The sequence below is a fragment of the Phoca vitulina genome, unplaced genomic scaffold (assembly GCF_004348235.1).
Source record: "Phoca vitulina isolate PV1807 unplaced genomic scaffold, GSC_HSeal_1.0 scaffold54, whole genome shotgun sequence".
NCBI lineage: Eukaryota > Metazoa > Chordata > Mammalia > Carnivora > Phocidae > Phoca > Phoca vitulina.
The window spans coordinates 7,358,293-7,497,483 of NW_022589757.1; the positions used below are offsets into that span (position 1 = coordinate 7,358,293).

Consider the following 139,191-nt stretch of genomic DNA (forward strand, 5'->3'; position numbering starts at 1 on the left):
GGCTGCTTCCCCGGGCCCTTCCCGCAGGTCCCGCCCAGGCCTGGCCCAGCCTGATGCCCGCTCGGCCCCGAGGCACGGCCACCAGCCCGGACGGCAGCACTCCCGGCCCTGGATGCACCTGTGCCCACCTGCCTGGCCCAAGGAACCATCGTGGCCTCTGGGAGTCAGCGGTTTCGGCCCATGGCAAGGGCACCAGATGGGTCGCCCCAGACCGAATCACCATTACCTGCCGGACTGCCGAAACAAAGCTCGCAGTAAAGCCTGTTTCACCAAAGCGTTTATTATGCAGAAAAGTAAGTAAGGCTTTAGCAAACCAGTATAAATTAAAACCAAGTGGGGCAGAGAGGGTCACACATGACACCTTACAGTACAGCACTGTTCCCGGAAGCCGGCTGAGGCGACCCCGCCACAGCCCTCGGGTGTCTGCAGGTCTGCGAGGGGCCGTGCCTCCTGGGGAGGCCTTCCCAGGGACGCTGTCTTTCACTCGGAGTGTGAGGTGAGCAAGTGCCTGGGAAGAGTGTGCTCTTGCCCCCTTCCCTCGCCCCCACTGTTCGCACTCTGCAACAGCCCTTACTACGTGCTTGAGGCCGGCCTGTTCACAACTCGCGTCCCTGGTGAGAGTGTGAGCTCCGTGAGGACAAGCACAGGCTTGTTCGTCGTCCGCTCCCCAGAGCGCCCAGCCCACAAACGCTAAGTTCTGTGAAGGAGAGCCCCTTCCTGTCTGCCCCGCACCCCCGCCCCGTGCTCTAGCTGAGCCTCCATCACCGCTCGCCTGCTCCCCTGCTTCAGCCGCCCGGGCCGGGGCTGTCACAGACCTGCACGGCTCTCCCCACCCCCACCCGCCCAGACCTTGCACGGGGAGGCACAACAGCCCCTTTGCCCCAGTGACAAGTGACCTTGAAATGAGGGCACAGGTTGACAACAGAAGCCAAATTTACAGCAGGAGCAAAGACACTGAAATACTGATGGAACAATGAAGACTAGTGGGATATGTGCTAACATTTGGGATTTCTCTGGGGACTTGACAAAACACGGACAGAACACGGCTGTGAGAGGAGGATGTACCCGTCTCCCAGGTAAGAGCCCGGGGCCTCCAGGAGAGGGGCCCGTCCACAGTCTCCAAGGAACCACAAGACCCCCAGAAGCCCCGAGAACGGGTGGCACTCACAAAGCACTCCTCGAGGACAGGGCCATAACCCTCCCCTCCAGAGTCCAGGGATGATGGTTTGGAGTTGGATATGACCAAATGTTAAAATGCAAAGCATCCAATTCATAAGAGGGAATACTTTGGTGGTGGAGAAATAGGAGTGAACTGGGTTATAAATGCTTTATCCTGAGTCTTTAACCATCTGGGCAGGTCTGGCCTGTGAAATGGTTGGTGAAGTGCCTGGGGCTGTTAGCGAGGAGGCAGGGTCTGCATGTGGAGGGCATCATAGGTGTCCTTGGTGGCAGTGCTGAGCCCCTGGGAAAGCAAATCAGAAAAGAAAAGTGGGTCAGGAACTCCGTGTGAGCCTACCCAGAGGTGACCAAGTGGAACGAGCCCCTCACGCCGCGGGTGCGGGCCTGGACCCAAGAGGGCTGCAGGAGAGATGCACTCTCTGCCCTGCTGGAGACGGCCCTGGAGCAATTCCTTTCCAGCTAAATTCTCCCCACATACTGAGCCCTACTGTGCGTGGGCCTAGAAGGCCTTCCGGTTGGACGCAAGAGGAAGGGGAGCACCCTCATCCCTGAACACTGAGCTGGGATCAGGTTTGCTCCAGAGAGTTTGCTGTCCTTGATACCTGGGCCTCCAGGAAGCCAGGACTTGTCACAGGGAGACGGTGGCTCCCTGACCTCAGCCCTCCTTCCCAGGTCACCCTACTACAGTTGTGTTCTTTGTCGGGGAGCAGACAAGCTGGTCTCAGTCCCACTGGAACATCTCTCCCTGGTCCAGAAGGCAGATCAAAGCAGCCACACACAGGAACATTCTGGGGGCCCTTTTGACATCATCCTGAACTCGGGCAAGCTGGGCAGCCTGACACGTTGGAGTCAGTCAAGCAAGCTGTGAAGAGCCCAGGGGAGCCAGAAGTAGCCAAATAAGAACCCACTGGAGATTATATTTTAGAGAAGTAGGCTGGGTATCCTTGGTTTGCATAATTTTTCACACTTATTTGCATACACCAGGCACCTGACTATAACAACATATCCTTTTTAAAGTTACTGTTTCTCTTGATTTTTTTGCCCTTCAATTTTCCCACCCATCCACCCATCTTATTAGGTCTGAGGATACAGGGCAGAGCAAGGCTTCTTGCAAGGGCCCCGAGCTGTGGAGGAAGAGGCAGGAAATTGCTTGTGCGGTGTCCTTTGCCTACATCAGCCCTCTGGGCAGTGGCTGCTGAGCTGTGGCCAGTGCCGGGGGCTCCCATGGTCTCCTGGTTGGAGCCAAGTCACGGTGCTTGGATGGCTGAATCCCAGGCATGCCCCAAGGCCTTCCTGGCAGAGGTGGCGCTGGGACCTGATTTGAGGCCTGGGGTTTTGGCCCTGCCCAGCTGATGGCAAGAGCTGGGTGCCACCAAGCAAGCAAAATGGGGGAGTCTAGACTTGCTCCTGATTAGCTGGCACCACGCAGGGAGGGAAGGCCCTCAGCACAGACCAGAGGCACCGCCTCAGCTCTCACCTGGTAAAGGCCATCGTGCCCCTTCCCTCGCCGACGCTGGTTCTGTGGGAAGGAGACAAAGGGGCAGAGAGTCAGACATTCGGCAGCGGCTCCTGCTCAAGGCCCCTACTCTCGAGGCCCCCAGAGAGTCGGAGGTGACCATCTCCCAGCCCGCACCCTCGCCCCTGGGAAAGAAGGGTCCTCAGGCCACTGGTCAGACCTCACTCCGCAGAGAAGGTGAGGACTGGCTTCGATGCGGCCCAGGATTGCTCTGCCCCACTCATATGCTCAGAGACCCCAGAGTCCTAGAATCCGGGCCGCATGGGAGCTGGCCATGTTGCCTGCCGCTTGGAATAAATGGGCCTCCCTGTCGCTCCTGGACTTCCTAGCTACTCCTCAATGCTCACCGGGAATGGCAACCACATAGTGGTAGCAGCTCTGGCTACAGAGTCCACGCACATCTGGGCTCCCCTATTTACTAGCTGAGCGACCTTGGGCAAGTCACTTCACCTCCTGTGCCTTGCAGGGCACACATTTCTCACTGGGTTATTGTGGGGATGACGTGAGACCACCTACCCAGCAAAGCACGGACCAGGCCTGCTTTGGGGACACGTGACCTACGCGGCCCCTGCCCAGGAGGGGTCAACGCTCTGCTCTCACCATTTGGAAATTCTTAATCTCTTAGAAACAAGGGGCCCTGCATTTCCATTTTGCCCCGGAGTCCTAACACAGCATGGCACACGGTAAGCACTCAGTAATTACTGATGGTGACAGATTCGACTGGGTTTTTACAAAGCTTAGTGCATCTTAGAATCTAGACTTGGTTCCTGAAAGAACATCACCTTTCCTCACTGCCTTAGGTGCTGTCAAGTGGGAAAGAGCTGGGTTACCCTTTGCCCCTGGCAGCTACCACAGGGCCTTCTGTCAGTGATACAAGGAACGACTGCAAATGGACGGGACGGAGGCCTATACAGCGGGCACATCTAGAAGGTGAGGAGGGCCTCCCTGGGAGCATCCCCACCCTGACCCAATCCTTGGGAATCAGCACTCACCTCGCCTTTTATCCCAATCTCACTGTAGGCCTCCGCCATCTTGTCTTTCTGCAGCGCCTGGAAAAGCAGAGGGCGTGGGACACAGAGTTTACTAACTAATGCAGAAAACAGTGGGCTTCCACACAAGAGGAAGCCTCTCGACTTCCTAGCTGGCAGGGAGCTCCCACAGTCAAAGCTCCAGTCCTTATTTCACAGAAGCATCTCTGCCCACAACCAGCTCCAGCCTTACCCTTCTCCTCCTCAGCCCTTTGGAACATTCTCTGAGCTGCCAGCCCTGTGCACTGAGCTGAGAAGCTCAAGTTAGGTTGGAAGATAAAATGTGGAATTCTAGCCGAAGCACATGAATGTGGACAATGCAAGGGCTCACCCGGAGTCCCCAGAACCACATATTTGAGCAACTTGTCTCTTTATAGGGCCAACGCCATGGGCTGTGGATCGGCCAATTGCAGGAAGGAAGAAGAGGTGGCTCTCCTCACAGGAGGTTACCACCTGCAACGGTCCCCTTCAGAGCAGCCCCAGATCAACAGTCTGAAAACCACAATCAGATCCGCACCCAGGTGGTGAGGCTGACCTCCCAGGGGCTTGCCACCCGACTCTCGCCCAGCCTGACCTTGCTGTCCGCCAGCGCCATCTACAGGGAACGCCGACAGCGGACCCGGGGACCGAGGAGGGGGAAGGCAAGCGAAGGGGCTGTCCTCGGAACAGCCGGCCAGCAGCCCACCGCTGCACGCAGCAAGCCCGCGAGCCAAGTGGTGCAGGAAGGTGAAGGTCAAGTCAGGCAAAGACTCGGGGCACGGAGCAATGCCTTCACCCCAAGCCCAGCTCCAGCTTCCCAAGGGACCACGTGCCCCCTCCCGTACTCACGTTGTACACGACTTCCGGAGGATTCCTCTTCCTCTGCTGGGAAAGACGAGGGGCAGGTGAGAGGTGGAGAAACGGGGCTCCAGGCCAGGAGGGTTGTAGCACCCTCCCCCCCGCCCCCCCCCCCCCCCCCCGGGCCCCCCCCCTGCCCCCCCCCCCCCCCCCCGCCCTCACAGCTCTACTGCGGCTCCTACTCCTTAGTGCACACGGGCACACTCCCTGGCACACTGGTCTCAGCCCCGCAGGGCCTCCTCAGCCCAGCCTTGCCCGGGGCAGGCCTCGGGGTAGCCGGTCGTGTCCCCTGGCAGATACAGGGCCACATGGAAAGCTTACCAATGGCGTTTCTGGCTGAAAATGAAAGGTACCGAGTACCTGCACTTAGAGCAGGGCCAGCCACTGCCCAGCAGGCCCTAGTGACCCCTCCGTCCCCACCCCTCTTCACCCCTCCTAGTCCAAGTAAGAAGAGGAGAGCAGAGCTGAGGCTGGAGGGCGGGGGGCCAAGGAAACATGCCCAGCACAGGGCTCAGTGTGGAGGGGGGCTGGGGGCAGGTGTGCCCAGAAACATCAAGGGCCACTGGGCACTGCCAGGCAGCACTGCCCTAAAACCTGGGCAGCCTGGGCCTTTGGGCTGGACCCTGCCCTTTTTTTTTTTTTTTTTTTAAGATTTTATTTATTTATTTGAGAGAGATGGAAAGAGCACGAGCGGGGCGGGGGGGAGGAGCAGAGGGAGAGGGACAAGCAGACTTCCTGCTGACTGGGAGCCCAAAGAGGGGCTCCATCCCGGCACCCTGAGATCATGACCTGAACCAAAGTCAGACGCTTAACTGCCTGAGCCAGCCAGGCGCCCCTGAACCCTGTTTATGAGAGGACCCTGCCCTGGCCTCCTCCAGCCTCCTCTCCCCCCAGGCTGTGGAGTTTACAGCCAAGAGAACAGAGCCACTAGGAGCCCGGAGCCGGACCATGCTCCAAGGGGTACCTGGGACCCAGAATTCCCTGTCCAAGGGCCTTGGGCCCTTCCTGTATGGACCTCTTCACCAGATATGTCCTTTGGGGGAGCAGACAGCCCCACTGCATGTGCATCTCAGGGTGGCCAAGCAGTTTAAGGGGAGATGGGTAGAGCTTGGTCGCAAGGGCCAGAGTGCCACATTCATGTGTGGGAGGTCCCTTGCGATGCAGAATGGAGCCCAGGGGGAAGGAAGAGAAGGGGATGGAAGCAATGGGGGCTCCGACTGTCCTCAGGCCCCAGGTCCCTTGCGTGTCAGGACGGAGTGTGCTGGTGGAGTGCGCGTGAGCTAGCTCTGAGGAGCTGTCTCCTGGCTGTCCTGCTGAGCACACCCACACTCACACACACATCACCCACACTCACACACACAGGCAGAGACGGATACCCTACCTGTTTTCCTCCCATCTCAGGGTCCAGGCCTCGTCTCTTATCCAAAACCTCATACTCCTCTCTTCCTCTTAGATTGAGCTCCTAAAACAGGACAGCGTCAGAGAGGGCTGGGAGGACAGGAGGACTGGGCCAGCTGGACTGGGAGCCCCCTCTGGGTGGTGGCTCTCAAGGAAAGGAGCAGGGACTGGGGTTAGAGTGAAAACTGGTCCATGTTGGTAGAGCATCCCAGAGAACATGCATTACCATGACTGTGTGTGTGTGTGTGTGTGTGTGTGTGTGTAAATAGATCCGGCCCAAGTCCCATTGCACAGGGAGAGTGAAATCTCTTCCCTGCTGCCCTGCAGGCCGACTGAAACCCCTCCCACCCGCAGCGGGGCCCCTGCCAAGTGCGGGCTGGCGGGGCTCACCGGCCAGGGCACGCTCGCAGCGCCCCCGCGCGGCCGGGACAATCACGGGCCCCGTGTGCGCGCCAGAAAACGAAGCCCTGGGAACGTCCCGTTCGACAACGGGCGGCGGGGTGCCTGCAGCCGGGACCCTGCCGCCGGCCCCTCGGCGGGCTGCGGGAGGGCAGACTTACGTTGTAGAGCTGGTTGGCGCCCTGCCGGTCCTGCGGGGCGGCCGCGCTCCTGCCGAACTGGAAGAGAGGGTGGCGCGGTGAGAGCCCCGCTCCCCCGCCTGTGCGCTGGGCCCGTGCGGTCCCCCCGCGCCGACCCCCCACCCCGGGCGGCCACTCCGAAGGGGACGGTGGCTGCACAAGGTCCCAGCTCCTGTCGTGACCTCGCGCGTCACTGCGTCGCACTAGCTTAGTGTCCTGCAGGACCTGCCCGAGGCGCACACAGCCTCGCTCTTGGCGCTCTTCTCTCCGCGGGAGCCGAGAGAAACGGCAGGATCTTACAGGTGCACAGCATTGGAAACCACCTGAGAGATCATCTAGGACAGCTCTGTTCAAACTTTTAAAAAGGAAATCAGTAAATAAGACAGTTTCACACATGAAATCTTTTGCCTAAGTCTACCATCCAAAAGAGCAATAGGTGGGAGGACTGAAGTGATAACAAGGACGGAGCCTCCTTCCACCCTCTGCTGGCACCGCCGCCACCCCCGGCCCCAGCCCTTGCAAGAAATCCAGACTCCGTGAGGCACCAGCTGAAAACCCATGCTCTGGGCCCACCCTCACGTGCACTGATAGGGACCCTGAAGTTTCCGGAGACAGGCTGGTTCCATCTCAGTCAGCAGCGGGACAGCAGAGCCTGGGAAGACACCACAGGTCCCCCGCCTCCCGCTCTTAGTTGCCTGCAGCTTAAGCTCCTTTCCGGCCAGCGGTAGCCCTGCCCTGGGATGCTGTGATGTTTGCTCATCTGTATGGCTCCTCCGGAGGACACCCAGCATCACAATCTCCCTCCCACTCTGCAGGGCTCCGTCAGACACCACCCCGCTGCCCAAGGTGCGTGCTTGGCTGGCCCCTGCTCTGCCAGGGACACCAGGCTCCAGGCACCACCCATGCTTGAGACTTTCCAAGACTAAGGCCCTTCTGAACATCCACCAAGTAGGGGAGCCCGTGCCTTCTCCCCAAGGCCCATGGCACCCACCTTTGCTCTCAGGAACAGGGCAGTGATAACGACGCCATAGAGGAAGAGGATCCCGTCCAGCAGGTAGCACAGTTTGGGATCCAGCAGGCCAAAGCTCTGTGCCCCTGTGCCAAGAGATGACACCAATCAGCCAGGCCCAGGGTGACAGAACATGGCCCCCCCATCCCAGGGTGGCCGCATGACTGACTGGTCCAGGAGATCATGACAAGGGGGGCTGGATCCATTCCCCACACCCCATCTGACCACAACTTCCCTCCCATACCCTTGGACCAGCTCTGGGGAAAACCTGCCCTCCCCCAGCAGCCTGACATGACACTTGGTGGAGCCACAGATCCTAGGAAGACCGGAAGGAAGCAGAAACTAGGTGGGAAGGTGAAGCTGTCCAGTGGACACAGGACTGCTGCCTCAGGCCCACTGAGCCCAGCTGTGTGTGAACTCCCATATGAACCACGCATTCTGGAAGTCTCTGTAATAAAATACCTGTGTCTGGATGAATGGCACCACCTGAATTAGGGCATGTAGCTCCCTAAGGCCTCCTCGCAGGGAGAGAACAGGATTGAGGTTTGAATGAGATCAGTAATTGGGACTGTGAGAATTTGGGTTAACTCTCCCTTCCTGACTCCCAGTTTCTGCAGTGCCAGGCGCTGAGCAGCGTCTCCCACTCAGGGCAGCGGGGCGTGGGGCTGGGCTTCCCTCCCCGGGGCCCCAAGGGGTCTCATGAGCAATAGACAAAGGTACAGTTGGGAAGCCCCCTCCCAGCTGGAAACTGGCAATCTCCCTGCTCACCGGTCCCAGCTCCGTGGCCGCAGCTTCATCTGTCCTTGTCCCCCTCCCTCCCCTCCCCCCCCCCCCACTTACAATTCCCGGGACACACCTTGCTCTTCCAGACTCTGCCTCTGTGCCTTTGCATGCACTGTTCCCTCTACATATTCTCTCCCTGCAACCCTGCCATCTGGTAAAGTCTGATGCATCCTACAAAATGTAGCTCAGAACTCTGTCTAGCCTGTTCCACCCCAAATTGCAGGTGAACCCCTAGTCCTCATGCCATATTACCCCTTGTCAAACTAGCAATGCACATTTAGCCGGCACTGGCATTTTCGAACAACGGGATTGGGGAAGGAGGTATGGTAAATATTCTGGTTAAATAAAAACATTTTTATATGAAAGCTCACTGCACTGCGAGGGAGAAGACATGGATATTAGACTGTACTCCCTACTAGGTATGTGTGCAGCAACTCAGCCTGTATAACAGGCCTAGCACCTGCCTCCACCCCTGCGCAGGAATGCCGCGCCGCCCACAGTGCTTCTCCCGAGGCCAGAGTGCCCCCTGGTGGCCACCTGCAGCCCCCTATGGGGCTGTGGGAGTGGATGCCAGGCGCTTGCGCCCTGTCTTAACCTTACCAGTGGGTTGACCTGGGGCAGGGTATTCACCCTCTTTCAGCTGCCTCTTCCATTCAACAGGGTGAGAAATAACATTTCTTCGGTGTTTACTATGTGCCAGACACCCCTTTAATGCAATAACTTATCCGATCCTCCCAACAGCCCCGCATAGAAACACAGAGAACTTCAGCTTAGCCAGCAGCAAGCGAGAGGTTGCCCCAGGACGGTGCCAGGCAGTGAGCCCCCCCCGCTTCACTCTCCTGCCCTGGGCCAGGCTCTGCCCACCCTTGGCCAGGAGCAGCGTTTGGGCGTCTCCCCCGCGCTATGCGAGCAGGTGATTCCAAGCTATCCTGGGGTTCCGATTCTAACACCCCTGAATCCCAATCTCAAACCTTTGACTCCCACCCTGATTCAGGACCCCTTAGGCCCGGGGCGGCTGATCTCTTTGTAAGCTTCCCACAGGCCCTGCTCAGAAACTGCTGATGACCCCGTCACTTGGAGCAAATCCAAACTCATCAAGCTGGGCTCCGGCCCGACCCACCAGCCCAGACCCAGCTCCCCCACGCCTTCCCGGCACCTCCTCTCCTGCTCCTCCTTGAGCGCCCTGGAACTTTCCTACCCACCTTGAGCTCGCTCCTCTCCCAGCCTGCCATTGCTAGCACATTCCCTCCACTCAGCAGGAGACTCCTATCCCCCCACCTTCGCCCCTGGGGATTCAATGGCTGATTTGCCCCCCACAAAGCACCACACACACATAATTCATCAGGTTCTCAGGGTCCCCTCCTCCTAGGCTGTAAGCGCTAGAGACCAATGGCTGCATTTTTTGCCTTTTCCCTTCACGTTCAACAGCAGGGCACGGGGGTGCAGGGGAGACGTTCATTAGATATTGTGTGGTTTTCAGGGAGGATGCTGGGGCCAAAGTTGGCCTGCACTGACCACAGGTAAGGGTCTGAAGCCCTCTAGGAGGTAAGCCATCCCCCAGCAAAGGCCACCAACGCTGGGGTGATTTTTTTCTTTTAGGACTGGAGAGGAGGTGTCAGCGGCGATTTATTGGGGTGGTTGAGATTCAGGAAAGGGGCTGGGAGAAAATCGCTCAGCTGCCTGTCACATAAAATGAGGACAGAAAAATTACTGGACAGTAAATTTAGAACAAATGAGAAGAAATATTTCTTCCCGTTGTGCAGAGCCAGCACGGGGGGGAGGGGAATTGGTCGCCTCCCCCAGAGATAAGTAACAGGGACAGGTTTTCTTTCTTTCTTTTTAAAGAGCAGCATGATTTTATGGCCCATGACAAGTATGCTGTGTGTGGTTTGGCCAAGGAGAGGATATTAACCGCAACATGTTTCCCGGGGTAGGGAATCCTCCCTCCACCTGGTCCAGCTGGGCTTGTGCTGGGAGCGAGGGGCCTGAGGAAGGCGGTGATAGCACGGAAAGTTCCACGAGAGGACCCAGGGCCTAATTCAATTAGGTAACTGATTAACTATTTCTTGGGCATCTGCTCAATGCCAGGGAAGGCTGAAATAGAAGGAGCCCTGGATCGGGTGTCAGGTGGATTCTAGCCCTTCCCTTGCCACTAAGTAGCTGTGTGGTCTTGGACAAGTCACCTCACCTCTCTGGGCCTGTTTCTTCATCTGTAAAATGGTTGGTAATCAGATCTACTTTAAGGATGTAGTGAAAATAAAGTGAAAAAAATGTATTGGTAGATGTTTTTGTAAATTTCTTCCATAAGAACAGCGATGTCGAACAGGTGGGTAAGGTCTTCTGAGTCCCTGCCCTCATGGGGCTAAGGCCACAGCTTACACTGGGTCCAGAGGCTTCCCTCGAACAGCAGATACTTTTCCAGGATGCCAACTCAAAGGCATGAGGCAGAGACACTCGCTCCCTGGTTCCAGCTTCTTCCTTGCACCCTCGTCCCCAAGGCAGAGACCTGTTTGCGTCCTTCCCCGAGCCACTTGCACACCTTCTCGTATCCCCATCAGCTTCAGTCCCGAAGGGAGGTGGGTATTTCACACGCTGGATGGTGGCTGTTTTCTCTCAGAGTTCCCGTCCTCAGCCCCAGTCCACAGCACCCAAGAGAACCCAGGATCTGAGCAAGTGTCCAGAAACTGACTGAGGGTCTCCCTCAGACTCTCAGTCCCGGCTGCCCAGCCCCGTCTGCCCCCCGGCTTCTCACTGACGAGGTCTGGGCTGGAGCCTGGGCCAGGGCATGGCCGGGGTGGAGACAGCGTGAGCACACAGGGGCAGCCTCGCACACACGTCCCCTACAACTAAGACAAATCTCACAGCCAGACGGACGTGCAGAACGAAAGTAAGTGTCAGTCCTCAGACACTGTAATTTCTGTGAACTTCCCAACTCAACTGCCTTAAGCCTCGGTTCCCTCATCTGTAAACTGGACACACTACTCTGTGTCTCACTAGGTGGCAGTGAGGATTATCTATTGCAGGTGCCCAACCAGGCGTGTCATAAGTGCTCCAGGTCAGCTGTTGTCGCCATAATTGTTTTTTCCCCCCAAATCACCACCAACACTTTTTTTGAGGAAGAAAAGGTCAAATTGTGTCAAGACCTTTTCAACTGGGTAGGACGAGAGACACTGATGTGTGTAACTTCTGGGTATTCACAGCTGCACAGCTAACCAGATCCTGCCCTCCCCATTAAACCAACGGGCATTTGATGAGGGGGATGCATTCTGAGCAGTCACATGATTTCCCATTTAGAAAATGCTGCCTTCATATCAGAGAAGTTGTGCTGAGGAGAACAAAGCAACCTAACAATAGCTTCCCAGCGCAGGCCTAGATGTGACGGTCGCCAGGCGGAAGGGGACAGGTCCTGTTCGTAAAGCAGGAGCGCTGGGGTAGGATCTGACCCCCTGAGCCTTTTTTCATCCAACCTGGACCTCCACTGGCCATTCTCTGGGCCCCTGCCCAAGGCACACTCAGCAAATCTGGAAAATAAGGGGATTCGGCCCCAATTTCCATCCCCACCCCACCCCACCTCACCCAGGTCTAACAGGGGACCCATCGTCGCACCACACCCTTGCGTCTGGACGGACGTCTGGCAAATATGGAAACTGAAGTCCAGGTGGGCTGGAGCACAGAGAGGTATTACGTCAGGCAAGCTCCCAGACGATCAGCCTTACGCATGGGGGCCAGTCTGATGGTGGACAGCGGTATTTTAGGTGATTCCAGTTATCCCAGGGCAAAACACCACCCCGAAGACACCTGACAGAAAAGCAAGCTAAAGCCTCGGAAGAGCTGGCCTTGCTCACTCACGTACTCCCAGTCCTGGATACAAGATTAGAACACTGGGGAACAAACGGGGGAGCCTGGCCTGCAGCCTGGCCTTGTCCACAGCCATGAGGACACTGCCCGGCATGCTTATGGCAAGCCCCATCACAAACACGATATAGCTCAGGACGGCCAGGGCCCGGTTGAAGTGGGAACCTGGGCTCTGGTCCCTTCCCGGGCCCTGCATCACACTGGGAGGTGCCAGGCAGGCATTGATCAAATGGGCCAGTGGGCTACCATCCCAGAAGAAAGCCGCATCTCCCGGCAAGGGAGGGAGAAGGCAGAGAATCCCAGCGGCCCCTCCTCCTCGAAAATCTTCTCAGTGGAGCTCAGCACACGGCTGGACTTGGCCTCCCGTCCCACAAACAAGACCCTGGGACTCATGGAGAGGACCTGTGGTGGGCGGCCAACATGTGGGGCAGTGTCGGTCATCATCCACGGGAGTTCTCCTCTTCAGAGGGGCCTTCGTTTCATCCTCGTCAGAAACCTGCTTGATCTCACCTGGAAGGAAAACCTTCTTTATGCTGCCCCTGGTCACAGTGGCCAGGGCGTTGGCCGTCACGGAGTCCTGAGTCCTGGCAGGGTGAGGAAGCTCAGCAGACCCCTCGGTCCCAGCGGATCATGATCCACCTGGATGAACAGCCTTCCGTAGGGTGGCGTCTAGTGCTCACGCCCAGTGTGACGAAAAGCACCTCCCCGACAAGCGCCCGCGAGCCACGTGCAGTGAGTGGATGATGTATCCTGAGCCCTGGCCCCAAGCCCCCACCCCTCCGGCCTCCCACTGCTTCACTGGGAGCTCAGGGAGCAGCTTCCTGCTCTAAAGCCCCCACCCCACCCCGTGGTGCCACCCTGGTTTTTCCGTGACGCATAATAAGCCGGAGCCTGCCTGCCTGCCAAGTAGCGGGGTACCTGGAACAGGCCATGTGAGACGCCCAGAGGAGACTCCATGGCAACCGGAGATGGATCAGAGTCTCTACCCCTACAGCTCACTGCATCGAAAAATGTTACAAGTCTCATTAGTGAGAGTAAGCCCAGTCGTCTCTATACACCCTGTTGTCTCTACAAAAGCCCTGAGTTCAGGAAGTTTCCTGGCACTGACCATTCACAGGAATATTCGGCGGGGGGGGCCCAGAGGGCAGCCTGGGGGAAGCACTTGTTTACAGAGTCTAATTTCTTTGAATGAGGTGTGTTTGAATTGTACTGTTTGTCTCCTGGCCAGACCACAAGCTTCTGAGAACAGGGAAAGCAGGTCTCATCCACCTGGTCTGGCCACGAGGAAGCTGCGTACACCGGGGGCCGGCCAACCTCGAGCCAGCCCCCACCCCCCGAATCAGCCCCCGCCCCCCGCACACGATCCTTACCAACTGGTAAGGATCCCTTGCACTTGAACCCCATTTGTACTTTTAAAATTACTTCCTGTGCCTGATCGAGCTCGATTCTGTGAGAGTCCAGAAGGTAGGCAAGGCTCTATTATTGGGTCCAACACAACTCAGGTATAAACCGAGACCAGAGGAGAAAAGTAACTGGCTTGAGGACAGCTGTAGGCTAGGGGCAGCACTGGGGGGCATTCCTGGGCCTCCTGACTCCGGGGACTATTCTTGCCTCTCTGCCTCGGGGGCCCCTCACCTGTGGGTGCAGGACACAGAGTGTTCACCTAGCCCTGAACTCACAGCCCTCACTGTTTGCCGGGTTTTAACAGGTAGTCCCGGCAGCTTATGGGCTTTTCATGTCTGGTGTCCTCTCCGGAGGAAGCCCTGGAAAGCACAATGATACATTTTGGTTTCACTTGCTTATTTCTGTTCCTCACGAGGCCACGTGAGAAGAGAAAGACATAGGCCTTAGAGCCAAAAAGACTAAGATTCGAGTTCTGAATCTGCCTCCTCCTGGCTCTGTGTTTAGGGACTGCTTTCTTAACCTCTCTGAATTTCAGTTCCCCCATCTGCAAAAGGGCTTTAATGAGACTGACTCCAGCGGGTAGTTATGCAGATGCCTGCAGATAACGGGGCGCGGGGGGGTGCCCTGCCCAGTGGCAGGCCCTGAGCTGAGGTCGCAGGTGGCCTTCTCTGCCACCACAATGGCCTTGTTAGGTCCAAGCAGCAGCAGGAGTGGACCAGGGCTCCCCGCCCCTCACTCTTGCCAAGGTGGGGGGACGGAACCTGGTCGGCTCCCCAGCTCAACATGGAGATGCCCACCTTTCAGGTGTATGAGGATAAAATCAGTTAATGAAGATTCATGAAGTACCTCTTGACTTCAGGAAAGGGTAACAACGTAACTCACATCTGACCCAGTGTACAGAGTAGAGAACTCTTCGCCCTTGCATTATCTGATTAAATCCTCAAAACAACTTTTTTTTTTTAAGATTTTATTTATTTATTTGACAGAGAGAGAGAGAGAGAGATCACAAGTAGGCAGGCGGGGAGGCAGAGGGAGAGGGAGAAGCAGGCTCCCTGCTGAGCACGGAGCCCGATGCGGGGCTCGATCCCAGGACCCTGGGATCATGAGCTGAGCTGAAGGCAGACGCTTAACCGACTGAGCCACCCAGGCGCCCCCTCAAAACAACTGTTTATGACATGGGCAGAATTACTACCGATTCTATTTTGCAGACAAGGGAACTGAAGCTCAGAAGGGTCACTCAGCAGGAAAGTTCCCAAGCGCATCTGACGCTAATCCCCTTGTCTTTCCACTTTATCCTGGTGCTTCTGGAGTTCATGTTCTCCAGAGAGCCTCCCACCTTCTGTAGGCATTTCTTCTCTGATACCTTCAGCCTCTGCTTGAATACCCTGGGTGACAGGGAACTCACCACTCATCAATCACTGGTGGAGAGTTCTCATTTTCAGCGTTGTTAAAAAAACAGCTATGGGGGGCGCCTGGGTGGCTCAGTTGGTTAAGCGACTGCCTTCGGCTCAGGTCATGATCCTGGAGTCCTAGGATCGAGTCCCACATCAGGCTCCCAGCTCAGCGGGGAGCCTGCTTCTCCCTCTGACCTTCTCCCCTCTCATGCTGTTTCGCTCTCTCTCGCTCTCTAATACATAAATAAATAAAATCTTAAAAAAAAAAAAAATAGCTATGGGGGCACCTGGGTGGCTCAGCGGTTCAGTGTCTGCCTTTGGCTCAGGTCGTGATCCCAGGGTCCTGGGATCGAGCCCCGCATCAGGCTCCCTGCTCAGTGGAGAGCCCGCTTCTCCCTCTCCCTCTGCTGTTCCCCCTGCTTGTGCTCTCTCTGTGTCTGTCTCTCTCTCTGTCAAATAAATAAATAAAATCTTAAAAAAAAAAACCCCAAAAACAAAACAGCTTTGGTCCTAGTTCTGCCTTCAGAAGCACAAAGAACACAGATTCTCCCACTCCTATAAGGCAGCCTTTAAAAATCTCACCTGTATCCAGCTGGTCTCCCCCTTAATAGGAAACAGGCATCACAGCAAGAGCCAATCCTTCGGAGGTAGAGGACTTGAGTAGGAGCCTTGGCTCTGGCACTTAACCCTCTGTGGAAGCGTTCCATAGCTCCCTCACAGGGTAAGCTCTCAGTACACAGGCGCTCACGACATCCATATTCATCACAAAGACCACAGTTCAGGTAGGACCAGCCGGACTCCGAGCCGCCTGACCACCCTTTGCAGCCCTAACCTTGAGCCCCCGGGGCTCCGGCGGCCCCGCCCCACCCCCAGGCTCAGACCGAAATGAGGATGACAGTGCAGGCTGAGAGTTTAGAAAACAGGAAGTCCTGTGTGTTCAGGAAGGCAGTGGTAACAGTTTTGGGGTGCCTGTGCTGGGGCTGATGCCCAGCTCATGGACCACAGCACCGGGGCACCCAGACCTCCCCTGCGAGGGGGTTTGCTCCCTCGCATGAAACAACTAGCTTTCACTGCAGCAGGAAAGACAGACACACCGGGTAATGATGATAACCACCAACTGAAGCAGATGTGAGTTTTCTCATTCAGTCCTTACAGGGACAGTGACTTTGCAGCTGGGGAAACTGAGGCTCAGAGAGGTTCACAACATGCCAAAGGTCTAGAGCCAGGGTTGAGCTCAGGCCTGTATAGAGCTGTAGTCCAGACACCATCTGGTCCAGAATCCTAGCCACCATTTGGACCACTTACGGACCTTGAGCCACCTCCTGGTCCTCAGGGCTGGGGCAGAGGGGTTCCTTCCAAGGCTGCGAATGGAGTCCTTCCTTCTCTGAGGGTCACACCCCATTAGCAGGTGTGTCTCTGACCCCACACTTGGCCTTCTTTCTTTGAGGGGGCAGGACGCTGAGAGGCCTACAGGATTAACAGGGACAGATGGCCCGTCACCATATGTGAGATCACGCGGGCCAATCCTGTGGAGGGTGACCCACCTGGAGACAGCCTTGACCTGCAGAATGGGTTTACATAACATGTTGGTACCACGTAATTTCTTGCTACTCACTTTAATCTGGCACAGTCTCCTCAGCGCCCCCCGCCGCCTCAAATGTTGGATTTCAAGTGCTCATGTTTCACTGTGAAGTAAATATCCAGTCCTAACTACCTACAGATTTTATAATCCCATAGACAAGGATTCCAAGGCAAAGGGGAATAAAGGGAGTTGTTGGATTTCTTAGAAGTAACAGGATTCTGGGAGAATATTTCCCTGCTCGTATTACTACTTCCATGGCATTTGTTATGATTCGTGCAATAGTTTTTAAAATTTACCTACGATCACTTTTCTTTTTATTTTCAAGTAAATCAACTCATTGTGAAAGTGCAAGAAAGTACAAGATAATCAGAATCACCCATAATACCACATTCAAACACAGCCACTCTTCACCTGATGGCAGATTGCCTTCCAAGGTGTTCGTTATTTATAAATTATAATTATTCTACATAAAAATTTTTTCCCTGAAAAAAACTCTATTTTTTCCTGTTAGTATTATATTATAATTTAACATTATATTTTCATGTTATTGCACATATTTATATTTCACGTTTCCTGCTATTTCATAGGTTTACTGAATTTCCTTTTTAACTGTTGCATAACAATTCTTCCACTACTTATTTACCATTTCTGCATTGAAGGCTGTTTCCAATTTTTCACCATTGTAAATAACTCTGTGATGAACAGTTTCACTCCTAAAGCTTTCTACAGGTTTAGAATTCAATCAATAAAATTTTGAAAAATGAAAGCTAAGATAACTAATCCAAGAGAAAATTCAGCAAAAGATATAAACAGGCAATCCTTAGAGGCAGAAAAACAAACTGCTGAGAGCATATAAAAAGACCCTCAGTCTCACTGCTGGTTACTCACTCCTAAAAGTACACAAGGACAGAGAGATGGACCCCATTGTTCACGGAGAGTCAGAAAGCCTCAGCTGTGAAGATATGTGAAGGAAGCCCCCCACCCCCGGCAGAGGAAGAGAAGGTGCAAAGGTCCTGTGGTGGATCCAGGCCTGGTGTCTCTGAACAGCAAGGAGGTAGATGTGGCCAGGGTGGCACAAAAGAGGGAGAGTGCTAGCAGATGAGGTCAGAGGGTAAGAGGGTGGGGGCATTAGTTAGAACCTTCTCAGCCAGTGGATTTTACTCCGAATGAGATGGGGAGGAATTGCAGGGTTTTCTCTTTTTACAACAAATACACATTATTTTTGTAGTTTCGAGAATGTGAATAAAATTTAAAAGAAAAATTTAGCCAATTGGAATAAATCCGGTTCATGGTTGCCTTTGCCCAGGCACGCCTGCAGGACAGGCCTAAAATCCAGGCTCTGCCACCAGGATGCCAACTGCCCTGTAAAAACCATCCACAGTCTGCGTTCACCTGAATATAGCAACCTTTATCTCTTCCTGCCCTTGCCCCATAAACCGAGCTATGGTTTGCACACAGAACGTGGTTTATTTCTACCGAACGGATGCAAATCCCTTCATCCTTGTGCTCTTTCATCATTCAGTAACACATATTCATCACCAGGCTCTTTGAGATGGGCTGAATTGTGCCCCCCCCCCCCGCCAAATTCATATGTTGAAGTCCTAACCTTCAATGCCTCAGGATGTGACCGTATTTGGAGAGAGGCCTTCACAGAGGTAATTCAGTTAAAATGATGACCTAGGGTGGGCCCTGAGCCAATGTGACTGGTTGATCTGGGCAGATCTTATTTATTCCACTTTGCAGATAAAGATACTGAAGGTCAGGGAGGTCCTGAGGCGCATATGTAGCAGAGCCTGGATGAGAGGCCAGGTCTTGCCAGGCCTTTGTTCTTCCTCACACAGCACACAGACCCCACATTATGCTCTTGAACATTAGCACTACTTAAAAGAAATCCACTCTATCAAACCCCCTCATGTCAAAATTCCAGGCATGATTTTGCCATTTCTCTGAGACTTTAATTTATTCTGCAGATAAACCTTCATAATATGCACATGTAAACACACACACACACACACACACACGGATGTTTATTACATAATTATCTGCGGGAGCAAAAAAGAAAAAAAGGAAACAACATAAACATCCACCAGCTATGCACCTAATTAGTAAATGTTGGTATATTCATGTTTAGCAGTTTAAAAAACCAAAAACAAAGGGGCGCCTGGGTGGCTCAGTCGTTAAGCATCTGCCTTCAGCTCAGGTCATGATCCCAGGGTCCTGGGATCGAGCCCCACGTCGGGCTCTCTGCTCCGCGGGAAGCCTTCTTCTCCCTCTCCCACTCCCCCTGCTTGTGTTCCCTCTCTCGCTGTCTCTGTCAGATAAATAAATATAACCTTTAAAAAAAAATAAAAATAAAAAAACAAAAAAAACCCAAAAACACAACAGATAGTTCTGTATGTGCTACTATGGAAAGATCTCCAAGATAATTAGGTGAAAAAAGCAAGCTCTAGAATGGTATGCATAATATTTATGTATGAAAAAAAAAAGATATAGGGCACCTGGGTGGCTCAGTTGTTAAGCGTCTGCCTTCGGCTCAGGTCATGATCCCAGGGTGCTGGGATCGAGCCCCGCATTGACTCCCTGCTCAGCAAGGAATCTACTTCTCCCCTACCCCCTCTGCTGCTCCTCCTGCTTGTGCTCTCTCTCTGAAATTAATAAATAAAATATTTTAAAAAAGGAAAAGAAAAAAAGATATATAGACTGAGTACATATAATAATACAGAAATCTCTATCTGGTCAGAGATTTTGTTTGGGATGATGAAAAAGTTCTGGAAGTGGATAGTGGTAATACTGATTGCACAACAACTTTATGCCACTGAACTGTACACTTAAAAATGGTTAAAATGGTAAAATTATATTTTTGTACACTTGAGGCACAAGGATTCATCCACCCAGCAAGGCACCTTCAACTAGGCTGTGGCTCAGTGCATTTCTGGTGATGACTTACTGGGGTTTGGAAGTATCTCCAATATATAGAAATTGTTACTATAACGGTGTTGGGGGAATATGGTTCCATTTCTGTCTGAACACGGAAACAATTACTGCTGGCAAACAGCATGATTATTCCTGATGCTATTATTACCCAGAGTTGCAGGAATGAGAGGCGAAGTCCCTTCCTTCCTCATCACCCACACGAGCTCCAGCCCAGTCTGGCAGGTCAAGTGAGATGAAAATAGCTCTGGCCGTGGCCTTGCCCAGCCAGGGCCAAGGCCTTCGGGGAGCCGGGCCCCCCAGAGACCAAGCCGGTTTCTGGACAACTGCAGCTGAGCTGCCTGGCCAACTGAAGGAAGGCCATGGGGTGGAAGGGAGCTCGGAGGGGGGGGGGGGGGGGGGGGAGGGTGGTCGTACTTGCAGCCTCACCAGTCCCCTGGGAGCTGTCCTGCAGGCCCCAGGCCCCTGAAGGCCGGTCCTCAGGGCTCCCCCAGCACCCGGAGCAGAAACCCGCTTGCCTGATGCCGCCTTCAGCCAGGGGCTTCCTGAGCCCGGGCCGTACCTTGTCCCCCTCTGTGGGCCCTGCTCCCCTCATTCCGCAAGACCCTGTGGCAGGCTGGGCGCCGGCGCAGGAGGCGCCCCGGGGAGCAGCTTCCCACTGTACCAAGCGTCTCAGAGGTCGGGGTGGGGAGGAAATGCTACTTTGATTCTAAACCAGACACCGATACCTCATGGGACAGAGTAAACAACTCACTGGGATTTTAAAGAGGCGAGCCTGGCCCTCCCAGGCGGTGCTCGCTGCCCTGCGGTGGGTGCTGGACTCCCTCGTGGAAAGGGGAAGGAAAAGAACGAGGGGCTCCGGAGGCTTCCCCAGAGGTGGCCGCGCTCACACTCGCTGCCCAGGCCCAGCAGCCGCGGTCTGAGCTGGGGCCACTCCTGCTCGGGCCCGTCAAAGGCCCCCCCAGGCGCGCTCAGGTGCTTCCCTGCAGCCACACCCAAAGCCCGGAAGTCACCGACCAAATTCCTCAATGACAGCTTTGGCCAAGAGGGGGAGAAAACCTGGGACCAGGGAAGGGGCGCGGGGGGCCCTTGCTCCGCACGCGGCCAGGGCGGGCTCCCCGGCGGCGCGTCCCCCCCAGGCTCTGGTGCGGTTACAGGGAGCAGCCCCGCCCCTCCTGCCCGCAGCCGGCTCCTCCTCGAGGTTTCCTGTTGAGCTGCCATCCAGGGCCTGGGTTATCGCCCATGATCTCCCATCTAAGCTGCTCACACACTCAGGCGCCCGCCCCCACTCGCGGTCCCTTTCCCCCGAACCGCACCGCCCCAGCCCTCTGCGCTGAGAAGTCGCCCCGGCCCCGGGAGCTCTCGGGCGGCGGGGGCGGGGGTCGGAGGGCTGGTTCCCAGGCGTCAGAGAGAGCGCTGCGGGGGTCTCCCCTGGGGAGCGGGCACGGCGACTGGGAGAAGGCCCAGCTCGGGCTCACCCAGCAAATGCTCGCACGTGCCCGCCGCTGTGCCCGATGTGAAGGCGCGAGACGCGCGCGGCAACGGGCCAAGGCTGGGCCTCCGCCCGCAACAGCCTCCCCCGGCTCAGAACGGCGAGGAAGCCCGGGGGTCTCTCTGCTCTCATACGGGGGGGACTCCAGATGTCGTCAAGCTGCCACGCTCAGAATCGACAGCGGTTTTCCTTCAGGAGCCCTGCGAGCATTCAGTTTCCGGGCTTTCGGGGCACGCCGGCCCAGCAGGTGCCGAGCCGGGGATGGGATCGCCCCCCCCCCCCCCCACGACGGGCCGCTGCTCGGCGGAGCTCCGAGAACACTCGAGAATACTCGAGAATACTCGAGAATACTTGCGGGGGCTGCCCGCGTGCTGGGCGCTGTTGTCTCCCGTGCCACGGCTGCGGTGAGGAGCCACGCTGGGGTGACCCCGGCCGAGCAGTTAGTGAATGCTGGCTTTTTCCGCTTTTCTCTGACTTGAGCTGCCCAGGTCCCGTGACAAGGTATTTATGAAAGATACAGATGCAGAGAATTTTGACTTAGGAAGACAGGAAAAGTCCGTTGAGCTAGTTCCTGGGCAAAGAAGGGTTTCTTTACTCCTCTTGGCTTGTAGCAGAGTCCTCCGCCGTGCTCCCCACTTTGGTCTGGGGCCTGCGTCAGAATCACCCTGAAGCCGCTGAATCAGAGTCTCTGGGATCTGTGTTTTAATGCGCTCCCCCGTGTTTTCATTACGCCATGCTTTGGGGACCCCTGCTCTCTGGGTTGGCTGGCTGTGGAAGATTCTGTGAATGTATCCGCCCCACAGGCTGCTCTGCGAGGGAGGGCAGCCCGAGACCTCTCTGTGGTAGACACCGAACCGCCGACCGACACTCACACGCTCCCTCTCTCATCAGAGGGACCCCTGAGGGAACCACGGCTTTCACATGGCCGATCCATCTTGTGTTCATCCCCCATATTTACTGGCGTCCACGTGTAATCTCGTGTGGACATCACGTCGTACCTGAGAGTGTTTAAAATACACTAAGGAGGACAGTCCTGGGATTTCTTTTTCTCCTTCTGCCCTGCCTTCTTCACATCCCGGCGTTTGCTGAGGACCAGCTTGCTGGGGGCCTGCCAGGAAGAGCTCGCGGCCACCTGGGTGTTGGGAGACCGCGGTGGGCTGGTGTGCGATGCTGGCTGGGGCAGGCCCGGGAGCTGGGCTGGGCTGGGTGGCTCCCGCGGCATCAGCACCGTCTCAGACGTGTTCTGTGCTCCTGGCTGGGAGCCATAAGCTGCTCAGGGTCATTCAGGGCCTCTGAGTTTCCCTCAGGGCTGTGTAAATGGGATGGGGGTGACTGGGCACCCCACTGCATGCTTGAGCCCCCTCGCAGGGCTAGTTGGTCACAGAGAACAAGTCCAATTTCCAAACAGACCAGAATAACCAGCAAAGAAGGAAAGAACAAAAGAAATGTTGCAGCCAAAATGGAGCCGGCATCTGGCCCCTGTACATCCTTCACTGATTTATCCTGGATGGAGAAGGGACAAAATCAGCCACCAAGCCCGGACGGTGAGAAGTGCTGGAGCGTAGGCGCGAGCACAGCCTGACCTGCAAACGAGCACGCTTGAGTTTTCCCAAATGTTGCCCACGGCGCTCCATCCCGGGGCTGCCTTTCTCTGCCCCTCCGGTAAGCCCCTCCAAGCCTTTCTCAGCCGTCACCTTCCCCCCCTGGCTTCCTTCCACCAGAGCTCCAGCCCACACCAACTTTGGCTGTAACAATTATTTTTAGTGCAAAGCGCACTTTATCTGTTACTCTCATTGCGTCTAAAGGGTTCTTTCCTACTCAGCTAGATTGCAGGTTGCTCAAGGTCAAAGACCATGGCTTCTAGTTCTTTTGTTTCTGCTGCTGTGGGAAGCCCAGTGGTAGGCATCACCGGACTCAGTAATTATGGAATTGTTTGGGTAAATGAGACGCTGATTGGTTGACTGATTGAGTAGTGGTCGTCAATGCAGTAAAGTGAATGAATTTTGCTCCCTACACATCAAAGAACCTGTGAGTTGGAAGAGGCCCGAGAGCCCATTTTTCTGGGCACCTTGGCTAATGCTATCACCCAATGTGTGTGTGTCCTTAGGGAAGTTACTTCCCTCTGGTTTCCTTGCCTCCAAAATGAGGGTGTTAATTTAACGATCTCTGTGGTTCCTTGCAGCTATGATCAGTGCTCAAGCTAGTCATCAGGAAGACAACTACTTAAGATTTCATAATGAGGAGCCATGACAAAGTGTCAGGTTCCCAAACATGCTCTCTACCTTCCCCGCTGTCTGTCTGCGAGCGAGTGAGATGGAGATGTTGCAGCTCCTGAGCCCTGAGCCCTGGAGGGAGGAAGGTGGGAGGGCCTTTTCTCGTGGGTGGACCCCAGGTGAACAAGCCCCCTGCCATGCCGGGCAGCATCCCGCTGACACCTGAACACAGAGCAGGCCAAGGATCACCTGGAGAGGGGCTGCCAGCCTTCTGGAAGAGCCGGTCCCCCGCTTCCAGGTCACCTGTGCTTCACTCATCCTTCCACTGGACTCTCCAGCTCCGCAAACTTTTACTCATCGTTCAAGGCCCAGCTCAGATGTTACCTCCCCTGGGAAAACTTCTGTGCTTGCTTCGGGCAGAACTGATCTCCCTTCAGTGGGTACCTGCTTCTATTCTATTAGTCATGGGTTAAATTTACTGTTAAACAGAGTATTAGTTACATTTTCAAATAATACATTCAATATGTTTTCCTTCAACCTTCAGATACCTGTTTGGATGAAGTCCCTCTAAATTAAGGAAAGGGATCCAAAATTGTTAACCTTGTTTAAAAAAAAAAGTACAAGAAATACAGAACTTTCTCTGTATTTCCAGGTGGTAGTGTATTTCTTGTCCTTTTTCACATTAACAACTGGACTCATTGCTTTAAATTTAAAAGAACTTCCTGATAAGGTGTCTAGGGGGTTGAAGAAAACCATACTGAGCATAATTGCTTGAAGATGTAGTTAATGTTCTGTTTAAAGATAAGTACTATTTAATATGGCAATAGTTCTGACTTTCAGACACTGTATGTAGCTCTTGACACATGTTTCACTAATTATTCAATGACAGGTCTGTCCCCATTAAAAATTAAACTCCACAACATCTGGAATAGATTTCATTCTTCTTTGACTCTCCAATCCCTCGCTTGGGCCAGCATGAGGTAGGTAATCGTAAGGGTTTGATGAATGAATAAATGATAAAGTCTGGTAGGTTTTACTCGAACCCTTACTCTGAGGTTGAGCCCGGAGTGGGCTGCCTCCCTCATCCCTGTGTTTTCAGCTCTCTCTCCCTAATCCCTCCAAAAGTTTGGCAAGAAGAAATAAGATTAAGACTAAGAGCTTTCTGTCTTCGATGTTGAGGACTCTGCCCCTGTGTGCAGCCAGATGCCGGAGCAAGACCACTTTCTCACGCAGCCAGGCTGCTGACAGGTCTTGCAGCCTGGGGCAAGCTGTTTCTGAGCTCCTCTGAGTCCGAGCTGAGGGGCCCACCTGGAGAAGGGCCGCCTGCTTTTCCAAGTCTCCCCTGCAGGTCTTTTGTGAGACGGCGGGGCTGCTGGCTGAACGACGGAAGCCCTGCGAGAGTGGGAAGGCTTTCCTGGAGTGTGTTTGTCAGTTTGGCAACCCTCGGTGTGCCCAGCAGCCCACGCCCCGCTAGCACCCGCCTGTGACGTACTTCGTTTGCATGGATCAAAGGCCCCACAAAGGCTGCCGCCCCTGCAGCTGGGGAGGTGCTGGGGGCGTGGGCGACGGTGGGCTGACAGCCGGCTGGGCTGCCACCTCTCTCCCTGGGGCCTCCAAACCCAGCCCGGGCCTTCCACCCCCCCCCCCCGCTCTCTCAGTTACCCCATAGTTTGATCCTTAGGGCGTCTCCCCGGGCCCACCAGAGAGCAGGGCTGACGGCGGCACCTGCAGCCCCCTGTAGTCATTCCTGCGTGACCCCACATCTAGACGTAGAAGTACAGGCAGAGAGTCCCACATGCCTGTAGAAAAGCGACTGGAAGGAAATACAGCAGAAGCGTTAACCGGTTTCATCTCTGGTTTGGGAAATTGTGGGTGATTTAAATCTTTTTTATGCCTTTGCCTGTTGTCCAAGTCCTCCAATACATTTAAGAATATAAAATTTTGAAATAAGAGAAAATAGTCAAAGTCCATTTTTGATGCCTATCTTAACCACCCCTCTCCTCATCCTTAGCCACAATTTAGGTCAATGAACATCTAAATTACTGGGCAATAAATAAATAAATAAATAAATAAAATTACTGGGCATTCTTCACTTAAACACCAGCGGGAGCCAGGTAGCGGGACACTTAGCGTAAGCCCCCTGGGACTCAGCCGCGTGGCCAGCCGAGCAGGGCTGAGCCAGTGGGGAGCCCAGGAAGCCAATGGGAGCACATCTGCCTCCTGGTCCCACTCAGGGCCTGACAGTCCCCGCTCACGTCCCAGGGCGAGGACCAAGCTGGGGTTTGGGTTTGCTCTGGCCACACGGGCCAGTGTTCCCGGGACCCATCCCAAACCGGACGGAGGAAGAGGCCCTTGTGTGCAACTCCGCTCTGGGCCCACTGAGCAGGAGGCGCTATTTAGCATCAAGGTTACACTGTCCACTCGAGTAGAGGGAATTGCAGTCCAGTCTGGACAGGACCTATGACCCGGGCCAGCAGTCCAGTCTGGACAGGACCTATGACCCGGGCCAGCGAGCCTTTCTTACTCCCCAGACAAGCCAGGTACAGACAGCGAACTCGGAAACCCGCCGTGACATGGGCCACCCTTTATAGTAGCGCGCCGGGATGCATCCAATTAGTAGTGCTCACTCCTGCCTCCCACCTGACTTCAAATACCCGAAGCCCTCCCTGTCTGGAAGCAGAGACCTGAAAAAGTCATCATTTCTTGTTTTCAAAGGAGAAGGGCAAAAGGGAGGGTAACACACATGCACTAATTCACACGCACAAAAATGAAAGTCGTTTTCATGGAGGGAGACTGCTGGGATATGTCGAATCTGGGTTTCTAACTTGCATCTCTTTCCTCTTGATCCTGCACATCAGCCTCCAATTTAGTGGGGACTGGAACTAAATTTGTGCTAATTTATTAGTTGAACAGCAAATTCAAAGAGTCATAATTTTTTTTAACAAAATCGAACTTTTAAACTTAAAAAAATAGACCCCATGGAAATGAATCGTTGGAATTTGATCCGAATCTACATCAGTTTATTTCCTAAGATTATTAAATTAAGGAGAATGCCAACCTTTTGCCTGAATTAACACCAGCAATTCATTTCAGCTAAATTAAGTTTTCTTTTTCTGGAAATACTAGGTCCTACAACTGTAAAGGGGGGTGGTCAGGGAAATGGTGAAGAAAAGCTTTGTCTTTAACATTTTGTTTGCTGGCTTAAGAGGCACACAACCCCGGGCGATGGCCTCCTTGTTCCGTGAGTCAACAAAACACCCCAGAAATCCTGACTCTGGCTAACAAGACACAGTTTAATAACTGCCTCAAAAAGAGACTTGAGTGTCATGTGTTTGCCTGAACACTGTTTTTCTCCAGAATGTGCCGATCGTGGAAGGCAGCAATTGCCTTCTCTTTGGGCGATAATAAAACTGTTTTTAAGTTCCCTTCCTTTGATAAGCTTAAATTACAAACAGAAATAATACGCTTATAATTTCCCCCCAAGCAGATGCTACCCTTCTGGAACAAAATCACTCGGGGTTTGCAGTGAAGCCCAGCATGGAGCCCCAGTTTCTGCATCCCAGTTTGTGATGTATTGAAGGCAGCTGATTGGTTTCCCCAGCCTGCATTTCTGACTGGCTTTTTATAAACACTTAGCTCCAAATACAGAGGATGCCTCCCTGCTGGGAGTTGTGTGTTGGGTTCCTAAACACCCCTGTTTTTCTTCTGGGGAGGAGGAATGGGGTTTCGGTTCTGAACATCTCTAGGGGTCGCATCCCCCAGGAGTGGCTCCAAAATTGTCCCCTTAGCAAACTCCCTGAGGCTCCCTCCTGCTCTGGGCTCAGGTGCAGCTCCTGAAGCAGGGAGGGGGCCCCAGGACCTGGAGCTCGTTTTCTCAGCCCCCTACCCCCTTTCTGAAAGCAGAAAGCTGCACAAGCCAGATGAGTGCAGGAAGGTGGGGGAACGGGGAGAATTCTGCCTGTGGTCGTTCTAGCTCCGAAACACCTGGAAACAGTGACAGGGCTAACCTGAAACTTTAGTCGTCTCTGTTTTAAAGGCAAAAATTGTCAAGTTAATGTACAAAAAGCAAAGAGAAAGAGCAAGAGAAGCGCAGTTACTGAAAAGGCTTCAAGACTGCAATGTTTATCTGCAGTGTGTGTTCTGTAAAAAAAAAAAAAAAGGTGCCCGTTACTCTAAGCTTCCTAGCAGTCATCTCTCTACTCCTTCCCTCTCTCCCCCTGTCCCTCTCCCTCTCTCCCCATCTTTTGTTTATCTCCTTTTTTACTGATTTCACTGTCTCCTGCCTTTCTCTTCTCTTCTCCCATCCTCAGTCTCCCACTCCCTCTATCCCCTTCCTCCCTCCCTCCCTCCCTGTTCCTCCTTCCTTTCCTGTCTCCTTCCTTCCCTTCCACAGACCTGTTTACAAGCCTCACGTTCAGAGTTCTGGAAGATCCCACGCGGCCGCCCCACCTGGCCAACCTCCCTGGGGTCGCCAGCCGCGCCCCACGCGGAGGGCAGGGAGCCCGAAAGCAGCAGGTAGGTTCCCCACCTGTCTTTGCTCCTCACCTGTGCTGTTTCCTCAGCTCCTTGTGGCCCAGAGACCGAGCGTCAAAGCACTGGTTTCCCTGAAATATTTCAGGGACTTTATTTATTTCACAGCAGGAATTACTTATCTAGCCCAGGCTGCCAGAAAATTCTGAGCGTCTCGTCATCTGGAGGTCCCTGATGACTGGCCGTGCCCCCTCCCGTGTTTCTCGGGCTACAGTTAAAGCATTTTGGAGCGGTCAGCCGGGTGGTATGAACTCACTAGCTTCCTTCTTGGCTCACGTGAGCGCTCAGACGGTGCGTGGCCAGGCACAGACACTCCCAATAGCAACTGCCGGGGAATATTGCCTTTTTGGACTTTGACACCAGCTCCAACTTTGAGAGGAATTTCAGTGAGATTTACCGCATAGAGATTGCTCGCTGGAGCTCTGCTCGCCTGGCTTTGCTGCGGACAACACGTTGGCTGTATTCTGGCGTCACGTAGCCTGAGACTCAAACGTAATTACCTTCACAGGGGGGTTTGGTTGCTGCTTGGAGTTGGCTGCTCGGGGCAGACCTCGTGATGGGTACCAATCCCCATGCTTAGGAGTAGCTCACGTCAGACAAATTAACAGCGAGAAGCACCCTCCCCCTTGCACACCTGTCTGGCCATCTGCCAGGGTAACTCTGACCTCCTTAAGGGGGAAAAAAAATCAGTTTGTCCTTGGACTACTGGTGCCCGATGGTTTTGCGTATTACATTTGAGTCCATCTTTATATGGTACCACGTTGGTTGGGGTTTTTAAAAATATTATAATTGGGGAATAATGTTTTACACTTTGGGGGAAATATTATAACTGGGGACTAATGTTTTTGGGGAAGTTACACTAGTGTTTTTTGGGGAAACTGACACTTAATCTAAAGAATAATTATTTCCCCGCCCTGACCTTTTAACCCCAAATTTTCCCCTCAGTTTTAAGAGTCACTCAAATGTCGAAACTAAATTCTGATTCAATTTCATGTATGAGGAAAAGAGTGTGTTTAGATGTGCATATGTACACATAGGTACATATGGACAGGTATACACATCCATGTACATATATATGCGTATCTCTATATGCATCTGAGAATGTATATAATGTATGCCAGGCATCAGTTTCAGTGTTCAGAGGTAGGGACTGTTAAGAAGCCAGGTGAGTGATAACCAGGGAGCACGAGCCCGACAGGTTGGAGCACCCTGATTAGCTAGTTAATGGGAAAAGGCATTGAAAGTCCGGTCTCTTGTTCCAAAAGGACTTCATTCTTTTTAGCTTCCAGGCCAGAACCCGGAGGCATCCAAAGATTTATTATGAATGCTCACTGTGGTGTACTCTCACTTTTAAACATTTATTGTGGACTCCAGGCTTGTTAACGAAGATTCACTATTTGCTCCTAGCTAATTCCTAGGTGAAAATAATCTGATTTTCAGCGGCCCTTCGTACAAACAAAGAGTCACAAAGTCCCCAGTGGAGGGCCCAGGGCATGAATTGTGCCTGGCTATTTTCCACCTTTTTTTTTTTTTTAAGTGCCTGAAAACTCCCCTCTCCCATTTGGAATGTTCAGAGACTCGAATTCTAGAGGGGAATTTTCTGTTCGAGAAATAATTCTGTTGTATTGGGTTATTACAGGCATCCAGCCTGCTTCTCTGCCTCGGTGACTCAGAACACGGCACTTTGCGGATAAATAGGAAACGCAGTAAAGGTTTATGCTCCCTCCCGGGGGAACCCTGGACGGGGTTGGTGCTTTGCTCTAATTGTTGCTAGGGGTGGAGAGCACAGACCTCAGTGCCGGGGGCTGCTTGTTGTGACTCGTTCTCCTTGGGCTTGCTTAGTTTTCACTCATTGTTCCGGCCAGTCCTGGGGTTCTGCTTTGTTCTCAGATTTATGTAGCTGCCCGTCCATCCCCCAGCACCATCTGCCCCCACCCCTAACCCACTCAGATGAGCGCCAGTCGACTCGCTCACACGCCGGTGACCTAGGGCCTCTGTCTGGTTGGTTTAATACCCGTATGGTACGTCTGTGGGCTATTTCCCACCCTGGACACTTCCTCATTCCAGACATTTGGGAACAAATCGAAATTGCCTAGCCATATTACACGCCACAGTTCTCCAATCCCCGTAGCCAATTCATAATTGACTTTTAAATCATTTAGGTGCAAAAGCAAATAATAATAACCCCACTGTTCAGTAGCTAATAAATTCTAGCTCATGAAAACTGAGGCAGAAGGCTTAGACCATAAAAATTAAATATTTATATAGATACTATATCCACATAGACATATAAATGCACATTCTCACACATTTTAGACATCACTGTTCATTTTTAATTTCTTATGTGATATTCAATAAGAGATTTCTAGTGGGAAAAAAAAAGAAAGGAAGATTTATTGCTTCCAAATTAACATAAGAAAACACCCCTGTAATAGCAGCCTCCTCCCCCAGTAAAAGTAAAAAAAAAGATACACAAATATTGAATTGACAAAATTATCTTTTCTCTATTGTGAGAAAGGTGAGTTAATATCCATAAAGAACTTAGAGCTCCCTCGGTTGAAGGATGCTCTATAAAATACAAAGCATCATTATAATTTATTATTGAACAGAGTCAATTTTTCTATCCGAGCCATTTTTCAAACCTCTCATAGCACAGACCTGTCTGATGGGGGCTCTGACACGGAGCCAAAACACCTCCTAGACACGGAGAGGACATCAATCAGTTTAATGTGAAGGCTTCTCCAAGTCCGCCTCTGGGGGCCTGACGGGACTGCGTGGGCCACCTGCCTGCAGTTCAGCGCCGCGACTTACACCCTGAGCCCACATCCCCCGGCCCAGTCCTGGGGAGGGACCGGTCTTTCCACCCTGGCCACCTTACTCCCAAGATTGGAAACCGAGCTGAGGGAACCTCATTTTTCTCTTCCCACTGCCACTGTCAGACCTGCCTTCTGCTAAATTGTAACCAACCCATCTACAGGGGCCAACACCTCTGTTACCGGTGAACCGGCCACTCCTAGACAGAAGTCCTCCAGCTAGCTGATGGGTTGTGGACGAAGGGGATAGGGAAATATAATGTTGTCTTTCCTTCCAAGCAGTGGAAGCAAGAAGCTACACTCCCAAGTGTAGAGAATAAGCAAACTTCACTCAAAAACAGAAGTTCCTAAAACAGAAAAATTTGATCTGGTTTCACAATAAATCTTGTGAAAACTTTGGCAAGTGAGATTTACTCCTATGTGAGACTGAGTCCATTTAACGTGCTGGACCCAAAGCAGAGGCCCCCAGGACTGATGTGTTCACCTGGAGGCTGGAGCCCCATGTGGTTTTCAGCTGTAAGATCCAACTGCACTTTGGATTATGGGATTCACTGGAGAAGGGTCCCCACCACCCTCCAGTACTGATTACCTCCCAGTACATGGAAGTGCTTACTGTTGATTTGGATACACTGATATGCTAAGACGGTCACAAACACTGAATCAGCATTTTTAAAGATTTTATTTATTTTTTTAAGTAGACTCTACACCCAACATGGGGCTCAAACTCGCAACCCCAAGATCAGATGTCCCATGTTCTACGGACTGAGCCAGCCAGGTGCCCCAGAATCAGCATTTTTTAATCTGACAGTTTTGTTATCTAGCCATAATTTTATTCTCAAGAACATTGCATGCCCCCTCCCCCCTTTTTTTTTCGAGAACCGGGTCTGAAAGGAGAAAGAGACATAAAGGAAAATGTGCAGGCAAATGATGTGAGGTTTGAGAAGAAATCTGTCCCATGAGTTCGTTTCGCTTGTTCCTTTAGTCATTGCAGACCTGTGACTAAGCACCGAAGACAGGTCCCTGGGCCCGTCTCCCCTGCTAATTAATGCCTCTCTATCTCATGCCTGCCTCTCTGTCTCTCCCAGATGTCTTGGAGGGACTCTAGGGTCAGGCTTTGGATCTCTTTTCTGATCTTAAACTCTGTTTTTGTGACTTCATCCATTCATTCCTGGGACTTCGAAATACCTGCCTATGCTGTTGACCCCAAGAGTTAGCCCTGCAGCTCTATCGCTCCCCTGAAATCCAGACTTGGACATGCGTCTGACATCTGGTGGACGACGTAGCTTTGCTCGTCCTACTCCTCCCACAACAAGTCTGCTCTTTCGGGGTCACTGGGTAACATGAGGATGAATTTGATTTCTCAATTCAAAACTGGGGGAAATAATTTTATATTCTCTATTACCTTCCTGATTACAGGAGTAAAAATGTTAATTATGGAAATATTGGAAATTATAGAAAAGCATGAATAAGAAAGTTAAAATTACCCACAACCCCCACACTCAAACATAATCTCTGCTAACATTTTGCTGTATTTTCTTCCTATGTTTATTCTGATATTTTTTTTCCAAGACTGGGGTTATATCCGTAGGGTTTTTGTTGTTTGTTTTTTACTTAGGACTACCTAGTTTTTGACTGTTTTTAGGTATTGTTATGTATAATTACTTTGCAACCTCCCATATTGTGAGAAGTATGGGTTCTTATTGATTTTTGAGTATTATAGTGTTGCAATAAATATCCTTGAACATAGATACTTTTATCCCTCTGATTATTTCTTAAGAAATAAATGAAGACACATGGAAATGCATAACCGAAAGGAATAAATATTTTTGAGACTCTTTCAGCTTAGGGCTGAATTATTTTCCAGGAAGACAGTGCCAGCTTACACTCAGCAATTTTTGAGAGACTCTAATTCATTTGTACTTGTCAATGCTGTGTATTATCATTAAATAAAAACCGAAATGACCTACCCAGTAAACATAAAACAGAATCTAATTAAAAAATCTGCATTTCTCTGATTATTAGTGATGTTGAACATTTTTTGTGTGCATTTTCTTCACCATGTCTGCTTCTTGTTTTATGAATTGTGTGGTGGTTACTATTTTTTTGGATGTGCCTTCTTAAGAAGTGATTTCTAAAATCGTGTTACTAGAGATATTCACCCTTTTCATATCATATGTATTGTGAGTATTTTCCCACTTTGTCATCTACCTTTCACCTGGTGTCTTTGACACATAGAAATTGAAATTTAAGTAGTCACATATTTTGCTGTTACTTATATGCTTAGAAAATATTTCCTCGAGAGGCTATGGACTCTGAAAAACAAACTGAGGGTTCTAGAGGGGAGGGGGTTGGGAAAATGGGTTAGCCTGGTGATGGGTATTAAAGAGGGCACGTTCTGCATGGAGCACTGGGTGTTATACGCAAACAATGAATCATGGAACAGTACATCAAAAACTAATGATGTAATGTATGGTGATTAACATAACAATAAAAAATAAAAGAAAAGAAAATATTTCCTCATTTTGAGATCAAATGCATATTCACTTATATTTTTGAAGGTACTGTTTCCAATGATGTTCCGAAAAGCATTCACAATAAAAAATTAAGCAGTGTCTTTGGCGGCAGCCAGGTTGGCGAATTATATCTATTGTTAAATGTGTTTGTCCACACTCACACACAGTGTGTGCCCAAGGGGAAAGCAAGCCCAGCAAAAGTGACTTTTTCTATTTAAAAGCAGCAAAATTAAGAAGGCACGGTTGTGGGTTTTTCAAGGGGACAATGACAGCAGAGGTGTGCTCACTTTCTTACAGCCAAGCTAGGGATGGTGTCATGATACTTCTGTTAGGATTTTGCCAACACTAAACTCGGGTCCCTCTGCAGCTTATTTAACTTATCACAGTTTCTTTAAAGAAATAAAACTCAAAGGGACAGCGGCCTCTGTAGGAAATGCTGTATGCATCGTGCGGCTGCCTATCTCATGTTTGATCAAGCCCCCATGTTTGCCTGGCTTGGTGGTCCCGTGGGCTAGTGACCTCATGTCCCGGAGAGGGAGCATTTTTGCCTGGTCTATACCCTGGGCCTCCTGTGTCTGTGAGTATCTGTGTTTTATCTCAATTTATCTTGTGCTTTCATCAGCAAGACGCACCCTAAGGTATCAGAAAGACCAAAGAGAGGTTAGTTTTTGAATCCGAGAATGCCCAAAAATGTTTCCGCACACGTTAATGGTAATTGCTTTTTTGGCTCACGAAAGTGTTCGTGGAAGGTTTTGAGATAGCAGGGAAAACCTGTGTTGGAGTGCTCGGGCCTGGAAGGATGTCAGGTGTCAACTCCTCAGGCTGCCACCATTGGCTTTGTCTAAGTTTTACACACACACACACACACACACACACACACACACACACACCTGTAGTCTTAGAGAGACCTAGTCTAAGGCCTTTCCTTGAAAAGCAGTAGATCCCTATTCAGCCTCACTATTAGGGCCTCTGGGTGATTCTAGATCCTGACATGACCAGCTGTCCCCAAAGTCTGCATCCACTGCGCAGAGGCCATCTTGGCTTTTCCCTCTCCCAAGATGCTCGCCATCTCCCTCTGGGCCTTTCCAGCATCCAACGTCCATCCGAGGGCTGCTTCAGCCTGGACGCTGTTTTGAAAACAGGTGTGGTTGTTTCTTACCTGGGTGCAGAGTGCCCATGCTCACAGGGTCAGGGAAGAGGAGTGAGGCTCACTTAGTCGTACTCACACCCAGTGATTCACGGGCCTTCCCAGCTCACCGACTCCCTCACCCTCCACAGCAGCCTTGAGGATGAGGTGTGATTATGATCCCATGGTGAGAAAAAAATAATAAGGAAGGAACTGAGCAGACCAAGTTCACACAGCTGGTGCGTCCAACTGTGAGCCCTGGGCCTCTTCTCGGCCACGTGCAAATTCCTGCTCTCTCTGTGAGCCTGTGCCCAGTGGCCACGGTGGAAGCCCCTCCCCAAACATTCCTGTCTGGAGATCTCCCAGTCCACTGTGAAGGGGGACTCCCTGCTTTGTGTAGCGGCCCCTCGCTCCATTACTGGGTGGTTTTCCTTCGCGCCAGCCTCCTCGTCACGCTGCCGCACAGAGTCTAGCTGTGTCCTTGGAAGCTAACCAATATGCTCTTTCTCCGGCTTGCTGGAGCCTCACGGAGCTGATGCCTTTGGTCTTCTGTGCCCTTTCTGTCTTATACTTGTCTCAGCGGGGGGGGGGGGGGGGGGGGGCTCTGCCTACTGTGCAAACCCCTCTACCCCCACCCCCCAGCAAATGAAATAAAGCTACACGAACCCAAAGTACCCCCTACCTCCTCCTTGAATGTTTCTCTCTGATTTTGCTTGCAAGATAAATCTGCCTAAATATAGATAGATGGAGATAGCGAATATTCTCACTGCCCTCCTTTCCTTCTCCCTGGTTCTGAGTCTGGGGGTGGAGCTGCTCTGGGGAGGGGGAGCCAGCCTCAAGCAAGTTACTGCCTGAGCCTTTAAAGTCAGATTTTAATCTCCTTTCCCCTCCACCCACCTCCCATCACCGTCAACGTCTTGAGACACCTGCTTGGGTGGGGGTGGGAGGGTAGCGGTAGAGGGGAGTAGAGGGTGACAGAGGCACACTTGCTTGGCGTGTGGGGAGGAAAATTCTGCTCCTGGCTCTAGAGTCTAACTGGAGCCTCAAAGAGATCTTTTTGGGTAACAGCGCCCAGGCACAAGAAAGACCCTTAGCGAAAGACAGCATCCCTACCTTGGAAAAATGTCCCAGGTCCGCGAGGGAAACGTACGACACACATAGGACTCTTGTCATATTGTAAGCAAGGACGCTATCAAAGACCACTGGACCGATGTCAAAAGGAACTTAGAGGAGCCAACTTGAAGACGGTTCCATTAGCCAATGACAGAATCAGTTAAATGTCAATAAGAGGACAACTGCAATGGATCAAAACTCTTAAGTAGGTTGAAGTACGTGCGGACATCATGACGCTAAAACCAGCCAACACATTTATTGCTCACCTTTGGAGGATGCCAGGGAACTCAACCATTACTTACTTTTTTACTGAAAAAAAAAAAAAAAAACCCTCATTTTTGTTATAAACTGTACCAAACATGCGTAAAAGTAGAATAGTAGAAGGAACCTCTGTGCACCTGTTACTCTCAGCTCAACAGGAATCAGCCCACAGCTCTTCTTCCAGATGCCTACCCTCCCCCTTCCCAGGATTATGTGGAATCAAACCACAAGCATTGTATCTGTCATTGCATCTAACAATAACAAATCATTGTAAATAAGGGGAAGGAATCAAGCATTTATCCTGGGTATTTATCAGGATCGCCAAATAGTTGACAAAGGGAAGTTAGTCTTTATGGAAATATTCCACCAAATAAATGAAAGAAGAGCTAACCCCTGCTGGAATAGCCACTCTGGGCAGTGATCATCCATGGTTCTAGCATCCCCCAAAGAAAGACCTCGGGACATCCTGAGCTTCCCGATGAAAACACACCAAACTGCCTTGAACTACTCTCACTCCATCATCAGACTGGAATCTGACCAGGCCTCTAGATCCAGCTTCCAGTTTATAAATGTACCACAGGCTGAGGAACACGGCGCGGGACGCCACGGGGATGCAACCAGGGCAGTTCAGATTGTGGGAAATTCTCTGGGACGAACAACCTGGCTTCCTCAACAAGTACAGCTCAAGGAAATAAAAGGGTGGCGGTGGGGGAGGGGAGGAAACTCGAACTACAAAAGAGACTAACCAACATGTAAGCCAGTGGGCTCCTAATTCAAACAAACGGAAAAGTTTTTTTAAAAAGGAGATAGCAGGAGAAGCTTAAACACAGAGTAGATGTTTGATGATATTAAGGAATCATCATACATTGTGTAAGTAGGATGATGGCATGGCGGTTATGTTAAAAAAATAAAAGACCCACCTTTTAGAGATACATACTGAAATATGTATGTGCTATTCATTTTATTATTTTCTCTGCTTATATACGTATTTAAAAAGGAAAGAGCCACCCCGTTCCCCTTCAGAAGTCAGAGTTGCTTAGAAGTGAAGCTTCACTGGTCACTGCAACAGTCCCAAGCTGCCAACACTTTCTCGGAGGTTCTGGTGAGCCTGCCAAGGGTGGGCTGCGTGGCCTGGGCTTCTCCTGTGCCCCCAGGGCCCCAGGCCCCACCGGTCCCTCCCCTGCAGGCTCTCCCTACGCCCCTGCCCTGCCAAGCAAAGGGCCCAATCCTCTCAGAGAACAATCACTTGTTCTCTCAATCCCCTTCCTTTATCTATGGAATGGGAGCAATAACACGGAATTCACAGGGTTGTCGAGGATAAAATGGCATAGTGTATGGGAACCGGCTCTCCAACCAGAAATAAAATTCACAGGGCCAACAAGGGCCCCCCAGTACTCAGGGCTGACTGCGCTCTGGTTGGAATCTAAGGGCTTCAGAGGCATCAGCTCACGTAGTTCATTCTCGTAAGCCCCTGGGAGGTGTGCCCGTCACTGGCCTCATCTCCCCGGTGGGGACGACCAGGCAGGATGGAAAAGGTGCCCCGTCGGTTGCAGTCTTTGCCCATTGTGCCGAGACGGAGGAGATCGTCGGCCACCCTGTTGGCCTGTTGGAAGTGGAGGGACAACAGGGAACTCCCCCTCTGGAAATAGCTTTAGACGGAGGCATATGGATATCTAAGAGGTCTCTGTTAAAATAGAAATCACCCTGAGAGGGTGACGCAGGGAGCACCACGAGTGCCGTAATACGACACTGTTTACCGGATTCCTCTCCCTCCTGTATCAGGACCCTGAGAAATAGGACCGGTCAGGCCAGGTATTGGGGATAAAAGCCCGTGACCTTGGCAATCTTACCTGGAGCCTGCCCTGACCCCAACCTCGAGTGATCAGTGCCGGGGATGGGCAAACAAAGCTGGACCCAGGGGACGGAGAGGCCCCCAGTGGATGTGCTCTCTGTGTGGTTCCAGCAATTCCCCTGAAGGTCTTCCTTACTGGCCGGTCCCACCCACTCAGACTCGTCCAGATTGGCTCTTGTGACTGCTGATGACTTCTTGGTTAAAAGACCAGGTGCAAAACTTGGAAGCCATCTGGAGAACAGCCAGATTCTGGGTCTCCCCTCCTGCCTGAATGGCCCAGGCAGGCAAGATGCTGCCATTTTAATCCCCAACAAGCTGTCATGAAAGTTCTCCACGCGAAGGCCCCTGGAAACTCTTACCTTCCCTTCTTCTGGACCGTGCTCTGTAGAACCAGGCAAAGCATCAAAAGGCTGGACGAGCCAGGCCATGGAGCCATGAGGGAGCAAGGGACTTGGGAAAAGCACTCTTTGCTTGTGGCAGTTCAGCTGTTATTTGTAAAAGCCAACACACTTCTGGCTACACTGATGGAATCTAGTGTCCAGCACACACAGGTGGAGAGGCTGGTTGCAACCTTCCTTGGGCAAGAATCCCCACAGCTGTGCTTTTGTTTCTAGCTGCCCCATGAAAGGAACACGGAAGACCCAGGCCTGCTGAGTGAAGGCCAGCCAGGAGAAGGGCCTCCCAGCCATGCACAACGGCTGAGATGAGGCTGGTGAGCCTGGAAGAGGCAAGACTCGGGCCTCAGAGATGCTTCCAGTATTTGAAAGCCTGTCTCATGAAGAAAGCTGAGTGTGTGCCCGTGTGCATGTGTGTGCGTTCGTGTGTAAACTGGAGATCAGGAGAAGCTTCATGAAGAACCGGCTGGGGAGTATGGTAGATAGCAAAGCAGGCTCTGGGGTTCGAATGTCTAGCTTCAAATTGCACCTTCTGTGCCTTAGTCATCTTGTCTATGAAGTGGGAATAAAAAAATAGTACTTCTCACCAAGGGCTGTTGGAACATGAGTTGATGTATGTGAAATGCTTCAAATGGCCCGACTCGTACTAAGTAACGAGTGCTAGGTTAGTATAATGTCCACAGCTGTCAGAAAATGGAAGCTTCTATTGAAGGATAAATGAAGACAGCATGATCCAAAGTGTATGTGGTATGATTCCAGTTTTGTTTTGTTTTCTCTTTTTAAAGATTTTATTTATTTATTTGTCTGAGAGAGAGAGCACAAGCAAGGAGAGCAGCCGAGGGAGAGGGAGAAGCAGGCTTCCTGCTGAGCAGTGAGCCCCCGATGCAGGGCTCAATCCCAGGACCCTGGGATCATGACCTGAGCCGAAGGCAGATGCTTAACGACTGAGCCACCCAGGCGCCCTTCCAGTTTTGTTTTTAAAGTACACAGTGTTTTGGAAGAATATTAGAAGAAAGTACCACAAAATATTAGGTGATTTCTGGACAAGAGGGTTATGAATGATTTAAGTTTTTATATTTTTGAGTATTGCCTACCTTCTAGGTAACCACATCCTACTTCACAAATGAAAAAAGCCCCATTTTTAGTGCTCTATTTTAGAAAAGGATAATAATATGCTTCAAAAGGTAATAAGATCCTGGTCACTAAACTACCCCGTCACTAAAAATATTCAAGCCCATATGGCTCAGGGACAGTTGGGTGACTTAGTTTACTCCCAACCCCGTAAAGAGGCCAGTGCATAAGCATAAAGACTGGAAGGGGACAGGCGACCCCAGCAGCTGCTCGGCAGAGACGGATGGTGGGAATGGCTTGTTGGTGTCTTTCCTCTTTTCTGTACTCCTAAAATTTTCTAAATTAAATGTGCATGACTTTGAAAACAGAGGGGGGCATTAACTGGACTAAAAACTGAACAGAAATCCAGAGAAAAGTCAGTCTGCATTAGCTCAAGGGCCCCCAGAGGCCTGCTGATCTAGTTAGCATGACCATGCTTCTGTGACCACAAGATGGTGGCAATGACATCACATGACACGTCCTCCTCCAGCCATCGCACACTGCAGCCTGACGGTGGCCGTGGCCCCCACCTTCAAACAAACTGCCTGGCAGTTCTGGTTTGTTTTTGCGTCACATGGCAAACCCTCGCTCACTGTGCGGCTTCAGCCCCTCACACTCTGGTCGCACAACTTTCCACTTACGTTCCCTGTCCACGTCTCTCCCGCTTGGCCAGGTCTGCCTCCGGGGGGCCTCTCTCACATCTGCCCGGCCCGTGCCTCGACTGCCCCCGGTGCCCCATCTGGGGCCCCCCTCCCTCCTGTGCATCCAGGCTCCACTCAACAGCCAAGGTCACTGCTTCCCCGCCAGGTGCACGGAGCATCTCCTTTCCTACGCCAAACTCTCACGGCCGTGTTCTTTACTGCTTCCTGAACCTGAGTCTTGCCTCTCCCATTTGGGGGTGAGCTTCTTGACTGTGGAGCCACATTTTCTACTTCTCTTTTGTCTCCCATGCCCCAACCAAAACATCCAGCTCCAGAATCCAAAATCCCCTTGTTACTCAATGGCCACTGCCCCCGGGCCTGACGCCCCAGTCTCAGCAGAGGCCAGGACCCAGTCGGGCAGACCCAGATCTGAAAAGGCAGTGGGCCTGCAGGCTAAATGGTAGCTCTGCCGTTAAGACACAGTCCTGCCCCTGAGTCCTGCTCTTCTCTGACCAGGGTAGAGTTCCTCAACGCGTGCCCAATGGAGAGGGACCAGAAGTTCCCAGTGGGCTCATGAAAAAGGGAAGCGCTTGGGAAGTGGGGTACAAAGTCAACAGGATAGTACTCATCTAGCCGGAGAAAGAGGGGACACTAGCGTCTAACATGCAGAGAAAAGTATGACAGCCGTACGTGCTCCTGGCACCACCTCCCCTCCCAGAGGTCACCCCTCTCCCCCGCGGGCTCGTCCTGCTCAACCAGCCAAGGAACCACCGTGAGATCTCTCCCCGCTCCCAGAGTTCGGTGGAGAGCCTCCTCCACCTCAGACTGTAGGTTCTGGGGCAGGTAAACAAGGGTGATTCTGGGTACCCTTTTAGGTGATTTTAAAGAAAATAGGGATCTATTTTAAAGGATGGCTTAAATAGGACCTTTTTAGACCTTTTACCTCTTTGAGCCACCCTGCTTTAAATCAAACGGGAAGGGGCGCCTGGGTGGCTCAGTTGGTTAAGCGACTGCCTTCAGCTCAGGTCATGATCCTGGAGTTCCTGGATCGAGTCCCGCATCGGGCTCCCTGCTCGGCAGGGAGTCTGCTTCTCCCTCTGACCCTCCCCCCTCTCATGTGCTCTCTCTCATTCTCTCTCAAATAAATAAATAAAATCTTTAAAATAAATAAATAAATAAATCAAACGGGAAGGTGCATGCACCTTCCACATAAAATATATAGCTTTTTTACTATAAAAAGATATATTTTTACAGTCTTGATTTAGACATTATTTGGTTATAAATAATTCGTTTAATTTGTCATTGGCTATGATTTCTTGGCTTTTGTCACGCCTCCTTGGGAATTCTCGCCATGTGACTCTAACAGCTTGTTTTCACATGTAAGATCCATGTGACTTTTTAAGGCAACAGGTCAGGCTGACATAGAGCACAATCACAGTCTCGCCTGAGACTCAGGGCCTTGTGTCTCGGTTCTCAAGCACATCCCAATAGGAAGTATTGCAAGAAAATTATTTATAATAGAATACAAAAACTTGAAAATAACTTACTCTATTAAACAATTTAAAATGGAGTCAAAGCTATACCTATACTAAAATTCTGTTCCCTCATTTGCTTCCCAAAAGCTTTCTTTTTTTTCTTTTTAAGATTTTATTTATTTATTCATGAGAGACACAGAGAGAGAGAGGCAGAGGGAGAAGCAGGCTCCCCAAGGAGCAGGGAGCCCGATGCGGGACTCGATCCCAGGATCCCGGGATCATGACCCAAGCCGAAGGCAGACGCTTAACCATCTGAGCCACCCAGGTGCCCCCAAAAGCTTTCTTGATGGGGGAGAAATTTGGAAGTAGGGTAAGGGTGGAATTTCATAAGCACATGGGGAACACACATTTTGGTGCCATCCATGTGGGGCGGAGCTTGAAGGAACGATTCCGAATTACCGCTCTGATCCTTTTGGGTAGATGTCTTATTTCTTTTCGAAGCCAGAAGTTTCTTGAGGATAGATGCGCTAAGTTCTTGATGCGATCTAGTGCGGAGCCCCAGAGGCTTAAGAAATAGCTTGTTGAGTTGATTGATATGTAATTTCCAGGTGGAGCCATGTTCCAAATGGGGCCCAACTGTCTCCTGGAAAAGCAGTGGGGATCACAGGACCCTCGCTTTATTTAGTCCCATGAGACGGTCAGGAATTCCTGCTGGCCCATGTCACCGGGGACCAGGGCAGGTGTGGCTGGAGCTGAGAAGGACCCCAGGCCTCCGGGGAGGTTGGTTTCGGGCCTTCTGCAGAGGTGCCTATCTGTACCGTTGGCTGGGTGTGATCCCTGTCTAAGCAACCGGCCCCCTCCCTTCCCTGCCACCTAACCAAGACTTCCTGGGGACCTGCTCATCACCTACTGAACAACTCTTTGAAGGAGACTCCACCCTCTGAACTCTCTCAGCAGGAATCCCTCAGTCTGGTGGAAAGTCCCACAGCAGCTTCAGCCCCCTCCCTGCCCAGCTAGGGACAGCCCTGTCCCCCACCATTCTGGGATGAAGGGGTCAAAAGGACATGTCCTTCTCACCTTTGGGTCCTTTCAGAACCCGTACATTCTCCCCAGTGCTCATAGAATGTTTGAATTCCTGCAGATACTAATGATAAAGAAAGAAGGTGGGTGGAACCTGCCCACTGACAGCCAAGAGGCCGCACGATAGTCAAGGTTGGACTTTGCGGTCCCGGAGGGTTTGTTTTGAATCTCATCTTGCCTCGGAGGGGCTGGGGTTGAGTGAGCCTTCCTCCTCTCCCAGTGTCTCTCAAGAACAACCCCCTTCCTTACCTCTGCCTACATCCCTCTCCCATCTCTCACCCTTCTACCAGCCGGGCCAGGTGCTGACCTTGAAGAGCACGTGGCTGGCACCAGATGATGCAGGAAACCCAGCTGCCAGGGAGGCCTGGGCCTCGGGTCTCTGAGCACTGCGGCGGGCTGCAGCGACTCTCAGAAATCCTTCTGGACTCATGTCCCCAGGGCCTCGTGTCTCTTCCCTTGGAAGAGAGCCTTGAGCTGCCCCACCCTGAGTGGGGGCGTGGAGGGGGGAGAGTTTATCCTGAACATGCTGCCACAGTCCATTAGGATGGAGCCCAAGTTTGCTTCAAGGGGGATGAGGAACTAAAATGGAGGGAGTGAGAGGTCTGGGCGAGCCCTTGTTCAGCTCCTGGTTTGGCCCCTTCCTGAGCCGCCTAATCTGATCCAGGAGCCCCACAGCTGTGCCCACAGAGCAGCTAAACTTCTAATACCTTTAGCTTATAAATTATAGTGCCCAGTGGAGAAAATCAAGCCCCTCTCAGGGATTTGGTGCTTAGACCCTAAAAACAGCCACCCTCTGGCTCCCACTCTGCTTTTTCACCAACCTTGGGTATCCTCGTGCTCTTTAAAACATTCATGCTCATTTTTCCCCACCAGGGAAATGTGTTCCCATCACTGGTTATAGATATTTATCTCCTTTAATCCTCAGAGACTGCTCAGGGCGATGGGTCATAGTCTCCCCCTCGTACAGATACGAGGCAGGGGCTCAGAGAGGTTAAGTTACCTGCCCAAGGTCACACAGTGAGTAGGTAAAGGACTGTTCTGGGACGAAGGCCCCCATCACCCGCAGTAGAGCAGTGGCTTCTGGAGGCCAGCTTGGGGGCGGGGCATGATGCGCCCCGTCACGACGGCGACAGTGACAGTGATAACGTAAGTATGTCACATCTGCACCGCACTTCACAGCAGTGCCCCTCGGCTCTGAATTCGGGGGTGAACCAAGTCCAAGAAGAAGAGCTGTTCCCCCTCTCTCCTCCCGTACCGAAATCACCTCGGCCTCAGCCTCTTCCCGAGGGACTCAAGCACGGTTCGCCCCCTGGGCTGGTTCCAGGGACAGCAGGGGGGCTCCCGGAGCGGAGGCCCCCCAGCGCACCCCCAGCACACGGCCCGCGGTCCTGCCACATGTATGAGGCGGGGCCCGGGCGGAGGACCTTCGGTACCGGCTCTGCGAGCGGCGGCCGGCCATCGGGGCAGAGTTTGGGACGTCCGAGGTGGGGCTACCCTGGGCCCCCCCTCCAGCGGCCGTGGCTCTGCTCGGTGTCCTTCCTTCTGCTCCAGCTCAGAGGCCAGTGGCCCCCTTTTGTCTTCTCCTTATTTCTCTGGGACACGGATTGCTCTACCTCCGATCGCCAGACCAATGCTCCCGCCCACCGCCTGCCTGTTTTCTCCCCTTGCTCACGGGCTGCCGTGGGTCACGGAGGGTCCTGCGGCTCCACCTCAGTCACAGGGACAGCCGGCCGGCCTCTTGGCTCCCCACAGCCCCCCCTTCCTTGCTCCTTCCCCTCCAGGGGCCCAGCGGCTCTGGTGGAGGTCCCAGGGGGCGGGGGGCGGTCTGGAGCCCTCTGGCCCGAGCATCCTGAGCGCTGGTCCTACAGGGAGCCCCCGCCTTTGCGGCTGGGGGAACACGAGGCCGGCTGGGGGCCGGGTGGGGCCGGGACACCGCTCACCTGGGCAGACCCGCGGCCAGCGGCACTGTGAGGGTGGGCCCCCCGCACCTGACCTTGCAGGGTGGCAGCCTGCAGCCAGCAGGACGATCCACAGTGCAGGTGCTGCTGAGCCGCAGTCCAGGCGAGCACTCTGGAGGCTCAAGGAAGGGATCTGTGTGCACACCCACCTTTCCCGCATCCCCACGGGGCCCCCTGGGACCTGCGCCCCCGCCGGCCGGCTCTTGGAACAGGGAAGGAGCGGCCTCCCAGGCAGGGTTTCCTTGGCAGGTGACCCTGGGGCAGGGGCGGGGGAAACCCTGCTTTCAGGGCCTTCTCCAGCCCCAAGTCCCCAACACCCTTTAGGTGGGTTTGGCTCATCTGAACTATTCTCCATTGAGAACAATATGGATTTTGCTCTCTGCTTCCCTCTGGACCAGAATGGCCATAGGGTGGGGGTGGGGAAAGAAGCTGTGGTGCTGGCCGGAAGATCAAACAACCAGGTCATTAACCAAAAAGAAAGTGACCTGGGGGCTGGGGCGGGGAGGGGTACAATTTGTTGTTGGCCACCTTCCAGAAAACTCCCTCCCTGTCCACACTGCCCCTTGGACCCCTTCAAGGACACACCCTCCAGCTCAGAGCTCTGCTCTCCTAAGAGGCGGCGGGAGAAGAGGTATTGTCAGGCCAAAGAAACGAGCAACGTGGAAAAGTCAGTGGAAAGAAAACATGTTTTCATCACAGCAAAATCAAGAAACTGGTTTGGTTCTTGCACCAACCCCCTCATTTTTCATACGAGAAATCAAATTCGGAAGGGACGCAGGACACCGCGGCTGGTGAGAGACAGCTCAGGGAGGTGGCAGGGACCCTAGCCTTGGAGGCAGAAGAGCTGTGGACCCACAGGCAAGTCCCTGACCCTCTCTGAGCGTCGGAGCACGACAAGGAGGCACCAACCCCGGGGGCCGCCGGCGGGAACAACAGAGATCGTGCTGTGAAAATACCTCGTAAACTGAAAAATCGGAGTGGAAGGCAAGGGGTCAGCGGCAGACCTGGGACGAGGGCCCGGACCCCCACAGCCCCCCGCCCCACCCCGAACCCCACTCCACTCGCGGCAGAGCACGCAGCCCGGCAGTCTCGCCGCCGAGGGCATGCAACTGTTCCCACGCTCCGGAGGCCAGTCTCTGCTACCACATCCTCTCTCTCTGGCTTGTGGGACCTGCTGCCTGCCAAGAGGGTCAGCGCAGACTCGCCCCCTCCTACCCTGTGAAAGACTCTGACCACTAATGCAGGGCCTACACCTCTGTGTGAAGTAGAAACAGGTATCTCTGCGGAGGGCAGGCCCAGGCACGGCCAAGCCGCTCCTCCAGGTGGGTTCTCTTGGGCCCGCACTGCGGCGAGGGGGGGAGGGCGGGGACTGCCAGGACCCACTGGCAGCCTCAGCCTCGTGCCTTTGTCCGGCGCTCAGACTGATACCCATACTCCCGTACTGACCGAACTGGTCCCCGATCTCCCTGGTGAGGGTCCGACCCACCATTCTCCCAACAACGCCGGATCGAGTGTCTCTTTTGTGACAAGGCAGCGTGTTTTTTGTGACTAGAGTGAGCACTGGGCTGGGAGTTAGAAGATGGGGGTCCTGGTCCCACAGTATCCCACAGTATTACTTTCTAGCTGTGTTCCCTTGAGGAACTCACTCAGCCTCCCCAAACCTCAGTTTCCCCATCTGCCAGATGGGAATGACAATCATTCTTTCAAAGGGTTTAGGATTAGGCACAAAGGAGAGGAGACGATGAGAAAGCTTTGTAAAGTGGAAACCAGAATATGGCCACGTTATTATATATTCCAACAAAATCTGAAAAATAGTTTTATTGCTAAGGTGACATAAAATTAAGACTTTCTTAAAATTAGGGGGGAAAACCCCTATCTGATGGAACAAATAAATATTTCCCTTTCTGCCTGTGCATGCATGTTTTTATGCCACATTCATGAAGTTCAAGGGGCTCTCAATAAAAACTCAGGAAAGTGAGAAGACAGTGGGTCCTGAGTGTCTCCCGCAGGAACGGCCGCCTTTGGGCCAAGGGCAGCTGCTTCCCCCCCCCCCCACCTTAGGGAGAGGCAACTGGAAAGGCAGGGCGGAGGAGCACATAATGGATTCGGGAGGTTTTAATACCCGGCAGCCTACAAAGACTAATAAAAATCCAGGGCAGGATTTTCCCAAGAAGGATGTGTCACTGAGGAATACAAATGGAAGACCTGAAGGAAGTTCCTAGAAGGATTGTCCCCCGATACTCTGTGTTTATAGGGACGGGTCTTGTGTTGCTGGAAGCCAGTTTCAGATATCCACGATGTTAAATTAGCTCGCCAGTAACAAAAAGAAAAGCGCTCCCACTTCACCTCCTTTGAAAATACGTATTCAAATTGGCTGCCATGTTATCACGGGCTTCTGTGTCTGGAAAGAGGGTTAATGACACCTTTCCTGCCTGCCTGCAAGTAGGTGACATTCCCACTGCTACTGGCGGGAGATGGCCTGTCGACTCCGTTCACTTTCCTTCTGTTCATTTGGTTCGGTCGTGGGAATCCACGGAAGTGTGAGCCTGCGCAGGGAAGGGAAGCAAACCGCGGCTGTTCCCCCAGAGGCCGTGTTTGCCAGAACGACACCGCAGAGATGCAGAACGACAGGGGACAGGGGACAGGGACTCGGGCCCTCTCTCCTGAGACCTGTGAAACGTGCCCTGAGTGGCCCCCGGGGAGGGAGGCCTCGGGGTTCCTGCCCGTTGCTTTTCAAAGGGCCCGAGGCCAGCAGTGCAGGAGCCCGGCTTTGTTTGCTGGAAGCCCGGGGCGGCCCCTCCTGGCCCCCAGCTCCCCCCCCCCCAGAAAAAAACCGGGATGCACTTGTTCCTTCGAAGTGCACGAAACACGAGACTGAATGCCCAGCTCGCCCTGCAACTGTGCCAAGGTATTGGAGGTTTCGGGCAGCCAGGCCCAGGGAGGAGGCAGAGCTGGGTCAGCTACCAGGTCAGCCGGACCTCCGGGCCCAGGTAAGGAAAGTGGCTTGCCCATTTCTGTGTCCCTCCCAGCGCAGAGATACACTGTAGGAAGCCATCAACGTCCCTCCAGCAAATACACACACACACAGGACCTGCGGGGGGAGGGGGAGGGTTGGCGAGCATCAGAGGGCTGGTGGCCTCAAAATTCCTGATGCCCCCCTCAGAGCCTCTTCCTCTCAGCTTTTCCTTCCACTCTTCCTATCGCCCCCTCTCCTTCTACCTTTCCTCCTTTCGACATCTCTGAAGGAACTGACGGGAGCCGTTATTATATTCTGATGTGTGTGTTAAAAGCATTACTTTGTGAAATTCCTTTGTCACATCTAAAATAGTGTATGTTGGGGCGCCTGGGTGGCTCAATCGTTAAGTGTCTGCCTTCGGCTCAGGTCATGATCCCAGGGTCCTGGGATCGAGCCCAGCATCTGGCTCCCTGCTCAGTGGGAAGCCTGCTTCTCCCTCTCCCACTCCCCCTCCTTGTGTTCCTGCTGTCGCTATCTCTCTCTCTGTCAAATAAATAAATAAAATCTTTTAAAAAAAATAAAATAGTGTATGTTATTCTCTATAACTTCTGAGATCCTAAGGTGGCCGTTTCCTCCTTTTGAGCGGAATTTCTCCACCACTTCCCCTCCATCACAGTGGTTATTATCAAGAAACAGACAAGGCCAGGCATTGGAGAGGACGTGGAGAAAGTGGAGCCCAGGCGCACTGTTGGCGGGAAACCGGGACGCAGCATGGGGCTCCCCCGGGGGTTTAAAAATAGACCGCCATGGGATCCAGCAATGCCACCTCCGGGGACACACCCGGGAGCATCGGAAGCAGAGTCGAGAACAGATCATTGCACACCCATGTTTCCAATAGCATGATTCATGCTAGCACCAAAGACATGGCTGAGCACACAGGGGCCCCCCACGCAGGGGCACATGGCTCAGCCACAAAGGGAAGGAATTGTGACCCAGGCAACAGCGTGGATGATCCCGGAGGACATTCCGCCAAGTGAAATCACCCAGATACAAAAGGACCCGTATTTTATATTTCCACTCGCAGAGGTACCAGGAGGAGTTAAATTCATCGAGACAGAAAGTGGAACGGTGGTCGCCAGGGGCCGGGGGAGTTTTACGAGGCCAGAGTTTCAGTTTTGCAAGATGAAAAGAGCTCTGTAGCAGGATGGTGGCGGCGTTTGCACAATATAAATGTGCTTAATGCCACGAAGCATACACTTGAACCTGATCAAGGTGGTAAATTCTATGTGCTTTTTTACCACAATAAAAACACTGGGGGGGGGGGGGGACATTAAAATGATAGTTTGCTATTACAATTGTGTTAGGCACGAAGTCGGTCTTGTCAGGATTCCGCCAAGCTCACGATCTGCATTTGCCAGGGAAGAGGACAGACCACAGGTGAGCAAGGTTAGGAGTTGAGGCAGGCTGCTTGTGGAGGGAAAGGTTTAACCCTTGCAGCACCAGGTAAAGCGGAAACCTTACCTCTGTCTGTGACTTTATTATTCCCCAGTTGGCCATCACTGACCTTTGTGGGTCCCACACTTTCCACTGCTTTCAGAGATAAAAGATAAAAGTAAGCAATAGCTTATAAAATTTAGAAGCTTATGGGTGCATAAAGAGAAAAAAGAGAGAGAAAACAACATGTTGGTGAGGTCTGTGAAGCCTCTTACCTAGCAAGGAGGGGAATTTTCCTCTCCAGCGTAGGCTGTTGTCTTCAGTTTCAAATCATAAACAACCTCCCCAGCCAGGGTTAGCCCCAGGTGGGGGACACCCTGCTCCCCCAAAGCTCTTTCTTGAACAACAGATTCCCCTAGTAGGAGGTGAGAAACCACTCAGATCCATGTCAAAGGGACCCCTCCGGTGGGTGGGACGCCCAGGAGGGTGTCAGCCTGGAGGAGCGTGCCCCACAGTTATAAAAGGCTTCATTCCCGGGGTGCCCGAGGGTCTGCCGGGGGCACAGAGGAAGGCACTGGGGGGATGTTCGGGAGTCCATACATATCATTCCACTCCTGGGCGGGTGAAAATGATTCCACTGTCACCCTCGAACCTTTCCTACCTCCTCCCCCACCCTCCCTGTTCATACTTTGTCTTTTCTCCTTTCTGTCCGTCTCTCCCCACAGAGCAAGCCTGGGCATACACGAAACAGCTGTGACTTAGTTGAGCCCTCTCTCAGGGTCAAGGGCACCGTGAGTTGTATGACAGCACCAATTCGAGATAGGTGTTCTTGTGCCCACTTTACAGATGGAGATGCTAAGGCTTAGAGAGTTTAGGTAAGTTGTCCAAGGTCACACAGCTAGAGTGTGGCAGAGCGGAGAGTTGAACGGGACGGTCTGCCTTCAGAGCTCAGACTCGTCATCGTGTTGCTGTACTTTTTGCAAATTCTCTTCCCTCCTTTTCTTATTCTCTTCCACGGATTCTTTTTCCCATTTTTTCCCTTAAGGCAGTAAGTCTGATGATAATGGTGTCAGCAGGGAATGGGGGAGAAGTTTGATGGATAAGGACAGAAGGCAGCCAGGCTCAAGCTAGGTCATGACAGGAATGTAGCTTTATTTCCTGCCTGCCTTTTCCAGAGTAGCCGAATTCTGGTGCTACAAGGAAACTCACTAATTACCTCTGTCCAAAGCTTCCATAGCATGCAGAAGAAAATAGGATCAGAGACATCAAGTGAAAGGCTTAAGGTCGCACAGCTGGGCAGTGGCAGAGCCCAGACTCGGAAGCTGGCCGCCTAATGCCAAGACTCTGTTCTAGAGGCCTTCTCCATAGATGGCTGTCTGCTGGGTTTACTTGTCTGGAATCATTAACTCATCCAGGATGCATTTCCTAAGCATTTATCCCGGCCCGGCCTAGAATCAGTAAACCCTACCACAGACCTAGAACACCTGTTGTGCTCTTACTTCTGCTGGATCTGTGTCTGCAGGTACAGCCTCAGGGACCCTGGACATTCTTTCTGGGGCTCAGCTCTGGGAGCCTGTAGGGGCTGCAAAATGAGGATGCGGTTTAGGGCTATCCTAGGGTGAGCTGGGCTGAGTCTCCCCAGAGTTATTAGGGGAGCAGGAGAAGCAGGGAGATATCACTGGGTCAGGGGCAACTTGTGGTGGGGGTGCTGAGTACAACATGCTTTCTGAAGAACCATTTGCTGACTGTGTTTCTTGTGTATGCCAGCCATCCAGCTGGAATCTCTGCAGTCCCATGCAGCAAAGCCTGTGCCAGAAAGTTAGGGCTTGGTTTCATCTTTTCCGAAAGGGTCAGGTGTTCTCCTTCTACGTGTGCAATGGCCAGGTACTGGGAATATTCTAGAGACTGTTGGATTGGCTGAAGGAGAAATACAGTGGAGAAACCATGCAGCGCACTGGGCTGCAGTTCGCCCACCTGTGACATGGGAACTCTTTCCTCACCTGTTCACTTCTCAGGTCTGCTGTGAGGGTCAGAGGAGCAAAGAGGTGGGAGGCAGAGCTGGGAAAAGCACTCTTCACAGGTGTGGTGGTCTCGTTGTTGTGTTGCCCTAGTTTTATCTTGCACTGTGGCTCTATCTAATCTGTCACTGGATTGTTACAAGGGCCAGATAAGATCATGAATCATGTGCTCCTCGGAGGACAGGAGATTTGCCCTGCATTTTATATACCCTAGGAGGCCAAGTACGGAGAAATGTTTATTAAAGCAATGGGTGTTGAGTGTGACGGTCTCATCAAAAATCAAATGTGTGAGGCAAGGCAATGATCACATCAGATCTTCTAGTTATCAGATTCTAGAGCTAGAAGGAGAATTAGAGACCTATTCCAAGGCCTTATCCTAGAGCAAAGAAGTCTGGGGTCCAGAGAGGGCGAACAGCTTGCCCCAGTGGGGCTGGAACTCTGTTCTCACCCACTTAGTTCTTGGGTCCCTGAATAGTGTGCGGTATCCTCCAGTCAGACACAGGAGGAGAGAAGGACTGGGGCCCAGGCAGCCACCTGAAGGATCTCAGTGGACTTCTCATGCTGTTTTAGAGAGACTTGCCAAGTCCAGTGTGAGAAAAAGTTTCCAACCATGCCATAGGGGTTAGGATTGCAGGCTTGGAGTGGGATAGTCCCTGGTTAGATCCAGGTTGGCTAGTTGCTAGCTGTGTGGGCTCTCTGAGCCTAAGTTTCTCCATCTGTAAAATGGGGAGATCAGGGACTTTTACTTCACAGGTTTTTGAGAGGAATGGGGTGTGCCCAGCCTGGATCTCAACAATGGCTAAGGGCTCATTCAATGACCGAAGTGGGGACAGTTGTGATACGGACCTATGGGAGAGAGGGGAGTTTGCTCCCTGGTGTATCCTCAGCACCTAGCTCTATGTTTGGCATACAGGAGCTCAATAAGTATTTGTTGAACAAATAACCCTGTTTAAGTGAGACTTCTGTCCTCATTCCCCCTTAGTAAATTCCAGCCCAGCTGCTACAGGGAAGGTGCTAAAACATAAGATTGCGCTAATGGTGGGTTTTGCTTTTGTCTTGCATGGCAAGAGTTATGGAATAAGGCAGAAAGTAGGTAGGTAGTGAGTTGTTCATCACATAAGTGTTCCCGACCATCTGGATTCCCACCCACCCAAGGCTCTGTGAGTGATAGCTCTGTTGGGAAAAGAGCTTGGACTTGTTGGCCTCGAAGTCACCTCCCACTCTCCGAGCGCTGCGCCTCGCTGGGTCTGCATGTGCTGCAGCAGGACCATGGGAGCCCTGTGCGCCACCCCAAACCCCACCCTGAGCCCTCGTCTTGTGGTCAGCACGGGTGTCTGCTTGGCTAAGAAGCTGCTCAAAAGCAATAGCTCACCACAGAGTCCCGAAGCCTGCTCCATCCTGGGCAGGGTCTGCCTCTCTCCATGGAGTAAGGCAGGGGTAGGAAGAAGGGGTCTGGGAGGAGGCAGCTGGAGTTCGGGGGTGCTGGGCTAAGAGAGAAATTAACCAGACCAGTGACATGCAGGGCTTCCTGAGTGGGGCTGAGAGGTGGACACAGCGTGGCAGGAAGAGAAAGCACAACCGGAGATACTCTTGGGCAAGAGAAGAGTCTAAACAGGGACCAAGCTGGTTGGAAGGTTGAGATATGGGGGACTGTTTCTAAAGAACCTCTCTGCATTTCCTGAGAGATGTCTTTGCACGAGAGCACTGTGTCCACAGCGGTCCTCAGCCACCATCATAAATGCCTGGGAGGGATGACACAATTCTTGGTCTTGACCACCATGACCACAAATGGTCATCACCTCCATACTTTGGGAGCAGCCAGGAGGGGTATGGTATGTACCATGTCTCATGTGAGACCTCCATCAGATGGAATTCAGGAAGCTTCCCGAAGAAGATGGGGCATGTAAAGTTTGGGCCACGAAGGCACCGGAGGTGGGCCCCAGGGAGCAGGGGCACTGGCAGTGAGAGAAGACCTAACACTTCCACTGCCAAGATAACCCCAACCGTGGACACCAATAAATGCACGGGAGTGTCCACAGCGGCACTGCTCATAATGTGTCAAAATGGGAAGCCATCTAAATGTCCGACAATAGGCAGAGGCAGAATAAAATGTGACACTCTGTAGGCACTAACAGACATTGATGGAGAGAAATATTTAATAGCAGCAAAAGATGGCCATGATTTATTGCTCAGTGAGAAACACAGTTACAAAACTAAGCGCACATATTCAAACCTCAAAGGATAGTCACCAACATACTCATGAGTCTTGGTGCCAAATTTGTAAAAAATGATTTTTGTTTTTTCTTTGTCCTTTTCCATATTTTCTAAGCTTTCCACAGTAAGTGTGCTTTGACCTTGTAAACATTGAACTACAAAAAATATTTTCTTTTAAAGTGCATGTGTTTTAGGTTCTAAAAGCAAAAATTAAATCCATCCAATTTTAAATAAGAATAAGCAGTGGCATGGCTGACTTCCAGGTCATGTTTTGCTTATTTCTCATTTTCTTTCGGCTTCTAGGGCAGGGGAAACCTTCTTAGTGATTAATTGCTCCTTTTAGGAGCAGCATGAAATAAATAAGGACAAGAAGATTGTAAGTGTTGCTGGTATTTGTTTTGGAAACAATCCTGATCTCTTTGAATACCTGTTATCTTGGAATTTAGAATTAATAAGACATGGGGCTGAGCGAGGGAGCCTGGCATAGCGGGAGCACTGGGCTGAGGGCCAGTCCTGGGTTGCAGATCTAGAATCACAAACTCTCAACACACTCAGAAATCCCAGTTTAAGGGGTGCCCACCTCCATCCATGACCTGACTTCACCTGCAGCATCTTGCTGGCTCAGCCCCCGGCTTCAGGACGGCCACCTCCTTTCTCAGCGAGATACTGATTGGGACCTAGGAGATCCTTTACCAAGCAGAGGTTCTATGATGCAGAAGGGGAAGAGAGATGGTGCCAGAAAAGCCTTCTTCACCATTTTACCCAGGGCTGTCCTGGCCAATAATCTACTGAAGACTTGGTCCTTTCTGCCTGGTGCCTAGTAGAGACCCCGCTGCAGATGGGTGACAGGTGCCAGCCCCTTAGCCTTGGGTGTCCTGGCCTGTGCGGCTCTCTGCCATCCCTCCTGTCCTCTAGTCTCTCCTCCAGCCCTTGCCAAAGAGCTGCCTTCCCATCCACCCATCTGTTCACACTTTGATCACTCTGTGGCTCCTAACCTTGGTTGGTTACACCCCAAGACCAATTAGCTGCTAAGCTAACAATGCTTTGGCATCTTCCGTGTCTTCCCAATCCTCCATTTTGGAATGCTCAGGTCCTGCAAGAGTCAGAGGAGCAGGGACATTGGGGTGAGGCCAGGTGCAGAGGGCCTTGAGGGGCTGGGGAGAGCACACGCTTCGGGGTCATCGGGAGACCCGAGAGGTCACCCGCAGATACCCATGGCCTCTGGCATTCCCACGGACGTGCCTCAGGAACTCTATTCAGCACTTGTACTTTTCTGTTCAGGCCTTCTTTTTTTTTAATTTATAGTAACAGAAAACATTTATTACACTGCTCCTACGTGCCTAGCTCAATCTGGGCCCTTTACACACATTATCTCCAATTCTCTCAGTGACTCTCCAAGGTAGGTAGAGTTATCTTCATTTTATAAAAGACAAGATAGTTTAGAGAGGTTGAGTCACTCGCCTAAAGTCACATAGCTAGGTAGCGCTAAAGCCAGAATTTCAGTTTGGGGCTGGTTGCCTCGTAAATCTCTCCTCTTCCCACTTCCTACTGAAACTGACCTCCCTCGATCCCACCATCTAGATGGAAACGCAGGTGGAAGATGAAGGAGTCACTTACCAACTGTGGACACCCAATGTCAAGTGACTGCTTTCCATGCTTTACAGCTATCCCCCTATGTCCATTCCAAAAGCCATGCTCACAGGGCATCCCTGAAGCCATCATTTCAACTAATGGTGGGAAAGTGATTAGCAATGGATTAATTGCTAACCTCCTATGCTGGTCAATTTAATGGCCAAAACTAAGTCAGATTGGATTGTCCATCATAGCCTAACCCATCACTGAGTGATTATAAATAAAAATTATGACTTCAGTCACTGGGTCTCAACCAGGGGGAGATTTTGCCCCCTGGGATATTGGCAATGTCTGAAGACATTTTGGGTTGTCACAACTTGGAGGTGCTATGGGGATCTAGTGGGTAGAGATCTGGGATTCTCTTAAACATCCTACCATGCACGGGACAGCCCCCCCACAGCAAAGACTCATCTGACCCCAAATGTCATAGCGCAGAAGTTGAGAAACCCTGCTGCAAGCACTCAGTCCAAAGGGATTTATGCAACTGGAGATTAATTCAATATCAGAAAGAGCAGCTATTTTATTCCTGGGAATTTGTCGGTGGGGTTAGCTGTGATCAAGGGTGTCCATATCCTGTTAGACTAGTCAGTGGGCATTGTGTATTTTAGGCAGTTTGTCTTATTCAAGAGTGGTCCATCTTACTTAGTGTTTCTTTGGGTTAAAATCAAGAATGGAAAATTTAACCTCTAGGAGGAAAAGAAACAGAAAATGAAAAATATGTGTAATAATGGAAGTTCGTGTGCAAATTTTAGTAGCGTGTGTTCTTCTCTATAAGGTTACTCGCCCCCCTGCACACCACCCCTCTGAGCCACAGGTATGTACATCGCCCACCCACGTGCAACTCGTAGGAGGAGAGCTTGGGTTTGGATCCAGAAGAATGGATTTCAGATTCCTAATCTACCAATAACTGATCTTGAACAAACCACCTTCTTTAAGCTTTAGCTTCTCTACCAGTAGGAGGGGGCTCTGCTTGCACATCCCAGAGAGCTGTGGATTTTTCACAAAGTAATTTACATAAAAGCACTTGACAAAACTACAAAGTATGATTTAATCGTTTGCATGATGATGATCACGCACACACAGAAGGATCTCCTTCATGGGGCGGGTGGATTCTCTGTATCCGATTTTCTCACATGATCGCTGCCTATGTTAGTTTCTCTGGGTGATTCTCCTATTTCTTATGCTACACTGAGAGATACTCTGTATAGCATGAAATGAAACATTGAATTCAACTTATTTTAATCGTGTCCCAAAGGGGATTACTGCATCTGAGAGGACAGTACCTCCTATTACAACAAGAAGACTAGGATGATCAGGCAGACAAGATTTATGACACAGCTTTCTGGTTTCCAAGTGATAAAGTCTTTTTTTTTTTCCTTTTTATTAACATATAATGTATTATTTGTTTCAGGGGTACAGGTTTGTGATTCATCAGTCTTACATAATTCACAGCGCTCAGCATAGCACATACCCTCCCCAGTGTCTATCACCCAGCCACCCCATCCCTCCCACCCCCCTCCACTCCAGCAACCCTCCGTTTGTCTCCTGAGATTAAGAGTCTCTTATGGTTTGTCTCCCTCCCTGGTTTCGTCTTGTTTCATTTTTCCCTCCCTTCCCCTATGATCCTCTGCCTTGTTTCTCAAATCCCACATATCAGTGAGATCATATGATACTTGTCTTTCTCTGATTGACTTATTCCAAGTGACGAAGTCTTGGCATCACCCTATGCTTTCTTGTCCTACAGTAAGTCTTCCCACTTTGAGCCAAGCTCTTTAATTTTTGTCTGCTTTTGTCTTTCCTTAACTGACAGGATGCTGGATTTTCACTTTCAAAATCAACACAATTTCAAGGGTTATAAAAAAAAGTTTAAAAAAGCACATGTCACCCTTTCCTTACAACCCAGCTTCTGCTGTGAATTAGAGAAGTGGCCAGTACGTGGTCGTAATGAACTTTCATCTGATGATCTCGAAGCACTTGTAGTGATTCTGACACACATGGTTTCTCATAATTGCTCCCCTTTCTTGCCTGTAAAGTCTTGTTATGCAGAGGAGAATTATTTTGAGAACGAATGAGCTATCATTCGCGATGTGCTGTGAGTTCCTGAGAATAGAAACTCCTATGACTAAACTATCCGTGAACAGAGCAAATCAGAGAAGAGTAACAATCGCTTTTATCTCTCGGGGCCGGCCGAATCACTCCGGGTTTTCCATTTCACCTCAGTCAGAGGGCATCGGCCTTGAAGACGGGTGCCATTTTTGTTTTAAGCTTGGCATCTGTGCTTGCTGCTCCCTGAAGCCAGCCACCCACTCCAGCTGTGTGGCTGCCCGAGGAGGCCCCCTCACGTGTCCCCCTGGTGCTAGGGGAGGGGCACATGCAGAGGTGGGCACACCCTTCTTGATGGGGTCTCCTTTCGAACCCAGAGGTGGAAAACTGGGCATAAGAAATAGTGAAGGTAGGTTTGCACCCAAGCATCCGACTTCTGATCATTGCTCTTTTTTTTTTTTTTTTTTTAAGATTTTATTTATTTGCGAGAGAGACAATGAGAGACAGAGAGCATGAGAGGGAGGAGGGTCAGAGGGAGAAGCAGACTCCCTGCTGAGCAGGGAGCCTGATGTGGGACTCGATCCCGGGACTCCAGGATCATGACCTGAGCCGAAGGCAGTCGCTTAACCAACTGAGCCACCCAGGCGCCCCTGATCATTGCTCTTAACAAGGATTGGCGAAGTATGGCCCGTGGCCAGATCTGAGTGGCTGCATGTTTTGTGAATAGTTTTCTTAGAACATCACCATGCTCCTTGGTTTACAGACGTGCTACACGAGCAGAGTGGAGTATTTGTGGAAAAGACCATACGGCCTATAAAGCCTAAAATGTTTACTATCTGGTCCTCTGGAGAAAAAGTTTGCTAACCACCGCCTAACCACTGGGTTTCATCTGAGGGAGCCCAATGGTAAATACTTTAGGCATATAGGGAACACAGAGAAACAAACGTCAGAATCCCTGCCTCAAGAATCTTTCCGTTGGAAAAGCAAAGCGTAACTACATGAGAAGTTAATAATACAAGAGTCAGATGATGACATGAGTCAGCAATCAAGGATAGCACAGTGCGATGATCTTATAAGCCGGCGTATATCAAGCACTTAGGTCCTGGGCACCAAGCTCAGCACTTCTCATGCATCACAGGGTTTGTTCCTCACAAAACCCCTCTGAGGTAAATATTATTACCCACGTCACACAGATGACGAGTGCCAGATCCAGAGAGCCTTTAGGTGTCCCAAAGACATACTGCTAAAAATCACTGAAGGTAGAGTTTGAACCCAGCAATGTGAAGTCAGAACCCATGCTCCTCACCATCCGTGGAGTAGGCAGACAGTGAGCGCCTCAGGAGGCTGAGGAAGGACGGGGTGACTGCGGGCTGGGGTGGGCTGCAAAGGCTTCAGAGCAGAGGTGGGTCTAAGCAACGCCAAGAAGCAGGGAGAAGAGTCTGAGAAACAGTCCCCCCCACATGAGGGAAGACCAGGTTACACATTGTAACAAAACGAGAAATGGTTGCTAACCAAAAGAGGAAAGGAATCATGAGAGTATTTTTTTCTCATGAATATCCTTTTACTACATCTTCCTGTACCTTCCCTGACTCCTAACTCCCCACTTCTGATCCCCTCTTTCTCTCACACGTGCACACACACACACTCACTCACTCACTCACTCTTCTTGCAACAGCAGAGAAAATCAAGGTCATCCCCAGTCCTGGCCTATACACCTGTGTTGTAAACAAACAGGTCTCACTAGAATGAAAACTTATTCTTAACTAAAACACATTCACATAGCCTTTCCTTGCAAGTCAGGGCTGACCTTCACCCAGTTTCTCAAATGCTCATTGACTGAAGAAAGCTACAGAGAGAAATGGCCAATTCCTAGGGACTCTTCCCAAGGAGAAGAGGTTCGAAGCATTTCTTGACTCAGAACAAAACCAGGACCACCCTGCCTCACAGCGGAGGCCCCTGGCAGGTGTGACCTGGAAACACAACTGTTTGTTCTTGCCGCATCCCCCCTGCTACCAGCAGGTCCCTCGGCTAGTTGAGACCCCCGCGGCCGTGGCCCTGACACATCAGAGCAAGGAAGAGGAGGTCTGGGAGCAGGCAGAACTGTCTAATATCCAGAACAAACCCCGATGCTCGAATTACCAGTCAGATTCATTTCGAGATTGCAGAATGTGCTGGCGATGTTTTTCTAAAGGGTAACCCCGGAGCTCCCAAGATGGGAGGCACCCTCCCTTCTGACATACTTATTCCATTTTCCGGAGGTGGGGAGGGGACAGAGCTGGCTCAGCAACCCCATAATCTGCATCTGTGCCACCCATTTCGGCAGGGGCTTGATAGCCACCCCACTTGGAAATGAATGTTTATGTCTAAAGCTGGGAGTGTCCTTCCCTTAATGATGCTGATGGCGAAGCCCCTGTGCCTTTCTTGGGTGTTCACATGCCTCTCTTTCCTCACTGAGCCACATCATGATGAATGGCAATCAGTGTGCAAAGCAAGTAAATTGAGCCATCATAGAAAGAACTTGGGAGACCACGCAGACTCTCCGCCCCAGGACCCACCCCGAGGGTGCGGAGTGAGGGTCCCAGGATTGCAGTGAGGGGCTACTGAGAGCACTCACTGGTGAGTTTGCTGGTTTCCTCAGGTGGGGACATGGTGTTCCATCCACCTGATCTGTCCTTTGCAACTCCCTTCTCCACATGGCAAACAAACCTCGGGTCCCCCCACCCCCACCTTTGAAGTTCATGAGAAATGTCAGGTTTATCCCCCACCCAGAAGCAACATGGTTGGTGGCAGGGGCAGGCTGCCTGGGGCCAAAGCACAGCTCGTGTATGTGCTAGCCACACACCGCTGCCTCAGTTCCCCACCTTCCAAATGAGGACACCAGTAAAAGGGCCACAAGATTAGATGACCTAACACATGTGAACGACACATGAAGCCAGTTCCTCTCCACAAGGGTTAGCTGTCCCTGCAGCTTGTGTCACTTTACTAAACCAGTCAGACCCATCCATCAGCCCCTGAAATGTGTGACTTCTAGGAGCGCGGCATCTGGGACTTATCACCTGCAGCATCTGACATGCCGTCGTGCTGCTCAGATACATTCAGGATGAATTAAGGCATGGCTATGCTCTGAATTTTCTCTCTATCGCTGATAATGTCTCTGACAATGAAATATATTGTTAAAACACACTCTCTTCACTAATAGGAAAATTACTTGAGTTTCTCTCTTTCGCTTTAATCTTCTCTCCCCAACTAGATGCACCTAATAGATGCCCTATCACTATCAGAGGCAAGTTCCGCTGCCAGAGTCTTCGATCAGCGGGTCCCTGTCCCTGTGGTCACCATGGTCCTAGACAATCTCAGTAGAGAAGCTAGAGATGCCATTGATTACCCACACGAAGGCATTTGCCTTTCCCTCCTGAATGGGGTGACAGGCAGGAGGCTGCAGATCCCAGGTGAGATGGCATCACAGAAAACCCTGGAAGGGAAATCCTTCCAAGTCCTAGGAATCACTCCTGCCCACGCTAGGGAGGTGACCAACTGAAAGGAAAATCTGGGCATGTCTCTCTTGAAGAAAATTAAACATGTATGTTCATTCTATGCAAATTCAATAAGTGAAAATTTACACAAATGAAAATGGCTAAATTAGAAAAGAAATCCTGGGGCGCCTGGGTGGCTCAGTTGGTTAAGCGTCTGCCTTCGGCTCAGGTCATGATCTTGGGGTCTTGGGGTCGAGCTCCGCGTTGGGCTCTCTGCTCAGCCGGGAGCCTGCTTCTCCCTCTTCTCCCTGCTCATGCTCTCTCTGTCGCTATCTCTGTCTCTCTCTCAAATAAATAAATAAAATCTTAAAAATAATAAAAATAAAATTAAAAAATAGAAAATAAATCCTTACATTACTAAACAATTCAACCAACACTCTCCCAAGTATATTTTCGGCTCACGGAGGCGGCCAGTTTGCCATCCATCATCGTGGCCTCACGGGCAGACTGAGCTAACAGCACCCAGCCACCTGAGCTCTCTTGTGGTTGCTATTCCAACGTGCCGTGCCTATTTCTAGGCCCCTAAGACCCAAGTGGCCAGCTCAGGAAGCACCATTTCCTTACAGCAACCTGCTGGCCCAGAGGACTGAAAGCCCGAGCAAGAATCCAAAAGTCCTTGGTTCAAGTACTGACCCTGTCACTTGCTGCCTATGTGACATTCAGCTGGTTTATTGGTTTCTTGGGCAAGCATTCCTTCCTGGTAAAATCTGGAAGTGGATCTTGAAGATACCTATCCTCCCCAGCTCGAATACCCTGTGATTCGGCCACATCAGGCCACGCCCACTTTGATCATAGAAAATCTTCCCAGAGAGACTCCATGTCCTCTTCCTGTCACTGAAGGTAAAATTCACTGGCAGCATCCCGACTCCCACCCTGACCTAATCATGATATGACCACAAGCCACTTCTGATAACAAGGGAGTTCCACAAAGTGAGAGGTGCATTCCCGGCGACTTTGCAAAATTAATTTCTCATAGGAATAATTGTAAAATTAGAGTCACATTATTTTTAATAGCGCACGTAAATGGAAACATTAATTTTTTGTATTGCATTATTTTGAACTTGCATAATTCAAAATCCTATTACATGTGACTTGTGTATTCTCTCTGATTTTTCAAACCTTCGAGAGAGGGAATGGAGGTGGTAGGAGAGACAGATGACGACACAGGGTCAGACTTGACGGAGAAGGACTGGGGGCTTGAAGGAACCCTGCGGGAGGAGGAGCATCCAGGACCATAGAGAGGATGCCCTACAGCACAGTCTGGCTTCCTTGGGTGATCACTCTGTACTGAATTTGAGATGACTACCAATTTGGAAGTTAGATTTCTTCTTCTTTTTAAATTGAAATCACTCCCGGCTTAAATGCTGCTAGAAAATGTTCAAACCCCAAATGAAAAATGCCTAAATAGTCAAACCCCCTCTTTATCCTTTGGCCCAGAGGAGCCATTTTGTGCTCTTCAAAAGGGCTGACAGGAATTTTCTGAGGAAGCTACGGTCTGCAAACAAACCAGGGATTAGATCAGCTCCAAGTCAGAGACCTTGTGTTTAGAGCCATAGCTAGAAGCTAACGGACGTGTTTTTTCCAAACCAGTGAAATCAAGAAATAGCCATGAAGATAAAAAACTGTTCTCTAACTCTCCCCTTCCACATCCTCCTGCTGGTCCCTTTAGATTGCAGGAGTTTGTGATTATAACTTTATTCACAACCCATTTCTGGTTTTCAAGTAGCTCCCTCCCCAAGATGAGATTACAAAGCTTTGAAAATTAGAGGCACTCCTCCCCTCACCCCAAAGAGCTATCCTTGACGAGGTGCTCTGTTGAAACGGAAGGAATTTGCTTTATAGCAGCCTCCCTTGTGGAATTATGTATGGGGACATTTAACAATACAGCATTTGCCGTGGGCAGGTGAGAGCTGGCCAAGTTTTTAAAGGGGATTTCACAGACCAGGTCAGCAGGGAGATGGATGGGTGAGCTGCAGCCGATACAATTATTTGACTTTCTGAGCTGTTCTTTTGAAGCCTCTACACTTAATAGAAAGAAAAAGAATAATCCTCTTTGCCAACCTTTTGTAGCTCAATCTTTATTGTTCCCACTAAAATCCAAAGAAAACGGACAAGATTCATTTTGTCCAGAAAGCATTTGTGTATTTTATATAGGTCTGAGCTTTGAAGCGTTGATAGTTAAGTGGGAGAAAAGACAAAGATTTCTCTCTAATCTGAGGAAATCAAAGGGGGAATTTCTGAAGCTCTCTGGCCTAACTCAAAACAGTCCTGGGTGGTAGCTCCAGATACACACCTCCTTTGCTACTAAACTCAGCATGGAAATTAGCACAGGCTCACAAAATGATGAAAATTAGGCCAGACCATAAAGAAACAAGCCTGTAGACAAATTAAGACTTTTTCATAAAACCTGAGAACATGACCTACAGGACCAGGGAAGCTTTCTTTTACTCACAGGCTCTCAATCACTCAACATGCATCTTCAAGATACTGGCCTGGTCAACGGGCCACTTGGCCAACTGTCTGCAGGATTTTTGTTTGACTAGGGGTGCATGAGAGGTGCTTGGTTAATATTTACTCACTGATATGTCCAGTAGCTGACCAGATGGTTTGAACAGTTGGATATTAAAAATAACTATCGGTCTGGCAAAACCAACTCTCGATGGCCAAAGTAGGTCACTAGAAACCACCTTACTGGATTGCTTGCCATTCTGTTCTCAGGGCAGAAACAAAGAAAAGCGTCACATGCATTTTGACTGTTTTCATCAGAACTCATAAGATGGCCACTGTGGAAAGAATTGGTGAGAATTTGGGGAAGCTGGCAACATTTTCTGCGGATGGGTAAGTGTTCCTGAAACTATTTGTGTGCTGGGCTTCCACTATGAGAAAGGCTCACTGTAGGGAACTATTTGTGTTGGGTTTTTAATTCTGAGTTCTAAGGACAACAAATTTTCCACCTTCTTTTGTCACCTTAATGCAGATAACAATGTTAACAGTGGGCCCAGGAGAGCCACACACATCTGGGCTGGATTGTAAGGGGGCAGACAGGATTGTAAGGGGGCAGACAGGATTACTACAGGTAGCCGTAAGATAGTCCGCATTCTCAGTAGAGAGAGCTGGGAGGAAGAAAGGTAGAATGAAGGAAAGACAGCAGGCTTACTTGGGAGACGGGAAAGTCCTGAGGGAAGTTGGGGGACCTGGAGATTCTGCATCTATAAGGAGGCCACCCCCACCTCTCCAGGGTCCTAGAGATTCTACTTTGAACAGAAGTTTTCTTGTCTCCCTTCTGCACAGAATCCCTAGAATGTGCTCAGTGACATCTCAGCCCTACCGTTCACCTCCCCAGATGGCCAGCTCTGAGTTCAACCAACGTTTGCCCTTCCTTCTTCAGAGCCGTCCTGCTGCCGCCGACCTCCTCTTAAATGTACATGCCATACACACAAAACCACTCATTGCTGCCAAACAAAAACACGTATCTGCAGACACAAGACCTGTCCATCAGCATACGGACGAGCACATGCATGCACCAGGCACGGCAGTGTGCAAACACTGGGCGCCAAAGCATGCGCACACGTGCACGCACACACACACACACACACACACTCTGGAACACACCAGGACACATACACAAACGGCGTCTCCCACCCGAGCATGCGCCCTGGGGCGCAGACCCCTGCACTCCTCCTCTCCCCCCCCCCCCCCCCCCCGAGCACTTGGGTCAACACACACGGGCACGGATTTTTGCCAGCACCCACCCTGGGCCATCACCCGTAGGACCGGGCTTGGGCACAGGTGGATTCACTTGGCTCAGCTGCCTTCTCCCTGGAGCAGCTTGCTCTGGTGATTCTGCCTCCTGTCGCAACAGGTTGCAACCTCCACCCCCACCCCCAGGTTGTCTTTTCTATTCTTTCCCCTATAACACCTCTTCTCTCCAATTCTCCACCGTCCCTCTCAGCCCGCATGATGAAAGGGCAGTTCTAACTCAGGCCCATCATGCACATTATGTCTTAGAACCAGTACAGTATCCCGTGGAGGGGACCTGGGGAAACACAGAAGTGCACAGCTGAGCTTCTAGAATCTACAGCAACAGAGAGAAGGAGCAATTTGTCATATCCTACACGGTGGTGGAGGCTTACATTCTGGGCTGTCCTCCCCAACCCCAAGGTTTGCAAAGGCAACCCACTCTTAGCCCAGCGCCCTACACATGTCCTGCAGAAGCTCCTGAGCGCTCCTTTCCCCAGACCTCCTCCCAGGCAACTTTGGGAAGGTAACGGATAGTCACATATTTGGTTCTTTAATGCTTCACATATTTTGCTCTGCTTCGGATTTCTTATCTTGGTTTGTTTTGAGCCAGTCAACAGCGAAAGGGTTTGCCCTTCCTGAGCTCAGATCAAGCAGATGCAAGTGGACTCAAGACTAAGATCTGACTGGGGCGTCTGGGTGGCTCAGTCGTTGAGCATCTGACTTCGGCTCAGGTCATGGTCCCAGGGTCCTGGGATCGAGCCCCGCATTGGGCTCCCTGCTCAGCCAGGAGCCTGCTTCTCCCTCTCCCACTCCCCCCCTGCTTGTGTTCCCTCTCTAGCTATCTCTCTCTGTCAAATAAATAAATAAAATCTTAAAAAAAAAAAAGAAAAGACTAAGATCTGACAAAAAGAATTGAAAACTGATTACAGACATTTGTCATTCAAAGGCCATCCTCCCACTCCTTGAGGATTTCATAAAAAAAAAAAATCTCAACTTAGTCTGTGTATAATGGTGCTCTGTTCCTTTAGAAAATCTCACACATACAAAGCCTTATACATTGTATGAAGATACATTCTTATCAGACAGATCAATTACAGGCTATTACTTAGAATCAAAACCTCTCAAATATGATTTAATTTAATTTTGCTTTACCCATTTGATTTTCACCTACAGGGAGGGCAGTGGTGGAGACAGGGTACACATGGAAATGGGTTGATTGCATACAGGTGGCCATCCCTCCCAAGACAAGCTCCAAAATAGATATATTTATTAGGAGTAAAATAGATAAGATGGATTTTCCCAGATTTGTGGGAAAATGTGAGTTCAGAATTATAGTAACATGCCAAAGAAAAACATAATTCCATATTAACAACCAAATATTTCAAACTCAGCAGAAAAATTCATATTACATGAGGATATTCAGCATCAAAATAACTATTTCTTCAAAAATTGAGAGGGAAATAAGAATAAGTGCTTACTGAAGGCAATACCTTCAGAAGTCTGCCTCAGAGCTCAGTCACAGGGCATATGACATTGCAAATTGACAAGCGAGGATGTAGGAGAGGGCTTCATAGAATGTTCGAGAATGCATACCCTGAACAAGGGATCAGAGAAACTGTGTTTGGGGCCTGGTTCCACTCTTAGGCAAGTCGTCAAACTTCTGAGCCTCATTTTCTTTGTTTATGAAAAGAGAATCCTACTCTTCTATCTGCCACCTGCCATAGGATGGTGATGAGGATCAAGTAAGTAAAGGCGTAGGAAGGCACTTTGTAAATATAAAGGTCTGACTACATTAAGAGACCGATGGTCTGGACGGGGCAAGGATCCTGCCTGTTCTTGTTCTAATGCTTTCTATTTATTTTTTTCCCCTTGAGCCTGAAAATTAGTTGCTGAGTAGCACAAATCATAACAGGCAAGCAAAGTGGACAGTGGACGCTCCTAACATTTCCCCCGCTGCAAATTTGGCTGCTTTAGACAGCAATCTGCTTTCTCTTCAAGTCAGTCCTTACCAACAAAGTCCTTGGGTGGCCCCCGATAAATCTGCAGTCAATGGACAGCATAAAGGACAAGGCAGAAAATGTTGGACTTTGTCCTTGGATTTTTCACAACAGAGGCTCCTGCTAGAGAGTTAAAAATATTGTGATAAGGTAGCAGTCCAGATTAAAAAAAAAAAAAAGTATTTGGAACTGCAGGGAATCATGAAGTTTAGTTTCCTAATTCTGTGAGCCAATACCAGGAGGGTGGGGGCTGATAAGTAAATGTTCTTAAAAACTTCATAATTTCAAGAACACATGCAATTCATTTTGTAGGTGAAAGGGATGTTCAGCTCTCTCTCATCTCACAGATGAAAAACCAAAGCCCAGAGAGAGCTGTGTGCCCAAGTTTGCATGGCAATTTAGCAACAAAGAAAAAGAAAGATATCAGTACCAGTGTTCCCAGCTATCGCGTTGGGAAAATGATGTTTTGTCTCTTTTGCAGGTTGGGAGACTCAGGCCCCCATGGTATTGGCTACTGCTTTTCGAGCACCTTCTGCGTGCAGCACTTCTGAGTGGCATTTCTGCTCCACCATCCTCTGCAGGAGGCAGACATCACTGCCACCATCTTACAGAGGAAGAACGGGCTCTGAGGGCTGGCAGCTCCCCTCAGTGAAAGCCTGGGGAGGAACCGCCACTTGAATTCAGATCTTTCTAGCTCTATGGCCCTCTCTTTCCCACCCCATGTTGCTGCTCTAGAGAAGACCGAAACAATTGCAGATAGTCAGAGAGTTAGGAAAAAATTCTCTTTCCTTGACGATTGTTTTCAACAGAAGCCTAAAGTATCCTGCGAAATGTTCTTTTACTTTAACCAATTCCTTTCATTGTCAATCCTGGAGAAATTAAGCCCAAGGAAGGAATTCAAAAGAAATTTTAAAAGCTACGAATGTAAAGATTTTCTTGCAGGATTAGCTATAATAACAAAAATTAAAAACAGCCCAAATGTCCAACAATAAAGGAGCAGGAAAATACAATGCATAAACTATGGAAATTTACATAGTAATTAAAAACAATCGTGGGGCGCCTGGGTGGCTCAGATGGTTAAGCGTCTGCCTTCGGCTCAGGTCATGATCCCAGGGTCCTGGGATCGAGCCCCACATCGGGCTCCTGGCTCAGCGAGGAGCCTGCTTCTCCCTCTCCCTCTGCCTCTCCCCCTGCTCATGCGCTCTCTCTCTGTATCTCTGTGTCTCAAATGAGTAAATAAAATCTTTAAAAAAAAAAATCGTGAAGGCTAAGCATAAAAAATGCTCACGATGGATTACTAAGAAAACAGCACACGGAAATGCTTTTATGATGGCAATTACATAAAGATACGTATACACGTATAAAAAATATTGGAGTGGAACACAAAGAAGTCCAAATGAAAAGTTATTGGGCTAGCTTGTGAGATTATGGATTTAAATAATGTATAATTTCCTCAAATGAGTTTATGATATTTTTATTAAAATACCTCGAATTAAGAGAGGGGAAACATCGAGAGCTACTTGGAACATTTAGTTAGTAGCCTAGACCAAATCAGACTACACTGGTTGGGCAACCTGCTTTTTTCTTCTTTCCACATTTTGAGGCAGTTGGATACTGTGCTTTTTGCCATAATCCACAAAATTATTTTTCTCCTGGTACCTCTCATTTAATATTATTGGTCAACATTCTCCAACAGTTGATAGCCTTGTTTATTTTCTGCTTTTTCCCTAGGGTTTAAGCCAAGTCAGAAAAATGAACGTTTTTTGCGTATCAATTTATTTTTGAGATATAATATTATTTGAGTCATATGAAATTATCTTGTTCGTAGGTCCAAAACAAACAAATATCGGAAATTTTACATCAAAAATTTTAATAACAGCAGATTTTATCTTAAACCATCCTCGCAACTCATTTTGAATCATTTTGCTCACTCACGCTGCCCTGTCCCCTCCACCAGCTTAACGTCTGTTTTTTTGTTTGGTTTAAATTTAAACACTAAGTTCTGTAGATGAAACGTCCAAATAATGCCACGCCAATGTATTCCCTACCCACTAAACCATTAAAGTTAATCACATGGAAACATCTAGATTTCTTTCATTCATCCACTTTTGAATTCATTCAACCAGCATGCATGTATTGTGTGTGGACTCTGCTCCCAGCAGTGGGCTAAGCACCGCACACCTCTCCGAGCAAGACTGAGGCTCCCCTTCCCTCAGGGAACGTAGACTCATGTTGTTTAGGCTGGAAGGAACGGCTCAGTACCACAGGACTAACCGGTTTGTTTCAACTAATGTGTCAAGTGACTGGTGTGATGATTTTTTAACCAAATTGACTGAATGTTTGCTCAAATTGATTAAATCTACCATCAGCTCAGTGTTAATAAGAGCTAACGTTGGCCCAGGCAGAGAAGAAGTCTATGTTGACCAATCCCTGCTGTTTACTTAATCCATTAGCTGACCATAGGTAAAGACGGCTCAGGAGAAAAAGGATTCCCGAAGTGCAGGTTTGGACAGCCCTAATGCAAAACAGTTCCCGAGTTAGTGTCTTAACCCTTCTAAATAAAACACGAGACACGATGCCTGGGGACTCTGGAAAGTAAAAACGTACATCCAGTAAACGTTAAGTCTAATTTTTTAAAGACAAAGGCAAACAGAAAAAGAATCTTAAATACATACAGCAGTGGTCATTCACCGAAGCAAGAGCTTCCCAGGACGGGGTGACATCCCACACAGCCACGGCTGTGGTCTCTAAGCCAGCAAGTGTGAGAAATGCCAAGGGAGAAAATATTAGTCGCTCATCTGGATGAGCAGAGACAGGTGAATGCCATTGAAGCAAACCTTGTCCTCTTGTTCTGCATTACTTAGAAGCTCCCCTCACATCCAGCTCCGAGCAGTTTAAGCAACGATCTGTTGTTCGAGAAGTTTACATTTAACTATCCGGTCACCGGGCACACACACCAAGCATTCAGCTTCAAAATCCGGGTGGCCATCCTGACTAGGGACGACCTGCTGGATTTTGTCTCACTTTTCTTCCCCCTATTTATATTATATATTTTGGAGCATGTTCTCCCTTTGGGGGCACAGCCCCTACAGAGTAAGTTGTCTTAGAAAATAAAAATGGCCGTTCTAATCCTCATCCTGTGGCCTGTCAAAGCTTCGATCCTTGTTCACGAATGGGCCCACCGCTCTGCTGGATCACCACTATGTTCCTGTGCTAGAATGGGTATGCTCAGAACTTGAAAGGAGGATGAGTTGGATTTCGACCGATGGAGAGAATGGCCAGTGCTGTGTACCACCCAGTTGAGAGCAAATTAAGAATTCTAACCATGGGTTTCCATTTCCTGTTGCTAGATACCGAGAACAAGAAAACAGACCATGATGTAATAATAGTAATAATTAATACCACTTCCATGGTTTGGCTGTCTGCTATGTATCAAGCACATTACATTCATTTCTCATCTTTACAGCCCTGCAAGGAAAGTTATCCTTACTTTAGAGGGGAGAAAACCAAGGCCCAGAGAGGTTAAGTAACTTGTCTAAGGTTGCACAGCTAGGAAAGTGGCAGCACTGGGATTCTGGGTTTGACCTGACTTTTGCCACCACATCCAGCTGCCTGCCTAAAAGTAGAGCGTGGGAACCTGCACTCCCCAAGATTTTGTGTCATAGCTGCGTGTCCCCACTTCACAGGACGATGGCCACACCAACCATGGGGCGCACTCTTGGCCACCATAGGGTAGACAGTTATAGGGACTGAGCGGCTGACGGCTCCGCCGGCAGAAGTGAGCCTGTGCCGTTTAAGCACACCACCTTTGTCGCTTCCAGCCACGGACCCCGGTGACCGCGGTGATAGACTCTCACCCAGGGACACCTCCTCATGTAGACAGACTAGGTCATTATTTGCTTTGATCCTCATGATCTGGGCATTTCCGTAAAAGGCAAATGGAAAAATCTTAGTAAAAAGTGGATTTTTAAAAAACGTTTGGGGACGGGTGACTTAACTGAGCGAGAAAAGAGAGAAGACCCCAGTTCAAATTCCACCAGCAGCCTTTCCGCCCAGCGCAGTCGTAAAGCCAACATGGAGCCATTTGCAGCCCTCAGGGCTAAAGGCCCAAGTCTCCGCTCCCTTCCCCTCAACTGGGCGAGACGCTTGGAAGGACTTTCGTCTAGGAGCCTTCTCTAGGAGTAGCTGACATGTCCATCTCCACCCCTGCAAAGCAAGGGGCATGGAAAGATGAAAAATCCAGCCAATCTAACTTTTCCCTCCTGTGCCGCCATTTGTGGTAATGGGCACGGCTCCCGACTGGCCTGCCAGGTGGGATGGTTTGCCGCTCTCGGCGGCCACCCCCCGCCACCAAGCAGCTCCTGTTTTTCTCCTCTACCCCTACTTTGCTGCGACCTTGGCCCCAAGGCCAACACAAATGGCCTGGTGAGGAAACTCTGCGTAGCTGCCTGAAGCCCACGGTCTGAGGCTGTTGCCGTCAGCTGCACCCCTGAAATCAGGGAGTTCACAGGCTACCGTGGTCCTCTTGTCGCCTGCACACAGGATGGGCTGCCTGGGGCTTGCTCTGGAGCCCTCACCCCACAGCGCCATGTGACTCATACCCAACAAAGGCTTTTCTGAGAAGAAAGCTGCGATCTTACAGAAAACCCCATGGTTACTTAGCCTCAGAACCCCTGAAGCACCAAGCTGAGGCTGTGCCATGGTCCCTGTCAGGAGCAGAAGCGCCCGTGGCCTCTCCTGCCCTCCCACCATTGTCGCTAAACGCTGTCCCACGCTGAAGCAACCTGTGAGGTGGGGGAAGGTCGTTTGCCTGCGACCACCCTCCCTGTTTCTTCAGACTCAAATACGGCTGGTCCCATTCCTTATAAAAATGCTGTGGCCCCAATCCCCCAAGACAGTCTGTTTTGTCTTCTTTTCACATGTTCTCCTCATTACCTGGCCTAGAAAACATGGTGGGAGTGAAAGGATTCTAGAAAAGCCAGGCTCCCATGAACCAAACGCGGTGAGGAGTAAGTTCTCTTGCTGGTTGGTTGGTGGTGATTAACAGGTCACATCCTCTCATCTGTCCCTACGCTCTGTCAGCATCTCTAGCTTTTTGGCCTCAGATGGAGAGCTGCTTGCAGTGAGGGGTGGTGGGTGAGTCACTAAGCCTGCGATGGGTGTGTCACAGGGCCGCCCTGGGCCGTGGGGTGAGGGGGCAGCCATGACAGAGCTGTGTCGTGACACGGACCCCGAGGAAGACCCCTTCCCTCTTTCGTTGACCCCGCTGCTTAGTCCCTGCCCCATCCAGGTGCTTTAGGTCACAGCTGTGACCCTGGTTGACCAACAAGAGAAGTTTTTGTTGGAAAAGGAAGAAGGAAAGGGGCTGAGTGATGGAGCCAGCAAGGGGCTAAAAGAAGATGCCGAGACGAGAAAGATGGCCTGGCTGACATTTTCTCATCTCATCCAGCTTCTGCTAAATGCTCCCTCTCCTTTTCTCCACACTGGGCCTGCCTCCATGGCTCTTCTGCCTCCTTCCTCCCCATCCTTCCCCTCCGTGGACTTTCCTCTCTCCTTTTATCACCGGAAAAACCTGGCCTTGAGGCAGGTGTGTGTTCAGGCCGCTGGCTCTGACCCGATGCCCAGCTCAGCTGTGAGGAACCAATGCCGGCATCGAGCCCGAGCCCCCCTGCTCAGCCGCCCCTCGATTTGAGGAGAACAGGATTCAAAAGACACACCAGTTCCTCACTAGCCCTCCACCATTCCCCCCCAACCCACCCAACACACACGCACAAAGAGTTTCTAGAAGCTCCTTGCCACCGAGACGTCTGGCCTTACCTGTAACTGGGAGCTGTGCTTGCAGCAAGGCCACCGTGACCAGCACCTTCCGCGCCATCTTGTCCTTTCCCCCAGGATGGTGCCAGGACGCCGAGGCTGTGGCAGCCATGGCTGGGACACAGAAGAGCAAAGGAGTCTGCGGGCTTTGCTCTGCTGCTGCCTCCTCAGGAAGTGGAAGACTGTGGGGCCTTTGAGAAGGCTCACACCTGCCACCAGGGCCAAGCAACTCACACTCCCCCTTTCGGTTCATAGGCAGGAAGCTCTGGAGGTTTGAGGGTTTGAGGTGTGTGTGTGTCTACATTTTTGCTTTTTCTCTCACTTAACCATTGTTTTACTCTCCTTTTTTCCCCTAACTTTTGTCAAATTTTTATTTAATTCCTATCTTGATTGGTGAAGTCAGTCCCTAAGCAAATAGGAGTTCACAAAGCATGTGAGAACATTTGCCATATTTTATGGAGGTTGGTAAGACGGCAGAGCTCTGGATCCAGAGTCAGGATAAACACAGAGACAGAATACCTGGGCTTTAGTGCCTATCCCTGCTACCTACACGCTGTGTGGCCTTGACAAAGTCACTTAACATCTCTAGGCGTCTGCGGTCTTCCCTGTAAAGCAAATTGCTGGGGTAGATCTGAGGTTGCAGATCAAAACTTGGCCTGAATTTGAACCACATAGTTTTTCAAATGCCTTTTTTGGTTGTCAATATTGAACCATTGGAGTAATTTACAATAATAAAAAGATAAATAATTAGAAATAAACATAATAAGAAGCGTAAGATCTATATGAAATAAACTTTAAAACGTTACTGAAGAATGCAGAAAGGACCTGGGTATATGGAAAAGCATATAGTCTTTGATAATCTTAAGAAGACCACAGTTCTCTGTAAACGAATCAATCTATCCCACTAAAAATACCAACACATAAATACAACTCAACAATAAGAAAACTATTGTCCTAAAAATTAGCCAAAGATCAAAATAGATATTTCTCCAAAGAAGATATACTAATGGCCATAAGCACATGAAAAGAAACTCAATATCACTAATCATCAGGAAGTTGCAAATTAAAACCTCAGTGAGATATCACAAAACACCTGTCAGAATGGCTAAAATTAAACTCTCAAGAAACAAGTGTTGGCAAAGATGTGAAGAAAAAGTAATCCTGTGCACCATTGGTGGGAATGTAAACTGATGCAGCCACTGTGGAAAACAGTATGGAGGTCCCTCAAAAAATTATAAATAGAATTACTGTATGATTCAGTAATTCCACTACTGAGCATTTACCCAAAGAAAACTAAAACACTATTTCAAAAAGAAATATGCATCCCTACGTTTACTGCAGCATTATTTACAATAGCCAAGATATGGGAGCAACCCAAGTGTCCATCCATAGGTGAATGGATAAAAAAGATGTATATAATGGAATATTACTGAGCCATAAAAAATGAGATCTTACCATTTTCAACTACATGGATAGACCTGGAGGGTATTATGCTAAGGAAAATAAGTCAGACAGAGAAAGATAAATACCATATGATTTCACTCATATGTGGAATTTAAGAAACAAAACAAATGAACAAACAAAGAGAAAAAGAGACAAACTGAGTCTTTGATATAGATACACAGACACACACTGGTGGTCGCCAGAGGGGAGGTGAGTGGGGGATGGGTGAAGGGAAAGAAGAAAGAAAAAAAAACTATAGTGAGATACTACATCACACCCACTAGGGAGACTAAAATAAAAAAGATAAACAATTCCTGTTGGTGAGGATGTAAAGAAATTGGAACCCTCATACACTGCTGGTGAAAATGTAAAATGATGAAGCCCTTTTAGAAAACAGTTTGAAGGGCGCCTGGGGACTCAGTTGGTTGAGCATCTGACTCTTGATATTGGCTCAGGTCTTGATCTCAAGGTCGTGAGTTCAAGCCCCACATTGGGCTCCATGCTGGGTGTAGAGCCTACTTAAAAAAAAAAAAAAAAAGGAAAAAGAAAACAGTTTGACAGTTCCTCAAAAAGTTAAACAGAGTTATCATATGATACAGCAATTCTACCTCTAGGCATATACCCAAGAGAATTGAAAACATATGTCCACACAAAGACTTGTATCTTAATGTTCATTGCAACATTATTCATCATAGCCCTAAACTGGAAACAAGCCAACCGAGGAATGGTAAACAAATGTGGTATATCCCCAAAAGGGAATGTGATTCAGGCATAAAAAGGGATGAAGTATTATTACATATTACAACATGGATGGACCTTGAAAACATTGTGTTAAGTGAGAGAAGCCAAACAAAAGAACACATATTATAGACAGAAAGTAGATTAGTGGTTGCCAGGAGATGGGGAAGAGGGGAAATTCAGACTAACTGCTTATAGGTAAGAAGTTTCTTTTTGGGTTGACAGAAACATTCTAGCATTAGATGGTGGTGAATATAGCAAATATCATTGAGATTACACGTTAAAATGGTGAATTTTATGTTATGTGAATTATATCTCAAAACAAAAATAATGCTGAAACAAACAATATTAATTCTGTGCTTGCAAGTAATTCCTCACCATCTATGGCTTCCTTTTTCATTTTCTTAATGGTATTTTTTAATGAAAATGTTTTAAATTTGATGATAACCAATTTATCAATTTTTTTCTTATGGTTTGTGTTTCTTATATTTTATACCCAATTCATTGGGAGATTTTATCATGAAAAAGAATGCTGCATTTTGTTGAAAGCTTTTTCTGCATCTATTGAGATGATTTTATGACTTTTTCTTTCATTCTATTAATGTGGTGTATCGTATTTATGGATTTGCATGTGTCAAACCATCCTTGAATGCCAAGGATAAACACCACTTGATCATTGTGCACGATTCTTTGAAGTGCTGTTGAATTTGGTTTGTTAATATTTTTATTGAAAATTTTTTGTGACATCTGAAACTAAAATAACACTGTATGTTAACCAAACTGGAATTAAAACAAAAACTTCCTTAAAAAAAAAAAAGAAAGAAAATTTTTCTGTCTATATTTATCAGGGATATTGACCTATGGTTTTCTTTTCTTGTAATATCTTTTTTTTGCCTTTGGTGTCAGGGTAATGCTGGCCTTGTAAAATGAGTTAGAGAGTGTTCCCTCCTCTTCAATTTTTTGGAAGAGTTTGAGGACTAGTGACAATTCTTTAAATGTTTGGTAGAATTCCCCAGGGAGAACATTTGCTTCTGGGCTTTTCTTTGTTGGGAGACTTTTGATTACTGATTCAATCTCTACTCATTATTGATCTGTTAAAATTTTCTATTTCTTCATGATTCAATATTGGTAAGTTTCATGTTTCCAGGAATTTATCCACTTCTAGGTTATCCAATTTGTTGGCACGTAATTGTTCATAGTAATTTCTTATGATCCTTTTTATTTCTGTGATATCAGGGATAATGTCTTATTTCATTTCTGATTTTATTTATTTGATTCTTCTCTCTTTTTTTCTTGGTAGGTCTAGTTAAAGGTTTGTCATTGTGTTTTTGTTAAAATATAGCTATTAGTTCCATTGGTCTTTCCTCTTATTTCTCTGGTCTCTATTTATTTCTTCTCTGATCTTTATTATTTTCTTCCATCTGCTTTGGGCTTAGTTTGTTCTTCTTTTTCTGCTTTCTTGAAGTGTAAAATTAGGTTGTTTATTGACATCTTTCTCGTTTCTTAACGTGGGGTATTTATTACTATAAACTTTCCCCTTAGAACTGCTTTTGCTGCATCCCATAAGTTTTGTTATATTGTGTTTCCATTTTTGTTTCTTCCAAGACATTTTAAATTTTTTTTCTAAGACCCATTGGTAGTCCAGGAGTATGTTGTTAAGTTTCCACATATTTGTGAATTTTCCAGTTTTCTTCTTCTACTTGATGTTTCGTTTTATACCACTGTGGTCAGAAAAGACACTTGGTATGATTTTGACCTTCTTAGGTTTGCTAAGACTTGTTTTGTGACCTATCATAAGATCTATCCTGGAGAATGTTCTGCATGCACTTGAGAGGAATGTGTGTTCTGCTGCTGGATGGACTGTTCTGCACATGTCTGACAGGATCATTTGGTCAAAAGTGTGGTTCAAGTCCAACATTTCCTTATGGATTTTCTGTCTGGATGATCTGTCTATTGTTGAAAGTGGGGTATTGAAGATTACTCTTATTGTCCTGTTGCCTATTTCTCCCTTCAGATCTGTTAGTATTTGCTTAATATATTCAGGTGCTCTGCTGTTGGATATATGTATGTTTATGACTGTTATATCCTCTTGAAGAAATGACCCCTTTATTATTATATAATTATCTTCTTTGTATTTGTTACAGTTCTTGATGTAAAGTCTATTTTGTCCAGTATAAGTGTAACTACCCCGGCTCTCTTTGGGTTTTGACTTGCATGGGACATCTTTTTCCATCCCTTCACATTAAGCCTGTATGTGCCCTTAAAACTAAAGTGAGTCTGTTATAAGCAGCATAGAGTTGGGTCTTGTTTTGTTTTGTTTTTTTAAATTCATCCAGCCACTCTCTGTTTTCTGATTGAAGAATTAAATCCATTTACATTTAGAGTAATTACCGATAGGTAAGGACTTACTACTGTCATCTTATTAATTGTTTGTTAGCTGTTGTGTTGTTCCCTTGTTCTTTCATCCCTCTCTTGCTTCCTTCCTTTTGTGAACTGATGGTTTTCTGTAGTGGTAAGCTTGATTCCCTTCTCTTTACCTTCTGTGAATCTACTGTAGATTTTGGCTTTGTGTTTACCATGACATTTACTTAAAACATCTTTTAGATATAACAGTCTAATTTACATTAGTAACAACTTCAATCACATACAAAAACTCTACCCTTGTGCTCTCCCCTTTTATGTTTTTGATGTCACAATTTACCTATTTTTATGTTGTATATTAAAAATTATTATAGCTACAGTTATTTTTAATACTCTTGTCCTTTAACCCTTATACTAGAATTAAGTGGTTAACATAGCACCATAATATGGTATTAGGGTATTCTGAATTTGACTATACATTTACCTTAACTAGTGTGTTGTATATTTTCATATGTTTCACATTACTAATTAGCAGCCTTTCATTCAACTTGGAGGACTCCTTTCAGCATCTCTTGTAAGGGAGGTCTCCTGGTGGTGAACTCCCTTAGCTTTTGTTTGGGGAAATCTTTATTTCTCCTTCATTTCTGAAAGTTAATTTTGCTGGGTAGAGTATTGTTGGTTGGCAGTTTTTTCTCTCAGCATTTTGAATATATCATCCTACTCTCTCCCTGCCCATGAGGTCTCTGCTGATAAACTTATAAGGGTTCCTTTATAAGTTACAAGCTTCTTTTCTCTTGTTGTTTTTGAGATTCTTTGTCTTTTATTTTTAATAGTTTTATTGCAATGTGTCTCAGAGAAGATCTCTTTGAGTTTGTTTTATGACCTATGAGCTTCATAAACTTGGATATCCAAATCTCTCTCCAGATTTGGAAAGTTCTTGGCTACTATCTCTTTAAGTAACCTTTCTGTCCCCCTCTCCCTCTCTTCTTCTGGGACTCCAATAATTCACTATTTATTTATTTATTTATTTATTTATTTATTTATTTATTTTGCTGGTATCCCATAGGTCGCATAGGCTTTCTTCACTTTTTTTTTGTTGTTCTCTGACTGGGTAATTTCAAAGTTCCTGTCTTCCAACACACAATTCTCTTTTCTGCTTGATCTATTTTGCTGTTGATGTTCTTTACTGTATTTTCCATTCATTGTATTCTTCAGCTCCAGAATTTGTTTGTTTCTTAAATTTCTCTTTGTTAAACTTCTCATTTTGTTCATTTATCATTTTCCTGATTTCACTGAATCATCTTTCTGTGTTTTCTTTTTTTTTTTTAAGATTTTATTTAGTTATTTATTTGAGAGAGTGAGCGAGCAAGAAAGCATGAGCAGGGGGAAGGGAAGGGGCAGAGGGAGGGACAGAAGCAGACTCCCCACTGAGCAGGGAGCCGGTTGCGGGACTCGATCTTGGGACTCCAGGATCATCACCTGAACCGAAGGCACACGCTTAAGTGCTTAAGCGACTGAGCCACCCAGGTGCCCGCTTTCTGTGTTTTCTTGTAGCTTCCTTAAAATATCTATTTTGAATTCTTTATCAGGAAAAACACAAGTCTCCAAATCTTGGGAATCAGTTACTGGAAGATTAGTGTAATCCTTTGGTGGCATCATGTTTCATTGTTTTTCACATTCCTTGGAGTTTTGTGTTGCTGTCTTCACATTTGAAGTAGCAGTGACCTCCTCTAGTCTTTACTAACTGCCTATAGGGTAAAGTATCTTCCATCAGCCCTGCTAGGGATTCTGAGACTTTCTCAAACCTTCTCTGGATGTGTCTGTTCCTCACTCCTTGCACCCTCTTGTGGCAGAATTCAGAAACTTGTATGTTTTCTCTCAATCTTGTAACGCCCCGGGCCAAGGGCTGACAGCCTCCCTTTTGCTTTCCCACAGGTGGTGCTAAAGCCCAAGTTTCTGGTCTCTCCCTGGTCCACAGATTCAGGTTGGCTTTCTGAGCATGCTCATTGGACACTTGCTAACACGTGCCCTCACGGCTGCCATCGGGAGCGCACACAGGGAGCCAGGGATGTAAGGGATGTAGGGAAGCACGCATAGCACTGTGGCGCCTGGGAGCCAGTCAGGGGGATCTACAGGCAAGGTATCCCCAGTGGTCATGGCGGGCTTCTTGATGGAGTCCACAATGCAGTTAGCAGGATCCACATCCCTTAATGCCTTCCAAGTGTTCTATCTGCCACTTTCCCAGGCTCTTCCTGCCCCCCTAGTCGTGTATCTCATGATTCAGTGCTCTGGATGGAAGGAGAGAGAAGTGGGCCTCTCTAGCAGCATCCCACACAGCTGGGGAAGCTGAGTGCTTACTCACGTGCCCTCACTTTCCCCCACAGGAGAAATCACAGTGGCCAAGAGATCTGGGCCCTAAGCTGTGCCACCTCAGGGGAGGGATGATTGCTCCATAACAGATTGTCACAACCTGGTGACTGAACACAGCACAAATTTATTATCTCACAGTAAAGTCAGTCAGAAATCCAGGCACAGCATGACTAGATTCTCTGCTCCGGTTCCTAGGAGGCTGAAATCAAGATAGGTTAGCTGGGGTGGCAGTTCTCATCTGAGGCTCAGGAACCTGTTCTAAGGTCAGTGGTTGTTGGAAAAATTTATTCCCTTACAAATATAGAACTGAGGTCCTAATTTTCTTGCTAACTATTGGCCAAGACTGCTTTCAGATCCTAGAGAACACCTGTAGTTACTTGAATGTGGCCCCATAGACAGTTCACAACATGGATGTTTGCCTTCTCCCGGGCCAACCAGAGCAGATCTCTGACTTCTGCAACCAGCTGGAGAAAATTCTGCTTTTAAAGGGTTTATCTGATTAGGTCAGTCCCACCCACGATAACATAACATAATCGGAGTGATATTTCATCATATTTACAGGTCCTTCCCATAATCAAGGAGATTCTATAGGGCATGTACATCAAAGTGTGGAAATTCTGGGGGCCATCTCATGATGCTGTCTCCCAAAGAAGAACTATTAGAGAAGATGCTCCTTCCTTCTCCTCTGTGAGGATTAGGTATGCCTGGTATCTTTCTTATCAGATGGAGGAAGCTTGCCTGGGAATGAAGCCAACCCAGAGGAGAGCAAAACAAGAGATGTGTAAAAACAGAACACTTACTGCATTCATTGACAACCTGGATCATGCCATACCTAAAGGCCTGCCCACAGGCTTTTCCATTTCATAAGCCAGTAACTTTTTCTTGAGCTATATAGGACTTTGATTCTGTACCTTGCAACTGAAATGGCCTTGACTATCACAGATGCTGAAAATTCATGGCCACTGAAGACATGCTTGCAAATTTGCAATTTTGCCTGGGTTTTACCTAATGGGCCCTTTCCCACCCCCCAAAATCATTCATCCTGAAGAAAATTAAGTCACAAAATTTAGTTTCTTTAATGAGACATGAGGGAGGAAAACCATGCCTAATGTCCAAACACACAAGAAAGAAAGAAATGATGAGAAGACCACACGAGGATATAAAAGATCTTCAAAGGTGGCAAGGGATGGCAGAAACAAGCTGGGATACGGGTCAAATTGAAGAGGTGCTATCACGGGAGGAGATGAATTCTAACTGGCTGCATATAGCTATTGACAGTCAAAGAGCTTCCACTGCAAACAGAACTTTTTCTGCTTTCATGGGGATGCCTACATTCATGTGTCACTTTCACATATATGTCATATTTAATCTTCACGATGACTCAGTAAGGTAGTCAATATTGGTATACAGTTTCCATTTTATAGTGAAGGAAACTGAGACTCAGCAAAATGAAGTCATTTGCTCAAGGTCACAAGGCCGGTAAGTGGCCAAATCAAGTCTACAGCTTGGATTTTCTGGGTGCCAGTCCCCAGAGGTGGAAGAACATGAGCTGTAGAATCACCAGCCCCAGGTTCAAATTCCAGCCCATCCACTGACTAGCTGGCTGGTCAACAGTAGATGCTTGGAGGAACGAATAAAATGATCTATGTTATGTGCCTGGAATAGAAGGTAGATAAAAGAATCATTCAGGGGAGGTGACCATCCCCACCGTTGCCTAGGGAAAGGACTCCTAGGGGTTGTTAAATGTTTGGGGGCAGATGCTGTGTGCAAAGTCCTTCTAAGAATGACAGGAGCCCAGAGGGAGCGAGAAGGAGAGTTGCTGATGGTGGGCAAGTCCTGCTGATTCTGGACAAGTCCTCCAGAATGAGGGAGGCCCCCCGCCTTAGAGCAGGGCCCCCTGTGTTTCCTCGTTTTGATCTTCGAAGTTCTTGAGCACCAGGTCAGAACTCAATGCATCTGCCTCGTGCGCGTTACACACAGGTGGTTCCTGTTCCTGGGTTGGTGGAGTTGATGAGTTTAGCCACAGAACACCTATCAAGTCCATTCCTGGACATCTGAGCAAACACAAAATTATCATCTGCAATGGGCAAATGATGTGAGACACCAGGGCATCTGAGAGCCCAGTTGATGATGATGTGCTAGCAGTGGATATTCTCAACAAGTTCCTCACCTCTACTGCGGCTTATCCCGTCCTCTGACTCTACCAAATGGTCTTCCCCTCAGTGTGGGGCCACCAAGCACTGTCTCTATGAGAAGGCACAAACCGAGGAGCTGGTCCCAGCTTTGTCCTTAACTTGCTGTTTGGCCTTGACCAAATTACTTTACCTCACTAGGGCTTGGTGTCCTCAGCTGTAAGATGAAGGGGCTGAACTTCGAGGTGGACTTTTGTATGATTTGAGACTGAAAAACATCCTGAGAAATAAACAGCAATATTGTGGATTCCTCCATCAGAAAAGCAGCTCTTGAGGGCTGCCTAGTCTCATGAGACCCAGTACAGTACCTTGTACACACTTGAAGTTCCGTAAATATTTGTTAGATAAGAGGTGATTGTCTTTGTTTGTATTTATAATCGAAGCATTAAAAAAATAAAGCACTTTCTTCTTGTTGTCTTAAAAAAAAAAAAAAAAGGCCCCCACATGCTGTCTTCTAGCTTGAAATTATATTTACGGATAATTGTTCCTACCTCGCCCATGTCCCTCCCCTTTTAGCCCTGCCTGCTGTGATCTACCCCCTGCACCATTTTGACTTTAGGAGCAGCCCGTGACTGCCTTGTGTCCAGGCTTCCATATGATGGTGTTAAAGGAAACCACAGGCCCAAAATGGAGTCACTTGTGCTAAACCCACATCACCAGACCAAGGCTTAATATCTAACCTAATTACAGTTTCAACCTTCTCCAGGAACGTAGTCTTAACTGGTCAGTCTGGAATTTTCTGGTCAGCACCAATGAGGTAATCTGCCACATAGTCCCTTTTCTCCCCCCAGAGAAAGATGATGTAATCCACTCTTTCCTTGTCTCTTGTCTCTGCCCCCTTCGGCCTGTACAAGCTTCCCATTTTGTAAAGGTCCTGGGAGCTGCCCCCTACTTGCTGGATGAGATGCTGCCTGATTCATGAATCATTCAACAAAGCCAATGAGATCTTCACAATTTACCATCGGTTTGCAGGGCTCTACCCCATCTCATGGCACTGGAGTGGCTCTGACTTCATGCAGACTGCATTTTGATCATTTGCAAAGGGGAAGGACCAACTGAGCTTGCATGGGATGGAGGCTGCTGGTGGCTTGGAAGTCCCCTCTCAGCCCCTCCTGGCCTTGGCCGGACTCCCCACCCCCACCCCAATCCAGGCCCATGTCCCCCTCTGAAGGGAGCCCACTTCTGGGGACTGCCGGGCGGGGACAGGTGGGTCCCTACACTAGACCTTCATGTTCTGTAAGACAGTCACCAGCTTAGGAGAAAGGTGAAGTAGTTAAAATAGACAAACAGGGGCCCGGAACTCCAGCAGGGCAGCGGGTCTGGCGCTGGCATGGGAGGGCTGAACAGGATTTTCCTACTCTGGGCGACCTTCCCTGGGCAGTTCAAGGCAGCTCCACAGGGACCTCTAACCACTGTCGTGTCAAACTGCGGTCCCCGGGGTCTTCTGGCTCCAAGCCTGCTGGGCCTGACCTCTCACCAGGTTTCACCACAGGACCCCAGAGCTTCCCACCTCCCCTACGTTTGGACATGGCACACACCCAGCACAGGGGGAGGGAGGGTCTCCCCCAATGCCCAGTGGAGACCAGTGACTGACGCATGACAGGTGTGACCTTCTTGCAGTGTTATTACCAAGAAAATGGCTAGCTCTCTGCTCCTCCACACCGTGACCAGCTCATCCATGTAATGCGTGGCCTCAGGCTCTCCCACACCATGACGGAGATTGGCTAATGGCAGCGGTCCCCACCCAGCCTACCATCACCAGACTTCCAGAGGGGACTCTAGCAGAGCACTTGCCTAAGGCCACTCGGCTAAGTGCTTGAGCTGGGGTCCGAGCTTACATGGCCCTTCGGCTTCAGAGCTTCTATCCTACCCTGTGCTTGATGTTGCCTACCCCAAGAGACCTGGACTTTTCTTACATGTGACCTTTGCCATCTCTTCTTTCTTTTCTTTTCTTTTTTGTTTTAAGATATATTTATTTGAGAGAGAGAGAGACAGAGAGAGAGCATGTGGGGTGAGGGGAAGGGTAAAGGGAGAGGTAAAGAGAGTCTCAAGCAGATTCTGTGCTGAACACAGAACCCAACACAGGTCGATGTCATGACTCTGAGATCACAACCTGAGCTGAAACCAAGAGTCCAACGCTTAACCGACTGTGCCATTTCTCTACCACACACCTTTAATACGAGTGGCAAGACAATTCTTCAAAGGACCCCTATGTCCCAGCGGCTAAGGGGTCACTGGATTCTTTTTTTTTTTTTTTTTGAGAGAGAGAGAATGAGAGAGAGAGAGCACATGAGAGGGGGGAGGGTCAGAGGGAGAAGCAGACTCCCTGCTGAGCAGGGAGCCCGATGTGGGACTCGATCCTGGGACTCCAGGATCATGACCTGAGCCGAAGGCAGTCGCTTAACCAACTGAGCCACCCCGGCGCCTGGGGTCACTGGATTCTTAGAGCTAGATTAAAAGGACCCAGTCTGACATGTGACAGTGTGAACACCCCCATGCTAACCATCTGGGGACTCCAATTCCCTCCCTGAAGGAAGGAAAATAATGTGTGTCCCATCTACCTCTTGGGCTTGTTGCAAGGATGAGATAAATCACGGTGTATGAACTTATTTTGTAAAATTAAGTCCTATGACAATCATAACTTTTATTTTTGAGAAAACTCAACCTATGGGTAGCCAATTGATATTTGAAGCAAAGGAAAGAAAAGCAGCTAGTATTTGAGTTTTTTAAATGTCCAATGTTACCAGTGACCTAAGAGTTGTCAGTTAAAATAAAACAATTCTATTTTTACCTGTTAAATTCAGCACCCTGGGCGTGAACTATCCTATGCTATTTGCAGGACTAATTGACATAAACTCTTAGGAGCAATTCCGAACAAGTACTGACAGCTTTTGGCTCGCTAACTCCACTGCTGGGAATTGAAGGAAATAACCAGAGATATGGAATATGCTCTATGCATAAAGAGCTTTCTCTTAGAGCAAGGAGGAACTGGAAGTCACTTAAATGTACAAAAACTGGAGAAAGTGAAAACAGCACTTAGCTTTTGTCTGCCCCGTGTTCCTTTAGTTAGCCTAACTTTTCCTTTTCTTTCAAAAGCCCTGCTTCAGAGTTCTCCCAGCTCCTGTGGTTCCGAGGGGCGCGGAGCTGAACCCCCAGCCGCAGGGAAGGATATGTGACCCAGCTCAGCCAATGAGGGCGGCCCGTTCCCGGGCACAGCGATTATTCCGGAATGGCTCTCTCGCCGGGAAAGATGGGCCCGCTTTGCTGTAAAGATTAAATTGGCTGCAATTAAAACCAACACGGTGGAAAGAGGAGCCAGGAGATGAAGACAGCGCTAAAGGAATATTTTAAGATCAATGAACTCCTCTTTTTGCTTAAACTACTTTGACGGGGCTTCCTGTCACTAACAACTGAGCACTAATACAGAACAATATTGGGGAGCCGGAGGAGACGGATCTGATGAAATATTCTGCAGCCAGTCTAAGTCATCCTCAAGAGTGGTTTCTGGGAACATAACAAGCCTACGATTAAGTGAAACAAGTGTGATACACGATCCATATACAGCCTGATCTTGATTCGACTGAAAAATTTCATGGACGCAAAAATTGGAAGCCAACACATCAAAATATTAGCAGCCATGCTGACTGGTGAGATTATGGATTGTTAAACTTTAAAAAATTGTCCATACAGATACATATCTTACAATAAATACTAAGGAAAAAACTAAGAAAAAGGTAAAAGTTTTGTTGGTTGACTTATACCTCCTTTGATTCCGAAAGGACTTAAGCTATAATGGTCTTCTCAGATGAATATTTTAGAGCTTTTGGCTCTGACGTGACAGTTTGGAATTCCTCTAAAAAATATGGACCTACCAGCTTTGCACAACAGTAGAATGCTAATTTTTTTCATTACTAAAACTGAAAACATGCCCCATGATAGGAAAGCAGGCTCTGCTCTTCCATTACTTTGTGACCTTCAGTCTGAATATCACTAAGAAGGGAAATGTGACATTAACAACCTCAGGTCCGTTTATTTATGCATTGATTTCATTGAACCCTGCCTCGTTTCACAAAGGATTTTTCTCCACCCACTCCATGCCTCCAAGGAATCTGAACTTGAACTAGAAGACAGAATAAAAACGCTAATTATTGGCAATGGCCTGGTAAAGACAAACAGCCTTGACCTGCTAAGCACAGACCCAAAGCCAATCAAATATCCGCCAACAGAGCCATCTGGGCTCCGTAGTTTCAGGCTCTCCCTTTCTATTTTTAATTCTCTTTTCTTGATCAGGGCCTGCCTTGTTCTCTGTGCCAAAGCCAGACACTCATCCCCCATCTGGGAAAGGCTAGGGCTCTGTCGGTCTTTTGCTGCAGGTGGGGTACAAGTGGCCCTGAAGGAAATGACATGGAGGAAGCGGTAAATCCGGGGAAGACTAGCAGCAGCAGCATGAGACCGAGCCTCTGGATTTCCTCTTGCCCCTCCTGGGCTGCCTTTACCCAGTGTCATCTCATCAAGGCCATCCACCGCTAACCTGGCCCACCGTGTCATTCTTAGGGACTTGAGCAGCCCCGAGGACGAAGACACCAGCATCTCCATAAAAAGTGGTCTACGGCGCTCTCTGGTGGCCAGTCAGAACATAACAGAGACATAATCTCATTCAACTGTAAACAAAAATCCCCAGCACCTGCTGTGAAGAAGTAGCTGACTTTCCAAATGATAACTGGATCCTAACTGAATATAGATATGTTTTGATATGGTATCAAATGATGAAGATAAAACTCACAATCAGTGAGTAAAGGGAGAAAAACAGATACACACCCTCAATCTCATTTTTTCACAAGGTACCTCGGCACCCGGGGCCCTAAAGGAAGCCAGCCAGTGGTTGATTTAACAGCATGCTAAAATAAAAATGCAAAAGGGTTTTGACAGCGGGCAATGAAAGTGTAATAAATACTAACATCTATGTTTAAGAAAATAAATCCAACACATTTCATGAAAATAATGCTTTTAATTATTTTGAGTGAAAAACCTATTTTACCAAATTCAATATAAATCGTGTTTCTTAGACAGCAGCTGTTTGCTGGATTTTAGGTAAGCTCATTTTGTAATTTTAAAACATAACAACTCGTATTCATCTTCCTTTCTTAGCCATTTAAGGATTCGGCAGCTTGGTTCCTGACACCCCTCTTTACGAGGGATCTTCCACCATCTTCTGAAATCATGTATATAGATAATAAAACCAAACTTTTCTTCTTTTCTGAAGAAATGTGATTTTTTTTTAAATGTTACCTTCTCCCTCATGACCCGAATTAGGTAGTAACAGCACGGGAGCCATTTAAAGACTTAGAGTAGCTGAGGCCACTGCTGAGAGCAGCATTATTTAGAAAGCTACAGAGAGCGGCTGGGGGCAGCGGGTTTGGGGACGGGCTTATGCTGGTCTGTGTCCGGTAAACTTTACTTACGAAAGAACACCAGAAACGACTTACACAAAATTCCCTGCATCCTTTTTTGTTTTGCAAGCCCATTTGGGGGCAAAACATAAAATAAAATAATGTGTACGTGTATGTCGGGGTGTGTTTGGAGTGCAGGACACAGATTATACAGCGTTCTGTCCACTTGGACAGGGAAATCAAATTCAGGAAAGCTTTATGAACTTCTTCTGTTCCAGGTAATCATCACTTTAGATTTGAAAAGTGAAAAAAAAAAAGTTCTTTATAAGAAATAGTTTTGCCCTACGTTGGATCAACAACTCCCTGGGACCGTCAGGCAGGAATGGACCACGAGGAGGACGTGCCGTGAGCATCTCACCAGGGTCTGGCACGACCACGCATGTGCGGGTGCGCGGGCAATGGGTCAGCCCCGCCGCCGGGCTCGGGCAGCTCGGGCACAGGCGCGGGGGGGACCGAGGCCCTCCCCCAGCACGGTGGCTTCCAGGAGCTAAGGACCCATGTTCTTACATCTAAATCTGGCTCCTCTTCAAGGAGCACCATTGGAAAACTATTTGGAACGGATGGAGCAAAACTTCCTTGATCATAATGAAAGATATCCCTCTATGAAAATGGCTTCAAATTTGGAGGAAAAAAAAAAATTCTAGCAACCAAATCTTCCAAGAAATCCAGGAATAGTGCGACTCTATTTTGTAAACAAGCAAGCAAGCAAAGCCAACAAGCCGATCTGGGAAATATTCTACAGAGAGATATTAAGCCCTTCGGGTCTGCATGAGCCATCCTAAGCAGCCTCCAGGGTGGTGTTAAAGATGCCATATTCTGCTTCACCTAGAGAGGGGAAGAGAGAGGAAGAAGAATTATTTCATTAAACGGAGTTGACAAATCCTACAAGGTCATCATTCTAGGGAATGATTCAAGCAGCTCCTGATCCAGAAGTTTAGGATCCTGAGTGAATTTCAGCCACTTCAGAGTACTGAAGAATTGCCTGAATTTGTGCACATTCCTGAATTCTGGTAGCAACAGGTTTAGGGTCCGGCCTTGGAGACTTCATTTTAGCCAGCACCCCTCCCCTGTGAGTATGATGCCCACACGCTCTGGTAGAGGCCTCTGGGACGCAGAGCTGATGACCAGTGCAACTTGTCTGAAACGGACAATAGTCAGATGAGTTCTGAAAGGTCAGCTTTAAGATTGTCTCTCCAGGGCGCCTGGGTGGCTCAGTCGTCAAGCGTCTGCCTTCGGCTCAGGTCATGATCCCAGGGTCCTGGGATCGAGCCCCACATCGGGCTCCCTGCTTCTCCCTCTCCCACTCCCCCTGCTTGTGTTCCTGCTCTCTCTGTGTCTCTGTCAAATAAATAAATAAAATCTTTAAAAAAAAAGATTGCCTCTCCCTAGGATTCTGGTGTCCTGCCTCAGAAGGTGGTCTAGACTTTTGTCCTCCTCTCAAAAGGACAGGGAAATGCTCCCTCTTATCTCTGAGCTGCAGAAAAAGGCTCACAAGTCTGCATAATAAAATGGGAACCTCAAATTTATCTATTTTACTCACTTATTCAACATGGAGACTTATAGGCAAGCACATTTTTGTTATTAAATCAAGCACTGCCCTTGGGCATGTTATTTATACAAAAATAACTATTTCAGAGATTGTCACATCCTGTAAAAGTGAACTTTAACCTTGCATCGCGGGCCATCCTCCTGGATAATTCATTGCCAGGTCATAATGTTGTAACTGTTGCCTCCGTATTCCTATAAAGGAAGGTGGCTTTGTCAGTCCAGGAGAGAATCACTGGCCTGAGCCTCTTCTCCTGTGTGCTCAGAAGCAAAAGAAACGCCACGACTGCTGGGTTCCTCGTTCAAACAAAGAAGCTGAGAACCTTTGTCTCAAGTTATCAGCCTGACAAGTAGCCAGTATTTACTAAGCACCTGCTCTGAGCCATGCACTGTCCTAGGCCCTGTTTGGGATTAAACAAACAAACAAATAAATAAATAAGACCTGAGCTTTGCTGTGAAGAACTTTACAATGGTGATGGGACGTCAAGAGTTCAGTGTGGAACTATGTGGAATGAAGAAAGGCTGAGAATATAAGCCCCCAAGTGAGCTACAGTCTACAGGCCTAACTTAGCCTCACCACCCTGATCTCTGCAAAGCGCCATCAGTCGTCACAAGTACAAGTGCCTCACGTGACTGACCCAGGGTTAGGAGCCCGGCCAGCTAGCGGACAGGTCACCAGAGAAACAGGCTATCATCATGGTTAGAAGCAAGGTCCCCACCTTGCTAGAGAGGGGAGACTCTAGACCGACCCAGAGCTAGAATGCCGACGTCTCGACCAGCACCAACACGTACTGGCTTCAGACTTCAGGCAAGTTTCTTCCTTTTCTGTGCGTCGGCGTCGGCTCTCCATCTCACAGCCGAAGAGAAACATGCCCTAGCGTCTTGCAGGGAGAATTCAGTGTGTAAGGCAGTCAGCACGGCACCGAGCCAGCGGCAAACGCTCACCTCCCACTGGAGGTGGCCTGGAAGACGGCAGCTAGGCCACCGACCTTGTCCCCAGGGAAAAGCCCAGACTTCTGTGTTCCTTCATTGGAACCCTGACCTAATTTCAAAGGATCTGATCACACCCTTCTTTCCTGTCCTTTTCCCATCTTCAGGCTATTTTCTTCTTCGTTCTCTCCTGGGTGCCCTCGGGTGTCAACCTCCCCCCACCCCAAGTGTCCACTTCCTGGTGGGTGCCCCACACGGCCCCCCAGCACTCACAGCACTGGGGCTGATGGGCACGGGGCCGCGCACGCAGACTCAGATGTGGACCATTCACAGTCCAGAAGTTCCCAAGTCTCATTCTCATGGGAAAAGGCCATCACAGGTCAGCCAGGGCCCCAGAGCATCGCCTTAGTTCAAGCCTGTAGACAGAGCTTGGGCGCTTGTGAACTTGGATGGAAAATAGACGTTTTCATTTTCATTAAGCTCTAACTAAAATTTATCATTTCCTTCAGTGATGTAGGCAACAAACCCGAGTGGTGATAGCGTATCTGTGACTGTCACCAACAGAAATAAAGAAATCACAGATACTCACGTCACGTTAGAGTTGTCACAAATGCCACAAAATGTTCAGTGCTCACTACTCAGAAAGTACAGTAATGTTACAGACTCACTATTAAATCTTATTTAATGTGTTCATTAAAAAGTCAACATATTATTACACCACACATTTAAAAAATATTTTTTATAAATGTATTTCAATAGAGTTGTTTCCGTTGTATTTCCTATGTATTTTATACACCTAAAATATTATTCTGAGGGGAAGTCATAGGCTTTACCAGCTTGCTAAAAGGGTCGGTTCATGGTACATGAAATGGTTAAGACCCTCCCTTGCTTTAAAAGATCGAGGACTGCTAATCAAAGTTGCAGTATTAGAAAGAAGAAAGATGTGTAAATACTTACTGAAATGTGACATTATAATATTCTTCAGGTGTCACTATTTTTGGTCCACCAAAGTAGTCCAGGACCCAGATGTTGGTTATGTTCAACTTGGCAAAGAACCAATTATGGCTGGACGGCCAGGTTTTCATCTCAGGATGCCGAACAAACAGGGAATGCTTGGCAAAGCCCGTTTCCGTTTGGTTCACCTGAAGGGCATATGTGACGTAAACGACTCCTAACAACCACACCCTGTGTTCTCGCCTGCTAAGGATGTGGGGTTCTAGCATCCTACAAATCCTGAAGGGTCTATTTAGTTACTGATCTTAAACTTAAGGAATCAAGAGGAAACGACGGAAGCATGCAGAAAAGCGGAAAACACCCAAGAATTCAGATGCTGGTGGTACACATATACTGACGTGGGAAACCACCCCGAGTACCGACTTCCATTGCCCGACAGTCATTCCGAGCTATCAGAGTAACCGGCACAGGGCGCATGATAACATGCTAGGATGCTCACGCCGTGTCACATCGGCACACGTATCCCGTAACAAGCATGTGTTCAACATGGAGATGCAAATCCCCAGAGGATAAAGGTCTCGGGAAGAAGCACAGTGGAACTCAAGAGCATTTGCCGCCCCTCCCCCCTTCTCCTGCTCGTGAAATGCAGCCACAGAGATGCGTCCACACAGAACTTCCAGACCATTAATCAAACTTGTCTGAGGTAATCATGATCGACAAGGTCAAGAAGCACATCTGCTGGCAGGGCCATCAGATCAGTGCTCGGACACCTTGCCCTCTGCCTTGCAGCGTTCACCCCACTGTCTAAATTCACATCTGGCACCCCTCTTTCAGCTTCTATGGTCTGTTCTCAGCCCTAAGCCACTGTTAAAATATGGAGACAAGGAGCCCACACAGGGGAAACACTGTGCAGTGCACAACACGGCCAACGGCAGAGGGCTTTGGTTGAACAGATGTTCCCTACGGAGGAGCTGAGCAGCTGTTACATCTGTTCAGCTTCAAAAACTCATTCATTTTCCGCATAAATATCTTATCAAACACCTATACGAAGTCAACCGATTTAAGCCTTTAGTTTTCATGAAAGTACAGATTAGAATATATTCTCACGCTGTATCTCAATCATAAATCATTTTCATTTTATTCTTAAGGTATCTCTTCTTGGGGCGCCTGGGTGGCTCAGTCAGTTAAGCATCTGCCTTCGGCTCGGGCCATAATCTCAGGGTCCTGGGATCGAGTGCCGCAGCAGGCTCTCTGCTCAGAGGGGAGCCTGCTTCTCCCTCTCCCTCTGCCTGCCGCTCCCCCTGCTTGTGCTCTCTCTCTCCCAAAGAAATAAATAAAATCTTAAAAAAAAAAAAAGTTGTCTTTTCTTTCATTGTTAATAGATGATGCTCTTCTAAAACCCGTCTCTGTTCTTGTTAACTACTCACCTTGGTAACAGTTCCCGACAGTATTATGTGAGCACAGAGGGGACTTTGGGGATCAAATCCCTGCTTCCTGCAGAAGTTAGTCTGTGCCAAAGACATGGTCAGCGTAGCATGTGGATTCTCCTGTAGAGAGAAAATAAAGATCCCCACACGGGAGATACTGTCTCTGGAGAGGTAATAAACCTCATAAATCACATACACACTGTCCCTAGAGCTGAGCGTCTTCCAGGAAACAATGAATTGTAAAATACCACCTACCACTTGAGAAAATTACTAGTTGGGTAGAGTTTGATCTTGACCTTTCCTCCGAAAAAGCAGGGGCTAAGGTTCCATATTTAAGATTAACTGATTCACTCTTTTTTCTTAAACTCTTAATCTGTTTCATATTCACCAGAGAAATGACTATTACAGTATTGCCCAAATACAAGGCTGGTCTAGAGCCTTCACTGAAAGATCTAAGGGCTTAGACTCTAATATGAAACTAGGGCGTAAAAATACACAGTTGTTCACCTAGCTAATCGGACAATTTAAGCAAGAAAGTTGCTGAATCATGTTTTTTGGTTATCTTATGCTAGCAGAAATTGTCTTGTGATTTCAAAATTGGAGAAGTTGTTCATTCCTGTTTTAGCAATAAGAGAAGTGTCAGCATTTAAAGTAAAGTAAGCAAAATTCTTCCTTCTTATTCAGAAATCAGCTTCATGAAAGGCACTGTTGAGAGATCACAGCAAAATTCACACGTTGCATTTAGTGCTTTAAACTCCAGTGGCTTGTGTGGGAAATTCTGCCATCTCATGGTGACCTACCAAAACAATGAGTATAAAGAGAGCTCCTTGAAATCACTTAGCCAAACATTCACTGTCTGTACACTCTTAGGCAAGAGGCCAGAGGAGACAAAAAAAAGGGGGGGGGGTTCGCCTTTCTCTGTGACTTTATAATCTGGTTGAAAAGTCAGACATAAACAAAACTTAAATAAATGCAAGATGAGCCAGAAGAGATCAGAAGACAGTATACAACTAATTGTCAAGTGGATGGTACAGTGAAGTGTATTTGAAGTTTAGTATACGGAGATGTCAACATAGCCTGGAGTAATATGGACACTATAGAGAGCCTTATAAAATATTCAAGATCAGGACAGAAGTGGGATGATGTACTAAAGGTAACGGGAATTTCAAAAACAGAACTGGGGAGATGTGGCACATGATTATGAGTTATGAGAAACCCAATCTGCTTGAAAGAGAGGTTTTGGGGTGTGGGGGGGGATGTGGGAGAGGTGGTGGGGGTGGGGGAGTGAGGGTGGCTCAACTCCAAGCTAAGGAGTCAAGATTGTGCTCTGCAGGCTAGAATCTGTGCTTTCCAAGAACCACCTGCATGGAGAACTTGTCAAAATGCTGGTTTCTGGGCTCCGTTCCCAGCCCTGGTATTTGTACTTTTAACAAACATCCCAAGTGAATCTTACGCAGCTCTAGGCAGCCAGATGCTGTTAAAGGTTTCTGGGCAGAGGGCAATGCTGTGTGGTATTTTGTTCATGTAAATCTGGCGGGTAGGGTGACAGGGGGAAGACAGAGGTCAGAAGGAGGAGGTAGAGGGGCGCCTGGGTGGCTCAGTTGTTAAGCGTCTGACTTCGGCTCAGGTCATGATCCCAGGGTCCTGGGATCGAGCCCCATGTCAGGCTCCCTGCTCCGCGGGAAGCCTGCTTCTCCCTCTCCCACTCCCCCTGCTTGTGTTCCCTCTCTCACTGTGTCTCTGTCAAATAAATAAATAAAATCTTAAAAAAAAAAAAAAGAAGGAGGAGGTAGAAACCAACCTGACTGGTTAACTGACGGAATCAGAGTCAGACTAATTCTGACATGGCCACACCTTTTCCCTGCCATCACAGAAACCTGAAATCCAGGAGAGGTTCCTTACACCATCTCTCTAGACAGGTCAAAGACCTGGGCTGGAGTTCTCCCTGGCAGCCTTTAGTGGCTGGGCACAGGGGAGTCCCCTCTGAGTCTTAGTTTTCCTCCTTCCTACAAAGCAGATGACCATATCAGCGAGACTTTAAATATAATTACGGATAGCAGTGGTTCTCAATCCCCCTCCCTCTTTAGAAGCATCAGGGAGGGATTGGGGAGTTGTGTGTTTTTGTTTTGTTTTTTTTAAATAAAATGTGTTTTTAATAAAATACCCAGGTACCGTATTTTTAAGTCTTCCCAGATGACTGTGTTTGTAGCCAGGGTTGAGCATCGCTGACTGAGTGGAATGAGCTTGCTTTGGGCAAATGCCTGAGAGTGGGGTGGCCTGGGAATAAGGAAGGGGTGAATGGAGGTGTGTGTATCTTAAAAAGAGCAGCGGTTTCTGTTTTTTATTCACAGAATTCAGGTCCCCAGGGGCACAGATCTTCCAAGAAACTAAAAACTTAGATTTGTGGGGCTCCTGGGTGGCTCAGTCGTTAAGTGTCTGCCTTCGGCTCAGGTCACGATCCGTGTCCTGGGATCGAGCCCTGCATTGGGCTGCCTGCTCGGCGGGAAGCCTGCTTCTCCCTCTCGCACTCCCCCTGCTTGTGTTCCCTCTCTCACTGTGTCTCTGTCAAATAAATAAATAAAATCTTAAAAAAAAAAAAAACCCTTAGATTTGTAATTGAAATCTCAATTTTCGAATGTTGGTAACTACCGTAGCCCCTCCCTCCCCACCCACAAGGAATATAATCCAAGACCCTCTGTGGATGGCTGAAACCTTATATAGACTATGCTTTTCCTATACACACACACACACCTGTGATAACATTTAATTTATAAATCCGTCATAGTAAGAGATTGGCAACAATAACTAGTAATAAAATAGGACAATTATAACAATATACTGTAATAAAAGTTAGGCGAATATGCTCACTCTCTCTCAAAGTATCTTATTGTCCCGTACTCACTCATCTAATGATAATGCTGAGAGATGATCAAATGCCTAGGGAACGAGGTGAAGGGGGTAGGCTTTGTGACCTGGAGCTAGGCTACAATTATCTGACAATATCTCAGAAGGAGAATCCTGTGCTTCTTAAATACAGTTGACTTCAGGTAGATGAAACCACAAAGTGAAACCACGGATGGGCGGGGGGGGGCGGGGGGGGGGAGGCGGCGACTACTGTAATTCAAATTTATTATAAAACCAAACAGAACTCTGTGTGGGCCAAAGGAAACTGGTCTGTGGGACATATTCAGGTCATGTGCCACCATTCTGTGACCTGTATTTTGAAGGCAGACGGACCTGGCATAGTTGGGCTACTGGCTTTGGGCAAGTCACTCAACCTGTCTAAGCTTCAAGTTCTTCATCCGCAGCCCATTCCCGGACTCTGTATGGCTCTAGCCCCCTCACGCTGTAGAGTTGTGACACCACTTGGGACAGCACGGATCCACCAGAGGGTTCTAAGCCTGGCCCCGCCACAAAAGCCGGGCAAAGGGTGACCACATAGACCTCACATCAGTTCTGCTCCTAACCAGGGAAGGTAATGTGCACCGGGGGCCTCAAGGCTGCCTTAAACACTCACGATGTAGTGTATTAGCTTCTTGCTGCTGAAAGGAAAATTCTTCATTCAGAAGGAAGGGTACGCCCTGTAAGACTTTTAATAGCGCCACGGTGCCCCAGGACGACTCAAGGGTGCGAAGTCCCCCCGGCAGGTGCTGCCAAGAATTCACCCCAGCGGCGGGCGGGCGGGCAGTTCCCGCCTTTAGTCGCCCAACAGTTGGAATGCTGCAAAGCCGGCGCGGGAGGTAAGAGGCAGGGCTCAGGGCCGCGCGCAAATTCTTCCCTCGAGCTGCCCCGCCCTCCTTCCCCGGCAGAACTTCGGCGACAGTCGGAAGGCTGGCCCTGCGGCCTCCGGCTCACCTGCAGGTTGCCCACCGACTGCTGCAGCGGGCTCAGGTAGAAGTAGGGCACGCCGCTGCCCGCGCCCGGGGGCCCGTCGCTGAGCGACAGGACGTCGGCGAAGGCCCAGCCGCGCACCGCCGGGTCCGTGGACAGGGTGGCCAGCGCGCCCCAGTCGCAGACGTGCGTCACGAAGCGGGCCACGCGCGCCGCGTCCTCGCGGGGCGGCAGCGGTGGCAGCAGCTCGGCGGCGGCCCAGTCCCCGTGATCCCGGCCGCCCCGGCCCCGCGCCGGCGCCACGAGCAGCGCCACCAGCGCGGGCGCCAGCAGGGCGGCGAGCAGCGCGCGCGCGGACCCGCGGGCTCGGCCGGCCATGACCGTGACTCCAGAGAGTCTGCGGCCCCGCGACCGACAGGGTCGAGGGTTAGCCCTGCGCTCCCGGCCCCGCCCACCGCGGCGCCGGCTGGTCACGCCCCCTCCGGGGGGCCAATCGGAGTCCGGGGGGCGGAGGGGGCGGGACAACTTGCTGGGGCCCGACTTGTTTATCCACCTCCCTGCTGTCAGCCAGCCGCTCTTTTTTTTTCTTTTTTTTTTTAATATTTTATTTATTTATTTGAGAGAGAGAGAGAGAGAGCGAGCGTGCATGGGGGAGGAGCAGAGGGAGAGGAAGAAGCAGACTCCCCGCTGAGCGGGGATACTGAGGTCGGGTTCGATCCCAGCACCCCAAGATCATGACCTCAGCCGAAATCAGACGCTTACCCGGCTGAGCCCCAGGCGCCCCTCCCGGTGGGGATCTTTAAGGACCGTGAAATTGTCCTAAATGTGAAGTTTGCTTTGTTTGGCAGATGGGAAAACGGAGGCTCAGAGAAATTAGGAAACTTGCCTACGTCATCCTGTTTGGAGAAGACTGGCGTCTTCACACGCACACCTTTTTAAAATACCTTTGTATACGGATATTTGGCGTGTGAGAAGAAATGCTGCACTTTCTGTATATGCTCCCCTTTTCTGTTTGCTTCACTATCCGCACCGAAGAGCAGCCAGGGTCCTGGTGGTAAAGGACAGAAGCCCCAAAGTTTAAGACTTTATAAGCTGCTCCTGGCCCAGAGTCTCTTACCCAGAGACACTAAGGGATTGCTAGTCTACCCTCAGTATTCCATGCACAAATTTGAACTTACTGAAACCAGTTTGGGACCTGAAGTCATCGGAGGGGTCCGTGGTTTCACACATTTCTCATCCTTAGTGACCCTCTCATGCCATGTAAGTAGCATTTCCTTTCGCTCCTGCTAAGAATCTTCTTCCAGGAGGAGCATTTTGGGCACTGTTCCCTGTGCCCCACATGCTCTTCCCTCAGCTGTGGGCATGGCTACCTCACTCCCAACCGGACCCATTCTTTCAGGTGTACCTTCTCATTATAATATTATCGGAATTGGTAAACGACCTCAGACCACCTGACCTACATTCTTTTTTTTATGTTATGTTAGTCACCACACATTACATCATTAGTTTTTGATGTAGTGTTCCATGATTCATTGTTTGTGTATAACACCCAGTGCTCCATGCAGAACGTGCCCTCCTTAATACCCATCACCAGGCTAACCCATCCCCCCACGCCCCTCTTATACCTGTAAGCTCTGGTCACATCTCCTCCGAGCGAATCCTACTCTTTTTGGCCGGGCCTTATATCCCCACCTTAATTGTTATAAATGCTGCGTGGTGGTGCTTTGCAGGCGTTTGTCAGCTTTAAAAATCCAGCTCTGGCAGCTACCTGGCCCTCTGTGGCTGAGTTCAATAGAGATGAAGTAATTTCACTCAGCTGCTGTGGGCCAATCACGTGAGCAGGTGCGGGCAACAGGTGTGCGAGCCAAAGTCCTGCCTCTGCTTTCTGTCTCAAACTCAGCCATATTCAGCCGAGAAGATTCTCAGGCTACTCGGTGAGAACTTGTGTACAGAAAGAAGACTATTTACTCTGAATAGGTGTTTTCAGTTCCCTCTGGTAGCCAAAGGATGTTACAGTCCCTGCTTTCACATTCAAGTAAGAAGAGTGTGAGCAACCCTTAATCAAAGTTGGTTTCCTTTTTAACAACTGGATTTGGAAGAGCTTCAAGCTAGAAGGAAAACTAAAGAGGGAGAAATTTAAGAGGAGGAAGATCAGGTTTATAATTTTCAAAAGAAATACAAATAATTTGAGTAACTGCCTTAACCTGTTAAGGAAAGAGTGTACATAATTTCACATTTGGAGTTCTAATCTCAGCCCTGCCACTGGCAAGCCTTGGACCACAGGACTTCCATTTCACCTTGTTGGGGCTCAGTTTTCTCACCTGAAATGAGAAGTTAGATTAGATGATATCTGACAACTCTGTTGACTCTATAATCTATTAACATGCAAAATATGGGCCTTTAGTAAGTTTCACAATGACACTTTTTGGAAGAGGACAAAAAAGACATCTTTTGTTTATTGCTATACCACCTGTTGCTGGTATACAAAATAACAATCGGCCCTGTATAGCTCCATTGCAAAACAGGTGCCTGGAAGTTGGTCTCCATGCACTTGAGCTTAAGAATGAGGTCTACAAACCCCCTCCTCGGTGTCTGTCTTTGCACTCACTATTCCCTATGCCCCGCATGCTCTTCCTCAACTATGGGCATGGCTACCTCACTGCCATCCAGATCTCTACTCAGATGCATCCCCAGAGGTGCCTCCTTGACCACTGTTTCTGAGAGGCCTTCTTCACTTACTCTGCAGTGGGCAACACTGTTCATTTCTTTCATAGCAATTATCACACTCTGTAGGAACTGTATTTATTTATATAGTTACTTGTTTAATGGTCTCCCCTGCTAGAACCCAAACTCCAGGAGAGCAGGAATGTTGTTTATCTTATCCACCCCTGTATTCCCAATGCACAGAGTAGGCACTCAATAAATATTTACTGAATGGCTGCCTGACTGAATTAATAATATCCGTTGGAATTCTTTGCACATAGAGCCTTCTAAAATCAACAGTAGGAAGTGAGGTTGACTAAATGGAGATGTTCGAGAATAACATCAGGTGCTTCAGCTCTTAATTAGCAAACCCTCCTCATTGGAGTATCGGGGAAAACCCTTAGCCAGGAGGGGCTGGATCCACCATCCAGATCCTGCTGGTCTCATCTGGACTTTCTGTCTTTATTTGAACAGGCTGAGCTGCTCTCCATCCCCCACGGGCCCACCAGGAATTAGTTCTCTTCTCTGGGTTTGACCGTGGTCAGGAACCCCCACTGCGTGCTCCCCCTCTCACACAGTGCTGTCCTTGTCATGTGTCTGGGTCACTACCATAGTGCTGCGTGGATGACTCCTTCAGGGGCCAAGGGAATACGGAGGAAGGAGCCCAGGAAGGCTTCATATCAGGGGTAATTCTTGAGGTGAAACTTGAAGGATAAATAGAAGCTTGGCAGACAATAAGAAAGTTGGGGGAGAGGAGGAAAGGGAGAGTTCTACACTGAGGAAGTAGAATGTATGCAGGAAAGATATTGTGTGTTGGGAAAAGCAGTCGTAAGATGAAGGGAGTGTGAAGAACCAACGGTGGGCGATGGGCACGTTGGTGCCAGGGACTGGAGTCACCTCCAGGCTCTGCTGGGACCAGGTCCACTGCTAAGCTCACTCGCCGGTAGGATGCAGTCCCTGGTGCGTTCTGGACTGAGGGCCTCGGTTTCTTGCTGGATGCTGGTTGCAAGCCTCCCCCCACTCCTTGCCCCATGGCCTCTCCATAGGGCGGCTCACATCCCAGCAGCTGGTTTGAAGCAAGTGGTTGAGCAAGAGAGAGAGAGAGAGCCAGCAAGATGGAAACCAAAGTCTCTCTATGGCTTCGCTGGACTCTCAGAGCGACACCCTATCACTCGAGGGGAGGGGACTGACACAGAACGTGAGTGGGCTGGAGAAGCACACAGGGTTGTTGCAATCACACGACGGCAGCGTTCAGTTACGAATACAGCCAGGATGACCTCAGAAAAGCATCCGCAATGTGCATTCATCCTCCAGCCCCTCTCTGTACCCTCCCCCCGTCTCATGCCTTCGTCTAGAAATGGAACATGGCGGAAAGGGGAAGGAGAGACTAAAATACCCTCAACTACATACACTGAAAGTGCCTATAGTGGCAGCAATGTTTGGCCACTGTGGAGCCCCCGCCCTGACGGCGCCTGGCCCAGATCTGCAGCATCTGGCTCCCCGGCGTCCCCAGAAGTGTCTCGACTAAAGGCTCCGACAACAGAGGAAGGGCCCTCATGCCTCTGTGGGTAGTGGTGGCCTCAGCAGTGGACGGTGAGCTAATTTGTGAGCCCCTGTGAGACTCCTCGGTGATGGGAAGGCTTGGAGGAGATGCAGGTCCCGCCGTCGTGAGTGGAGGTGAGGACCTCCTCCAGCGTGTTATTGTTAACGTGACCCAGGCACGTCTGTCTGCTGGACAAACAGAAGCTACTTCAATAGGTGAAGCTGTCATCGGACAAAAGGGAAAACCGTGAGCTAGCTAGCTAGAGACTATGTTTGAGGTGATCGAGAAGCTGGCTTTGGTCAAGGTCTTCAAGTGCAGCAACTGGACTGAATCCCTGTGTTGCTTCTCTACAACCTCCAAGAGTCTTAGGCTCGATGGCAAGATCCTCACTTATCAAGAAAGTGGATGAGTGGCGTGGAGAGGTGTGGGGGAGGTAGGGAAGGCGGGGCTATTAATAGTTTTTCCCAAAAGCAAGAAGGAAAATGAGAGCTAAGTAGTGACAGGCGGAGTTGAATTGTCAGGACATCATGTGGCTCGTACAGGAGGTGCTTTAGGTCTTCGCACGCATCATTACTAAACGAGTGTTTGATAAATATTTCTATTTTTAATGTAAGGGGCGTTTGCACCATAGAAAAAGCTATATTTATGAGGTCATGTCTTTTGTTTTGAATAATCACAGGCTTTGAGATAGACAGGGATGATTTGATTTTGGAGGTTAAATCGTGACAGAAGGTACTGTTAGTAACCGGGCGACTGCTGGAACACCAGCTACAGTAACTAGAATGAATTACAAGTCCTTTAAAGGCTTCGCCTTATAGAGATGCCTGGGTGGCTCAGTCGGTTAAGCATCTGACTCTTGGTTTCGGCTCAGGGCATGGTCTCAGGGTGGTGGGATCGAGCCTTGTCTTGGGCTCCGTACTGAGCGTGGAGCCTGCTGAAGATTCTCTCTCTCCCTGTCCTTCTGCCCCTACCCCCCACCACTCATGCGTGTGCACACCCTCTCTCTCTCTCTAAAAAAAAAAAAAAAGGTAAATAATAAAAAAAAGAAAATGTAAAGGCTTTGCCTTATAGATACCATTAAGGATGTGTGAAAAATCATAGACCAGAACACACTATAAAAAAACAATTCTCAGGCACCTGGCTGGCTCAGTCAACAGAGCTTGTGACTCTAGATCTCAGGGTTGGAAGTTTGAGCCCCACAGTGGTAGAGATTACTTTAAAAACACAACAACAACAGCAACAACAACACAATTCTCATGCTCCTTAAGTAATTATAATCAGAGCATATTATTTCTTTCCTCACAGCCTCCAGTGGCTGGTCGTTACACTGAATGTCCGTCATCCTTTGCGTGCCTGCAAGCCCTACTTGGGCTGCTCCCTGCTGACCTCTCAAAGCACAGCTCCTCTGCTCACCCCCCACGCCAGCCACATGTCTCCTCATCATTCCCCAACACCTCAGACCTTGCCTCCTCCGGGGCCTTCCACCTGTCTTCCTAACTCCGGGAGCTCACTTCTCTGAGCTCTTCGCGAGCCAGCTCCTTCTCAGCCTCCCCAACCCTTAAGGATAACTTCATGAAGAGAGACTCTCCCTGGCCCCCCCTTCCAGAACAGTCACTTGCAGTCACTCTGGCTCTGTGACCCTGCTTTATTTTCTTCCTAGCACTCACCACAGCGAATAATTATGTTTGTCCACCCTCTTCGCTAAAAATGGAAACTCCGTGAGAAGAGGACTAACTTAGTCTGTCCGGGCTGCTGTAACAAAATATTGCAGCCTGGGTGGCTAAAAACCAACAGAAGTTTATAGCTCACAGTTCTGGAGCCCGGAAGTCCAAGAGGAGGGTGCCAGGATGGTCGGGTAAGGGCCCTCTGCTGGGTCAAAGACTTCCGGTATCCTCATGTGGTGCAAGGGACAAGGGTGCTCTGGGGATCTCTTTTATAAAAGCCGAATCCCGACCTAATCACCTCCCAAAGGCCCTGCCTTCTAACACCATCACTTCGGGTGTTAGGATTCCAAGATGTGAATTTGGGGGAGGGGGGACATAAATATTCAGACCATAGCAAGGACCTTATCTGTGTTGTTCAGTCCCGAATCCCCCTGGGCACAGACAATGCCTGGTCTATAGCAGGTGCTCAGGCATCGATGGCTGGATGAATGAATAAATGGGTGATTAAATCATGGGCAATATTTAAAATATTGTTGGCTGGGTATACTTCTGTAGTGTGTACAGCTTAGAGTATGATTTAAGATCACATCTTAAAGCCTATCACAGGAACATACTCCATCCATCTTTGAGTCCATCTGTCCTCCCACCCCTACCGTGAAAAGCCCAAGAATTCTGGACACTCTTCAGGCTATGGAGCTGATCCTGTTACTATTGCCTTGTGCAAAAATAAATAATTTAACTATTGGGAAAGCAGAGCCCTCTATGGACGGTCTGCATTCGGAGCTTTGATCTGAGCTGCCGAGGACCGTAGGCTCTCTATTGCAAACGGGCAGCCAGGGGCAGGAGTGCAGGTATGGCTGGAACATGCCCTCCCCCCATAGTTTCTCAGGGTGCAGGGATGAGAGGATGCCTTCTCCAACAGTGTTGCTCTAAACTCTGATCACTCTGCACACCTGTGGGTCTGAGCTCCCATAGCGACAGTCCCTTAGTTCCACAACCCTCTCAGTATGATTCACGTGGCAAATAGTTACTAAGCTCCATGTGCCCAGCACTGTTCTAAACACTTCCCTGGACTATCTCATTTAATCTCCACATCTGTTGATATATAATACAGGTCCTCAAAGCTCATATCCTATTTCCAAAATCCAAAAAGCTCTGAAAACAAGCTTTTGTAAGTCATTTGGCAGCAAACCTTAACCTGGGGGAGGTTCCTTACAGTTTGTGTCCACTCCGCTTCCTGTGCACGTGCCTGTGTTTCACTATAAAATTCCAAATGTTGTGGAAGAGAAGCAACTAGAGCACCAAAAGCATAATAAGCCTTTATTCTAGAACGCCAGGCTTGAGAGGCCCCTAAAGGAGTGTTCTGCCTTGAGGAAGGAGAGAGGGACTGTGTAATAAGGACTTAGCGGGAGGATCAGTCCTTCCCCCCGGGGAACAGGTGGTTAAACGTGGGTCTTGGAGTGGGGAGGAATTCTTCCTGCTTGTCTGCAGCCAGGATGGAAGAATTTGGATCTCATCGGGAGGGGTGAGGAGGAGCAGTCGGGGGCTGAGGTCTGGAAGGACCCGCTGAGGAGGACGAGGAGCGAGAGGGCTTCCGTGGACATTCTCAGTCCTTCAGGGGCTCTCACAGGGTATTTGTTGAGGGGGGACTTCGGCAGACCCTGCTCTGAGGCGATGTATAATACAAAACACAGACACTTAGGGGCCCCTTGTTACCGTTCTCAGATCTGAAAAACTGAATTCTGGGACACACCTGACCCGAGGTTTCTTGGTTGAGGGTTTCTTTTTACCAGCCGCATTTTATCGCGGAGGAAACTGAGGGCTGTAGGGGTTAAGGACCCCGCCCAAGGCCTAGCATTTCGTGTGTAGACCACAGACAACCCATTTTCCGCAAGGCACTCCCAGGTACCAGAGTAGCTGATTGGAAGGGGTGTCGGGACAGCCTCAGTTAGGTGCTGTGCCCAGAGCTGCTGTCCCTGAGGACCTGACATCCGGCTCTGCGCTGGAGAGAGAGGCCTCGCCTCTCGTCCCGAGGTCCGGGATGACCAGGGAGAAAGCCCGCTCTGCCGTTTCCATGGTCCTTGCGTCTCTGAGGGTTGAGTAGGAAGCCTGTGATTATTTTCCTCTTCACTTTATTTTCTCCCTTTCAGACTTTCTTGACCACTGTGACATAAATGAGAAATACATATTTGGTTTCTGCCCCGAGTTCCTGGCACAGACCTTCTAAAACCCTTGTAAGTTCCTGAGTGATGGGAGCATCTTTGTTACAATATTTGATCGTAGACAGGACTCCTCCACCCACTGACCTCTGGGGAGGGGAGTCGGGCAGGAGATTGAGTTAATCACCCAAGGCCAATGACGTAATCAATGAGGCCTATGTAATGAAACCTCCGTAAAAACCCTAAACTGGGTTTGGAGAGCTTCCAGGATGGTAGAAGCATCCATAATCCAGACGCGCCCAAAACCCCATGGGGACAGAAGGGTGTGTGCTTGGGACCCTCCTGGACCTCACTCTATGTACCTTTCACCTGGTTATTCATCTCTATCCTTTATTATATCTTTTTTTTAAAGATTTTATTTATTTATTTGAGAAAGAGAGAGCACAAACAGGTGGAGGGGAAGAGGGAGAAAGACTCTCCGCGGAGCAGGGAGCCCAGCATGGGGCTTGATCCCAGAACCCTGGAATCATGACCTGAGCCAAAGGCAGACGTTTAACTGACTGAGCCACCCAGGTGCCCCTATATCTTTTATAATAAACCAGTAAACCTAAGTATTTCCTTTAGTTCTGTGAACTGCAATAGCAAATTATTGAACTTGAGGAGAGGGTCATGGTAACCATTGACTTGTAGCCACATTGGACAGAAGTGTGGGTATCCTGGGGGAGACCCACTACTTGTGATTAGTGTCTGAAGTGGGGGAAACCTTGTGGGGCGGAGCCCCTAACTTGTGGGGCCTACACTAACTGCATAGTTGGTGTCAGGATTGAATTGCAGGATGCCCAGTCGGGGCCTGGAGAGTTGGAGAATTGGTTGATGTGGGAAAACCCCCCACATACTTGCAATCAGAAGTGTTGTGAGTAGAAGAAAATTTTCCTTTAACCATTGACAATAACTTAAGTTGGTTTTTTTTTTTTTCTTTTTAAGGATTATTTAGAACAAATAAGAAGTCTAAATGACTCTTTATTGAAAGTAAAAAGAAAAGTGCTTAAGGAGGCTGAATCTCTGGCCAGGCCTTGAAGTTCTGACGGGGAGGCAAAGCTGGCCATTTCCCCCTGGAGGGCGTCTACGGGGTGAGACTTCCACCAACAACCAACCTGCTTTAACTCTCAGTAAATTCTCTCAGTACTTCATGCGTAAACTCAGGCAAACATTTTTAAAAATTGAAATGTTAACAACAATTTTAAATGAGTCCCCTCTCAAAACATCACCAGCACCACCAACAAAAACACCTCAGGAAGAGTTCCTCAAGTCTGTATTTCACGGTACCCTCTTCACAGAACCGAGTTCTGGATTCTACAAACAAGCCATCCCGCCCACCTGTGTCACACCAAAGCTTTTCATGCCCCCAAGTTCTACTTGGATTTCAAGAAACTTAATTTTCTGTTTGACAGGAGGCAATTACATGGCATGTAGAGGTAAAGAAATGCCCTTTCACCTCGCCGGCTCTGAAGTCCTGAAGGGGCCGTGGGTTATTGAGGAATTCCCAGGAGCACTGAGGGCGCTCGGGGCAAAGAGCACATGCCCAGCCGGAAACATGCCCAACCTGCTCCAACTTAGAGAGCCTGCGGGGGACTCGTTTCACTGCTTTACGTGCCGGGTCTTTCTTAATAAGAGGCTGACATTTCTCGAAGAAATCTCCTTCAACTATGACTTTTTAAATGTTGACCCATGACATCCTTAAAGACACCTAGCACCGCTGGAGGCCTCTACTCTTCTCTTTTTATTTATTTATTTATTTATTTATTTATTTATTTATTTATTTTAAGATTTTATTTATTTGACAGAGTGAGAGAGGGAACACGAGCAGGGGGAGTGGGAGAGGGAGAAGCCGGCTCCCTGCTGAGCAAGGAGCCCGATGCGGGGCTTGATCCCAGGACCCTGGGACCATGACCTGAGCCGAAGGCAGATGCTTAACTGACTGAGGCCCCCAGGCGCCCCTATTCTCTTTTTAAATATCTGTTAGCAGCAGCCTGGAGAGCCCCCATCTTCTTTGGCTTAGTAGGACCACTTTTCCCTTTAATATTTAAATCAAAATATCTCATATGCTGGGTTGGGGAATTCATTGCATTTCCCCGCAGAATAACTGAGGATTCTTGGGGGGGGGGGGGGGGGGGTTGTTTCTCATAATAGTTTTCTGCTAAACTCTTGATATCTCCAGGAGCTTTCTCTTCTTTTTGTCCTGAATTAACTGGGCAGACGGTTTTTCTTAATCCACCCCGCCCCCAACGAACACTACTTACCCAGAGTGTGGCAGGGTTTTGCTGAAGGTTTGAGGGTGGAGCTAGACCGCTGTGTACCACAGCAGATGGTTTTATTTTATTTTATTTTTTTTAAAGATTTTATTTATTTATTTGACAGAGAGAGACACAGCGAGAGAGAGAGGGAACACAAGCAGGGGGAGTGGGAGAGGGAGAAGCAGGCTTCCTCCGGAGCAAGGAGTCCGATGTGGGACTCGATCCCAGGACCGTGGGATCATGACCTGAGCTGAAGGCAGTCGCTTAACCGACTGAGCCACCCAGGCGCCCCACAGCAGATGGTTTTAAATTGAATATTTGAATCTCTTTTCTAGAAAGCATCCCAGGCTACTTCAAGAAACTATAAATTCTTGTCTCTTTAATATGTACAGTAATTTAGCTTGATGTCCTAGCCCAGCCACCCTGCTTGGGGGCTATTTTTCCACAACAAAATGGTTTTCTGGGCATTTTGTTGAATAAAATACACTTCTTTTTCTAAAGTGACTCTGGGGCCCATTTTTAAACTAGTAGTTTTTTTCCTCTGTCTCCTACACTTATAAAACTGCAAAGGGAAGATTTAAGTAGTTACTCAGTGTGTGCTGATCAAGCAAATTTCAAGCCCGTTGGTTGAATTCATCTTATTCCTCAATTTCTAGGGAGGGGAGACAAGGAATCTTTGGGTGGGCATTCCATGCCAACGTCATCGTGGACGTTGTCTCTCAATGTTTCAGGCCGTGTTTCAAGGAGGACTGTAGACCCCAACCAGGTTGGGGTTAGTGGGGCCACATGCCCAGTTCTGGCCAATAGCATAAAAGATCTAAGTAGAAATGATGTCACTTCCGTGCTGGTGGAAGGCCCTCTCTCCCTCTGCCGAGGCAGCTGACAGTGTTCCCCCCACCCCAGCCTGAAACCATGCAGAGCAGACCCTCCCCCACCCCCAGGGAACACAGTGAACATGTATTACTAGTGGGAAACAACAATCAACTTTTGTCGCTGGAACTCCCAGAGACTGGAACGCTCTTTGCTACTGAGCATAATTAGCCTATTTTGACTGATGTACTAATTCTAATTCCTGTAATAACCCTACCAAGTAGGTATTATTATATCCCCCTTTTTGATGAGATTTCCTCAGGTCACAGAGCAAATAAGTGGTCGAGACTGTTTTCAAACCCACGTCTCTCTGACCCCATGCCTAGCCTCACTACCCTGCGTTTCTAGTAACGTTTACTAAGCTTTACTTTCTGATGAATCTTCTTACCAACCGACTCATAGCTGTTTTCAAATTCCTGATTTTGCTGTGCAGTGATACCAATAAAATGGCACTTTGGAGTTCTTACTGTACATTATTTCGTTCTATCCTCACAACAGCCCTGTGTGATAAGCAGGGTCTTTTCAGCCTCATTTTGCAGATGATCCAAATGAAGTTCAGAGCCATTAAGGGTCTTGGCCTCAGTGAAATAGATACTACATGACAGAGCCAGATCCTGAACCTGACTTTCTGACTTCAAGTGTGGTGCCCTTTCTATGTGCAGAGAGCCTTTCAAACCAACTCGTTTTTCTCCAGTGAGTCCTATTTGCCTCATGCTGGGCACACAAGGATGGTAGAGCAAGCAGCAAGGATTTCATTCATTCTTTCATCCATCCATCCATCCTTTGTGCCAAGCATACTTCTTTCATCCATCCTTTGTGCCAAGCTTACTTCTCAAGCCAGATCTGTTGATAAACTCTGGGGGGAGTAAATTAGGAGAAACGAGACAGTTTCCAGAAAGAAGTCTGAATGTAGGAACAGGTTGGGGGTGCTCCGGAGCCAGCTTGTACCAGCTTTCAAGAGCTAATACAGCATATCTCCTCCATCTCTGAGATTAGTGACGTTGCAGCAGCTTGAAATTGGCGAAACTGGGCTGATTTGGAAACTGGTAAATGCTGCACTGGGGAGTGAAAATTAAAACTGAATGTGTTCCCTGGCCAACCAGGCCCTTGGACTAGAGACAAAATTGCCCAGAGCTTCCATGCCCTTTCTGGGACAAGTGTCTGTTATCTTTTAAGAAGAGGGCGAGACAAAGAGAAAGCCCTCCAGGGCAGAAATGAGGAATGAGGAGTGGTAAATCTTCCTAGCAACTCCATCCTACGCCCCCCAGCCTGCTTTCTGCAGACAGGAGAGCTTGACCACAAAAGGCCTCGAGGGCTGAGGCGGCCGCAGGGAAGTATCCTGTCATCACAGGCAACATCTCCAGAAGTGTGGGGCCTAGAGATTGTATCACACGGACTCTTTGGGCCACAGAGGTAAGACTGGGTGTCAAGATGAGTTAGGACAACAGAAACTAGGACAACCCTACAGGGTAATGGAAGTCAAGAGAGTGAAGAAATCAAATATCCACTCTCCAAATTAGTGACTCTGCTTTCACCCCACCCCTCCATGGAGTGGTTGACAATGAGGAGTTCTTCTCTATCCCCAATGTAATAGCAGATTCCCCTCCTTCTAATGATCAGGGTCTTTTCCTGCTGGTCTCTCAGCATGAGAAACCCAAGGTGATGGGTGGACACATTTCCCCTCTGGGAGCCAAGACCTCTAGACCTACAGAGCCCAGCATCATGGAGCAGGAAGCACACATTTCCAAAGTGGACCACCCGGAGCAATGATAAGTAGGACCTCCCTTATTTTTACCCCATGTTTGCTGGGGACACTGTACCGTATAATGACTGATGATAGGGAATGTGCACTCTATCCAGGAGGATGACACCCGTCCTCACCTGGTATCAACCCCAGCCCAGCACCTCAGCTGTGCCTTCCAGAGGGCATTCCATGGCTCTCTCAGGATGGCATTTTCTGCACGTTCTGTTCTGCGAAGAACCAGTGAATACCAGGGTCATGGGCCCACTTCCGCATGTCCCCTGCTATAAAGTGGATCCCTTGATCCAATGTTATGTGGTGGGAGGTCTCATTTCTGTGGGTCAAATGCTTCTGGACTTCCACTTTCCAGCAGATGGAATATTCCTTTTCCCTGTTCCTCCCATTAAGTACAACTGAAAGCTCCGGAAATTATATATTCATTTAAAAAACCTAAGACTCTGTAAGGTGGAGAAAAGGTGGCTGTCCAGCTAGAGGCCATGGGACCTGAGGAAGGACACAGTGGTGGGTTCTCGATTTTCTTCTGTCTCCCCCCATATGTCCCAGACTTGCAGCTAAAGGAACTGGCAACCTGGAAGCACAAATAGGCATAGATGGGGAAGAAAACCCCCCAAAAAGTCTGTTCTCTTTAGCCAAAGACCATGAATAGATCATTCTAGAACGGCAGAAACTTTTAGACAGTAATCACTCGACTCCAACCAAATACCATAGAAAAAACTGACTCCACTCATGCCAGCAAAAACAGGTGGGGAGTCTTTCCACCACCACCAGGCCATAACCGCTCCCCACCCCCACACTGGGGTAGCCTCAGAAAGTACAACTCATAGGTCTGAACAATTCTCCCACTGCATTAGCCGTTGTTTGCTCATAGAGTCTGAATAACACAATGTGAGCAATAAGATGGACCAATGTGATGACCATGTCACATGGCCCAAAAGTCCAGGTCCCTCTACTCCATTATTAGAGAAGGAGGGAAGGTTCTAGAGGAGCAAGAATGTATACTTTTGACTCCCACATGAATGAGAACAGTTTCAGATTCCCCTTTCCGACAGGGCTAGAAGGGGATGCACATCTGAACCAATGGCCACATACCGTGTGCAGATGTGTGTCATTCACTCCAGCAAAGAGCGCATGGGACGCACCAGCCGTAGTTGAGGCTATGACTTGGTAGACCTTGCCACAGCCCACAGTCATCCTCAGGGCCCATGTCAGGCCAGAGTGATCAATTAAATGGAGACATGTTGGGGACCACACCCCACATCCCTGATGTTTTTAAGGATGGCGTGCATCACCACTATTTGCCCCTAGTATCTTGGATGGAGTAAGGGAACGTGTCCAGGGCATTGCATGGGGCCTTCCCCACCATGATACCTCACTATGCAGGCCACTATAGGGTTTCTGCCGACCCTCAAGTTTGTCCATTTCAAATTATACATCTGGGGACAGGGAAAATGTCCCCTGGGAGAGCCCATGGACCCCAAGGGAGCAGCTATGAGCTGGACTGAGGCCAGGATGACTGATTACCTGGTCCCCACCTGCCCCTACTATAACTAAGGGACAAAGTAATGCTTTAGGTTTCCAGGTATCATATCAAAACTTGGACCCAGTGTCCCCAAAATATTTGGTACTGCCCTTTTCTCAGTGTAAAGTTGCCCAACTAAATAGCTCTTACTTTTGGCGGCGGTGGGAGCGGCAGGGGGGACTACTGGGAGCATCATTGCCATTTACACTTGCCATGGTGTTACAAGGCCATCTTCCAAGGGAGTCAGCCTCTCCTCATTGAATGGGTTCTAGGTCTGCAAACTGAAATGGAGATTTTAACTCTTTATTGTGGTGGCTGCTCCCAGTCTCCTAATGATCCACTGTGTTGGATGTGAGGGCGATCTGACTGTGACATCTGTCACCCCATTGGTCACCAGGGTTGATCAGGCTTATCTGGCTGGCTGGGCGGGTGCCCCCTTCCTCCCTCCCCGCTCCGTGTGCATCCCTCCTAGAGCTGCATGCCTGGTCGAAGAGGGTGACTTTCCCCAATAGAGGAGGCTCATTCTTCAGTCAAGGGTATATGAGTAGCCACTGTCCGCTGCTAGAACCTCCAAACAGGCTCTCAAGCTTTCTCCTTTGTAGGAGAACGTGGGGTAGTCACGCTTCCAAGATTCCAGACACATCCAAATGAGGTCCTGCATGTGGCAATCTGCCTTTCAAAAAAAACAAACTTTTTTTCAGAGCAGTTTTAAGTTCACAGCAAAATTGAGGGGAACAGAGATTTCCCATATATCCCCCACCCCACACCGGCAGAGCCTCTCCCATCTCAACATCCCCCACCAGAGTGCCCCATTTGTTACAATTGACGAACCTATACTAACACGTCGTAATCACCCAAAGTCCATAGTTAACGTTAGGGTTCACTCTTGGTGTTGGACGTGCTATGGGTTTGGACAGATGTACAATGACATGTTCTCCATCCTTGTGGTACTACACAGAGTATTTCCACTACCTCAGAATCCTCTGGGCTCCACCTGCTCTCATTCCTCCCTTGTGCCCACCCCCCAATCCCTGGCAACCACTCATCTCTCTACCGTCTCTACGGTCTTGCCTTTCTCACGATATCATGTAGTTTGGGTCGTACAGTACGTAGCTGTTTTTTAGATGGGCTTCTTTCACTTAGTAATTTGCATTTAAAGTTCCTCCAATGTCTTTTCAAGGCTTTATAACTCATTTATTTTTAGCACTGGACAATATTCCATTATCTGGATGGACCACTGTTGATTTTTTCATTTACCCACCGAAGAACATTTTGGTTGCTTCCAAGTTTTGGCAATCATCAGTAAAGCTGCTGTAAACGTCTGTGTGCAGGTTTTTGTGTGGACATAAGTCGTCATCTCCTTTGGGTGAATACCAAGGATTGTGATTGCTGGATTGTACAGGGAAGAGTATGCAAATAATCCTCATTCCTCCCTCCCTCGCTTACTTCACTTATCTGCAAGTATGCGTCAGCATGCATATACGTTATATGCATATATATTAGCATGCAGAAGCAAATGCATTCTTAGAATTATTCTTTGAACTGTTATCTGTTAGCTCAATTAAGAATAAGAGAAATAATAAGGGCACCTGGGTGGCTCAGTCCGTTAAGCGTCTGCCTTCAGCTCAGGTCATGATTCCAGGGTCCTGGGATCGAGCCCCACATCGGGCTCCCTGCTCAGTGGTGTGTCTGCTTCTCTCTATCCCTCTGTCCTTCCCCCTGCTGTGCTTTCTCTCCCACTCTCTCAAATAAATAAATAAAAAATCTTTAAAAAGCCAAAGGAATTTAAAACACAAAATTTAGGATAACATGACCTCTCGTGGGGAGGCGGGAGGCGGAGAAGAAATCACACTGGCGGTGTGGGAGGTACTGGCAATAATCGAGTTTAGATATTACACGATATTAGATATTAGATACCCCAATATTAGATATTAGATATTAGTTATATACATATAACATATTTACTTTTGCATGAAAAAGAGATTTCCCAGCCCAGCAAGCCAAAAAACATAAAATAAGCCAGATGTTCCGTCAGTTTTGTGTGCCCAGGAAGGTTTTCTGGGGTATTCATTTATCTTTTTCTCTCCTTGGCCTGGCATACCATATAAATTATTATTTTTTCATTTTCCATTTTGCTTTGGCTTCTGGGAAGCTCTGAAGTGGATTTCTGACTTCCTATTAATCACTCTAGGCCCCTGGGAACTGCCCTCCCATGCTGACAGCCTAACTTCATTTTTGGTCTTATTTCAAAAGATGGAATGGTGTCCCGCCTATCAAATTAAAGCTAGTGAGGCACCTGGGTGGCTCAGTTGTTAAGCGTCTGCCTTCCACTCAGGTCATGATCTCAGGTTCCTGGGATCGAGCCCCACGTCGGGCTCCCTGCTCAGCAGGGGTCTGCTTCTCCCTCTCCCTCTGCTGCTCCCCCTGCTTGTGCTCTCTCTGTGTCAAATAAGTAAATAAAAATCTTAAAAAAAAAAAAAATTGAAGCTAGAGACATACTTTAGCCAGTCTGCAATTATTTTGACATTAATTTACCTTTTACCTTTTTATCTGAGAGGAAAGGGTCCATTAAATGTTCACAAACTACACACACCCATGGAACCAGCCTAGATGAAGCCCCAGAACGTTCCAGGCAATCATGCTCATGTCTCCTCCTGGCTGTCCCCACCTCTCTGAGGAAAACCACCAACTGGCTTCTAACTTCACAGATCCCAACTTGAAGTTTTTGAAAGATGGAGTTTCTGAGAGTTATAAATCAGGAAATCTGCATTTCTGCCATCCTCTAAGGAAATGGAATCAGGTGGCCTAGGCCTGAAGCATGAGCCGCTGTCCCTTAGAAAGGTTGTGACCTCTCCAGGCCCACCTGCATCACCTCCTCATTTTGTCACCTACCTGGCCCCCCGGTATAAGGCTTGTAACACTTGCCCTTTTCCATCTTTTGACCCCAATTTCAATGTTTTTCTACTTTTAACCACCCTGAGCCTTTCATACAACAAGATGGTATTAGATAAATAAATAAGCAAATCAAAAAGGAAGGGGAGAAAGGAGGGGAAAAATGTCCTCTCCTCCACTGAGCCTTCTCCTTGGCTCCGAGGCCTCCTGGTGCTGTCCAGCCATCCAATATTCCAAAATAAAGAAAATTCCTTAAGTCAAGAGGGGAAAAAAAAAAAAAAAAGAGCAAACCTAGTCCCATTTACATTTCCTGGTTTATACACAGAGGAATAACTTGTGAGAACCCATTGCAATTTCTCAGGCCCTTTTAACTTTCTAACATCTGTAATCTTTGACTCCCCTGCCTCCCTCCTTGTGATAAATCACGAGGAAACCCCACACTGATACAGAACAAAACAAAATAGAAGTCAGGATAAGCATGCGGGAAGCTGATAAATCAAGTAACAAGTATGAGTGGGAGACATAATCTTGTCTGGCAAGAAACGCCCAGAATGTTACCAAGACTGCCCTGAGGTAGGACCGGGGGCTGGGGGCTGTGGCAGGAGAGAACTTGAACTTTTTATTGTCTGTGCTGCTTGGGTTTGTCACAGTCATATTACACGGGTAGATATCTTATGGACTGCTTTTGCTCTGAGATGAGAAGGAAGCATGAGTGTCTGTTCTTGAGCTCAGAAAGGCTTTTTCCTAAAAGAGGTGACATGGCTTTGATGTTGCCCACTAGAAATCACTTCAACCAATGATTGACCCTGTCACCTAATCTGTGTCCACAAATGACTATGGCAGAGACTGGGAGATGTCCCCCAGGACCCATTTCCACCTTCTTCCTCTTGTAATCAACCCCCAAATTTAGGTGGGCACTTGGCCATCTAAAATAAAGTACATTTCCCAGACCTTCAAATCCTCGCAGCTAGATATGGCCATGAGACTAAGTTCTGGGCAATGAAATGTCAGCAGACATGCTGAATATGAACTTGGAAAGTATCCTTAAAGAGACGGGGTACATCAGTCTTCACCCTTCTTCTCTTCTGCTCTCTATAATGTAGAACTATGACCGGAGCTCCAGCAACCACCTTCAGCCACATGCTGGAGATCAGCACAGTGGAAGGAGCCTGGGTCCCCACATTGCAGAGCACTCCATGCACCCAGCCCAGCACTGCCAGGCTCTGAAACTCATTTCTGGGAGACAGAACTAAGCTTTGTTTAAGCCACTGTGATTTTTCTGTTACGTGCAGACAAACCTAATCCTAAGTGACCTACTGACTTGAGTTTATCTATTCTAAAATCAAATCAATTTTGGCAAACATCTTCCAACATTGCTGTAGCAATTCTATGCATCAGGTTAGAACATTTAGTTCCTGGGGGAGGGACACCATTTTAAACTAATTTGTCCTACAGGATTTACCAGGAAACTATAGTTTAAAATTAACATCAGTCAAGGTGTTTTATTGAGAGATTTTTGTCCAAGTGAATGATCACTAGCATCTGCTTTGAATTTTTTTTCCCAACTAGGATTATCATAGCCCCACTTTAAGGCAGAGTCTTGTCCCAATTGTTTAAAATGCACATTCACTGATCCACTCTAGAACAATGAAACCAAAATCTTGGGGGCGGGGGGTCCCAGGGCTCTGCATTTTATTTATTTTTTTTTAATTTTTTTATTGTTATGTTAATCCCCATACATTACATCATTAGTTTTAGATAGGGCTCTGCATTTTAAACACTTGTTTAGTCAGTCTGCAATTATTTTGACATTATTTGACACCTCTTTTAGGAAAAAGCCTTTCTGACAAGGTCCTGCACACATGAAAATTTGAGAATTTTTTGGTGCCTCTTTCTTTCTTTCATAAGCTGGAGTCGACCCCAAACTGTTTTCTAAAAGAGATTTTGGCTCCAGCTTCTAGGTACTCTTTTATTTCACCCTCCGCTGAGATGGAGTAGGGCACCAGCCAGCCGTGTGTCTGGATGCAATCCTAAATTCTCTTCTCCCTTTTAGTTATCAAAAACACGACAATCTTCTTTTTATCAATAACACAGGTTCTTTTGAGGGATTACAAACTCATAATCTGTCTTGTTCGGTTTTATAAAATCCCAGTCAGGAGAAATAAGATGGGTGGTGGTAGATTTCCTAAGAAAATGCAGTCCAATCATTCTTGTAGCTATTCTGAATTTTATCCTTGAAATGTATCAGAGTAGCAGAGAATTGCCTGCTTGGATTATATTGTGTCGTCCCCCCACCCACCCCGTTTGGTTTTGTTTTTACTGAACTATTTGCTGGAGTTACACTATCAGCCTTACCTTGAACGTTGTTGTAAGAAACAACTAGAGGATGTTTGTTACTGTAGCTAAGGCAGGGCTTGGTGAGGGTGTCTCCCAGTGTCGCAGCGTGCCCCTCCCAAGAACCCATGGGGAGAATTTGTCCTGCCCCGACATCAGAAAGCACAGTCCTTCCAAAGAACAATTGTTTGTTTTCACCTAATGAATATGATAAATCCAATTACTAATTACTTGTTCCTCTTTGCCTTGGTTTCTGAGAGATTCCACAATGAAATATCTTGTGACCCACTTTGAGCAAATGTGCATTACTTTGTACCGCTCTCACCCCTGACCTTTTATATTATTATATGTTTTCCTACATCCTATCTCCCAACTTACACATTGTGTCATTTGTATGGCATGTGTTTTAATAAGTGACTGCTAATCCTCTGTGGAAAGAGCAGAAAGCGATGGGTAGATGGAGGCAAATCCAGACGTTTTCGCTCCAACTCTGATTTTCTCTGTTATATCAATGTTTCCCTCGTTGCATACCCTCTCCACCAAAACACACATTCAAAAAGGAAGAGGCAATTTTTTTGAATAACATAAAAGGGAAAGACAAAAATGCTATGATTTATAGGGAAATAGAGCTGTTTCTAAGAGTAGTTAGGGAGAGTGCAGAGGGGAAGGGGAAGAAAGCAAATGAATGGAAAACAAGAAAAAGAGAAAAGAAATGGAAAAGCAAGTATAAAGAAAGAAAGGGAACATGTAAAGAAGTAAGGATCATTCTCAGATTGGAACAACAGAAGTTTTGATTTTCCAGGCTAGTACAGGACATCAAGTCACTCAGCAAGCGAGTATTCCAAGATCACTCCCCTTTGTGCTCTCCTGCTAGTCCTAGCAGTTAATAGACATTTGCCTCTGGGTCAAGTTATGCAGCTTTAGCGATTTGTCATCATTTCTCCCCAGAATGTTTCGAAGACATAGAAGGAAAGAAAGAAAGAAAAAAAAAAAAAGTAAAAACTAAAGGGCCTCATAGTTCAAATGTATGTTGTTTTTCTGACGCACGAGGGCGCTGTTTCTACAGTTTACAGTCTTGTGAGAACCTAGGTCTGGAAATTGGGGCTGGGAGCAGCGAGAGAAAAGGAGTTGGCTGTGTGTTCTAGGGTCACCAGATTTTCTGGAATGGGTGGGACATGTTCTAATCTCCAGGGCTGGCCTTCTGCCACAGGGCTGCTGGCTGGAACCTCCTTCAGATCAGAAACCAACTAGCTGTGTCATGTGTCTCTGCAGCCACAGAATTAGTGTATCAAAACACCACTTCTGGGGTCTGACTTAGAATCAATGATATATGGAGCAAGTTGCTTAAACTCTTCTTAGCCTAAAAAGGGAAGTATCATCTCCTAGAACTGTGGGGGTGGGGATTAAATGGGATGGAGGATCTATCTAAAGCGGGCAAGACAGCACATGACACATTAGAGGGACTCAGTAAGGAGAAGCTAACACGAGGTGGGACTTAGCAGTGCTGACATACAGTGGTGCTCAATACATGTTTAAGTGAATGAATGAATGAATGGTGTAGAATCGAAAAGATTTGGAGGAACACTAACACTTTCAAGCTTTCCCCATGTGGAGTCAGCTGGCTGAGTCACCTCAGAGAGAAGCAACCAGTCTAGTAAGTGAGTGGTAAGCACTCATAGCTCTGTCAGTCTTTGCTGCTTCTCATTTGACTGGCAAGAAAACAGGGGTCAGAGGGGAAAAGTGATGCGCCCGAGGTTTCAGAGCTGATTAGTGAATCCAGATAAGACCCCAGGTCTCCTGAGTCCGAGCACAAAGCTTAACCCTCAGGGGGCCACCAAACAGGCTGGGGGCTGAAGGGTGGGAGGAATGGGGACTGGGGGGGATCTTAATGGACTGATCCTAGAAACCAAATAGGCTCTTGGCTTGGTTTGACAGTGCTTGTGAGAGGTACCCTTACCCAGCAGTGACCCCACCCAGGAGTGGAAAGAGCCAGAACCACAGAAGAACCTCATGCTTGCTCTGGGGCCCCCCATGGTTGGCCTCTAATCTGAGGGATCTGCAGAGAGAGCTCTCACTTCCCCAAATGTGCTTCTTCCTGTGTCACAAGGAGCCCTTGGGTCACCTCCTTCCTTTGTGCAATGAGATCCAAAGAGCAGTTTCTGCCTCTGCTTCTTTTCTTTCCTGTTATCACTTTCTGTAGCTTTTCCAGGACCCAATCCTCGGGACGCAGCCCTGCTCCAGCCCCAGTTGGCTTTCTCTAGGGGAAGCTGCCCCCGGCTTCCTGACCTCAACAGAATAACAGAATGACTCATGAGCCCTGGGGTCCCTCCCTTTGCCTGGGTAAAGCAGGCTGTCCTGGGCAGTCCAACCCCTCTACTTTTGATCTATAGCAGGAAGCAATAAAAGGCACTTTCCACGTGCCCGCTGTAACCATATTTTCCAAATTCAAGAGCAGGACTCATTACTACCCCACTGGGCACGTGCCTTTCTCAGGACTTCTGAACAAAAGACATAAAACAGGACCATGCCAGAAAATCCAGGATGGATGGCTGCCATGCACAAACATCATGGGAAATTCTCTGCTCTGGAGGATGCCTGCCAGAAGTTGCCATCTGCTTTTGCCACGGATTCAAGACTGAGTGTGACTCAGACACCAGCCATAGTGGACCATTGGTGAACTCCTGCTCAGGGCCTGCCAAAAATCTGGGCATGAACAGTTGTGTCCAGAAAACCCCTTTCCTTGATGTCACTTGTTTATTGTATCTGCACAAAGACCCTAGTCCCATGAAGGCTTTGCAAGGTGCTTTTACCTTCAACTCTTGGAATGCAGTGATGATTCTTTTAAAAATATCAATCCAACAACTTAAGTATGTCCAATAAATACTATAATGACCTGTTTCACATGTCAGATACTGTGCTGTGCACTGTCAGAGATGAAATGGTGAAAAATGCAATTTTTAAAAAGATTTTATTTATTTATTTGACAGAGAGAGACACAGCGAGAGAGGGAACACAAGCAGGGGGAGTGGGAGAGGGAGAAGCAGGCTTCCAGCAGAGCAGGGAGCCCGATGTGGGGCTCGATCCCAGGACCCCAGCCAAAGGCAGACACATAACAACTGAGCCACCCAGGCACCCAAAAAATGCCATTTATTCTGACTTTTCTGGGTCCTTGTGGTAGGTATGAAATCATGCTAGTAATGCCCAGAGGAGGATCCAAGGACCGACCAGCTGATTGCTACCCTGTCACACTCAACTGTAATAAAAATAATTATGGCATTATAGAAAGAGAGCCAGACTTGGTGTCAGAGGTCTTGGGTTCAAATCTCGACTCTTCTACTAATGTTGTGTAGTCCTGAGCAAGGTAGTCCAACCTCCAACCCCTCCTCTATCAACAAGGAGTCATAAGCTCCCCTGGCAGTGAGGTTGGGTGAGGGACCAAAGCTGGCAAGTTGTTTATGTGCCTGTGACATAAAAGATGCTGAGAAAACATTTCCTTCCTCCCATCCTTCCTTCCTTCCTTCAGGGCCTCAGAGACCAATCAATAAGATAGATTCTGCTATCGCTAACACACATTGTAGACCACCATACAAGCTCAGTGAGGGTTGCAAAAACATGCCAAGGCTGCCTTCTGTGGTTTGCTGCCCGTGGGGTAGGGGGAACCGCTCAGACTGGCAAAGCTGGGGGCCACTCACTGGTTTCCTCCCCCCGGGTCCTGTTCAGGGGGTCTCCACCCAGATCCACTCTGTGAGAAGTAACTTCCTGGGCCTTCATCGGCCACACGTGATTAGAGCTCGGAAAGAACCAGCGGGGCAGGTTGCCGACGACTGTCCCTCAAGACGAAGATAGGAGCCCCGGAGCCTGGGGAGAGGTGCGTGGCCACAGCGAGGCCAGGCTAACCGGGTGAGGTGACATACCATAGGACATACAATAGTATCCCCCTGTGAGGGGAAATGCAATTCCAGGAAATTTCAGATACGTGGTTTCAGGTGTTTTCACCCTAAGCCAAGCAGGACAGCCAGCACTAAGTGCTCACAACTTCGAAGCAATAACAAGAAGCCACCTCAGGGTGTCCCAGGGAAGTAAGTAGCGTTCTGCTTTTCAGGTGACTGTGTCCCCTACTCTAGGTTCTCAGAGAAATTAGTGTTTTTGAGCCTCCCAACATCCCAGTGAGGTGGGCAGACTAGTTATCATTACCTCATTGTACAGCGGGGGAAACTGAGATCCAGAGATGTCGCAAAACTTGCCAACTCTGAGAGGCAGAGATGTGGCTCTAAGCCAGATACTCCAACTCTAAATCCAGACTTCTTAAAGAAAACATAAATGGCCTCTCAATTCATGCAAGAGCTTCCCAGAGTTATTGCGGTCGGTAGTGGTTATCTGTTCTGCCCAGGGTCTATTCTCTTTTTCTACAGCAGTAGAAGTTCTTACTGCACACTGGCAACTCAGCTAAAGACTACATTTCCCAGTTTCCCTTGCAGCTACAGTTGTCCATGTAAATTATGTTTGGGCCAACGTGAAATATAAGTAGAAGTGATATGTGCACTCTTCCAGGCCAGCCCCTTAAAACAACAGCCTGTGCTCTCCTCTTTCCTGATGGCGGGGACACGGAATGTGATGGCAGGAGCCTAGGAAGCCATTTTGGAGTGTACCACCTCTGAACTACTCACCTGAAATTTGACGTGAGAGAGAAATAACTTAGTGTAAGTTATTGTATTTTGGTCTGTTTGTTACAGCAGCCTCACGTCTATTCTAACTCACCTCCCCCACCCCTACTGTCTTTTGTCTCACTAGCCCACCTTGGAAAAGCACACCAGGCATCCATCAGCCCACACCAAGGAGTCTGGACTTTGATAACCAGAGAGAGAGCTCAGAGGAATGCTGACACAATCCAGGGGTCTTTTTACAAGCAGTGTGGATCAGTGAAACCTGGAGAGAAGAGAGCCTTGTGGCATTTGGGAAACACAACAATGACGGCCATTATTTGGCTAAAGTGCTGAACTCATGAGCAGAGCCTCTGGGCTCTTGGCATGACCTTTGGGGTCAGAGGTGCCTGGGCAAGAATGGCTGGTTGGTTTGAGTTCAGGGCGCCCCAATTCCAATGGCTCCAGTCTCCACCAAGAAACCTGGGCAAACCTCTCTGTTGGACAGCCCAGGGACTGCCACTGATTTGAGCTGCTACCAAGTATCAGGAGACGCTTTCGGAACAAATCAGGAACAATTAGACATTGTGCACACAGGTAGATCGCAATCTATGTCCAAATCCCACAGCCAGTCTTCTGGGATATCAGTTTACAGACCCTGGGGAAAGGGATTGCTCCCTCGGGGAGGTCATGCCTCAACCCAACTAATTTGAAGCCAAGTTCTTGCCGCTCACCTGTCCCCACATGGCTCTTCTTGAGCAGTGGGGCCAGGAGAACCAGTCCCACTTGCCCATTTCTTATCAGGGGCTTGTCCGTCTTCTCCTAATCTAGAACAGTCTAGGGCAGGTCTGCAAGCACACCGGTTAGAGGGAGAGGGAGAAGCAGACTCCCCGCTGAGTACGGAGCCTTATTGGGGGGGCTCGATGGGGGCGGGCTCCATGAGGGACGCGATCCCAGGACCCTCGGATCATGACCTGAGCCAAAGGCAGACACTTAATCGACTGAGCCACCCAGGCGCCCCCCAAACACTCTTTCTAACTAACAAGGGCAGTCTCTTTCCAGGAGGATTATCTACCTGGGAGATCGAATTAAGATAACAGTGGTTTAAGCAAATCAGACTTGCATTTTAGGGAAATGATTCTGAAATCGAGTTACCAGAGAAAATCCAGGACCCCCCAGTACAATTGGAACGTTAGATGAACTATTGCACATTGCACATTGAGACTAAAAATTATTCGTTGATGATCTGAAATTCAAATTCATCTGGACCTCTGTCCTGTGTTTTTGTTCAATAAATCTGGCAATCCTCCTCTGAAAGTTTTAGTTATTCTCAGCAACTCCAGCTTACCCCTGCATGCCAGTCCTAGCTAATCACTAAGACATTTGTAAAGTCTTTCAAACCCTCGCCTCCGTTCCAGGTTAGGTCTTTATCATGTCTCAGCTGATGTGGCCAGGATCCCCTGATTTGTTGCCCTGTCTGCAAACATATTGCCTCCGATTCCATCTGCGGCCAGAGTCATCATCCCAAAATGCAATTCTGACCCCTGCAAAACAGCCTCTCCCGGGGTTGCCCCTTCTCCCACCAAAGTCCAAGGTCCTTAGCATGTCCAAAGCCAACCCCATTCTCCTCCACCATCCCAGCCATCCAAGACTTTGCTTTTCCCTCCCTAGAGTGCACGCTTTTATGTATCCTCTGGTTTGCTTCTGCTGACCTCACAGTCTGGAAAAATCTGCTGTGGGTCTCCATCATTAGTCCCCGTGTCACCTCCACAGCACCTCAGTGCTCTCTGCACCTGGCAGAGGGCATCTGGGGGCACTGGCCACACCACTGACTCTGGATCTCAGCCATCCAGTGGAGCACCTGAGAGGTGCGGTGGGGGGGGGGGGCGGTCCTGACTATGGCAGGAGGAGTCTGGGGACCCTCAAGGCACTAGGAGGATAGGAAGAGAGAAAAGTACTATTACAAAGTAGAAGATGAAAAAAAGAAGAAACTTGGCCATGTTGCTTCTTCCTCCTCCTCTTTATTAGAGTCACCACGTATTGAGCAACAGAAGCTGCACCAGACACTGTGTGCACATGATCTTAGTTAATCCGCATGACAGCCTGCAGGCTCACCACCCCCGATTCTCAAATGTGGAACTGATAACAAGAGATGGGGTCCCATGATTTGCCCCCGGATACCTAACTAGTCAGGGAAATAGCTAGACTTAGCACCCAAGTCTTCTTACTGTATGTCTGGCACTATTTAGAGAACTCTGCCACCCAACCCCCCACACCCCCCCCAACCCCTCACTGTCCCAGAATGAGGTCCCGGACAACAAATCATTTCTTCTTTCCTGGCCGCATGCTCATTATTTTGTACATGACATCTTCATTTGGCTTAGTGTATTGAATTGGTGATGATCAGGAATTTGCCATGAATGTTTTCAGGAGAAAAACAAAATAGAAAAAAGAATGGGTTCTTTAATTGCTACTGAGGCAAACAGCTGGGTAAACAGGGCTGATGTATTTTGCAAAAGGGAAAAAGCAGGATGGAAGTCTGGGGTAGAACTGGAACCCTTTCCCTGACCCCGGGACTATAGAACATTCCACGCAGCATTTTCCTCAGAAGAGACTTGCTGTCAGAGTCAGGAACTTAGGTGTTTTTAGACCTTAAAATTATCTTAAATTACAGCATCACTTAGGTCTCTCTTGGAAATTCCAAACGCTTCAAAGGTTTTTTTCTTTCTTTTCCTATTTTTATTTATTTTTTATTTTTTAAAGAAATTTATTTATTTATTTATTTGCGACAGAGAGAGAGAGAGAGAGAGCAGGGAGGGGCGGAGGGAGGAGGAGAGAGACAATCCTAAGCAGGCTCCACACCCAGCACGGAGCCCAACGGAAGGCTCGATCTCACGACCCTGAGATCACGACCTGAGCTGAAATCAAGAGTGGGACACTTAGATGACTGATCACCCAGGCGCCCCTCTCTTCCTATTTTTAAAAATTACTCTTAAAATTGAGTTTTAGGGACGCCTGGGTGGCTCAGTCGGTTAAGCATCTGCCTTCGGCTCAGATCATGATCCCAGAGTCCTGGGATGGAGCCCTGCATTGGGCTCCCTGCTCGGCGGGAAGCCTGCTTCTCCCTCTGACCCTCCCCCTTCTCATGCTCTCTCTCTCTCAAATAAATAAAATCTTAAAAAAAATTTTTTTTAATTAAAAAAATAAAATTGAGTTTTATATACCCTAGAATGCACAAAGCACACCGATCTTTTTTTTAAAAAAATATTTTATTTATTTGAGAGAGTGAGCACAAGCAGGGGGAGCAGGGGGAGCAACAGAGGGAGGGGGAGAAGCAGGCCACCCGCTGAGCAGGGAGCTTGATGCGGGGCTCAATCCCAGGACCAGAGTCAGACGTAGCTGCTCAACCACTGAGCCCCCCAGGCGCCCCCAGAGCATGCTGATCTTAAATGTCCAGGTTGATGGGTTCTTACATATGCACACACCAGCCCTCAGATCAAGATATAAGACATTTCCATTTCCTCAAGAGGGTCCCTATGCCCCTTCCCAATCAAACCACCACCCAGGGATAGCTATTATTCTGGCCTCTGTCAGGATACCCTCACTTAGTTTGCGTATTCTTGAATGTCACAGCTGTATTCTGTGTCTGGTTCTGCTCAGCATTATGTGTTTGAAATTCATCTGTGTTGTTGTGTGTGTCAGTCGTTTGTTTCTCTTTACTGCTGAGTTATATATACATTTTTTATATGAATGATACACAATCTGTTGATCTGTTCTTTGATACTTGGGTTGTTTCTAGTTTTGTACTATTATGGATAAATCTGATGTGAACATTCTTGTACCTGTCTTTGATAGATAGAACCACTCATTTCTCTTGGGAGGTTAGCTACGTGTGGGTTGCTTGGTCATGGAGCTGACTCTCAAAGTTTTAAGGAAATGAATGAAGTAACTCTCCCCATATCCTCATGAAGGAGACGGCCCTTAAGGCAACCTGTAGAGTAGATAAAGGTGTACTTATTGATCTCAAAGTGTTCAGTGTCCCTTCCGACATCTACGCCAAGACCTATTTAGGATACCTAGTCAACTTGAGTGGGTTCACTGTCTTCCCGTTATTGTGGAAATTCGTAAGGATAAACAAACCCAGAGAGAATAATGCTATGAATTCCCACGTGCCACACTCTTTCAACAGTGGTTAGTGTATTCCCAATCCTGCTTTGTCTATCCCCCTAACCATTTTTTTTTTCTGGAATATTTTAAAGCCAATCTTGGACCTCTGAAGTGCGGTGTATATACTTCGGTATATACCTCTGACACATAGAAGCCTTTGTATTTAACATCACTATCAGACCTAAGAAAAGTGACATAGATTTCTGCATATCATCTGTGTTTAAATTTTCCCATCTGTCTCAAAACCATTGGTGTGTTAGAATCAGGATCCAGCAAAGTTCTGCACATTGTATTTTGATACTTCTCTTAAGTCTCTTTCAATTTAGAACAATTCCTACTTTCCCTTTCTTTACTTTTTTTCAAATGTCATTTATTCATAGAAGAAACCAGTTCATTTGATCTATAGAAAATCCTATTCCAGGTTTTGCTGATTAAGTCCTCATGGCTCATACATGAACCATATGCTGTATTTCCTGTAAACTGGGAGTTAGAACTAGAGGCGTGATTAGACTCTGGTTGAATTTTTAATGACTTTTGCAAATGTCACATCGTAGGGGGCCCTGTGTCCTCCCTATTGCATCATATCAGGAGGCACGTAGCGTCTTGTCTTCTACTTTGAAAGATGCTAAGGTTTAAAACATGCATCCCTTCCCCTTCCATTCCTCCCAAGGCTTTGCTCACTTTCTGCTCTACTTTTGCCCCTCCTTCAACACCTGTCTGTCCCACCCCGCCGACCCACAGACACACACTGTAATCACTGTCCTACGCTTTATCCACCCCACGGAAGCTTCAGTCCGTGGCTTCAGCAGTTCATTTCATGGCGCAGTCAGAGAGACTGAGGTAATGTGCACCACTATCACCACTTCTCAGCCCTATTTGTGGTTGAGAATCCTTGAATGTGCATCTTAGAGCTACCTAGAAAAAATAAGCTGCTCAATTCTATCAAAGCATGGATGCTCTGGGGCGCCTGGGTGGCTCAGTCGTTAAGCGTCTGCCCTCGGCTCAGGTCGTGATCCCAGGGTCTTGGGATCGAGCCCCGCATCGGGCTCCCTGCTCAGTGGGAAGCCTGCTTCTCCCTCTCCCACTCCCCCTGCTTGTGTTCCTTCTCTCACTGTCTTTCTCTGTCAAATAAATAAATAAAATCTTAAGAAAATATATTAAAAAAACAACAACAACAAAACCATGGATGCTCTATAGCATCTCCATAAGAGATTGCCTGAGATTGGCTTCTCAGTTCACTCGTTTTCACTAGTGGAGGACACGCCCCTTCTTATGAGACACCACAGTTGGAAGCCTAGTTGTTATAAAGGTGTTTTCCTGGCTGGTGCTAAATATGCTTTTTTTCAGATATTTTTACTCAGTCAGTCATAGGCCTGGTCTTTGACATAAACCCCCAGGTGTGGCACCAATGAAGGTAATTTATGATTAAGCATGTTCAAGCATGTATGCTTCTACTCCCTCCCCCCCGACCTTTTTTTAGTTTTAATTGTGGTTAAAATAAAAACAAAATAAAATTTACCCTCTTAACCATTTTTAAGCGTACAGCTCAGTGGTGTTAACTATATTCACATTGTTGTAGAGCAGATCTCCAGAACTTTTTCATCTTGCGAAACGGAAACTCTATGCCAATTGAATAACAACTCCACTCTCCCTTCCCCCTCCCCCAGCCCCCAGCAACCACCACTCTACTTTCTGTTTCTGTTGAATTTGACTTCTCTAGGGACCTCATATAAGTGGAACCATATAGTATTTGTCTTTTTGTGACTGGCTTATTTCACTCAGCATAGTGTCCCCAAGGTTCATACATGTTGTAGCAGGTGACAGATTTTCCTTCTTTTTTAAAGCTGACTAATATTCCATTGAATATATATATCCCACATTTTCTTTCTCCGTTCATTTGGTAATGGACACTTGGGCTGCCTCCACCTCTTGGCTAATTGTGAATAATGTTGCAATAAACATAGGTGTGCAAATACCTCTTTGAGATCCTGTTTTAAATTCTTTTGGATATATCCCTCAAAGGGGGATTGCTGGATCATATAGTAACTCTATTTTTAGTTTTTTGAGGAAACTCTATACCATTTTGCACAGCGGCCGCACCATTTTACATTCCCACCAGCAGTGCACAACGCACATCCTCGCCAACACTTGTTTTGTATTTTGTGTTTTTTATAATTGCTATCCTAATGAGTGTGAGGGGATATCTCACTGTGATTCTAACTTGCATTTCTCTAATGGTTAGTGATGTTAAGCATCTTTTCATATGCTTGTTGGCCATTTGTGTATCTTCTTTGAGCAATGTCTATTCAAGCCCTTTGCCCATTTTTTAATTGAGTTATTTCATTTTTTGTTGTTGAGTCGTAGGAGTTCTTTATACATTCTGGTATCAAGCCCCTTATCAGATATATAATTTGCTATTATTTCCCCCCATTCTGTAGATTGCCTTTCACTCTGTTGATTGTTGCCTTCAATGTGCAGACGTTTTAAAATTTGATGTAGTCCTATTTGTCTAGTTTTGCTTTTGTCGCCTGTTCTTTTGGCATCGTATCTGATAAATCATTGCCAAATCCAATGTCACGAAGATTTTCCCCTGTGTTTTCTTCTAGGAGTTTTGTGGTTTTAAGTCTTACGTTTAGGTCTTTAATCCATTTTGAGTTAATTTTTAAATATAGTGTAAGGTAAGGACCTAACTTCAATCTTTCACATGTGAATACCCCATTGTCCAAATACCGCATTTGTTGAAGATGCTGTCCTTTCCCCATTGTGTGGTCTTGGCACCCTGTTGAAGATCACTTGACCATATACACGAAGGTTGATTTCTGGGCTCTCTGTTCTGTCCCATCGGTCTATGTGTCTGTCTTTATGCCAGCACCTGTTTTGATTACTGTAGCATTGTTACATGTTTTTGTTTTTGTTTTTGCTTTTTTTAAAGATTTTATTTATTTATTTGACAGAGAGACACAGCCAGAGAGGGAACACAAGCAGGGGGTGTGGGAGAGGGAGAAGCAGGCTTCCTGAGGAGCAGGGAGCCAGCCCGACGTGAGGTTCGATCCCAAGACCCTGGGATCATGACCTGAGCTGAGGGCAGACGCTTAAAGACTGAGCCACCCAGGCGCCCCGTTACATGTTTTGAATGCAGGAAGTGTGAGCCTCCAACTTTGTTCTTGTTTTTCAAGAATTTTTTTTTTTTTGGCAATTCAAGCAATTTGAGATTCCATATGAATTTTAGGATTTTTTTTCCATTTCTGAAAAGAATGCCACCGGGATTTTAAAAGGAAGTTTATTGAATCTGTAGGTAGCTTTGGGTAGTATGGACATATTAGCAATATTAAATCTTCCAATGGACAAACACATAATGTCTTTCCATTTATTTATGTCTTCTTTAGTTTCCTTTAGCTATGTTTTGTAGTTTTCAGTGTATAGGTCTACCACTTCCTTGGTTAAGTTTACGCCTAAGTATTTTTTTTATGCCATTGTAAATGGGATTGTTGTCTTAATTTCCTTCTTGGATTGTTCATTGTTAGTGTATAGAAATGCAGAACTGACAACAGATCTGTGTATGGATTCTCTAGATGTGGTTTTCAGAGACATAAGGGACCATACCTGTATTATGAGCTATGTTAAGTTTTAAATGATTGACAAAGCATCCCCAGTCGGTGTGACTGTAAATCATTTGCCTCAGGTACTCCCTTTAAAACCAACCCTGATAGGGGTGCCTGGGTGGCTCAGTCAGTTAAGCATCTGCCTTCGGCTTAGGTCATGATCCCAGGGTCCTGGGATCCAGCCCCACATCGCATCGCATCGGGCTCCCTGCTCAGCGGGGAGTCTGCTTCTCCCTCTCTCTCTCCCTCTGCTCCTCCGCCAACTCGTGTTCTCTCTCTCTCTCTGTCAAATAAGCAAATAGTCTTTTAAAATATAAAAATAAAAATAAATAAATAAATAAATAAATAAATAAAACGCTGGTAGTTTACATGCATGTTTAATGGACCAGCTACTATCATGGATGGGGGACACTCTTCTTGGGTCTGTTGAGGCAGAAGAACCTGGAGAAAGAATAATCACCAATAACCACCTTCGTTGTAGACATGAGGGTGCTTTAGAGACCCCAGTCTCTGAGTTTAGAGCTCTTTTCCCTCTAGACTTGAATGAGAGGCAGTAGAAGGCAAAGAAAACAGGACAGAAAAAAAAAAGAATGCCCTGATGAGTCTTAGAACAGTGTTCTGTGAACATAATTTAGACATTCAGCAAGGAAGGACCGGTGAATTGCAGCTACCAAAGATTAAGAGGACGAAGTGGGATCAAGGTGCATGTGTGAGCCGTGTTGTGGTTTCTTAGGTGATAAGCTGACAAGCGATAAAAGAAGGGAGAGAAGCTTCCTGAGTGAGAATAAGTGTGAGTAAGGCATCTGCCAAGTAGACACTCTAGAATGTTGAGGAAAGGAGACATGCCCACATGGTGATCTGAGGGAGACATAAGAACCATGAGGGGGTGAGGAAGGAGATTTGGGCAGGGCACATTGTTAATGATTTAGGAATTCCTCTTCAGCATTCTCCTGAGTAATGATCCCTGAGCAAATAGTCACCTTCCTCAGCTCATCAACTGCTATTATTATGGTCCCTAAAGTGCTTTCTTACCACCCCACTTCCTTCTTATCAATCCTAGTTCCCATTCCGGTCCACCAGCCTTATGGTAATCATGACTTGGTGCATGGGTGTGAGAGAAAAAGCACCACGCAGACAAACAGACAGACCCAAGAGACAGAGCCAGAGAGAGAATTCATGAAGCCTTAAACACAGCTGCAGAATTAAAACAAAAATGTCAAGGGAATAGAGTGTTCCAGCTGACTTAACTTCCTGTTGATAAGTCTCCGAAGAGGAGGGGTGAGGTCTGGAGTTCTAGAATTATGGTAGAGGGAGGGCAGGGGGCCTGGTCAGGGTGCAGGGGGGATACTTTGCAGGCACGGTCACTCGGGAGCTGGGTCCCCATCTGCAAGGCTGTTGACACTCACTTCCTGAGGCTGGCCATGGTCAGAGGAGGCTTTCGGCTACTGATGTGCCCAACCTACAGAAAACAGGATGTTAGGTTTCGGATCTGATTAAGCCACAAGATGCAAATTCCTTCTCCACCCCACCCCCACCCTGCTCCCGATCACTGCCGCCCACACCATCCCCCTTTGGGCAGCAGAGATGCATTCATCTCCCTGTGTGACTCCCATCAGGGGCTGTTGGCCTCCTTTGCCCATTGCCAGCTAGGCTGTGTGAGATCAGATTTAGTGCCTACCCCATTTTCATTTGAGATTTATGGTCATTTCCATTAGGTGTTCCTTCCTACGTCCTCGGGTGACTGATGAGACTCATCCTCAAATGAGGAAAGAGAACGGTGAAGTAGCTTCGCCCTTTAGGAAGCACACATGTGCTAGGGGCCTGGGGTCCCCAGTCCTTGGAGTGGCCCCTCTGCCCTCAGTCGCTACAGGTGCATGGTCGTTCTGTCTCTCTCTCTCTCTCTTTCCCTGCTCACCCCATGTCTTTCTCTTTGTCGTTGCCTAAAATTCCCATCATAGTGCAAAAAGAAACAAGACAAAACAGAAGCAATTCTGCTCAAGGTCAATAATCACCTATTTTTCAGAAGCAAATACCAAGCATAAAGCACTCCCAGAGGGCTCTGGGAGCAGCCAGCCCCCTATAACGAGCCCAGGGTGGATTTAAACATAATGCCTACTCAAAGGGCTAATGTGTGCCGTGGTGCAGCAGACGCTTGCAAACCTGAGGACTGTCCAAGCTAGAATCTGACGAACCCTCATGTCCCTCTCCGCCGTCCTCAGGCTCCTGGAGCCCTTCTTCGCTCACGTGGTTCTTCCACCCAGAGCCCCAACATCCCCATCTCCACCAAGCTCACCTAGGCCTGCTTCCTCTTCCTCTTGCCCCCAGGCTTTCCTCAGGACCCAAGGGCAGCCAGGGTTAACACTGCTTCAGGATATTTAGTATTTAGTTCGAAGTATGATTCAAGTGTTCAAGGGTCTACTATTTACTGCCTTCTCAGATAAATGACACTCTTAGATAAGATCGGGACCCGGTGTGGGCCTCTCCAGGGCCGAATGGTATTGGGTCCACCAAGATGAAAAAAATCTTTAGAAGTCTCAAATACGGGGCACCTGGCTGGCTCCGTCGGAGCATGCGACTCTTGACCTCGGGGTTGTGAGTTTGAGCCCCACGTTGGGTGTAGAGATTACTTAAAAATAAGATCTTTTAAAAGAAAGTCTCAAGTACTATCACAGGTGGGGAAACAGAAAAAGTGAATGAAGAGACACGAGTAAAGGAAATGTAATAATGACATACTCCAAAACTGTAAAATCACAGGAAAGCCTTCGGCACTTAAGAGTTGTGAGGTTATCCGATGGGATGAAGGCAAGTAAACAAGTTGATAAGTGGTAACATTCAGAAAAATAGGTCAAATGCTTGACGATTCCAGAAAAACCCTATAGTTCCTATGCATGAAATGTATGTATTATTTAAATGAGGGTAACTTAAAACTAGTTTCCAAAATGAAAAAACACCACTCAAGATAGTGAAATTTATTCACAATTGAGATACGAAACCCCTTCCTCCCCCCGCCCCCTGTTTTTTGGCACGTGGAAGCAAAAAAATGCAGAACTGAATCTGAACTTAGAATATTCAAGAACTGTTGAATAAAGTATGAACGAGGAGAAATGTGACAAAGATGCATCTGTCCTCCAAGGTGAGGCTGCAGCCAAGCAGAGAACTTTACAAGAAGTGGGTGGAAATCATAAGCGGATGGCTTGGAATTGGGAGATGGACATGGATGCACTCATGTTGGGAAGGAACCTGCCCCTGGTCATAATCATTCCTTCATGACACAGTACAGATCCTGCTCCCATTACTGCTATGTCAAGAACCATCCAGCACTCATCTCACTATTCACTGGCAACTATTTTAAGCATTTCACATGTATTAACTTACTTAATCCTTACAGCTCTATGTGGTAAATTCTATTACTTTACAGAAGGAGAAAAAGAGGGGCGAAATGGTGAAGTAACTTGATCAAGGTCACACAGTAGGACCCAGGAAGTCTGGTTTCAGTGCTGGTCTTTATAAACCTCTGCTACCCTCTGTGTTACTCCTCTTTATGTTCTTACCACATTTTTAGGTGGACGTTCAAGAAGTGGATCACAGTATGGATTATCTACTTCTTTGCATGGAGTCAGTGTCTACTCATTCATCCAACCTGTATTTACTCACCAAAGTTGAACCTGGCCTTGATCATAGAATTCTGACCAAGGCAGAATGGAATGTGCCTTCATTAAGCTTCAAGTTCTGCAAGAGGATAAAGAAAGTAAACGGGCAATTAGAAAGCAACCCTTGTAAAGACAGGAAGAGTCCAGGCAGGAGGTGCAAGTGGGAAACGTGTCCCTGGGGGCAGAGGGAGGTCAGGGAATGGGGGAGGGACAGCACGGTCAGGACCCTCTCCCTGGGGGAAGCCTAACCCAGAACTGAGGGATGGATCAGAGTTCACTTTGGGCAAAGCAGAGAACAGAGCTCTTTCAGAGACTTAAAGCAGTTCAGGACGGCTGGAGTGTGGAGGACTGGGTGTTCTCTGTTGAGAAGAGGCCGCTGACTGAGGTCAGCAGGGCCTTGTCAGGAAAGGGTGCGGGTTCCACGTTGGAGAAAGACTGCTGTCTGTAGAGTGGGAACTGTGGGGGGAGTTGGTGGGTCAGGCTGAGTGCAAGCACAGCAATTAGGAAATACGCGGAGAGGAACCAGGACATCTTATCTAGACGCCCTTGGGGGTTGGCGGGGGGACCGATGGTAGGGTGTTTCGAGCTGGAATGGCAGCACCTGGTTGGTAAAGATGAAGGAAGAATCAAGAATGACTCCCAGGTTTCTGTCCTAACAAATGGATACCCCAAGAGGAAAAGAGAAACTAACAGGTGGGGACACAGGTTTTTAGTAAATTTTTGCAAATGTGCACTTTGCTGGGGTTGAAAAATGAGCATGTAGTGTGCAGAAAACTTCCCACTTCGGGACTCCTGGGTGGCTCAGTCGGTTAAGCATCTGCCTTTGGCTCAGGTCGTGATCCCAGGGTCCTGGGATGGAGTCCCCCATCAGGCTCTTGACTCAGCTTGGAGCCTGCTTCTCCCTCTGCTGCTCCCCCTGCTTGTGCTCTCTCTCTCTCTCTGACAGATAAATAAATAAAATCTTTTAAAAAAGAAAAAGAAAACTTCCCACTTCATTCTTCACCTGTTGTCCATGTCAAGGAAGCAAAGGGGAGGAGTGGTAGGTGGGACTCGGGTACTATTCTTTCTCATAACCTGCTTCACTTTATTGTGTAGAACCATTGCAGATATTTATTTTTAAGGCCATGTGGGTAACCTCCAGCTTTGGACAAGCTCCTGCCCAATCCAAGAAACTGATTCATATTAGTAAATGTCTTTACTGGCAAAACTGCAACAGCACTTAACATTACTAAAAATACCCTAAAAGAAATTGTGATATGAAAGTACTCTATGAAAATATACTTTTAAAAAAAGAAAGTGTACTTCTAATTCTGTAAATATGATCTGCTTTCTTTCTAGGAGAAATCAGTTTTTTTTTTTAAGATTTTATTTATTTATTTGACAGAGAGAGACACAGCGAGAGAGGGAACACAAGCAGGGGGAGTGGGAGAGAGAGAAGCAGGCTTCCCGCTGAGCAGGGAGCCCGATGCGGGGCTCGATCCCAGGACTCCAGGATCATGACCTGAGCCGAAGGCAGACGCCCAACCCCTAGTTTTATTTCTTTTTAAGAATAAGGAAAGAGGGGCACCTGGGTGGCTCAGTCAATTAAACGTCCAACTTTTGGTTTCGGCTCAGGTCATGATCTCAGGGTCGTGAGATTGAGCCCCACATTGGGGCTCCACACTCAGCTCGGCGTCTGCTTGTCCCTCTCCCTCTGTTCTTCTCCCCTGCTCGCAAGCTCTCTCTCTCTCCCAAATAAATAAATAAATAAAATCTAAAAAAAAAAAAAGAATAAGGAAAGATACGGGTGCTTGGGTGGCTCAGTCTGTTGAGGGTCTTCGTTTTGGGTCAGGTCATGATGTCTTCATGGGTTGTGGGATCAAGCCCCACATCAGGCTCCAGCTCAGCATGTCTGCTTGAGATCCTTTCCTCCTCCCTCCTGCTCTGCTCTTCCCCCTGCTTGTGCTCACTCTCTCTCTAAAAATGAATAAATAAATAAAATCTTTGGGGGGGGAAAAAGAATAAGGAATGATAGAGGATTAGCCACATCTGCTGCCCAAAATTCAGATAGGAATTAAGACACTTCAAATTCTGACAGTGATTACTCTAATTTTTTCAAACTAAATTTTTCTTCCCCAATAGGTATTATTCAGTTCTCCCACTCTCTTTATCTGCCTCATATTCTGCCATCTCTGTTTATCTGTGTGTGTGTGTGTGTGTGTGTGTGCGTTTCTCTGTCCTTCCATGCCACACTCTTTCTCCACGTCTCCGCTGAACATTTTTTGAGGAATGCTTCTTTGCCTATGCGGTATGGATGTCTGATTTTGTCTTCTTGTAAGTTTGTATCTATCTTAATCATTTGGATGCTTTCAGCTATCACAAAATACTGTGCTCAAATGGCTTAAACCACAAAGAAATGTATTACTTCATGTAAGAAGAAATCCAGGGGATAGTCCCTCTACAATCGGCCAATTCAATGCCTCAACAGTTGTCGGGTTCCTTATTTGATGAATATTTACTGAAGACCTATTTGTGCCTGGCCTTGATTTAGGTACACGGGATATACACTGACCAGAAAAGAAACAAAAGTCTCTGTCTTCGTGGAGCTTGTCTTCTGGCTCTTTCCAACTTTTCTCATGGTGGCAAAATGATTGCTGTAGTTCCGGGCATAATATTAGCTAAGAAAACACCCTAGATTTACAGGGCATCTCTTCCTCTGTGTTTCCTTATCCAAAAGCATAAAGATTTCTCCTTTTATCTCATTGACCAAAATCTCACTTATTTCTCTCTAAACCAATTTCTGGCAAGAGGAATGTTATTTCCACAATTGGCTTAGACTCTTCAGGCAATCTCACGACCCTGAGATCATGACCTGACCTCTTTACTGAGGGTTAAAAAAAAAAGGGCACCTGGGTGGCTCAGTCGGTTAAGCGTCTGCCTTCAGCTCAGATCATGATCCTGGGCTCCTGGGATCAAGCCCACATCAGGGTCCTGCTCAGCAGGGAATCTGCTTCTCCCTCTGCCCCTGATCCCTGCCCCCATCCCCGTGTGGGGCACAGGGTCTTTCTCTCAAATAAATAAAATCTTCAAAAAATATACATTTTTTAATTAAAAAAAAACAAAACACTGATACCGGGTGCCACTCCCTATTGACAAGGGTGGGGCCCAGGCATAGATTTTTTTTTTTCAAAGCTCCTTGGGTCATTCTAATTTACAGCTAGAGATGAGGCTGGTGCTCAGGTGCTCTGCATGATACAATAAGGTTCCTTGGAGGGCTGCATAATTTCCTTTCTAAACATGGAATCTGCCTCAGAAGAAGAAGGCCACAAACTGTTGGGGCCTGCAGACTACCCCCTTTGGGTTTTTGTCAACACTGTTCCTTGGCATTGATAATCAGACCAGTGTCCTTGCTGGGCTTCCCCCTGCCCGGCCTGGGAAATCCCTGACGGGGCCTTCTCTCAGCTGTGGACACCCAGCCCCTTCCTCAGCGCCCTGCAGGTGAGCGCAGTCTCTGTCAGTACGTACAGCCTTCCCTCAGTCCAGTATGGCTTTTCGTTTTCTTCTTTTTTTAAAAAAAATTAAATCTCTCCTCCAAAATCATAAAGATACATGTGTTTGCTACAACCACGAAAAGATATTTGTACAAAGAAAGACTTGAATACTCTTCCCCTTCCTGTCTCCATCCCCTGTCATGCAAGAAGACTAGGTGCTCTCTGCCCATTGTCTCTCTCCATCACCGGGGACACCAGGCCCCTGGCCACCCTGGGTGTGTCTGGGGTGGGGGTGGATCGGGGAGGAACAGACGTGGAGGGACCGGGCAGGGAGTCCGTTGAAATCAAACAAATGGGACAGTTCAATTCTTCCCCCACCACCTTTTTCCTTCACGTTTCAGTTTGAAATAATTTTAAACATCAAGAAAAGCTATAAGGTTAATACAAAGAACTCCCACATATCCTTCACCCAGGATTCCTTACAGTTTTGCCAATTATCCTAATAATTTGTCTTTTTTTCAGCTCTTTTGAGGTATAATTGACTAATAACACCGTAATATACTTAAAGTGTACATTGTCATGATTTGATACATGTATATACAATAACCCTTTAATAGACTCTATAGTCAAAGGAGCCAACCCAGAACCACACATTGAACCAGTGGTCCTGTCACTTTCATCTCCTTCAGCCTAGGACCCTTCCTCGCCCTTCCTTTGACTGTGTTTGGAAATGATAGACCAGTCACTTTGAGGAATGTCTTCCTATGTAGCTTCTCCAATGTTTCCTCATGTTTAAGTTCAGTTTATGCACTTTGGGCAAGAATATTCCAGAAGTGATGTTATGTTCTTGTATCCCATCGGGTAGCATGCAATGTCAATTTGTCCCACTGTTGGTCATGTTTGCTTTGATCACTTGATTAATACGATGTCAGGTTTGTTCTCCGTAAAGGTACTTTTTCCCCTTTATAATTAGTGAGTACCTTGTAAGGGAGATATTTTTAAATTATGTAAAAATCCCATTCCTCATCTCATTTTTACCCACTAGATTTAACATCCAATAGTATTTTTTACCTGAAATTATAACTATGATGATTGTCATATGGCAGTTTTCTTCTAAACTTTGTTTTGTGTTTGTTCATTGGTATTGTGCTTTCTCTTCTCCTACTCACTCACCTGTTTGTATCAGTTTGGACTCTTGAACTTCTATTTTATTTCATGCGTTATACCTCACTGCTATCATTATTTCTCTTGATCCTTATATTATCCCCAAGTTATCCCAGTATTGCCAGTGGGAACTCCTGCAAACAGAGTTCTATGTCCTTTTAACACTTCTCTGTCATTCATCGAGAACTTCCATGTTTTCTGTCAAAACAAGATGTTCCAGGCTTATCTTGTTTTTTTATCTGCCCCAGCCCTATAATCAGCCATTTTCTCCCAGGAGCCCTGGTTCCTTTAGTGGAGAATGGTATTTAGAAACCAAGATCTGGGCTCTGTGTGCACTGATTGCTACTGGGATGTCACTGCTCCTAGGTTCCCTCGGTGGCTCAAACTAAGAAATATATACATGTATCTATATACATTGGTATTTACAGCTATCTAGAGACTGCAAACCATGACGTCACACCAATACCTCCCGCTCCAGTCCAGCGCCAGAGTTCATCCTAGTCCAGTCTAGTTCATTCTAGTCCCCCCACCCCACCCCTGCATGTTTGTACTTCCCTTGCCCAGAAACCTGGCTCCCATAGGCTTCAATATATTGACTTATTTGCTCGGTTTCCCTATGTAGTCAATCTCCTGATCCCCAAAGGGCCAGTCAAAAGCCTTCCTCATGAGGTCTCCAATCCCTGCTGACTGTCGTCTGCACACATGAACGTCTTCCCTGTGGTCCCATTGCTACCCTGCTGCCTTCCTCCTCAATTTACCTTCCACACATTAAAAACAGCTACCGGGGCACCTGGGTGGCTCAGTCGTTAAGCGTCTGTCTTCGGCTCAGGTCAGGATCCCAGGGTCCTGAGATCGAGCCCCGCATCGGGCTCCCTGCTCAGCGGGAAGCCTGCTTCTCCCTCTGCCCCTCCCCCTGCTTGTGTTCCCTCTCTCGCTGTGTCTCTCTCTATCAAATAAATAAATAAAATCTTTAAAAAAAAAAAAAAAACAGCTACCAGCTTCCATCTTCTGCCATCTGGGAAACCCTCCATTGCCACTTCTTAAACACATAAACAACATGCTTTCATGTCAGTGTTTTCAACTCTGTTCCTCAATGATAGTCACTTATGGCAGAATTCGCTGTTTTGTTTTTACCACATTCCCAGAATTTAGGGCTGAAGTATATACATTAATATTTGCAGTCATGAAAGAATGTTTGTTTTTTGCTCTTAATTTTAGAAATGGTCAATCAGCAGCACAGTGTGGCCGCTTACTAAGAACTGATTGATTGGGTTCTTGACAATTCTGCTCAAAAACTAATTAAATTACAGCTTAACTTATCATGGCCTTCAATGATCTTTTCTCCAAGTGGGTCTTTTCTCCCATTGGAGACCCATCTATGGAAGGGGCTTTGCCTTTGATTTAACGACAAAGATGCTACTAATCTGCTCCACTTATTCATTTATGCACTCATTCATTCACCAAATATCCATCGAGGACCTGCTATGTGCCTATGGTTGTCCGCGGTAACATGGGATCCACGACACACAGACTCCCCTGCCCTAGCTACGTCTCTAGTGTTCCTTGTCTTCATCCTGCACTGGCCTCTATTTACTGTCTGTCTGGTCAGACTGCAAGGGTGTGTGAAGGGGGCGTGGGAGAAAGTAAAGGAAGTGGGTCCTGGTGAGACAACCAGCCCCCCAGAGAGGGAGGGGATCCACCTCCTCAGAGCCACTTTCCCTTCCCCTTAGGCTGTCAGAGCAGCAAGTCACAATCCCAGGTGACCCAGCAAAAATAGAGTGTTTACCAGCTGGGTTATCTCCACTCTGGCTTCTGGGGATCTTCTGGAGGGGCAGGAGGGGGAAAAGAGAGGAGCACACCCCCCGCACCTACTCATGGCTGCTGAAACTGAGCTCTGAGCTGTCTTGCCCCTCCACCCCTCTCTCCCCATTTTCCATTCCTTCCTCCAGCGAAGGCCTCTGCCTGCCTGGGGCCCAAAGAGCTCTGGAGCAGCTTTCCACTCTGCAGGTCTTGAGACCCCAGAGCAAAGCCCAGAGCATGACAGAGGCCGAGCTTGTTTGGGCTGTGGGTCACGGGTTCTCGCTGGGCAAGGGAAGGCCTGGGCAGGGCGTGTGGTGCAGCCGTAAGGTACTTCGGGTGGTTGTGATGCTATCTGGGCCTAACCGTTTCCTTTGGGTAGGCACTTCCGCCCTTCTGTTTGTGAAGCCAGAAACCTGTGCTGGGGCAGCCCCATTCTGAGCCAAAAAGAAGACTAGATGGAGGCAGAAAGAAAAAGGCGCCACAAGTCAGGGTTAGAAGACATGGTAAGAGACTATGTTCCTATCACCCGCTCAGTCCCGCACCTTTAAAAGGAAGAAAAGAAAACAGTCACAAGCACAAGTACGTATTGTAAGGTACCAGGAAATTTCCTTTCCTGCTTCCAACTCTGCCCTAGAGTCCTCGCCTCTCTCGCTGTGTGACTGAAATGGGAGGGGACTCACCCTTAATTCCTAAGGGCAGGGGGCCCTTTCGTGGGTCCCCAGAATGCCCTGCTCCAAATAAAAGAAATATCTGGTCCCTATTCATTTGAGCTTGTACACAAAGCTAAGCATTACCAAAATAGCTACTCTTCTCAGAGTGCCGACTAAACTATATAGGTGAGGAAGCTGAGGATCAGAGAGAGTAAGTGACTTGTCGGAGGAAACCCCGCTAGAAAGTCGCAGAGCTGGAATTCAACCCACAATCCATTTCTGGAAATTGAGGTCTTGCCCCTATGTTCAGAACTGGAAAACACTTTGGCATTTGGGCTGTTAGTGTTTTAGAAAGTCAGGCTTTAGAAGGTTCTATGATAGGAAGGAGGTCATGTTTCTAAGACTGGTACCCAAAGCAGCAATCTAAGTGCCTGAAAGACCCACCGATGGTGTTGGGATGAAGAGCTGAATCAGAGCAGTTTTTCCTAGTGTGAGCAAACTCTCCACTTGTTTGCTTTTTGGGATTCTCCCTATATTTCCCTTCCCAGGGCTCACCCTTGCCCACCCTGCTGTTGCCCTCTGACACTGCTCGCCCCCCCCCCTGTAGGGAGTGAACTTGGGTGAGACCTTGGGAAGGGGGCAGGGCAGGCAACCGGACACGAAGGCACCCCTCCTGGACAGCCAATCCCCTTCTATTCACAGTCCTTGCACGCATCTCCCCTCCTCTCTCTGTCCTGGGGAGAGGGATCCAGAACCCAGGGCTGGTGGCCAGTACACAAGCTGGTAGCCGAGAAAGCACCTACTGCAGATTCCAGGTCCCACATCCCTCCCATGCAGCCTCCTCTTCTTCAGCCTCCTCTTCTTCAGCCTCTTCGCAGCTGGGAGGACTGAAACAGCCCTGGGGGAGGGCTGCTATGCTGGGTCTTATGGGAATCGGATGTTCAGGATCCTGCCCTTTACTCTATTTAATAGGAACGGCAAAAAAGGCCCTTTAGCAAGCAGCTTGTGGGAGCTGAAATTCCCACAGAATCCAATGCATCAATCAAATCAAGGGGAGAGAAAAAGATTTAATGCTACAGGGAACTTGAAAATCCTTGCTTGGACTCCTTGTGGTCCCTCATCCCACCCAAACACCTCCCCCCACGCCCGGTACACAGATAAGAGATGGACAGATTGATCGGTGTTTCCTGAAAACGTGACAGTGCACGTGGAGAGACCAAGAGATGAAAAATAGGAAAGGGGGTCCTGTGGGTTCCACACAGAGCGCTGAAGGCTCCGTTGGAAGAGCTCTGGTCCTGGGGCCAGGAGAGAACACAGCTGCATCGAAGGTCCTCTCAATCCCACGCAAGAATGCCAGGAAATCCAGGTATGACATGAATGCCATAATTTTATTTTTTTTAAGGAGGAAAGAAAGCAATAAGGATGCACGTAAAAGAAGGAAACAGAAAAGAGAGGAGATAAAAAGAATAAAAGAACAGCTTTAACTTTTAGGGCAAGAAAAAGGTATTTTAAAGGAGGGCGAGGTTGAGAAGGGCTGGGACCCGGGCAGAGACCAGGGTCCTGCAGAAACTTCGCGAGGAAGAGGGGCCAGACGGCTGTCCCATCCCCATGTTTGGGCA

The 139,191-nt window shown here is 48.3% G+C and overlaps 2 protein-coding genes across 8 annotated transcripts; both read right to left on the reverse strand.

The window, feature by feature from the left end:
- Positions 1-266: 266 nt before the first annotated feature.
- CD247 (CD247 molecule) lies at positions 267-71,600 on the reverse strand. 6 transcript variants are annotated; one of them, XM_032389472.1, is made up of 8 exons: positions 71,452-71,600; positions 7,528-7,631; positions 6,519-6,575; positions 5,942-6,022; positions 4,552-4,584; positions 3,688-3,744; positions 2,657-2,698; positions 267-1,462 (listed from the first exon to the last, which is right to left on the reverse strand). In XM_032389472.1, the coding sequence occupies exons 1-8, from the start codon at positions 71,558-71,560 to the stop codon at positions 1,397-1,399; spliced, it is 549 nt and encodes a 182-aa protein (XP_032245363.1). In that variant the 5' UTR covers positions 71,561-71,600; the 3' UTR covers positions 267-1,396. The 6 variants fall into 6 exon arrangements, with proteins under 6 accessions (XP_032245363.1, XP_032245362.1, XP_032245359.1 ...); XM_032389471.1 differs by having other exon boundaries at positions 4,552-4,587; XM_032389468.1 differs by having other exon boundaries at positions 4,552-4,587; positions 6,519-7,631.
- Positions 71,601-85,540: 13,940 nt separating this feature from the next.
- Positions 85,541-95,070, reverse strand: CREG1 (cellular repressor of E1A stimulated genes 1). 2 transcript variants are annotated; one of them, XM_032389436.1, is made up of 4 exons: positions 94,714-95,070; positions 90,859-90,978; positions 89,435-89,619; positions 85,541-86,827 (listed from the first exon to the last, which is right to left on the reverse strand). In XM_032389436.1, exons 1-4 carry the CDS (start codon positions 95,065-95,067, stop codon positions 86,824-86,826), a joined length of 663 nt encoding a protein of 220 aa, XP_032245327.1. In that variant the 5' UTR covers positions 95,068-95,070; the 3' UTR covers positions 85,541-86,823. The 2 variants fall into 2 exon arrangements, with proteins under 2 accessions (XP_032245327.1, XP_032245328.1); XM_032389437.1 differs by lacking the exon at positions 85,541-86,827 and having other exon boundaries at positions 89,431-89,619.
- Positions 95,071-139,191: the final 44,121 nt, after the last annotated feature.

Excerpts from the sequence above, each read along its gene's own strand:
- CREG1 (XM_032389436.1), bottom strand. The coding sequence starts at position 95,067 with ATGGCCGGCCGAGCCCGCGGGTCCGCGCGCGCGCTGCTCGCCGCCCTG. Across the intron at positions 90,979-94,713 it reads AGTCGGTGGGCAACCTGCAG|GAGAATCCACATGCTACGCT; the intron begins GTGAGCCGGAGG and ends TTCTCTCTACAG. Across the intron at positions 89,620-90,858 it reads TGTCGGGAACTGTTACCAAG|GTGAACCAAACGGAAACGGG; the intron begins GTGAGTAGTTAA and ends TATGCCCTTCAG.
- CD247 (XM_032389468.1), bottom strand. The coding sequence starts at position 6,932 with ATGTGTGAAACTGTCTTATTTACTGATTTCCTTTTTAAAAGTTTGAAC. Across the intron at positions 6,023-6,518 it reads GCGCCAACCAGCTCTACAAC|GAGCTCAATCTAAGAGGAAG; the intron begins GTAAGTCTGCCC and ends GTCCTGTTTTAG. Across the intron at positions 1,463-2,656 it reads GGCACGATGGCCTTTACCAG|GGGCTCAGCACTGCCACCAA; the intron begins GTGAGAGCTGAG and ends TTGCTTTCCCAG.